Source organism: Pelecanus crispus, chromosome 6 (genome assembly GCF_030463565.1).
Source record: "Pelecanus crispus isolate bPelCri1 chromosome 6, bPelCri1.pri, whole genome shotgun sequence".
Taxonomy (NCBI): domain Eukaryota; kingdom Metazoa; phylum Chordata; class Aves; order Pelecaniformes; family Pelecanidae; genus Pelecanus; species Pelecanus crispus.
Genome location: NC_134648.1, coordinates 27,162,805 through 27,305,933, shown reverse-complemented (window position 1 = coordinate 27,305,933; position 143,129 = coordinate 27,162,805). Strand labels below are relative to the sequence as shown.

Below are 143,129 nucleotides of genomic sequence, written 5' to 3'. Positions count from 1 at the left end.
TCAATGAAGGCACATTTTGTGAATTAGAAGAGCACCTGCCCCCTTGTGGCTCGCCTTCGCTCCCTGCTCCGCGCCGCCAGCCCCCTCCGCACCCCGGCGGGGGCACGCCGGCAAGGAGAGGCTTCGCTGAAACCTGCACATGGGTTAAAAATAGCCCACGGCACCCGAAGAGATGGCCGGAGTATTTGAATGATGAGCTGAAAGGACAGCATGCCAGAAAAAAAAAAAAAAGAAAAAAAAAGCAAAAAAAAGCAGTTGCTTGAGGAGTAAAGGGATATTTATTTCTACAGGGTTTTAAGAAGGGTTTAGCTAATTGAACCGAACTGAAAAGCAAGGCAGCTGACACATATGCAGAATGCAGTCCCCTGTTCATCCATGGAGCAGGTACAGCACAGCAAATGGCTCCTGCCTGACCTATATGGCTCAGACACTCGCTAGAGAGCACAAGTGGAACTGATTCTTCACAGCCTTTTCTCTCCTCACCCCTTCCAGCCCCTAACATGGGATTTTCTGGGGCCAGCCATGGTAGCAGCTTAATTACGAGAACCAGCTTTTACTGAGAACCAAAATGAACCCCATGGCCTAATCCACAGAAGGACTTCTGAGGGGACCCGGATACAACACTCTGATTTGGGGAATACGAGACCAAAGTGCACCCACCAGAGAAGAGGCAAGACTGTCGGCGCAGAGCCCACCCATGGACCTCATTTACAATTAGGATCACATCCTGCGGCCATCATTCACAGCAAAACCCAAGGAGACAGAAGGTAGAATAAACCTCCCAAATCCAGTGAGAGCCCTGGCATCACAGGTTGTGGGATTGCTGTCTCCGGGATTGTGGCTGGGGTTAGGAACTGGGAATGCCAGGGCTCCGATCCCAGCTATCACATCACTCCTTTCTTAGGCAAGTCTCTGTAAAATGCGTAGTTAGTTCTCCACCTCCTGGGGGCTATGTGGCTGAATTATTGATGGTAGAAGGTGAAAAGCAATAAACAAGAAATCAGCCAAATTGCTAGCATGAGGGAAGAACAGGTATTAATATAATTACGAAAAATAAAATCTTTGCTCCTGCAAATGTTGGAAAGAGTGCAGTCTCATGGTTACTGGAGACAGGGAGAGGCAGGACTCCCGGGCTGCAACGCTGGCCTGTGCGTGGCAGCTTGTTAGGCTCGGACTAACCGCTCAGATCAGTTTGCTCTTTACTTGTGGTTGCATGTTCTTTGGTCAGGGATTTCCTCATTACTTTTGGGGAAGCATCTAGCACTGTGGGGCCCACGGGCAGTGTTATGAAGAGATAGGATGCTAGACATAAAATACACACACACACTTGTGCATGTGTATATTTGCGACCCCTTCCTGCTTAACTATCTGTGTACATCATTAAAAGCACTTTGGGGTGGGCACCTTACCTTTATGTCTGTACACACAGGGACCTCGATCATGATTAGGGCTTCTGAGAACGGACATAATAAGAGTTTAAAAATACACACGGTAGTGGGTGTTATGAGTGACCTTTGCTTCTTCTGCCTTAGACAGAAAGCCTTGTTTTTCAGTAAGCCTTACACAGTCTTATATAGCTTGTGGGATTTTTTACTTCATGTGGCTGTCAGTTTAAAATACTCGGGTGGAATATTTAACTTGAATGCTTTCTACCTTCTCCTCTCACTCTTTGCATGAACCAGCACAGGTTTCTTCTCCTGAGTGAGCGGAGTGCCTCTAATAAAAACTATGGCAGCTAAATCTGGGATTGCTGTATATTCTCCTTCACAGGTCTTGGTTCAAAATATTCAGTCTTGCAGAGAAACCCCCTTCACACACAGGGAGATCTAGAGCAGCCAGTAAACTAGATCATCTCTCTTTCCTCCTCAGGAATGCAGAAGAAGAAAGCAGCTTGCTAAGATGCCTTTCTTGGGACCAGGGGCCAGCTCCCTTGGCTCCCAAAAAGAGAAGGGGAGTCAGCACTTGGAGACAAAATTGTAACCGCCACCTGTTCACAGGAGAAAATTACCAGGACTGCAACCCAAATTTCTCCTTGGTGCTTTCTAAAGGTGCAACACACAAGATGCTATCCAGGAGAAGGCAAAGATACTTTTGCCCTGCTGGATTTGGAGCTCCTCTTAGAGACATCTGGAGGGTTACTCTAGTCAGCAAAAGCATCCTAAGGATCCGATATAGCCCAAAATATCTTTGGTGCTCCATGCTACAGAGAGATCAACTCCATTAAGTCCCTTGTCTCGTGCCCACTAAATTAATGAGGAAATTAATACAACAATGCTTCTGCTGAGATACAATTCTTCCCTGATGTTGCTGGTACCTCTCCCTGCCTCGTTTTCCAACAGACGTAGGGGTGTAGGAGAGACGTTCAGGGATTTTTCCCTCTTGCCCAGAGTGCAATAACCTGACCCTTTGAAGGAAAGAGTATTTTTCACCTGGATTTCCTCCTTTCCAGGCCTGAACTGCCATCAGACTGACCTGCTGCAACGGGAGCTCTGGGGGGCTCAAGCCTAACGCCGAAGGGTGCTGGAAGACCCCACCAGCACTGGTTGTTTACTGGGGAGAGGTCTAGCCCTGCTGCTGCTGGCCACCGCCACTCCCAAGCGTAGTTCAAAGGGTCTCTCATTCTTGCTCACCATGTTTGCTCTGGCGTGGACACGGTGTAACCAGGCACACGGTCCCCTCTTTGTGCCATTCACCTAGGATGGCCAAAGTAAGAGTCCTTGCCCGCCCACGCTGGGGCAAAGGTGCTCTTCAAGACGAAATCTGCTGTCCCCTGCCTGTGTCCCTGGCACACCTGGTAGCACCCAAGGGGTGATGATCTCCAGGTCTTTGCATCAATGCAGCCTTAAACAGGGGATGGGAAGAAGCTGGCAGGCGATGGGCTGCCAAGTTCCTTGTAGTGACATTATTTCTGCATGATAGAAATGATGAATCCAGGAGGTTCATTCATTTTGGACCCAGCATTAGAAGAGTGGATGGTAAGAAAGCACTGCGTAAAGTGGCCAACGGTGCAAGCATGGATGATAAAACTGTGCTATCCATTACCCTGGTGTAAACACCAGTGGGGTCAGAGCAGTCATACTGCCACAGCTACACCTGCCCCCTGACAGCCGGAGCTGCATTTTGGATTTTTCTTCCCCTCCTTTTCAGCTCCTTGTCACGGTAGGGATGTGACTGTCAGCCAGGTAGGGCAGGTGGCCTGTCGTGGCTTGCGAATGGAGGCAGGCAGAGGCACCAAGCACCGGGGTCAGTGGTGGGGAGGTGGGCTGCAGTGAGGTGGGGCTGCAGCAGGGAGCATTGCCTACCCTGCTGCCAGGTAACATTTACCTTGGGGATCTCTGGGGTTTGTAACGTGGTTGTTTGGAGCTTATTTGCCCCCCAGCACGTAGGGCTTATGTGCCTGCATTTAAATATAGACTCAGGTTTGCCAAAGTCCCCAGTTTTAGGGAGGAGGGCAGAGGCTGTGGCTCGGCAGAGCACAGCTCGCTCTGCCCCAGCCCGCGTTGGTGCCGCAGGGATGTGGAGGGAAGCGTGCCACTGATGTAACCCCGTGTCCTGGGGAACGGTGGGATGTGTGCTGGCACCGTGCTGGTTTTGGGCGGGGGGGGGGGTGTCACGTGGAACCGCTCCCACAAGGTGGTGGTGTGTGGGTGTGTGGGGGTGTCAGGAGGCAGGGGGGCTGTCGGCAAGGCCTCCCCCTGGCCACCCGGGCTCCGTCTGCCTGGAGGGAGCATGGAGCGGGGGCATGGCTAAGCTGTGCTGAATCCCCTTTAAAAATCTGCAGTTTGGTGTCTTACTGGGTTTTATTTCTCTCTCCTGTTCCTCTCTCGCCCTGGAGTTCTGTAGTAGCCCTGAATTAGCATGTCACGTGTATGGCATGTGGAAATGAATCAGGGGCATGTGAGGAGGAGGAGGACGCCTGTGTCTGTGTTTGCATCCAAGGATCTCCTCTCACTCTGTGTTTGCGTAGGTGTCTAGCTCCCTTCTCCCCCCTCCCATCCCTGCCTGCCTCTCTCTCCCTGCCTCCCTCTCATCCCTCCATCTGGCCAGCCCAGCTCTCCCTGCCAGCTCAAGCAATACCTCAAGCAGAAACTGCAGCTTTTTCCCTGCACCCCATTAGGAAAATAGGGTGGCCCTAGACTCCAGACACGTACTCGAGGGAGAGCATGCACACACACTCCCAAATGTGGGCTCCCTTTCCTGCTCCCCGCTTCCCTGGATTTTTGATCCTTAGTCAGCACCTCAAGCCCTGCAGACTGCACCAAGGGCAAGCTTATTAACGCTAACAACAACAAAACGCAGCCGCCAAACGAGTCCCAGAACCTGCCTCTGTTATCGGGTAGGTCACCCTCACCCCCTTTTAGGGAACTGCTACTAGCACATGTCTGCACATAAAGCCAGGCATCAATCAAACCCACCCACGGGCAGGGAGGGGAAACGTCCCCAGTGAGGCGCAGGAAGCAGGCAGGACCCCGGGGGAGAAGGGCCAGGCGCGGCCGAGGGAGCAAAGGCTCAGCTCAGGGAGAGCTGAGGGGGCTGAGGTGCCGAGACCCTCCCGGGGGGGTTTCACCACATGTGCTGCGGCTCTGCCCCTCGCTCTGTGGTTTCCCCAGCCAAGGCCAGAGCCTGGCACCCCAAAACAGGAATGATGCCAGGGAAGGGATGGGGAGCACCCCCTGCACCCAGTCCCTTGTGGCAACCGGCCATGCAAGCCCAGAGTCCCCCAGTCCCAGTTATGACTCTCACTGGACCAGTTTCCCCCTCCCCATAGGACAAATCCTAGTACTGCTCTTTTTTAAACTCTCCCTCTGTATTGGGCAAGCTTGGATGTTTCTGCATCCCCCAAATCCACTTCCCAAGAGGCAGGTCTCACTCTCAGGCTCCCAGGCAAGAGTTGCCCCAAGACACTCTCATTCAAAGCCCTCTTCCTAACCTGGGAATAGTCACCTCCCTCCTCGAATCTCTCCCAAACCAATTTTTGATGCTTTCAGCTTCCATCCCCTGCCAGCGCATGAGATGGCTGGCATTGTCCACCTGCCCTCTGCTCCTCTCCACCTTACATGCCGTGCCCCCCGCTTCGCCTACCTCCTCTGCTCCACTCCCTGCCCCTCCTTGCCTTCCAGGCTTTCCGCTGCCCTCTTCTCCTTGCCTGGGGGCCCTGTGCCCTGCCCTCCTGCCCTGCCCCACAGCCTGCCCTGTCCAGTCCCCCCCGGGGACGGCTGCTGCTGCTGCTGCTGCGCTGCTGCTGGCAAGGTGCAGCCTAGTGTGGCGAGAGGCTATAAATAGCTCTGTAAGCTCCGCTCTCATTGACACCGTTTGGACAGAGGATGGAAAAATAAACAAAGGAAACTCCGTTCAAGCTGGGCTCCAAGCGGCAGCCACATTCCTCATGCTAAATAATAACAGATTTTCCACCAAGGTGTGTGGGTAATATACAGATTGGCATGGGGGGGAAAAGAGAGAGAGAGCAGGAATCAAAACAAATTATACACACCCAGTGCATGTCAATATTTTGGTCCCTCTCATTGTGCCCTGTAGTAGTTAAGCACACGCAGATTGCCTATATTTAGAAAAGGGTATATTTTTAAACACTCCGAGATGGAGATTGTTTCCATTAATAATGGTGGAGCACATTGGAGGAGGCAGACCTGGCGAGGAGCTGTCGAATGTTGCTTTAGTGACATATAGAGGCCTGAGAGATAAAGGACAGGGCAGGAGCAGAACAAATATTTTGAAATCAAGCAGTGATTACCCTGAAGTTTGCAGTTGTGTTGCTATTTTTACACAGGGGGCTGTTTGCACTGGGAGATTATTCACAGTTCCCTGGTGCAGAGACTCAGGCAGTGGGAGAAGAATTATATTACCGGGGGTTTATTTTATTTTGTGTTTTTCCTTTTTTTAATTGAGGACAATATATTCTGCAGCAGAAAGGTTCAGCTCAGAGTGGCTGAAAGCAGGGATGGACACACAAAAAAGTAGCATTTATTACCCAATTCTGGGATGCTAACTCAGCCTGGCTTAGGGAGGGCAGTGTCTGCATTTTAACAAAATCCTTTTTTTCCCCCTCTATCCTGTCCTTCCCAAAATAACCTCTCCCAACCTCAGTATTCCTACAGGGATTTTAATAGTGAATTTTCATTTATATTATGGGAGGAGGTAAACAACCAAATAAGATCTGTACCATAACACACTAGGAGCTATACATGCCTGGTATTAAGAGAATGCCTAAGAAGCTTGATATGTGAAAAGAAGACAAAGAGAAGAAAAAGAGAAGAATAAAGACAAAAGAAAAAAAAAGACCTTACACTTACTTTATAGTTGGGTAAATGAAAGTTGGGTGACTCACCCAAGGCTATAGAGGGGGTCTATGGCATTGCTGGGATGCAAAGCCAGCTTTTCCATCTTAGCACAGCAACCTTCATGTGATCGAGAAGATGCTTCAATTTTTTTTCTCCTAGATGTTTCTGCTTAGCTATTTCACAGGCAGACTGGTTTCCAGAAGCAGAAATTCCAGTAATTTTCCTACTACTCTCTCGTGGAGGGGCACGTACCAGTTGGAGCAGCCCTTCCCAGCTGAGGCCCAGCATGGTTTGGGGGACACCCCAAGCAGATTTCAGGGCCCTCTCCAAGTTACAGTCACTCCCACACTCAGTATGGCCATGGGGCTCTGGCAGGCAGCCCCTGCCTTGACCCTGGGGAGGAGGCAGGGGCACCCACGGCTCAGGGCGGCAGATGCCTGTGGTCACATCTGTACCACCTGGTCCTGGTGCTGGTGGGGCTGCCTTGTGGGGTGTCCCCCCTCCTGGCCCCTGCTGAGCTGAGTGACCTAGCCCAAAGGTCTCTTGCCCCTGGGGAGACAAAGGCAGAGGAGGGTCCATCCAGCCTCGCTGCCCAGAGACCTGGTGTGGGGGGCTTTAGCTCTTCCCCCAGAGAAATGTCCCAGTGACACTGGGAAGATCGACTCCTGAGGGCAAGATCTGTCCCCCATCCTCACCTCCTAGTCAGATCTCAGCCCTGCTCCCTGGCCACACCAGGCGGGGATGGTCATCTTCCTCTGTAGCCTCCTAAGAGGGAGCCAGCCTTCACCAGCTGTGGCAGTCACTTGATTATCAGACCTGCACATGCAAATACACCCCTACCTCCTGGCAAAACACATTCAGGCACCCAGTTTTCCTCACACTTGCATGCACAGAGGACAGACATGGCCTGACAGGTAGGAAAGTCCTGGGAGCAGATGCTCCTCAGGCTTTCTCGTGCTTCTGCCACAGTCTGACCTGGATAAGTCGTGCTAGCTTACCCAGATAGAGCAGGAGTAGCTGGGGAAGCCATGCAATGAGATTAATCAATGTCTTGTAAATGCTTCTGAACTTTGGGTACACGAAAGTTAGGTGATGGAAGATGCTGAAGAGTTTGGGAACATGGGGGAGCTCCCAACTAGAGGCTTTCTTAATCTGCCCTGCACCACACACACGCCACACCACCGGGAGAAGACAAAGCCCTTTCCCTTCCTCAACTGGCCTTCACCAACACTGGGGTGAACCTCAAGCTGTCAGTTCACTTGTGAGGATCTTGGTGGTTTTTTGGTTTTGTTATTTTTTTACCTTGGAGTGCTCAGCCCACATATCTGAGCTTTTCCCTCACAACTTTCTTACAAACAGATAAGTGAGAGGCAGCAGAACCAGGATGCCTCCTTTCCCTGGAGGAGTGGGGTGGGTAAAGCTGGGCATTTCAGGCTAAGCCTACTACACTTGCTGAAAAAACTCCCCTTTAAAGATACGTGTGGAGTTCAAATCTATCTTCAGCTTAAACCTTTGAACAAAAAATAAGTCGACAGCCTCATTCCGCCCGTCTGAAGCACGGGTGGCACACCCCACACGCATGAGCTAGGGATTTGGGGGAGAAGCAGCGGAGGGATTTCCATTAAGGAAACCCCACTCACTGTCTGCTTGGGTAAGACGCGGGGGAGGGCTCCTTTCCTTCCCAGCACTACGAACATGAGATCAGTTGCCTCATGGTTGCATAATTCCCTCACTCATTTGGGAATTCATGTGTTACTTTCATTTAGAGCCACTAAGAAGAGTTCCCATGTTTTGGGGATTAGGGGCTGAGGAGTGCGGTTCGAGCGATGTCAATGGGCTTGTGCTCCCACTGTCCATCTGGCACCTTGTGCAAACTCTTCCCTCTTCCAGGTGTTCCTCCCCAAGTCAATCGGCTGCTTCACCTGGGGCTGGAGGTGGGGGTGAGTTAGCACATGCGCTGTGCAAGCCCCCCAGGGACTGGAACCACATTATGGGAACTGAATGGATTTGACCTTTTAGCGCAACACGCTGCGATGTCAGTGCACGGGTAAAGAACGGCGTAGAGGAGAAGACCTATTTCCAGCTATTTCTGGAAAACTAGTCTTGCCCTTGCAACCTCCCTCTAGCCTGCTCCTTGCCAACACAGGGTGGGATGAGATGGACCCTGGTCTCAATTATGGCAGGGTACCAACTTTTGCATTTGTGATATATCTGTGTCTACACAACCAGAGGTTTGGAAGTACATAAATGTACTACAAGTTTTCTTCCCAAACCAAAAAAGGCTCTCGCCTCCTTTTACGTTTTGGTTGTGACGGCTCATCAAGATAACGGTGGTGGAAATGGCTCTAAGGGGGTTGTCACAGAGCAGCAGAGCTGGAGAGCACCTGTATTGCTTATCTAATCTATCCTGCTAGCTGGAACAGAGTCAACCATAACCAATGTCATTCCTGACAGATGTCAGTTCAACCTTTTTAAAGGCTTTGCCAATATCCATTACGCCACAATCTCCGTTTCACAGAGGACCTATCCACGCTGCAGAGACCCAAGCGCAGTAGTTCAGCACCGGCCACACGCATGTCCCCAAATGGAAAACTTGGGTGGGCCTGGCCAAGGTGTGTGGTCACACCATGTTAAAGGGATTTCATGGCCATGCATTGGATTGTTAATCCTGGCAGGCAGCAACCAGCTTCCCTATTAGCCCAGAAACATCAAGGCAAGCGTAGGTTGAACCCGCACTGCAGAGCTGTTAGAGTTGTGGCCAGTATAACTACGAGAGGAAGATAGGTACCTGCTATGACTTTTTTGAAAACTCTCTTTGGATCATGAAAATCAAATGGGGGTGTAAACACAATGAAGAGAAATACAGCTATGGAAGACGGCTCCGAGGAAGACTTGCAATAGGAGGCTGCGGTGTAGGATGACTCTTACCCGAGCACCAGGACTAAGATTTCTATTGGCCTTGATGACAATAAGCCTCTAGCTGACAACACAGGCTGCTGTTATGCTCTGATATATCTACAGGGACAGTGGCACCATGCCAGCTGGGTGTTTTATTCATACTTTGCTACTCTTATAAAGATAGGCTCAAGTGACTCATATGTCACTGGCCACACACCATACATTTAAACTCATTGTCATGGATTTGATTTCTGGGGGTTAGGTTGTCATTGTTTTCTTTCTTCGTGGTTTTTTGGTTTTTTTTTTTTTAATATTAATTCCTTTCCCTCCGCTCTCCTGAATTTAATTATGGCTGTGTAATCTGGAGATCTGTAAGGCTCAAGCATGAGGTCTCTGGCTATCAGGTTTCCATGTTCACAATTAGCAAATGGAGACAACAAGAAGAGCAGCACTGGATGAAAGGGGTTTTAACTTAAGATCCTTAAGAGGATCTGTGATGCTCTGGTCTCATCCCTAACAGGAGGGCCATAGATGAGGAAGGTTCTAGGCTTCAAGCACAAGTTTTGAGGCACTTAAACCAATATGAAAACCAGTCTTTGTTGGACTTCCTAGAGCTACATAAATGTTAAGCAATTAGGAGCACTAAAGGGATTTTAAGCCTTCCTCTGTAGTGTTCAAGAAACATTGAACCACAATGATGTCTGCTTGATCTTAGCTGAGAAGTTAGCATTTCTGGTCAAATGCCACTGAACAGTGGCTTTGGAGCAACATAACCCTGAAATTATCAGTTTTTTTCACATTCTGATTGTCAGCTGCTGCTTTCTCCCTCATCTCATGCCACAATACCCTCAGAGACTTCTTTCTCAAACTTTGCACTTGCTCCTAGACAGATGCTCACAGAGGGCGAGGGCCTTAGGCACAGTCAAGAGGAAGACAAGAGGCTCAGAAGAGCCCAGGATGCCACCTTTGGCACTTCTGCCAACACTTCTACACTATACTGATGTGTGCAGAGCACAAATGCATTAGACACAAGGCAAACTGATTAGCAAGATCAGCCAGAAACTTGCTGGCATGGTTTTGAATTCAATATTGGTCCACCATACTTTTCATACCATGTAGCACCTCAATGTCTCATACCACATGCTTGCAATGCTAACTAGGTATCTTCAGGCTAGTGTTACCATTTTAGGCTGAACTCAAAGTGTAGATTCAGAACGGTACCATCCCAGAATTAAGAAAAGTAGAGGTGGTGTTTTGGGAAAAGATTTCAGCTAAGTGATTGGATACAGCTTGTGAATGTTTTCCATTTCTAGAACAGATGTGCAGACATGAGGAATTCCCTGCCATAAATCCCTTCTCCCCAAGGAGCCATTTCCCCCCTTTCTTTTGAGGGAGAAATTTAAATTTCTTTTTTTGTAATTTTCTTTAAGTGCAGTAGAGTGAAAAACTAGTAAATATTTTTACACTTGGCTTTCTCAAGGAAAATGTCATACCTGTTATGACCTTCCTGTCTCCAAGGATCTACCCTCTGGCACAGGAGTTTCACTGCCATCTCAGACGCTATGGAGCCTCTTGCTCAGGTCCTGTGCTGTACCACGGTAACTGGTTATCAGGGAAAGAGAGGGGCGATGTCTACACATCTCTCATGCAGATACCAGTCAGGCACCCCAAGATGCTAGTTGTGTCCAGTCAGACCTGAAAGTAAAAAAAGAAAAGACAACTCAAAATTTGCTGATTATGGTAAGAAGGACAAGCTCATTTTGGCAATGCCATGCCTTAATTGTCATGGCAATGGAAGAATTATTCTACATTGTTCCTAATTTTTCTTGCTGCAGCCACAGTTGAGACGTGCTACAGGCTGTATCCCTGCGCAGGTGGTCCCGTGGTGAGACTTTGAATTGCCCACAGATGCAGGGGGGAAAAAAGGGAATAGGAGTATGTGGTACATCAGGAAAAACATCAGTCCTTCTAACTGTGCTTAAACATGGGACAGATGCAGTGACACAGTACCTGAAGCAAGTAATTTCTGTGTAATTCCCTCCTCAGCAATGATGCTCCATTATAGAAATAAAGGATAATACAGATAGCCAAAAGCGTGAATCTTCTAGTCCAGCTTTCTCAATGGCAGTCTCCTAGAAAGGCAAGCGAGGGTCTGGAGGCTTGCAGGCTACATGTCCCTCCACCCTGATGTGGTACCAAAGATGGCAAGAAGATGGAGGATGCTGTTGCACATTTGATACTGCAGTGGTCTGGCACTGCAGATTTGGGAAAAAGAGGAAGCCTGACTTGAAGGTTAAAGTCAAAACTGAGAATCCCACCTCCTAATTTGTGTTCCAGGTACCGCCTGTAAGGTGGTTTTACACAAGTCTCCCCTGTGGCTCACTGCCCCTCTTTGTATAAGGGGGGTTAATAACACCGGCTATCTCCTAGATGGGGGTACCTGAGACTGAATGAAGCAGTGGCTGCAAAGGGCTTTAGGAACCTCAGTTAAGGGGTGGGGGTAGCAAAATATTAACTGGTTGGTAGTAGACACGCAACAGCCTCCCTTCTGCGTCTTTACTACAGGAAAGCAAAGGGGAAAATGACTCCAAGAGCTTCTCCTTTTCATTTTGCTTTAGACTTCTGCTGCCTATTTCTTGTGTCTGCTTCACAAGGGAAATTTCTTTGGATCTGTCATACAGGCAGAAAAATCCTGGACCAGGGTTGTGGGGTTTTTTTTGGATGGAGGCAACTGCAGATAGGTACTAAGCCTGTACCTTTTAATCTTCCTATCTGGCTAGATTAAATACATTTATAGCACACAAAATGTGCTGCAAAGTAGAAACTAGAAGGCTGGCTTTGTTGGGCAGGAGAGAGTTAATCCCTATGGGGTGCTCATGTACGTCAGAGCAGGTTCCTGTCTGTGCAGTGCTCAGCTAGGATTGAGAGCTTTTGTTCCTTGTTGTTTTTCATAATTTCTTTGCATTTAATAGTGTTTGGATTTTTTTTTTTTAAAATACATTTTAAAGAGCATTTCAAGCTGGCAAATGGGGGGCAGACTGAGAACGCTGTAGACTGCAGTCCCCTACGTATCCTAAGATATTAAAGAACATCATAGACACGGGCAGGACAAGTCCCCACCATGGCCATAGCTTGTGTGTTTCAGCCTTTAGTGCCTGTGCCACGCCCTACAGGGGCAAAATCCCAGTTCATCTCCCACCACCTTCCAGGGGTCTGAGCAGGGACCAATAAATGGCAGTGGGACTTGAGATGGGGAAGCTTGCACCACCTCTCCATCTCTGCCCCTCTAGGTCTCCAAACAGGCAGCTGTTACCTGTCTCAGCGGGACTGGTGACCAACAAATGAGAAGCCCCAGTGTTTCACTCCCAGGTCCTGAGCCAAGCCCGGCCCTGAGCATGACTCTTCCGTTCGATTTTTGACCTAATTTAAATCAGTTTGGAAGAAAGTGGTGTCATTGTTCTCCGAGTAGGAACCCAGCCCGAAAGGTTTGAAGCTGACAGAGCCTGAGGTGGCTTCTGGACTGAATTACAGACATTTCAGGACAGATGCAGTGCTGGATAATGCCTCTGCCTCCTCCAGAGGCAGGAAAGGTGAGCAGGGAACTCCCTGCAAACAGGCTGTCCCCCGAGCGCTGGGGAGGTAGGCTGGTGTGAGAAGCTGGAGGGCACGCAGAGGTGAGGGACTGATCTGGTAAAGGAGCTGAGGAGGGTCAACTTGAAAGAAAAGATCGTGAAATTCATGAAATATATATAGATTAACCCAGCTGTGACTAAGGTTTGGGCCAAAATAACAACCCACAGTGAAAGGCGAGGGAATTGCACAACGCAGCCCGAAGGGCGGATCGGCGTGAGACTGCACGAAGCAGCTTTTCGGTGGGCTGGGAGGATGGCCGGGAGAAATCTCCTGGCGAGCAGACCTTTCCCTTGCAGAATCCAGAGCCGAACCGGGTCAACCCCTCAGAAATACAGTGCTGGACACCACCACCTGCCCGGGAGGGGATCGGCGGGAACACCGCACCGCCTCCGTGTTTCCACCCCCGGTACCCCGGGTCCCGCATCCCCCGCCTTAAAGAGCACCGCTTTTCAGACGGTGTGGGCGGGGGGGGGGGGGGGGAGGGTCCCCCTCAGCCCCCCGGGGCCCTGCAGTGCCCGCGGGGGAGCCACGGCCGCCCCCGGGGCCGGGCGGGGAGGCGGAGGCGAGGCGGGAGGTCTCCCCGCAGCCAGAGCTGGCACCGGAGCCGGGGTTTCCAGCCCGGCTGCGGGGCCACCGCCCGCCCCGTCCCGTCCCGTCCCGTCCCGCCGGCGGGGAGCGCCCGGCAGCCCCGCCGCGCCCCGGCCAGGGGGGCCGCGGGGTTTTGCACCCCGAGTAGCTCCCTCGGGGACCCCCGGCTCTGCCGGAGCTGCTCAACCTGGCACACGGCTGCTCCTGGGGGGGGGGGGGGGGGGAGGAAATGGGGGCGGCCTGCAGCCCCACGCGGGGTGGGTCTCAGAAACACCACGGCAAAACCTGGTTTCCCCACAGCGGTGCCACGGGGTCTTGCGTGGCCGAAAGAGCCGACAACGCACCGGACACCCCCCCCCCCTTCCCTCCCGACCCCGAAATGCAAGGGGGCCAACCTGGGCCGAAGTGGGCACCCCGCGGGAACCTCGGTCGCGGAGGGGAGCGGCCCTCCCCAGCCGCCCGGCGCCGCTCTCCGAGGGCAGCCCTCCCCCGGCTCCATTTTGGGCCGAGGGGGCAGCGGGCTGGCCGCGGCGGTGAGCCCCACCGGGCCGCTGGGGCCCGCACTTCCGTGCCCCACGCGTGGCGCGGATGGCAGCTGCGGCGACCTAGCCTGTCACCGACCGCGGAGATGTCGGACCCTGTAAGGGCCCACCAGCCACATTTCGGGGAAGCACTCGGCGCGGGGGGGCTGGGCACGGCAGAGGGGCAAACCGACGGGAGCCGGGCTCCGGCGGCGGCGCGGAGGCGGGCACCTCTCCGCCGCCAGCCCGGGGGGACGGGGGTCCCGCCGCCCGGGGGGGGGGAGCGGGGTGCGGCCCGGCCCGGCCCGGCCCGGCGGCGGGGGCGGACAGACGGGCCGGGCCGGGCCGTGCCCGGCTGCGAGGCGCTGCCCCGCCCGGCCCCGCCGCCGCCGCCACAAGCCGGGCTCCGGCTGCCACCTGCAGGCCGCGGGGGGAAGGCGCCTCCCCGCCGCCCCCGACCCTGCCCCGGCTTCCCCCCGCCGCCGGGGCCGCCGAGCTGCCGCAGGAGCAGCTTTTGTCTGCCGGCGAGAGGTGCCCGCTGCTCCCCCCCCCCCCACACCTCCCCGGACGAGGGGCAGAGCGACATGACACCCTCCACCCCCCCTTCCTGCCCAGGGTGTGAGTTCATCCCAAAGCTGGGGGGACTGGGGAGTCATCGTGACCGTCGCCACGTTGCGCCAGTGGCAAAGGTCCCGCTGGCAAAGGCCGGCCAGGACAGAAATACAGGGGAAAGACAGACAGCTGCCCTGAATCAGCAGCGAGGGGCTCGACCCGGGGACCCCCCGGATGGGCAAAGAGGGGTTGTGGGGGTATCTAGGAGGCTCCGGTGCTGCAGGTGCGCAGGCACAAAACTGGGGAGTCACAGGGCCAAGCCTGGCACGGGAAGACAGGCAGCGCAAAAACTGGGACCTGAGAAAAGGAAGTCAGTGGAGACCAAGACTGCGGTGGCAGAGGAGAAGGAGAGGTAGCAAGACTGCAGGCTGGAAAGGCAGCTCAGGAAACCTGATGCTCGCAGACTGGCACAGAGCTGTGAGGCCCTCGCACCACAGGGATTCCCCAGGGAAGAGAACTGGGACAGTCTGTGGGATAGGACAGGTGTACTGGGATGGGGCAATTCTTACCTGCTCCTAGTAGGACAGACCATCAATCCAAGTCCAAATATGTCCAGAGAGGAGGCAATAATAATTTTGTCCTTGGGCACTTCACATCTTTGCTTCAGCTGCCCATTCATTAACTTAGAGGTACAGGGAATAAGGCAATGACAGTGCTGGAGTGGTTCAGTATCAGTAATGGCTCTTTTCCGGGCACGGAGAAAGGCAGAAAGGTGGTGAGGGTGAGGGACGTGGGAGGGATTGCCCCACAATCCACTACTCACACCCCTACCTGCTCCTCAGCCCCTTTGGCTACCAGGTGGGTGACAAGAGCGCGGCTGGAGGGGGCTGCGAAAGGGAGCAGACAGCGAGGCTGCCTCTCAGCCCCCAGGTGCTCTTCCCTCTTCTTTCTCCCACTCCTCCCACCTTCCTCCAGCTGCTGGTGCTGCTCTTTCCTCCCACACAGCAGCTCTAAGAGGCTGGAGGAGACGGTAAGCAACAGGGGAAGCACTTAGAGGCTGACAGCTGCCACTGCCTGGTTTCTTTCCAGAGCCCCATCTTCCTTCGACCTTCACTGTCTCCTCCATTTGCTCGAAGCTGGCAGCAGTGCTCGCAGAGGTGGCTGAGCTGCGCGACATGGATGAAGTGGGGCGCAGAGAAATGTGGGTGCCTGGGAGCTAAAGCTGGTCACCACAGCCCTGAGAAGAAGCCACTTTGCTGCAAGTAAAGGAGGATCCTAGGAGGATTAAAGAAAAAAAAAAAAGGTAAAACTTGTTGGTAGTCCCCCCAAAACCAAGCTGTGCCAGCCAGGATCCATTTTGCTGGAGACCTCAGGAGTAGTGTGCAAGCAAGGGTATGAGATGGTAATCAAGGGCTACTGGTGGCACTTCAAAGTGAAAGAGTCATAGGGATGGATTAATTTCTATCTTATCCACTGTGCCCTTGTTGTTCATTCTACTAAACATCAACTTTTTAACTAATGCTATGAATTCATCCACATTCTCATTCCCCTCTCAAACTTCCTAGGTGCCACGCTGACAGTATTAGAAAGCCTTGTTCTTATTTTTCACTAATTTGAAGGGTTGTATGTTGAACAGACAAATCACAGTAACCTGATATGCTGAGACACGCTATCCAGACTGAAAGAGCTACAACTGCCACTTGGTCACTCAAAAAAAAAAAAAAAAAAAAAAAGGGACATACACACACACAAAAAAAAGCTCAGGGCTAAGCCAATAAATAAAAAGATGGAAAGAAAATAAAAGCCCTGTCCCTGGACTCATGTAGCTAATGGTCAGGCTCTACTCCTTTGCCTAGCACTGAGGAAGGTTGAAACTACAGTCAGCACAGAAGGGGTTTTTGTCTTGGCTTCTCTTCTGAAGAGTTTCTAAGGAAACTCCCACTTTTTTTTTTTTTTTTCCCCCTCCTCTTGCAGGTCCTCCAGTTGAAGAAAAAAAGCCTTGCCTACACTAAAATATGCCAAATTGTTTGTTGCTCTGGTCAAAATGTCTTTGAAACATTTTAGGGGAAAGTGGTTCCTAAGAAACACTCTGCGTTTCTAAAAGCACAAAATAGCCTGTTTCTGAAAGGGGACACAGGGCTCTTTGTCAGGATACCAGCATCAGTGCTGCACTGATCTAATCTGCTCCTGAGGAAATGCTGTCCTTCCTGCCTCAGCTGGAGAAGACTTCAGTCAGGTTGTAGCCACCCAATTGTTTAAGGGCTTTTAGTGATGCTTCTGCTAAGGATGGCTGTTGTATACAGGTGCAAGGGGCGTGTCGCTATAGAAATTTAAAGGAAGGTCCATGTAAACCTACAGTGAAGTGGATAAGAACCCTTGCAGAGCTCTTGCAACCTGATATGCTGGCCAAGCTGCTCCAAATAATTAAAATTGCCCTATGATGACAGTCAGGAATTAATTAATTAGGGTTTGGAAGATCATTCAATTCACTTCTCTCAGTTCACTGAAAAAGACCATAAGGCACTACTGTAATCAACATATAATGCACACATTACAAAGGTTTTAGTCCCAGTTTTCCATATGGCAGTCTAATAGTTAATAGAACTGGCTCAGTGGATGAATCGGTGATTTATTTTATACCCCATGGTGACAATTAACTGCAGGGTTGTTTCTCATAGTGGTACACCCATGCATTTGTATGCTGGTATGCAAAGACATTAGTGTGGTAGGGCAGACAATGCCATCTAGTACAAAGTCTTTGAAAAAGCATTTGTTGTGACCCTACTGAGCTTGTATGGCCAGATGCATGATCATCAAATGACCAGCAAAACAGGTGTCCTATTTCTGCAACTTGATAAGCTAGGGCACCATGTCCTGTACTTTTTGTTATGTGAATATATGCATCCATCCATTCTTAGGGACATACACACATGCCATCATGCCATCCGCTTGTGTAGAAAACTCTTCATCAGATGACTCCACAGGCAGGCAGGTCTCTGTGCCACACGACAAGACCCAGACCTTACTGCACCTGCAGGGCCCCAAGAAAGAGGGCAAGACTGAGTGGGCCAGAAGATGCATCTGGTGTGTGTGCTGTAGATTGGCCACCCCGGTGTTAACACCTCAGTTATATGAATCACCTTTCTTTCCCAGCAGTATTTGCAATCCAGGTGGAGAAGTTGGAAAAAAAGGAGATTGCAGATGCTGTAGTCTCCTTATAAAAAAAAAGAAAAAAAAAAAAAAAAGATTTGCTTTTCAGCAAGTGTTCTACCTTCCCAAACAAGTCACTAGGCTAAAAGCCAAACCAAGTCTAGTCAGGCCTTGGTTTAGTCAAAAGGCATGTCTTAGATAAGCATGCAATGGAAAATGTGAGGGAGGACAACTGTTCACAGATCTCTTCTAATACAAGAAGTAGGAAGCATCACATGAAACTAGCAGGTTCAAAACAAACAGACACTTCTTCACCAGAAGGCAACTGAGCTCTGGAACTCCCAGGCATGGGTGACTATGGACACTAACACATCTACAATTTAGAAAATGGACTGACAGAGTCATGGGAGAAAACTCAGTAGTGTTACACGACTGCTTTCAAAGGGAGGGGTGGCAGCGCACCAAGGTGTCGGCACGGTAGGGCTGAGCAGAGTGCTCTCAGACACACTGCCCCAGGCTCCAGGACCTTCCTTGCCACTGGGAGCTGGAGGGTCCTCTGGGAGCTTTTGTCCCATCGTCCAGGGGACGTTTCTGCGCCTATGCTCATCCTGTGGCATCTGCGCTGGCTGGGGAGGCTGAGCAGCTCTCGTCCTCCAAAGACTACGAGGACAGATGGCACGTCTGAACGTGCAGAGGGCTATGTGTCAATGGCAGGTGACCCACCATTCTGCAGCAGTTTTGCAGCATTGACTCACGGCTTCTCAGATGTCCTTCGCCTTCTCTGACTTCTCCAGACAACCAGAAGAAACCATCCACTCGGGCCACCTCTTTGTCCTTGCTACCTTGTCTAGTCCTGCAGCCAGAAACAGTCATGCTAGAAAAGCAGGACCCTCGGCTTCCTTGCCCTTGCCTGGAGCTTTCTCTCCCTCCTCTGAGACTCTCACCACTAAAGCCTGGTTTCTTTTCCCTGTTCCCAGAGAACATGGTTTCCTACCTTAGCTCCTAGCATGGCAGTTGGATAAAACTGGCTTCCTCCATCCATTTATTTTGTTTGGATTGCATCTGCCCACAAGTTAGGGTCTCTTAATGACTTTTAAATATTACTACTTTGCTCCTCAGCACATGGATCAGAAGACAGGGTACAGCAAAAGGCCCTCATAAGACATACTGTAACTCATGCTATCACACTGTAATCTGTAACACCTGCACCTCTGGGAAATAATTTCTTTTTTTAAAAAAACAATAGTGGAATTAGAAAATTATAGAAAGAAGACAGGATTGGATTTTGATCAAAAAGCAGAACAGTCAAAAATTCAGGTTGAAAGTTTTCCATTAAATTGTACTGGAACAATGACCACTTGATTTGGCAGGGTGCTGTCTTCTCCTCAGAGAAATGTGGATTGCTCGGATTTTAAAACCAGCAGTGGTATGACCGTGGAAGGACTGCAGCTGGGAGGTTTGACTGAACAGCTGTCTGATCCCTGGCCATGGAATGAGCTCCACAGACAAAGTCTGTAACCACTCAAAGTCTACTGTGGGCCAATGTCTGGGGCTGTACACCCTGCAGAGCAGAGACTGGCTCTTCTGTGAAACACCTGTTTGTGCCGGGGGCACAAATAAATATAAATAACAAAACTCTGTTAGACTAGTAATAACCCGATTCTGAAGGACTGAACATGGAAGGAGCAGCCTGAAACTAGATTAAAGAAAAAAACCCTCAACAAATCAAAACACCTGCTTTAAGACAATCCCCCTAGATTATAAATACCAGAAAGCTAACTCACACTCACCTGTATTTGACACTTATTCCCTGTTCCTAATCAGTCCTGAGCTTTTCAATGCTTAAAAGTGAGAAAAGCTTGAAGTATGAGAACCATCTCACTTAATTCAGACTTTCACTTTCTTAAAATCATATGTATGGAATATAGGTTGTATCACTCTTGTGCAGATTCCCTAAAAATAATAATAAAAATAAATTGCCTTTAAGCTCACTGCCTGTCCTTTCCTGGTAGTCATTTGCAGGACAATCTTCTGTTGGCTCTCACGGATGACCAGCCATCAGACTTCAGCAAGAAGACCACAAGTTGACAGGAAAGCTTCATAAGCCTCAGTGTTCACAGACCCATTTGCTTTGTTTGAATCAATACTCGCACACTTAAGTACATTCAGCAAATTAAGAGGGGAAAAAAAAAAACCAAACCAACAAAAGCAATCCCACAAGGGACAAACCTTACTCTTTGGGGACGTTTCTTTCAAGAGAGTCTCATTGACACAAACTTGGCCAGCTGGTCCTCTAAGAAGCCAAGGCAACCTGCAGCACTCCAGAAGGACACCTCTAAGTGATGCGTGAGACAAGAGGACCACCCTGAATCTGCCACATAACATCCAGTAGCTCTGGAGAAGAGAAGGAGCTTGCATTTTTCTGAACACCAAGGGAAGTCCTTCTAAAGCATTTTCACTCTTTCAGTGCTGATAGAGACTATTAAACTCTTCTTATTCCCTGCTTCATAGGTCTCCACACAGTTGTTTTTAATTTGCGTTGCTACTATTTGTATTCTCTGGCACTACAACTGTTTCTCATACAAAGACATAAACAGCAATGATTCCAGCTCCAAAAACCCCCATATGTTCTAAAAAGACATCAGACAACGTGTGGGAGGAAGAGAGGTACAGCGAGGAGGGGAAATGCCTTGCCTAAAGTCATACAGGAGGACAGCGACAAGGATAGGAACGTTACTATTCATGAAGCAGGTCTAAACCCAGGAGGTCCCAACTGGCTAGCCAGACAAGTTCATGGCAGCTACTGGAAATCCCAGGAAGCAAAAGCATCACAATACTGCAACAGAGCTCATACAGCATCTTTGACTACATAATACAATTGTCAGGGCAAGGTTATGGGGTTTTTGTTTGTTTTTAATCTTTTTCCTGTAAGAGGGCAGGAAGGAGGGTAAGAGGGTGGGGAAAGAAGGTTGTAAGCTCCATCAGAAAACTTTTCTGATTAATATTTTCAGTCTGTTATGAAAATTGGCCATCACAGGTGATGCAAGGTGTCCACAGGTGATGGAAATTAAGATCCCAGCCTCCACTGCATTGTAAAATCTGTTGTTTGAATGCGATGCTATGCTCACATTGGGTGGCAACATGGTATTTTGGGGTTTTCTTTTTTGTATGGCATCAGTGCAGCGCTGACCAGTACAACTATGCCATCAACGGTGAATCAAAACCACCACTCCGTAGACAGAAGTACCTGATTCTCGTCCTGTAGCTTTTGCCCTTAAAAACCCCTGGATGTCCAGCCAGGTTAGCTCAGTTAGCTCAGAGCATGGTGCTAATAACGCCAAGGTCACAGGTTCAATCCCTGCTTACTGCAGGGGGGTTGGGCTCGATGATCTCTCAAGGTCCCTTCCAACCCAAAGCATTCTATGATTCTATGTCAGGAGCACGATGCTATCTGCAAATAAATGGAGCCTTTTCCACCCCATCTATACTTCATTTCTGGGTATGCTCTGAAAACAACTGAGGAAAAAAAACTTTTTTTGAGAAGATTTTGCCATTTACCTACAGTTATGTCATCCCTAAATTAGACTACTTTGGTGATACATTTAGCAGAGCCAGTCAATATGAAATGAGTTACTAAGTCTCATTATTAGAAATCATATTGAAGTTCAGTTGGTCAAAGGTACCTCAACAGTCAATGGAAAGGAACAGGCAGTTCGAACAGGCAATTTGTCACGCTCTACAACAGGGAGGGTGGATCATCCTCTCAAGATAATAATCTTTTCCATTTACTGAAGATAGAGCCTAGACAACTACCTTAGCTTATTTTAAAATAGCTTAAATGGAAGGAGATGAATATCATCCTTAAATAGCTAGCTCATCCTGCAGAGTCTCGCACCTTTGCTCTGTAAAATTCACTGGCTTCCCTTTCAACATGCTGCCCAACTTGTCTTCTGTTCCTAAGATCAGCATAGTAAGTTTTTCTCTGACTAACATTTGAACACAGCCAAACCACTCAAAACCACCATTCTTTGCATTTACACAGGAGGGTTGAAGACACGGAGATGAGAAAGGAGTCTTCCATTCGCCTTCTGCAGGGTGGGAGCCAGCGTTCCCCAGTAAATTCATCAATGGGTGAAATCTTTAAGACACACACTGTTGCTGGCGTTAGGTCAATTTATGCTCTCGAGTAGATCTCTCTGCTTCCCTGCTTCAGTTTCATGTACTGCTTATGCAGTACACTTAGAGGAATTACCTAAAATTTCTGAAAAAACAGTTCAGAGGGAACCATAGGCTATTTTAAAATTAGTTGTATGGCAGATACAGCATACAGTAGTCGAGTAGCAAATGAACAGCTGTACATACAAATTTTATGAGAGTAAGGCAGTACACATTCCCTTAAAATACTCAACCAACATTCAGAAAAAAATTTACATGAAGTCAGACTACTGCAGTTTTCAAGAACCATTTAGAAGGTGCAAGTTCTCTGGAAATGGAAACAGAGCAAGAAGACCAAAAGCCTGCTATCTCCTTGGTAGTAATACCGATTTACAGTACGGTCATGCACACAAAACTAGTGTTCCTGCCTTTTGTATGGTATCAGTGTACAGTGCAGCTTGCCGCATTTCTTAATAAAAAATAAATACTGCAGTAAGCAAGATGTAAACTGACATGAGTATTAATGGCTAGTTTTAAGTGTCCATCAGTGCTGTCCATGAACGTAATCCTTGGTGATCCAAGAAAAGGTCTATTTTAATTCCATCTTTTGTCAAAGCCAAGGATGACCATCTGTGCTCCACATATTGCTACTTTAAGTTCTTACAGACCAGCCTTACGCTCCACTTAAATCCCGGCATCTCTCATCATCAGTGAGACAGATGCAGTAGAAAAGAGTTCAGCATGTGGCAATCACTTGATTTGACCATATGACACATTAGGAAAGCAAGTAGTAAGGTGGATCCTCTGTACCAAGGGAAGTTTTTGCATATTACATTTTACAACTAGCACATGAAATGGAAGATTTACCAAATATATTTAAGTGGCTCCCAAGTATTTATTAACCACTATAAAAGTAAAGCAGATCAGTTAATGAAACTGAACAAAAGCAGCCTCTCTGCGCATTGCTTTTGTTCAAGGAAAAGCCTTTGCTCCAACTTTTTTCTAGCTCAAATGGAACTTCTTTCCATTTACTTGTACCTGCCTTACTGGTTTCCCCTCCCACACCTCTATGTGAGAAATCTCTGTAATTCATGATGCCAGTCTATGATCCTAGTGGTGGTGTATTACACCTTACAGAAGTGACTCCTCTTGGAGTTTATATAGACACAGCTATGCCCACCTCCAGTCAACAACATCCAGCCTTCAAGTAGCCTTGGGAAGGGAAGGCTTTGACATACTGTTGGCTCTGTTGACAAAAATTTAACACATTCACCCATTTTTAATAAAAATCTACCCAACAGTAGCCCTTGCTCATACCTGTCAGACTTTCTAGATGAACAAAAATTACTTGCAGTAAACCAGGTAAAATTTGCATTAGAGTTGCTCATCTTCAAACTGCAGGGAATTCTCCACGGATACGCAGAAAATCATTGTCTAATCAGTGTTACAGGCTTTCCTGCCTCCCAGCTCTGTCTGCCCCTGAGGAAAGGCTGTAGCTCCCCAAGCCTAGACTCTTGCAAGCGGCGCATCACACAAAGATTAGAGGAGAAGCTGTGTTTTGTTCATAAACAATTTCTTTTATTTCAAATATGTGCCCTTGTTGATTCAACAATGATGTCTGGAGAATCGTGTCCTCCACCAACCAAAGAGAGAACTGATTTGGAAATCTTCCACCTGACTTATTTGCTGATGACACCTTGACACCGCCTCCCTCCTCCTCGGCAGCTGAAAGTATGGCTCAGAGTGAGCATAAACTTGCACCTTGTTCTGAAATGGCTAAAAATACAGTGAACAAAGAATTAGTAAATCAACCATTCAGGGAGGCAGAGGGCTATGAATATACAGACAAATATAAAACATTTTATTGAGATTTTTAGCAATTTTTTTTTTTCTGCAAGTAAGATTAAAAACCACGTTAACTTTAGTGTCCTGCTGTTCCCTCCTCCTCCTTTCCTCCTGATCCCCCAACAGAAGTAAACAATTCCGAAAATGCTTGATGTTCTTAATGTTTTTTATAAATATTTAAAATCCTGTCCCTCTCCTTCCAAAAATGCAGGTAATGTGGTATGGAGTGAACAAGACTGGACAAAGCATGAGTTTCATGTGGATGAATTGCTGATTATCTCTTCTTACTATTTGGTATGGGTATGTGCATTTCCATTGACTTAGATCATAAGACATGAAGCAAGTTCTTTTGAATGCTGATGCCAATCTGAGCATTAAGGGAAAACTAACAGTGCCTGGGTCCTGGTACAGGTGGTCATGGACTTATGGAAGTTTCTTGCTTTAATATTTACACGGATGTTTTAAAATTATGGTCTGTGAAATATATTTTCCAAAGATGCTCCTATATTTGAGAAAAAAAAAAAAAGAACCCTTGATCCAAATCCCATCTCTTTTTAAAAGTCTTGTTAAAAATTTTGATTCATCAATTTATCTTAGCACACTTAAAAGCAGAATAGAGAATAATGACATTTTTTAAAAAAAAGAGAAAGATGCTGATCTCTAAGGAGACCGTCGCTCTTTTTTCATAAGTAAATGACACTGAATGGTGCGGATTCGATTCTTTGCTGGGGCAAACTCCGGCTGAAGTTTTAGTGTTGACTCATACCATTTCATCGCCTTTTCAAACTCTTCCTGTAAAGAAAGAAAGAAGATTGCAAAAAGTCAGATTCTAAAAAACAGTAAACACATTTTCTATGCCTTTCTTGTCCTAAGTATTTGAGTAGTATGATATGCACAAAAGTAACTGAACCAGTCCTTGTGGTTTAGGATTTTTTTCCTCCTCCCCCAAATAACTCTGGTATTTTCTTGGGGTAATGACCCAGTTCTGCATACTCCATGGAAGGGAGTCAAATCACTGCTGAGCACTACTGACCAATGTTCTCGCCTTTTCCTTTTAATAGTACATCTTAGCATTCTTGTTGTAAAAGTAACTTTTAAAAACAGATTTCAGTCGGAATTTATATAGATCAAAGCTTTAAAATCTCAGACAGTGCAAAAACATCAACTTTGCTGAAAAGCCAACATTTTTAGAAACAACTTGAAATTATTTTTAAAGGATTACTCAAAATAAAAAAAAAAAAAAACAAACCAATAAACAAAACCAACAACCAAACAAAACTTTAAGAGCATACAGTAGCTAGACAATTTCAATTGATAAGCTGGACTCCAGAATGGTAGTAAGAAACATTCATGCTGAAATAACATTTATTTTTATACAGCTGAAATATAATTACCTATGCCACTCTGCTTTTTTTTATTAACTAGAAAAGCACGCCAACATCCAATAGTGTATTAGAAGAAAAACGAGATGGGAGAAGACACAAAACATGCTGGGTTTTTCAGTCACTTTCAACACTGTTTTTGTTCTCTTTAAGTTCCTTTTCTCAGTAACTTTATTTGTCCAGCAGAGATAATATTAATTTCTAGCCACATTATAAACACTAACTAGATCAATGTGAGTTGTCAAGTCTTGATTTTTAAAAAAAGTGTATTTTAATACAGTTTCAACAGGAATTACCTAGAAAATCCTGTATTAGTCTGACAAACAGCAATGAAAAAAAGAATCAGTTTTCCATTTTTAGATGTAATAATTTACATTTGCTGTGATCTGGTATTATTTTCATGTTCCTTCAGATTCCCACATCAATAGTTTCTACAGCATCCATCCAAAGTTCTCAGTCCTTTACATGGCCAACTGTTTCCCCTTTGTAAGGCAAATAAAGGAACCTTGGCCTCTGTGATGCTATACTATTAATTAGCATGACATCTTCTACAACCTGTTGGTCAGAGTCAGCTCTCAAATACAGCAGGTTAAATATGATGTAAATAAACTGACTTGTCTTTATGTTAGTATAATCTGATCCAGAAGATAAATTTTGTCCTGTTGCTACAGTCATTTCATATAATGAATATGGGTCTTCATTGAGAGATATCCCAGATCCAGGGAGAATGAAGTTATCCTTAGGTACTGTGCTAACTTTAAAAAGACATTGGCAACTCAAGCATCAATCTTCTACTTCATTACTTTCAAACAACTGTCAGAAGTAATACCTTAATAGAACAAAGTCATGCCTTTCTTCAGTTTGTTTCCATTATGTGTTTGACAGTATTGTGCATTTCAACTCTTCTCAACCCTGATAGCCATAATACATGATTACCTGCTCAACTTGCCCTGTTATCTCTGTGATCCCCTCAACCACAGGAGCAAAACATTAAGGACAAAACCGCGGCAAGTGCTGAAAACTGGCAGGGATACATAATAACATGTGTAATTGAAAATACTTTTGACACACACCTATATATCAACTATGCCTCAGTTTAATAGTGCCTCTTTTACCCTTCAAATATACTGGCCCTGTTAAGGATGAAACATGCAAGAACCAATGCAGCATTAGTAAGATAAAAGGAATGAACATTTTGTAAGCACTGAAAGCTAAACTGCAGATTAGAATATACAGACCATATGAAGAAATTTGAGTTCAACCTGTGAATTATTTTGGGTGTTGATAATCCAGATATTGAAATTAAAACTTCCCTTGTGTTTGTTCATCGCAGCTGTGAACTGGGTTTTACTTATTATGCTAAGCTCAGCTCTTAGGGATAGAGACCTGATTTATCATTAATTTTCCAGTATTACAAATATATCCTGTGTTTAGATAGGCAGCCAAACAAAATTATCAATTGTTTGCTACTGTCTTAACAAAGCTTTGCAGACAGCATTCTGAAGCCAGCTTATAAAAATGTTGGCCTTCAAGTACTAAACGAATAATAAGAGTAAAATGAGTAATAAGAGTTTTGGCATTCAAAAAATATTCTTTCTTGTTGATCCTACCCCAATTTCTTGAATGCTGCTCCTCCAAAATTATTTGTGAGGATAAGGGGTTTTTTTTAATATGTATATATATGTGTGTGTGTATACACACACACACACAGAGTACCAGACACAAAACATAACTGGGTGACAGCACACTCACCATTGCTACGTAGACATTTGCCAGTGTGAAATGATTAACCACAAAGTGTGGCGCTATTTCCACTGCCATGGTAGCCACAATGATGGCATCATTCCAGAGTTTTGCATTGTGGAAGATGTTTGCTAGGCTTATTAGTGGTACATCCTGGAAGAGAAGAGCAAGCGATAAACAGTAAGGTTCTTTCCATTGAAACTGTCTCAGGATCAGCAAGACAAACAGAAGACTCCACCACCTGGCCACTCTCACTTGGTTACTGCCCACTCCACTATCCGGTGACTTTGAAAGTGAGGAGTCAGACCTATTTTACTATAAAGGGCATTTGGACCCGAGTTATAAACAAAAAAACCTCACATACACACATCTGCTCACAATAGTAACAGACGCTACTGTTGCATAGACAAACTACTAAAAAAAACTCACTTAAGTGTCCTAGTATGTACCTTTCTCTTTTAGATGCTCTTACACTAGTTTTCTCCCCAAAGATGAGATGCATCCTCAGAGATGAGAAAAGCTGTTGGTTTGATGACCCTCCTTTGGCTCTTGCATAAAAGGGGAAGGAATATGAATAAAAGGGGACAGCAGGGAAGTGAAAAAAGGGTCTAACCATTAGTGCAACTGATGCACTGTTTTTTATCCTGCCTCTGCCACAGAATTCCTATATGATGCTGGATAACAGCTATAAATAAAATTTTCTCAGCTAGTCACTGATGGTATGTTTTTTATTTCCTGGATTTCCAGACTCTGACCTTGTCTGACTGGCAAAACTGTTGAGCCCTGACAGCCATAACAGACTCTCTGGGAGCTGGGCTTCACACCTTCAAAGGATAAAATACTGCTTAGTGGAAAGTCTTAGGTGCCCTCAACAGGACAATAAAAAATTTTGGATGTATTTGATCCCTGCCTCCTTGACCTCTACAAGGCAAGAAGTACCTTTGGTGGATAAGTCATTCGTGTTTGCAAAGCAGGTATCATGGAAGTCAGAATCACAAAAGAAGCCTACAAGAAAATTAATTACCTTTTATTTACATGAGAAAAGGCAAGAGAAAGTAGCCTGAGTGCATAAAACCAAAAAGGAGGATAAACCAAAATATTAAATAGCTATTCATTCAGCGCTAACTCACACTGAGTTCAAGTTGCAGCTGTATCTTTATGTATTGGGTTTGCATGGCAAGGTTTTGGTAGCAGGGGGGCTACAGGGGTGGCTTCTGTGAGAAGCTGCTAGAAGCTTCCCTTAGGTCCAATAGAGCCAATGCCAGCTGGCTCCAAGATGGACCTGCTGCTGGCCAAGGCTGAGCCCATCAGCAACAGTGGTAGTGCCCCTGCGATAACATATTTAAGAAGCGGAAAAAAACCAAGAGTCACAAAAACTGCAGCTGGAGTGAGGAGTGAGAATATGTGAGAGGAACGACTCTGCAGACACCAAGGTCAGTGAAGGAGGGGGAGGAGATGCTCCAGGTGCCGGAGCAGAGATTCCCCTGCAGCCGTGGTGAAGACCATGGTGAGGCAGGCTGTCCCCCTCCAGCCCATGGGGGTTAACAGTGAAGCAGATATCCACCTGCAGCCCATGGAGGACCCCACACTGGAACAGGTGGGTGTGCCCAAAGGAGGCTGTGACCCCGTGGGAAGCCCACACTGGAGCAGGCTCCTGGCAGGACCTGTGGAGGGAGAGGAGCCCACGCTGGGGCAAGTTTGCTGGCAGGACTTGTGACCCCGTGGGGGACCCACACTGGAGCAGTCTGCTCCTGAAGGATGACACCCCATGGAAGGGACCCATGCTGGAGCAGTTCATGAAGAACTGCAGCCTGTGGGAAGGACCCACGTTGGAGAAGTTCGTGGAGGACTGTCTCCCGTGGGAGGGACCCCACGCTGGAGCAGGGGAAGAGCGTGAGGAGTCCTCCCCTGAGGAGGAAGGAGCAGCAGAGACAGTGTGTGATGAACTGACAGCAACCCCCACTCCCTGTCCCTCTGCACTGCTCAGGGGGAGGAGGTAAAGAAAATCAGGAGTGAAGTTGAGGCTGGGAAGAAGGGAGGGGTGGGGGAAGGGGTTTTAAGATTTAGTTTTTATTTCTCACTTTCCTACTCTGATTTGACTGGTAATAAATTAAACTGATTTTCCCCAAGTCGAGTCCATTTTGCCCATGACAATAATTGCTGAGTGACCTCTCCCTGTCCTTATCTCGACCCACGTGCTTTTTGTTATATTTTCTCTCCCCTGTCCACTTGAGAAGGGGAGTGATAGAGCTGCTTTAGTGGGCACTTGGCTTCCAGCTGGGGTCAACCCACCACACTTTACAAACAAGACCCACAGTTTTCTCTGCAGGCAGCTTCAGTATGGAGGATAAAAACAAGGCACAGATTTAGAGTCAGCCAGTCCCAAGCAACATTATATCACATTTCTAGAAAACAGCACTACTACAGAATAATCTTGCCAAACTGTAGTTTCCAATCCATACTCTGACCCTTACAAGTCACAGTTAAGGGCACCCTTTCTGAGGAACCACTCCCAGTTACATAGAAAGACAGGAAAATAAGCAAAAGCTTTGATGCATTAGATCTTGGTTCCAACCTTATTTTAAAAGGAAAAGTGCAAAAGAGACAGAATTATAGGGGACATCCCATCCTATGGGATGTGCATTTCTGAGTTGAGGCACTTCTACGGTTAATGGCTAAATCCTCCTAATAATGCCCTGAGAGTATAAACTGCTTTGTCTCTTGATTTTCAGAGAAGGATTGCTTATGGGTAAGGATGAGGGGGAAGGCTGGAAAGGCGGATGTCCTGTTGGGAGTCTGCTATAGACCACCCAACCAGGAGGTAGAGGTAGATGAGGCATTCTATAAGCGGCTGGCAGAAGTGTCGCAGTCGCTAGCCCTTGTTCTCATGGGGGACTTCAACTTGCCAGACATCTGCTGGAAATACCACACAGCAGAGAGGCAGCAGTCTTGGAAGTTCCTAGAGCATGTGGGGGATAACTTTCTAATGCAGCTGGTAAGCGAGCCTACCAGGGGAGGTGCCCCGCTTGACCTGCTGTTTACCAACAGAGAAGGGCTTGTGGGAAATGTCGAGGTCGGAGGCCGTCTCGGGCTTAGCGACCACGACATGATAAAGTTCTCAATTTTGGGTGATGCTAAGCGGAGGGGCACCAAAACTATTACCATGGACTTCCGGAGGGCAGACTTTGCCCTCTTCAGGACCCTGGTTGGGAAAGTCCCTTGGGAGGCGGTCCTGAAGGGCAAAGGGGTCCAGGAAGGCTGGGCCCTCTTCAAGAAGGAAGTCTTAAGGGCGCAGGAGCGGGCTGTCCCCGTGTGTCGTAAGACCAACCGGAGGGGAAATCGACCGGCCTGGCTGAATAGGGAGCTTTTGCGGGGACTCAGGGAAAAAAGGAGAGTCTACCGCCTTTGGCAGAAGGGGCGGGCAGCTCAGGAGGAGTACAGGGATCTTGTTAGGTCCTGCAGGGAGGAAATTAGAAAGGCAAAAGCCCAGCTAGAACTCAATCTGGCCAGTGCGGTAAAAGACAATAAAAAATGCTTTTATAAGTACATCAGCAATAAAAGGAGAGCCAAGGAGGATCTCCATTCTTTGCTGGATGTGGGGGGGAACATTGTCACCGAGGACAAGGAAAAGGCTGAAGTACTTAACGCCTTCTTTGCCTCTGTGTTCAACAGCCAGACCGGTCATCCCCAGGGTACTCAGGCCCTTGAGCAAGAGGATAGGGATAGGGACCAGAATGGAGCCCTCATAGTCCAGGAGGAAGCAGTTAATGACCTGCTATGCCACCTGGACGCTCACAAGTCTATGGGGCCGGATGGGATCCACCTGAGAGTACTGAGGGAGCTGGCAGAGGAGCTTGCCAAGCCACTTTCCATCATCTATCAACAGTCCTGGTTAACAGGGGAGGTCCCTGATGACTGGAGGCTTGCCAATGTGACGCCCATCTACAAGAAGGGCCGGAAGGAGGACCCGGGGAACTACAGGCCTGTCAGCCTGACCTCGGTGCCGGGGAAGATTATGGAGAGGTTCATCTTGAGCGAACTCCACAGGCAAGTACAGGTCAACCAGGGGATCAGGCCCAGCCAGCATGGGTTCACAAAAGGCAGGTCCTGCTTGACCAACCTGATCTCCTTCTATGACCTGGTGACCCGCCTGGTAGATGATGGAAGGGCTGTGGATGTCATCTACCTCGACTTTAGCAAAGCTTTTGACACCGTCTCGCATAATATCCTCCTCGAGAAGCTGGCAGCTCACGGCTTAGACAGGCATACTCTTCGCTGGGTAAAGAACTGGTTGGGTGGCCGAGCCCAGAGAGTAGTGATAAATGGTGTTAAGTCCAGTTGGCGGCCGGTCACGAGCGGTGTTCCCCAGGGCTCTGTTTTAGGGCCAGTCTTGTTCAATATCTTTATCAATGATCTGGATGAGGGGATCGAGTGCACCCTCAGTAAGTTTGCAGACAACACCAAATTGGGTGGGAGTGTCGATCTGCTCGAGGGTAGGATGGCCCTGCAGAGGGACCTGGACAGACTGGATCGATGGGCCGTGGCCAACTGTATGAGGTTCAACAAGGCCAAGTGCTGGGTCCTGCACTTCGGTCACAACAACCCCATGCAACGCTACAGGCTTGGGGAGGAGTGGCTGGAAAGCTGCCTGGCCGAAAAGGACCTGGGGGTGTTAGTAGATAGCCGGCTGAACATGAGCCAGCAGTGTGCCCAGGTGGCCAAGAAGGCCAACAGCATCCTGGCTTGTATCAGGAATGCTGTGGCCAGCAGGAGCAGGGAGGTGATTGTGCCCCTGTACTCGGCGCTGGTGAGGCCGCACCTGGAATACTGTGTCCAGTTTTGGGCCCCTCACTACAAGAAAGACATTGAGGTGCTGGAGCGTGTCCAGAGGCGGGCAACGAAGCTGGTGAAGGGTCTGGAGCACAGGCCTTATGAGGAGCGGCTGAGGGAACTGGGGTTGTTTAGCCTGGAAAAGAGGAGGCTGAGGGGAGACCTTATCGCTCTCTACAACTACCTGAAAGGAGGTTGTAGTGAGGTGGGTGTTGGTCTCTTCTCCCAAGTAGCTAGCGATAGGACAAGAGGAAATGGGCTTAAGCTGCGCCAGGGGAGGTTTAGACTGGAAATTAGGAAAAATTTCTTTACGGAAAGGGTGGTCAGGCATTGGAACAGGCTGCCCAGAGAGGTGGTGGAGTCCCCATCCCTGGAGGCGTTTAAAAAACGGGTAGATGTGGCACTTCGGGATATGGTTTAGTCTGGTCTACCCTTGATTAGTCTAGAGTGGGCTTGGTAGTGTAGGTTAATGGTTGGACTGGATGATCTTAAAGGTCTTTTCCAACCTAGATGATTCTATGATTCTATGATTTAAGACCAAGATTCAGAAAGGACTATACATTTTGCAGTGCTGCACAATTTGTTGCTCAGGTCCCAAGTGAAATCTGCAATGTTGAGTGAGGAGCCTATATTGCATTTATCAGTTTGCAAGGGGGATCTTGGTGTACAAGAATAGACATTATAATGCTCACCATACCATGTGGCAAGGTGAAGGGTACAAAGCACTTTAGTCAATTGAAACACTCCAAAGTACTGCCTTTTTTGGAGTAAAGCACAGAACTGCTGCACAAAGTCAGGCACTAGTGTCCAGCTGAGATTCACAGCCCAAACACTTAAGATTTAAACATTTAAGTTCTTCATTTAGATACCACCTCCTCCCCTGTTTAAAAGCACAACCAGAAAATATACTCCCCACATCTTAGGTTAGAAGACTTGTCCAGACAATGGCTGATGAAGATTCTAAGTCCTACCTAACAGGGGGAAGTTCAAGAGAGTTGTCAAACCCACTGAATTGCAGGAAATTCCTCTGAACCTCTTTCACAGTTATCTTTTCTTTATTATTGTTTTTTAAAAAGAGATAGTCCACACTAAACAGGTGGTGAAAGTCTTGAGGTTTCACCACAACTAGCTAATATCCAATACATTATAGACACTTGATATACACATTGTTGGCCTTAACAATTGTCTGTGAAAACTCTATTGTGACAAGCAAAACATTATTTCATCTGAGTAGTGGGCACGTGTACACACCTTCATGTGATGGGGTGCATAGTGCAATGCTTGCCGTAAGCAATCAATTGCCTTCTTTCCTTGGCCTTTCACTCTCCAGTAAAGAGCTGCCATGCTAGAGAGGACCCATGAAGTCTGATTCTGGCAAAAGAAGAACACAAAAATCAGTCATGTAAACACTTGTAGGGGACAGTCTTCCTGTCTTTCACTCTTCCAACTTATTTTATATATTGTGTTAGAGGGTGTTACACTTAAAAGTAGCATTAAACAATTTCAAAGCAGCAACAAGTTTCTTACCTAACAACATATATGCAATAGCCAGGTAAATGAGATTGCCAAATGAAACACAAATTCCAAATGCAACATCATTTTCTTAAGAAAGGAATAGCAGCTAAATAGCTTTAAACAGCAACAACAGTTTCAGCAGCCACAACAGCTTCTAACCAGCTGTCTGATGCTGAGCATCTAGATGTGTATACACATTCCCCAACATAAAGCAAAAAATTTAGCTAAGTTAGCTGATTGGACTCGTAGGCTCTCTGTAGTCACTGGAAAGAGAAAGGATGCTCTGGGATGCAGCTTAGAGTAGAAGCCTGACAAGCCTAGCTGATTAAGTTTGGTGCCTCTAGCTGGCTGACTCCCATGTCATGTGTTAGAAAAGAATACTATGTGCTTGAATTCTGTGGACTCAGATACAGTAAATGAATGTTTATGCTCACATATGCAATTAGATAAGTAGCCATCTTGATTTGTTTGATTAGCTCTTGTGAATACTGAATGAGACTGGTAGACAGAAGAACTGCATTTTGTTTCCAACACAGCTAGCCTTGCTATTCTATTTCTGGTCTCAGCACTACATTTTCAGCTTATTTGGATAAAGCTTGCTGTCTGCAGGGAGAACTGTAGCATGTAAGAGAAAAAGTTATTATAATCTAAAGTGAAAAGCATGAGCATAAGAGTAACATCTTTACTTTCTGCGAATGACAAAGCTACATTGGCTTTAGTTTCAAAGCACAGTAAGTTCCTCAGATGGCTTTTGGTAGAACAGGCTAGGGGCACCAAACTGTTTTGGCTGAGCCCTCTTTTTGGTAGTAGTTTGGGATATGCTCCCCACTAGCTGTAAACATATAACAACAATTCCTGCATCCTTATCTACCTCATAGATCCTGGGAAAATTATGTCCCTAATCATCTCCTCGTAAGGACCTCAGCTGAGGTCCTTAGCAGCCTTAATCTAGTGAGGAAGCTTGGCTTTCTCTGGGGAGAACAGGAACCACAGCCTTGCACATGGTGCCATACCTCTGCCTGAATGCACCTGACACTTCAGCCCAACACTGCACAAGGTAAAAGGAAGCGGGCAGAGAAGAGCGGAAGCCCTGCCTATCAGCTGTCTGACTACTGCATGCCAGGAGCGCGACTGGAGAGTTGAGCCATGGCTTAACTTCCCATAAGCTCCAAGTCAACACAGCACAAAAAGAAAGAGGAGGGCTGAGAACTGTTGAAATAGTTTAATATGTATCAACAACCAGCAACACTGCTCAATACAGGTCTGGCAACACTGGGAAATTTGGCAAGGTTAGGCTTTAGTAGAGAGATATGCAAGACACTTGGCAGTGTAAGCACAGGATACAGCTCAACAAAATACCTGTGAGGGCATTATAGATGCTGAAGAGACACAAATCCCTACCCCAAGTACTAACATGTTCCTTGACTGGGATTTCAGACAAATGGTTTGAGACTGGATTGACCACTACGTCAGTCTTGAGAAGCAAGCCCAGGCTTCTGATTTTTCTCATTTACACATACCTTTTCCAAAGCTTTGGCTATTCGAGTACCAACTTGTTCTAATGACTGTGGTGAGTACTGGTCTTTGCCCAGATTCTGTAGCACCTGTGGAAGAGGAAGAACAAGTGCTTAGATGTTGGAACCTGGTAAGAGATGTCCCTCACTTGTTGGTTACTTTTTTCCCCAGTCTTTTACAAATACTGTAACCTGTTCCGACCTAAACATGTCTATTATGCATTAATACTATCTGTATCATCACACAGTGTTATAACTCCATGGCACTGAATACTAAGAACGGTATATGCTCAGTTGGACTTTTCTTTCACCAATTCATCCATCAAGAGCTGTAAATACAAAGACACTAAGCGGTGTTTTAGGATTTCCCTCAGGCGAGATCATAGATGGCTGGGAAAACATGCTGGTAAAATACCACTTTCAGCTTGCATTGCTCTTACAGTTTTATCCAGGCATTCACTCACTGAGGGTCACTTCTGGAGACAGGGCACAAAGCCAAATGCACCTTGAATCTGCCATGGTACGGCCATTTTTGTGTGACAGCCTTCAACTCTGGCATACCTCTTTCAGTTGACTTTCTCCAGTGTAATGCAAGCTGGCCCGACTAGAGACACCTTGCAGGTGGTCCAAAGTATGCATACTGGCTGGTAGATTTGGGTTACAAAGGGGCTCCATGGCTGGTTCTTGCAGCTGTGTGGCAAAATCAATGTGTTCTGTAATGCTACAAAGGTCATAAAACAAGTTGAATCAGTCAGGAGAAGAAAACAGAAAAGTCATTACAAAGTTCTCTAGTAAGTGTAAACTGCCCAGAACCTGGCAGAATCTCATTTGAGTAGCTCCAGAAGCAAGAGAAACTGGATCTTCCATCTGCAGTTGCACTTTTCTTTGCAAGTCTATTGATGAAATACCACATAATATTTTCAAACTTCTTTGAAATCCTGGCAGTTCTTTCTTACTTTAAAGAACACTAAAATCTTTAGTTTATGCACACTGAAGGCCATGTAACTGTCTTGCTTTGTGTGAATAACTTATTTAAGGTTCATATACAAGATACTTACTCAATGTTTTTAGCAGAAACAGCAAGCCATGTGCTGGCTACAGTTGTAAGCTCTACCCTACGGAGTTTCAGGCATTCATCAGGACTTGGCCAGCCAAGGCTACGATAGTCACGCCTTTTTCCTTGAGAAAGGAGGGGAAAAGAAAAAAAAATAAGAAGAAACTGTCTGGAAGCATTCTACTTCAGTACAATGATATACAAAATATTTTATACCAGTGGATATATTCCGTATGTTATAGAAGTCACAGTCCTGCAGCCGTATTTCTTTAAGAACATTCCTGAACCTAAATGGACTGAATGGAACTTGTGGGATCCCCAGACAGAACTGGATCCTATGCAAGACATGTTAGGAGATGGAGTTTTAAAACCTGCTTCATTACATTTTTTCAATAGCTACACATTAAGAACAATCGCCACTCTTGTTTACAGGTAGTGTCTCTACTTAAATGTCCTTAAAGAAAGTTCATAAGTGAGTCATCATTTATGTTCTACAGCTACAGTAAAAACTAATAAAAGTTGATTGCTCCATCTTCTGACGATCCCAGGGGAAAAATAATATTCATTGAAAAGAAATGGCAGTAAGACAGACAGTGGCTTTTACTGCATTCTTACACTCAAGATAGCAACATTTCTGAAACTATTAAGCAATTACACTTCAGCCCTCCCATTTTGCAGAGAAGTTAACCGAGGCAGGGAGAGGTTAAATAACTTGCTTTATGTTAACAAATAGATCACTGGGAGAAACAAGAACCTGATCTTCACATTTGAACCAAAACCTACTGAAATCTTTCCCATACATTTGGTGGATACTGTACCAAGTCCTAGGAATCCAGCTTGTGTTAACTGTTAGGAAACATTTTCCTCTCATATCAGAAACATCGGAACTGTTTGGAACCTAAGAAAAATTCATTGTAGCCATAAACTTGCACAGTGGGCAGCAAAGTTTAACAATGTGCCAGTCTACTGCACCAGCTACGTAGGCAGTATTTTTAAGTATTTATTTCTAGTTACCTGAAATTTTGCCCATTTGGATGCAAATCCTATTTCCCATTCAAGGTAGAGTAAAATGCTTCACCATAATTTTGCAAAATAATGATGAAGTCAGTAACACTGTGTCTTTTGTAAAGTATTCTGATTAAAGGAAAATCAACTTCGAGAAACACTGGGGAACTTCAGAGGGGAACGATCAGTTCTCATCACTACCACTGTGAACTATCTGATTGTGAGTTCTTATTTGCATGAACAGCAAAAGCTAGTGAGAGGTATGGAAAGACTACAGAGAGACAGTTCAGTAGTCTGAGAGGTAGTCAAACACAGGACAGCTACTGTCATTTCCCTGTTCTATCAGAAACTCCCCAGGTGACCTCCAATACGTTACTTACACTTTTGATGATTTAGTTCTTGTAAAGAGGATGTCAGTGGACCCTGCCTCACAGGAGCATTAGGAAGACAACTACTTTACAACCGAGGGATGCTGTGTAATAAAGCCACAAAAGTAGCTTGGGGGAGAGAAGATACATCAAGGAAAGGACAGGTGTGTGCTCTTAAATGACAGTCTGTTTTCATGTAATTCCTCCCCCCTATTTAAATATTTAATTCAGTAACTTACATTTCTCAGTTGTTAAAAAAGGAGGTTGTTAAAGATTTAATGTAAAAGCCTTGAAAACATGAAATCACTTTCTAGGTCATCAAATTGTCAAGGACTAAAATGTATTGGAGAACCTATCTTTGCTTACACATCGGCCCTATGACATAAAGATTTTACCTTCACTGAAATCAAGGTAAGACAAAAAGTATGGGGGCAAATCACTTTGGTTCTCTTCTTTGGCATTGTTAGGCTCCAGCAGCTCTAAACTTCATCCCAAGCAATCTTGTGCTGATGATTTCTGTCCACCTGAACACACCAGTGGAACTAGCTTGCACCATAATAATAGACCACTCTCCAATCCCTGTTTCTCAACTAGCAAAAACCCCACCTCTCTCTCCAAACTGCCTCATCTGTGTTGGTGCAAAACTCTACTCTTGTAACTCCAGTCTTCTGGAAGACGGTCTGTAAGTTTTCTCTTATAATACCAAACCAATTACAGCAGACCACTTAACTTTTTTTTTAATTTTTATTAGACCAAGTTTTCTGCCTTTTGTTTTCGAGTTGTGTGTCTTATGTTTAGTCAGGAATCAAATTGAAGCTTTCATCCTGCATTTGTCCCTGAAGGGGTGTGTCTCATCTGATTAAAACTGAATGGGCAGAGAAGTTATTTTAAGAAAAAGGTCATTAAAACCCCCTCTCTCTTTTACTACTTCTACTCAGAATACCCACCTCCTTCGTTCTCCACTCTTACCACCTCATTCCCAGAAGTTCTGTGAATTAACTAGAAAGTTTTCATTCAGCAAAGTTACGCTGCACTTCATGAAGAAGATGGAAATGATTTCTAATTTTTCCATGTACTCATCTAGAAGGCATATTTCATTACATAGTCTTTGTGACGCATATTTATGGTAATAAACCAGTGTAATATAAAAACTGCAAAGGAAATAAACCAGAGTAATACAAAAGCTGCAAATGACTTGCTTTCTCTAGAAACAGGAGGTTACCTATTGGTCCAGGAGAAGGTATCTTTGGTCCACTGATCTCCAGGGCAGTTTGGTAAAAGTTTTCATTTTCTCCATTAGTCCCTTCTTCCCCATTTCTCCCAACTGGCTCCTGGAGATCCAAGCTTTCAGCTTTTGGTTTCTTTAAACGTTTGACCTGAAAAGTGATCTACCAAAAGAACAGTATTGGCAAGGTTAACAGTAAGAAACACCATGAATGTTATTAGCCCCAGTACACTACTTGTTTTAGCCCAAAGATTCAATTTCAGAGATGTCACAGATGAGATCTTTCTCTCTCTCTCCCTCCCTTCCCATCTTAACCCATTCCCTAAGCCTGCTCACTTTCACTGCATCACACCATGGAAGCGAAGTACCAACTTCAGTCTCCAACATAAGAGAAACCCAATTTAACTGCTAGAGAACTGAAAGGCATTTTTCATTATATATTTTGTTTGTAACACGATGACAACAGATATTTCATTGTTTTCATGCTAACTGGAACTTTTGGTTAGATACTTTTCTCCTTTGTAACTGTGAGCAAGAAGTTTGAAGGCACCCAGCATCATTCAACACCTAAGCTCTTGCTGCTGATAATCAAGACTTATGATCATAAAATCATTTAGACTGGAAAAGACCTTTAAGATCATTGAGTCCCACTGTAAACCTAACACTGCCAAGTCCACCACTAAACCATGTCCCTAAGTGCCACATCTACCTCCAGGGACGGGGACTCAACCACTTCCCTGGACAGCCTGTTCAATGCTTGACAACCCTTTCAGTGAAGAATTTTTTCCTAATACCCAATCTAAACCTCCCCTGGCACAACATGAGGCCATTTCCTCTTGTCCTATTGCTTGTTACTTGGGAGAAGAGACTGACACACACCTTGCTACAACCTCCTTTCAGGTAGTTGTAGAGAGCAACAGTCTTCCCTCAGCCTCCTCTTCTCCAGACTAAATGATGTCAGTTTTAGCGATGCAGAGGCCCTTCCTTTAGAAGATGGATTGAAACTACTTGTTCATTTCACACAAGCCATGAACCAGCTCTTTCAGGCCTATAAGGGAAGTTCCTATACATACTCCAGTGTTAAACCCCCTGAACTATCCTTCTCTTTCCCTCCACAACAGTAAGTTGGTAGAAGACTTAAGTAAACTCGTCCAAACTTACCCATTCAGCTTCATCATCGTCACCACAGTCCCCAAAACAGGAACTAGCCAGTCCATCCTGAGATCCTTTCTTTAGGACTCGGATTCCCTGCAAGTCCATCCGACGACCTTTTACCTCCAGTGCCCCTTCAAAAGCTTCCTGAGGCCAAGAGTTTTCAAACTCATCCACCAAAGCTAGCATCTCTTCAGACATCTGATCATCTTCTAACCCCTCCACTCCTTCTGAACCGTTGCTTTCTGCAGTGACTGCGTCTAAGAGGGAATACCATAAAAACTTCAAAAATTCTCTTCCTGCTGCTCCCACAAATCATATAAAAAGGATCTTTTTTCTGTGATCTGACTTTTCCACTTGCACAAACCAAGTATCGTTGACTACTCACTGCATGCTGCAAGTGGAGAGGGGGACTGGAGAATGCAGACTTCCCCACTGCAAAGACGCATCAACTGTTGCTTCAAAAATCAACACCTCTAGCCCACTTTCATCGCTTTCCTTTCCAAACCAGAATTCTGCCCGTTTGAGGGAATAAACAGGTAGCATCTTTTCTCTACATATGTGCATTAAACACTGAATAAAGTGCTCTGTACCTTAACCATAGACACTTTTTCTTCCTTCTGTCTGGCACAGCTGATACAGAATTCACTGAGGTACAACCAACATGTGTTTGTAGAGTCTTGCAAGAAACTACATCCTTTAGCTTGGAAAACACCTAAACCTTGATCTCATTTTTTGATGTAATGAATTTTGATGTTAGACTCGGAGAAGAACAGTTAACAGAATGAAACCAGTTTTAAGGGTTACTTGTCACTTTACAGACAGAGCGGGGGGGAAACACGGCTTCTTGGAGGAAGAGAGCTCTTCTGAAAATCTAGAAACCAATACATTTGCCAGCACTGATTTCGTAAGGCCGACTTACTTTCCAGTCTCAAGAAGGAGGGATCCCTTGCTGAACTCTGAGTAAGGACTTCTGGATCTTCTGTACCTCCCTCAGAGTGTCCTTCTGCCACTGCTGTAAGTGACTCATGGTGGTCATCAAAGTATTTCTCCTTGTCATGACTGCCATCTGGATTTTTCTCATGACAGTGGCCTGAAAGAGAGAAGTTTACTGATACACCATGTAAGACCACTGCTCCTGGATACAAGCACAGAAGCTGTTACTGTGGAAGCTACAGTCTTCTAGTTTTCTACATATAATTTAACAGAATAATTCTACAAGGTATCAAAGACTTCATCAGTGATTAAAAAAGCTGATCTGCCTCTTGACAAGGCACATCACCTAAAACAGTTACAGGAAACAATGTTATTAGGTATACACTGTGAACTACTAATGAAAGAAAAATCAGGTATCTTTTGAGGGAAGGTTGCACAGTACGTAGAAAATTACTGTGTGCTGGTAGCCACTCCAATGAGCATTCCTAAGACGTATTTTTAGTGACACTGCACCATACGTGGGACTTGCCTGCCATACGAACTTCACTTGGACACCATAATGCTCACCATAGTTACGTGCAAGAGAAAAAGGGCCAAGGCAGACTGATATGGGATTGCCAGGCTCTAACCTTCTGTGCCAGTGACAGACAGTATGTAGGTAAGACTAGCTCATTAAACAGACAGACAAAAGCTACGGGTATTAATCTGTGCCAAAACCCAGAAGTTTATTCAGCTGAAAATTTAACATTTATAATTCTGTGGTCAGGCTACAGGCTAAGATTCCACCAAACACCTAGATCTAGGAATAACATCAGAAAAATCCAAATGCAGAGCCAGTAATGAGCAGATTAAAAAAAAAAAAAGCAAACTTGCAACACTAGCCTTTGAGCATCCTTTGTGAGACACTGTTAAGCTTTCAGAGAGTTTAAAGGGTAGCCATCTGCAACTTCGTCACAATATTTTTGATCTCAAATACTAAAAGTAAAGAGTCAGATTTTTCTAATAATAATTACTTGCCAGTCTTCCAGGGCAAGAAGTGTTTAGAGAGCTGCTCCCCCAGCCGACCCCCTGAGCCACACAGGTAGAGACAGGATTCTTCACGTGTGTGAGAGGCTGGGAGCTGCCCCGAAGCCCACTGCACAACTCTGGGACTGAGACATGGACCAGGGCACCTGCCTATTGTCACACGGGAAGCCTGTCACCATGGAGAAAAACATATTCCCTGTACAAAGCTGCTGCTCTCAAATCCCTCCTTCATTTCAATCACTTGTGAGTGAAAATAGCATAGATATACAAATGAATTAAGAAGCACACAGCAAATCAAAGAAAGCTTAAATTAAATGCAAGATTCTCAAGTACGTTCCCCATTCTACCCTCATGAATGCGAATTGTATTGCTCCATGCATATGGAAAGCATTATTTTTTTCAACTGGCAGCATAAAATATGAAGAATGTGAATAAAGTAGATCACTGACTCCTTTCTTCTCCACGCAGTGATCCCATGTTACAAAAGAATATTTTTAGGTCTCACTCTTTTACCAGGCCAGCAGGACGAGAGGATGATCGTAACTCTCATGTAAGGGTAACCTGTTTCACCACTTCTCAGCAAAGTGAAACTATAGCTTTTTGCTGTATGTTCTCTACTTTTGCACCTACGAACACTCAGGTGGCATCTTTGGAGGAGAAACAGAGCAGTATTTTCAGGGTGAGGGAGTAGGGGTGTGTGGTGTCACCAAAATCAAACAAATAAAACTATATTCATAAACCCCCTGTTAAAACTATTTTTGCCCTACCTTTTCTGCTGTATATAAAAGAAGTCAAGCAATGTTATGAGCAAATATATAAACTGGAAGCAGTTAACTTCATAAACTCTTCTATCTGCCATACAGTTACACTCTGCCTTTCCTACTCTATCAGTCACTGACTCCTTTAATCCCCTCCCCATTTCCCCCATGCTGTCAATAAAAGATTAATTTGTTTCATTAAAAAAAAAAAAAAAACAAACCACCACTTCAATATATGGAGATCCTAATGTTTAATTTATGAGAAATGGTATGCATAGAACCCTAAAGCTGGAATTAGTCCCCCCGCCTGACATCAAACCAGCCTGATTTTGATGCAAGTCAGGCACTTCTCAGTAATGTTATGACCACAATTCCCTTTGCTGAAGGTCAACTCATCATTAATATAAAGAAAAAAGCAAAGGGGCTGAAAACCAGACAACTATTTTTAATTGAAATAAAAACACCAAAAAGAGAAAAAAGGCTGGAAATAGCAAGCAGAAGGAGGAAAAAAAACCCCATGATGGCACTTAAAATTCTACTTAAGACCAACTCTGTTAATATTAATTTACAAACACTGACAGCTAAAAACAGACTAGATGAAAGTACTGGCTTTCTTGGGATCTGAGAGCTGCTATATATAGAAACCCGAGTGGCCTAATTTTTTCAAATTGCTGCTTTCAGTTGTCTGATGTCACAGGAGAAAAAAAAATGTTGGTTGAAAAACGGAAGGAAGTTCAGATCTCTGATGAGCATACCATGAAGCTGGTGGTACTGAAACACTGCAAGTCAGAACTTTACAGCCTGTATCAGCTGGATGCCTGAAGACCAATGGGGAAGACCACCGGGGAAGAGTGTGAGACCAGCAAGGGAACGACGTAGCCCCAAATTCCAGGCACGTTCACTGGCTGTAGAACATTAGTTGTATCATTGCAATACTTCCAGCACCTTAGCCACGTGAAGGACAAAAGTGACTGCCACCCTACAAATGCTCAGCTATGTATTATTTATTAACATTTCACGTATATTCTGGTTGTCTAAATATGCACATGTGAATTTTAGGTGTAAAGTCCTGACACAGTGATATTGCAGCTACAAAACGTGGAAGTCTAAAACTACTTCATAGTAGTTGATCAATTCAGCTTACTCCATCCTGAAAACTTACTTATGAGAGAAGGATCACTTTTTCTTGCTCATTTATTTTCCGAGAGCAGCTGTTGCCACTTTTCCTATTGGTTCTGCAGAGCTAAGAAAGCTCAGTGGAAAGTGGATCAGTCTGTCCTACCTTGTGTATTATGAGACCTGGTTCCTACTATGTTCCAGGCAGTGAAACAAAGATGCTAGGAGAGATGACACAAAGTAAGTGTCTAGGCCTTTATTTAAGTGATGGAAATAACACAAATAAATAGTCTGATTGTGCCAGGTTAATGTAGAAATTGTGAGGGGAAAAAAAAAATATAATAGTTCCTAAATTATAAAGCAAATCCATTGGATAGAAAAAGCAAATACAAACTCTGAACTGAAGCATCGAGACCTTGGAGATGAAAAGCAGAACACAGTAGTATATATTAAAGGTCTCTATTTCTCATACTGTTCTAGTTTATAATTTTTTGGGGCCAATGTGAATGCACTTGTACAGCATAAGCACAACACACATTTTAAATATAGAAAAAATCTGCTAGATCATCCACCCCATCTAATATTAACCACCTTCTTGGTTTTCAGGACCCCTCTCAAATGTCCACTGAAGCTGTGGTACTACTGCAGTTTGTAGAGCTAAAAAACCCCAAACAAAAAGTCAGACTTAAGTTCTTGTTTAGGAATTGGAAGATTCCAGACTCTTAAGTTGAAAGCCACTTAGTGTAAGGAAAGAAACACCCAGACTGTTGACATCTGTAGCAAGGAAGGAGAAATAGTAGGAATGAGAAGTGATACAGCAATTGACGTTGAAGACTTGTTCCATCTATAAAGGGGTAACAAATATTTGTTCTGAACCATACTTCATATTGCCACTTTTCTCAGAAAAGTCACACTTGGCAACAATCACGAACTTCCCTTATTACATATAAACTTCTATATTACTACATGGGTTTTTTTTTGTTTGTTTGTTTAGGAACAAGCTTCTGTCAACTTAGGTGACTACAGACCCTCAGAATGAAAGCCACTTACCTAAAGCAAGGAAAGAAATGTGAAAAGTATGGGAAAGAGGAAAGATCACAAATACCCGCCCCAGTGTATGACATGGGAGTGCTGCACCTCAAGGAAGGTCTTGAAAGTAATCAAACTTCACCATTAAAGAGGGCATTGATTGTTTTAGGAATCTCAGTTAACTGCCACTGTAGCTGTTTGTGTCTTATGGTACACCTGGCAGACAGAACAGGGCCTCACAAAACATTTTCACTGTTCAATTCCTATATACCAGCTTAAGACAGGTGATTTGGTGTCATCAACAGCACTGGAAATAAAATTATCTCCAAGTGTCTTTGGTCAGCATGGAGTTTTCATTGACTTTTTATTCTTTCTCAGTGCAGAGCTTGCGAAATATGGCATTCCTAACTCCACCATCTATGTTCCAACATGCTAGGTTTAAGAAAATTACTGGCTCCTAACTTCTTATGATGGTCTAGACAAACTAATTTCCTTAATTTTTTTGGTACATGTTTAGAAATTATGATGGCAGAATAATGCTTCAAACCTAAAAGTCAAGTAATTTAAAATTTAGGTACTGATTTTTTTCCTACCATTTGGAATAAGCAGAGCTGGATTATTTCTTGATTGATTACAAGAGTTCAGTAACTATTGCTGTTGTCAGTGACTCACATTAGGTTATGCAAAACACAAGTTATCTGGAGTTAAGTGTCACTTAAATGAAGTGCCCCTTTATGGTTAAACAATGCAAAGAGAGAACTCTTCTTGATACAGATATAAGTCAGCCTAAGACCTATGTTGTCAGAGTACAGAACAAACTGAAACCAAGCTGCTAACAGGAGTTATTAACTCCATACTTGTTTTTTGATGCATGCTCAAAACTACTATTCCCCACAGTGAAATTCAGCAAAGGTAGTTCTCTTTTTTTATAGCAGGAATGACGTATCACTGAGCTTAATGGAAACAGGTTTTAATCCCTGCACACAGATGAACAGTCTCATCTGCAGACATTTCAGGAGCAGTGCATCAATAAGTAGTTGTCTTTTTACTTTGCTAGTCACTGCTTACACAGATGCAGAGACACCAGTCAAAGGGGGGGTGGCATATTACCACTTCACACATGAAAATGTGTAACAATTAACTCTGCTCTTAGGTCATGCGAAAACTGTAGGGGTGCTCATTGCTTGGGTGACACTGCATATTTAGAATTAGGCTAAGATATATCCATTATAGAAATTAAACTGAAAACCAGCATATTGTCATCCATCACTTCTATAGAACAAGTCTTGTTCAGTGCTTCATGTCACAGGCAATATAATTTACCAGGGTTTACAGAATAATCTGGAATGAATTAACCCACCTACCAGAACCATTCTGTGCATCTAAAACTATTGGGATCTCAGTCATCAAAATTTGGGCCAAGCTAGCACCTGAAGAACTGTCTTACTTTCTGCACCATGGTGACTTCACCGCAACATGACATTAACAAGCCAGGGTAGTGTTATGAGGAAGTGCTGTTTGAGAGACCATCCTTCAGACAAATAGAAAACATGAGCTTTGACTTTCATGGCAATGTCAACACTGGTGATTAACACATTGCATACCCACATTACCTTGATGTTTCAAGGTGAACATGATAATTTCCTAAAGATCTTGTGAGCCATTAACAGCAACCATGTTATTCCAATCACATATGAACAGATATTTGATTGCAAAGCATTTGTTAAGGGAAAAAAAATCCATGCCAGTTATTTTGAGATGAGTTTTAAAAGCAATAGGATGAGCAGTAACTAGGGAAGAGACCTACCTTTAGCAGCTATTGCTGCTCTGCTCACCTTAATTTTAAATTAATATGGTTCTATTAAGATTTTGCTCCAAAATTCATGCCTTTTCTGTTTTCCTGAAAAAATACATATTTACACTTCAAAATGAATCCCATGATTGAGCTTTGAAAGCAGAAACTGTAAACCACTTATGACTGAACATGATTGTCATCAAAACCAGAAAGGTCACAAGCCATAACTGCTAAACTGCAAGACAGCACTGTGCTCCAGAAGCTACACCAAAGAAAATTTGGTGCTTTGCACACACACAATCGTGGAGGGGGGAAAAAAAAAGTATAACCAAAGAGATCTCAGTTTATTTTTAGTGAAAAATTATCAAAGTGACAAATAAAGCAGGGAAGTAAAGGGAGAAGAAAAGCAGAAGTTCTAAATTACAATTACCTGGCTATGCGATACTGACCCGTGAATGTTTGATAGGTCTACATTTAATTGAAGAGAGTCCGACTACATATTCACTATGCACTACAGACAGGACCCAGGAGAGATACAAAGCAGATGGGCAACCTATAGCTGCAGAAGCCTTGCTGCAGACTCAAAAAGCCAAACAACTGAACAGCCCACTCAGTGGTCAGGCTTGCTCTCTCTGAACCCCACAGTATCACTGCTAGTTTCAACAAGGCATCACTAGGATCCATAACAGAAACACAAGTGTACCTCCAGGACCTTTTACAGTTGTAACATACTAGATAAATCACACACACACAAAAAAAAAAAGTATATACTACCCACATATCATCATAGCTACTATTCTGGAATAACAAAGGACAGATTGTGATAAATTCCCTCTCTGGTCAAGTATTTCAAGTTAAGTATCTGTACAGGTACTGGCAGAGAATGATGAGTGTAGTGCCCAAAATTTAGACTAAGCTTTTGGTGTATTTTCTCCCCACACAGAAACACTGTTCATTTTTAGCTTTTTCCTTTAATGTAAACCCTCCTTTGCAAAACTGGAAGTTACAGGACAAAAATAAACATTTTCAAAGGACAGGACATACTGCTAACTGAAAAAATAAAAGCTAAGTATAGAGAACAAATAATGAGAAGCTATATGAAGTATTTTAAAAGTTGATTTTCATAAATTCCTACCTCTTCTCTAAATTCCTCCCTTACATGAGTGGTCAGTGGCCCTTCTTCAAAGATGATGAGAGGCATGCTCAAAATCGAGTAGTCAGAAGAGTGTGCTACATAGCAAGCTCTAGTTTGATGCACAGCAAACAACAGGATGATGATTTATGTGGTCAAAATTTAGACTCAAGCACAGAAAATGAAGCATACAAAAGTTCTTTCTTTTTTATTATTTATTCCAACAATAGGTTTTCAATTAAGAGGATTATATAGTAAACCAACTGTTCTCACTCGTAGGGAAATAGTTTTTAAATCTGATTTGTAGCCAAAAGATGCCTCTAAATTGGCTTAGCTATAGATTTAAAGATTATCTATTTGTCTTATTACAGCAGTTCTGATTAAACCTTTCAAAACATACAAATGCCAACAATACATAACCAGATTTCTTGTTCATATTAAGTGAGAGAACTACCTCACCATTGCGTAACAGACCAGTCCCTGATGAACAGACACACAAATTCTCCTCATGAAATATAAAGAAGTGATAAATAAAATATGGAAAAAAATTTAAAGAGGAAGACAAACCTATTTAAATTAGAACACAATGCAGTTTAATAAGGGACATGCATGCAAAACATCTTGAAGAATTCAGCAGGCTACTTTATAACAGAGTAGAAAATGTCAACCCTCCCCCCCCAAAACCTCTTCCATAGTTAAAAACAGGAAGGGGAAAATCAAAGAGGTTCACTACCTAAAGCTTTCACTCTCCTCCTTCCTCACCACCCACTAAAATAGGAACTTTTTTTACGATGCGCATCTAGAAGCAATAACTTGCTCTGTGATGCCTGGAAATAGGACCCAAAACACAGAAACATCTAAACATCTAAATTTAAACTCTCCAATCCTGTCAGTGGATAAGAGACCCCAAAAGTGTCTCTTTCAGGGGACCCTGGTCCTATATATAGAGTAGGAAGGTAAGCAGCACTCCAGTCTGAATTTCAGCCTGTGCCTCAAGAATAGCTTTTTTTTGGGTTCGGTGTTTTTTTTTTTTTTTTTTTTGTTGTTGTTTTGTTTTGGGGAAGAGGGAAAGAAAGCAAGAGAAAAAAAGCACATGTAAGTTCTGAAGACAAAGCCTTGTCCTCAGTGACTTCTCCTAGGTGCCAGGATTTTTTTTTTTTTACTGTCAAATAAGAAAATAATTACTTACTAATTCCTTAACAATAAACACTCACCCATAGTAGATCACAGTATAACATAGGCTATGAATATCGAATGACTAATATTTAGCTCCCTGCTCACAACACACTTCTGAAATCTGTTCGTGATTAAGCCATGGAAATTCTTAGTTTAAGGATCACTAGCATTAGCAAAGGCAACAGTGGCCTGCATTTGTTTTTGCTCTCTTTCTAATCTTTCCTCCATCATAAGCCACATACCTCTTCTTGTGCTAAAAATTAAATATTTTGTTAGATCCTGTTAGATCCTACAGCACCTATGATTTCAAGTTTAAAAGGGACTTCAAGTACAAGACTAACCCACTCATGAGAAATGGCATCATGTAGTTAAAATTTAGTTGGAAAGAGAACCTTTTCTCTTCCACTCTAACCTGTGACAATCCTCCTCCTACTACGTGAGCACGTAGTTATGCTGAAGTAACTGACGGATCCAGATAATATATCATGAAGAATCATATGCACTATAAAGGCAGATAAAAATGGGAACTGTCATACTATATTTAGTTTAATACTGTACTGCTTTTCCTTCATATAGTAATAGTTTTGCATCAGTAAACTCTCACTGAACTCTCCTACAATTCTAAGCTCCCTTCCACTGTGCTGTCCCCATTTCCTCAGTTACTCCTGCAGCTGAGGCCATGACTTTCTTCTCCCTCCTCTGCTAGCCTGTGGCCTTCTGATCCTGGGAAAAGACAGAATGAATACAGAACACTAAAGATTGCAGGCTTACCATTCTTAACAGAGCACGATGCAAACTGAGACTGGTAACTGTTGGGAGAAGTTGTTAGGTACACTGTCATATTGTAAATAAGCAGAGTAGGTACGTAAGCTAGCAAGACAGACTTCACAAGACGTAAAGAAATCACCTCATGTTAGCATAAAAAGAAGTCGCAGACCAAATTCACCCATTAGCGTATTTAACAAATGCAAAAGAGAATAACACTTGAGCAACAGAGATACACTTAAGACAGCATGCTGTCTTTGCTGGCTACAGAAACCTTTAAGATGCATAGTGGCTTTTGAGCAAGCAGTAGCTTGGAAGCAATGTGCACGACCAGTGGGTATACAGCCTTTGGATACTGGTGTAGCTAAAAATGCCATGTTTAACACAGTACCACATTCCTTGATTTTTTAAATTTAAGAATCTCAGTCTGTACATCTCTGCATAGTTTTGAGAAGAAAAACACATGGAGCTTGGAAAGGAAAGACAGGTTTCAAAGTGAGCTTGGAATGGCACTATCAAGGCAAGGTCCTTCACTTTCACGTGCTTCAGCCACTCAAGAGTCACTAGACAAAGACTTTTCAGGGAAGGATCTGATTTATACAGCAGGCACCAAATCAAACAGTAAAAAGTATCAAAAAGCCTGTGTCTGGTCAACTATCTTCCAGATCACAGCACTAAAATTCTAGGAATACCATGATTATTGCGGTAAAGGTGGACGGTAGGAACTGCTGCTTCACTCCCTGGGTTAGTGGTGCAGAAACGGTAGCACAAAACAGAAAGAACAATTGGGTCATGTTATTCCCACAGAGCACATTCTCATACAAGATTTCTCCAGGATCTCCCAATCAGAGGCACGTCTGACATTTCCTGACACCCCCACCCCCTAGGGATGTCTGCCTCCAAGAGGACAAAAAGCAGTCCTCATTCTCCATATCTGCCTGCATTCAGTAAGGTATTTTCACTCTACGCAAGTATGATTTAATGTCCTCTTACTCCTTTAGCACTGCAGAGCCCGAACACTGTAGCCTAGACTCCACTTCTGTAGCACCAACAGATCTTTCAGGTGGACTGACACTGGATGATCTCCACTGCCAGAGATGCTCAAGGGAGAAAGAATCCAGCTTGATTTTCAGACCCCAGGTGGAACTTGCAGGGTAAACAATAGGCACACGGGTGCACACGTGTGTGTAGGGGACAGAAATAAGCAACTGAGCATTTAACTTCAAATGATAAGATTAATTTTAGAACTGCTACTGTTTAAGACACAACCCACTTTCTCTAAGCTACTATTACATGACAATGCAAACATTTGCCATGTTGGGTTTCTGAGAGCTCTGACAAGCTGTTTGCGTGCTTCATGGAATTCTGCTTGTTTAAAAACTCTATCGGGGTTGACTATTCTGTTTATACAGATGAACTTTCCCATAAGGCAATGGAGAGAGAGTAAAAACAACAGAGAAATGAATGGTCACAGATCCCATCCCTTTCATTAATATTATAATCAATATAATATAACATATAATTAATATATATTTTAATATAATTAATATAATCAGGTAAGTAAGAGAGCTAATGTTTGTGGTAGTCTAAATATGGAAAAGGGAGCACTCAAGAATTCTGCCTTTATATGATATGCAAGTCAAGGAAAGAAAAAGCTGAATTTTAAACATACAGTAGTCTTCAGTTCAGAATCCCACGCAATTGGTATAGATTCTGGCCTTTTGCTTCAACTAAAACAAGATTAAATTCTGAGCTAAGCTCAACACCCTTTGTCTCAAGAGTAAACACCCCCTCTTTCCACCTGTTAACACTGTAAGTCATGAGCATTCCTTGGAGGAACAAGATACAGTAGCTTGAGAAGGAGGAAAGTAAAATGCTATTATGATAAAAGTGTCTAAAAGGACCTCATGCTATAGGAAATGGAAACAAAATTTAGCAGCCCCTTGCTGGGACTATCAAGTCAGTCATAGCCTGTAGGGAATCACTGAGTAAGTGAAAGGTGCATTTAAAAATGCACATCTTTATGTTTTAACACAGTATTGTAAAGAAATATATGTGATGCTTTTGCTTAGTGTTTGCATATCTGAATCACCATAGGAAACTTGAAGTGATTGCAGCTGTCCAGTTAGGGTCAGAGGCTTAAACCATGATGTTGATTTAAGCAAGTTATTTCATCTGTCTATAAGCTTACTTTTTTCAAGTTTCAAGCAGAGATTCTCCTTTCAGGTCAACCTCTCCTCTTCGGGTCAATTTGCTTAAAGGTCTAAGCTTATTAACTTTGTAAGAACTTAAGTGCTGAGGGACAAAGGAAAATCCATACACTTAAAAGATCAAGTACCTTTTCCCCATTTTAAGAGGAAGTGGATGAAATAAAACTTTTGATTTCATGTGGTATAGGGTATTTGTACCACAAGAGGGCACTAAAACCATACTTAAAGCAGATCATTAAGCTATTGCTGTATATGTTACAGAACTAAGTCATTAAGTAAGGAAGTATGCATTGCTTTCACAGAAGTATGCATTGCTTTCACAAACACACACACTCACTACATAAAAGCATTCAAATATCTTGATGGCATGCACATACATTCATGATGTACTCACACTGCCTCTGCTTCCAACAGAGCAGCACAGAGCTTTTTGTAAAAGCACTACCCTGCCAAGTAATGAAAGAAACTTGAAGCTTGAAACAAGTTGTGCTTCACGTTTTGAATACTGCCAGTCTATTGATAAAGTTTAAGATTTTGAATTTTGATCTTGTGTAAAAGAATGTGAAGTGCATGAGCTCATAATGAACTGGAACTGTCAGTCAGAGGTAGATGCTTACAATCAGACAAAAATATTTTGAGTACAAACAACTTCTGCTTCTCCAAGCAGCAATTCTGTTTACACACGTAAGGAAAAGTCCTGTGCAACAGCAATTAACAAATCAGCATGCTTCACGGGCCAGCTGACCATCACACTAAAAATAACACTTCTAGTATATTGTAACCTTTTTAATAAGGCAAACATCTGAATGTTTGCATCAGCCAGTGAAGTGCCACAGGAACAATCCCTTTAGGCATTAGTTGGATATTCCTCTACAGACCTTATCGCACGATAAAAGCTACTTGCAATTTTTTAAGCCATAAAGGTGGGCAAAACAAATCCTGGCAACGCACCATTTCAGTATCAGACAAAAATGATGCTGGCTTTCTCTACTAGCTTAGTGAGCAGCACAAAGCCAAAGTATCTCATTTCTGCAGCTCTGAGAGTTGACCATGTTTTTCACATTAAGTTTTTTACGCCTGTTAGGCAAGTCTCTTGGTCCTGTTATTTGTGTGTCAGATATGGCTGCCTAGGTATCTGTGAAGCAACATAAAGTTTCTGCTACTTAACATGCTTCAGGAACTGACTTGCCAGATCATTCAGTAACAACATCCTTAACACTGCCAAGCCACCTCCAGAAGGACCACCACAGGCTAATCCCATAACAATGAAGTCTTCCAACCATTTTCTCAGTTATTTGGGAATAAGGCAGTATGTGGGCTGTTGGTCCAAGTAATGGAGGCATATGTGGCACTGCAGCACTGTTGCTGTACAGTATCCATAATAGTTGCAACTGACTGAACTCCTGCAGCTGCCTAAAATACATGTCACGCGTGATATAGCTGTACTAAATTTTGGACATTTCACACACTTCCTCCATAAGAAAAAAATCCACCCAAAACCTTTGCAGATTTAGAAATCCTTTTACAATGAAAACAAGTATTTATATAAACTTCAATATAGGAGGCAGAAGTTAAATAGAAAAGTGTTGGTCTGAGGTTTTTAATTCCTCTTCTCACATGCACGAGTGACTTGAGTTCGAAATACAATTTCTATCTAGAACAGAGTTACGTTAGGAAAAAAATAGTACCAGACAGCAGTACAGACAGGAGCATATAAGCAAGCATCCAACAAGTCAGCATTAGTGTATCACACTTCCAAAGTCCCGTGCTAACAGCAAATGTCCCAACATGCTTGAGAAATTTCCTATTTCACCTGTTTCAAATATATACTAGGCACATACTGTAATCAAAAATCAGACTATAAATTCAGATTTTTGGTCCCATATTCCATCCCATGCTAGCATATAACTCCCACTGACCATTTGTTGGATTCTGCCGATGGCTCACGGCAGCAGAGCAAGGAACTCCGTGTCTCGCTAGTTAGTTCAGTTCTCGTGAATAGAGGCTTTTGACAGGCGAAGCAAAACCACAGCTATCACATGGGCCTACAACCCAAAGCACAGGCAGCCCTACTGCTGTTACTTCCAGAAATACTGAATGAATGCTTATCAAAACAAGATATTAAACCAGAGACATTTGACATTCCAATTTCTTGGTAAATTTTTCAGCATAACATATCCATCTCAAAGAATATAAATAGTTATGATATGCCATCAAGTGCATAATAACAAGAGGACAAACTAAATTCAGTATCAGATGTCCCCAAGAAGCAACACATGATCTGAAAGGCTGTGAAAATCTCCTGAAGTAACAATCCAATGATACTGGGATTGTCAAGCATACATTTGATCCATGTATTTACAAATGTGCTGCATTAGCTCTGTAACTGAAGTCCCATTCAGAAAGGTGTGTGAAAGTAGTGTTCAGTTTGCATCTTGTCATCAAAATGTGCCTTCCAGTCTGTCATGGAGCCAAACAAGAGCAGATTATGTTGCTTTACAAACTTTGTAAGTCTACATGATATTAACATTTTAAAAAATGCTGTAAGTGCAACAGGTAATGTTAAATACTAGCATCTAAATACAGTTTGTATTTTTTAGGTTCTATGTAATGGTTGAATAATTGTATATACTATCGCATTACGTATGTAAGGTTAAAACTCAAATGTACAATCTTTTTTCAATTGTTTTCTTGGACTGAAGGATGAACAGAAGACTCTCAAAATTTCAGGATACTTCTAAGTACGAATTGTGATTTCTGGCTATGCATACTTGAAGTAATTCTGGTTTTGGAGACTTAACCTCACTTCCATACAGCCTGTCAAGGTTCCTCTCAAGCCAGTTTAAGTTTACAGTGGGGAAAAAAAATGTTTCCCCAAACCTTATGAAAATAAGTTAGGCAAATCTACCTTTCAATTTTTGAATGGCGAGTTTTGACTTAAACCACAAATCATCATCAAGGTTGAATTAACCAGTATGTTTTATTTTACACTCTGCACAAGAATGTACAAAGAACATTTACGCTATTTGTCAGGTTCACACTTTCAGGTTTCTTGCACTCAGACAAAAGATGACCTAAAGAATATTATAAATAGAAATGAAAAAGAAAGAAATATTAAGACAGGAAGAGTCCCAGAAGAAGGCAAAAATATAGAGTAAAATACTTAAATACTGGAATACTGAAATTTAATGAGCAAATTAACATGCTAAGGCACATTCATGTCTCTCTTGATTTAGCAGCTTCACAGATTCCTTAACAAACAAAAACCACCCCAATGTACCAGATGAATATATTCACGCTCACTTTGTTAGCCTGTGGCCAAGCTAGCAAAAAAGGAAAGATAACACTTTTCTCATAAGCACTTTTGATATGGGTTTCTCCTCACATTCAAGAAACACAAACTTCCTAAACAGCATATGCAGTAACAGTTGACCTCAGAATGAAATCCTGGATCAGGAATCAGTGCAAACAGCAGCCAAGAATCAGCCAAACAATGGCTCCAATCAGGAGCATATTTTTAAGTATTACGACAAGTTTAAGGAAGAAAAGCATACAAAAGAAAAGAAAGATGTAAAAGATCACTTTGGGGTTCAAATACAGCCATTGCTCGTTACCACCTCAGTTCTGTGAATATACTTTTTAATCACTTCTTGCCTAACCTCAAAATAGAGTGGCTATCATTAAGGTTTAACTGGAACAACTTTATCCTTGTGAGTTACAGACATTTTTAAAGATGATCTTAATTAAAACTAAATCGACACTGAATTTTTTTTCCAGAACAGTGGAAGTGTCCCTTGTGATGGAATGTGCAAGTTTCACTACTGCTTACAGTATCTGTTGGGGTTTTTAAAAGAAGGCCAATCTGATATTAAGAGATTCAATGAAAGGTACCAGTGTAAGAGTTGACATTTTGGAATTCAGTAGGAGACCCATCAGTTGGGCCATAATACCATTTACTACACTATATTGAGCCAAACAGCATTCATTTCTCTGCACAACTGACATGCAGAGCAGAGACAACAATCAGAGCAAAAATGCATATGGTCATAAAAGATAGTATTATTCTAATGGTATAGTCCTGGAATTTCACCTACGGCATCATACATATTGTACCAGGAGATATGATGGCCTCTGGTTTATGTTTAGACAGTGTAATTCTAGATGCTAAATCAGAGGAGGTTTCTCCATGTCCTTCCACTGGAGAGGGAATTAAAAAAAAAAAAGTCAGAGGAAGTCCTAGCAATACTAAAAATCAAAAGGATTTCTCTCATGTGAGGTTTTCATTTACAAAGAAAGGAAAGATTAGGTGGACAGATATCATAGTAACAATATGAGAGAGACGGGATTACAAAATATATTCATAAATGTGCTTCAAGATTGCTCATGAGCAGCGTATTAGCCATACGCAAGTACATACAAAATACAAAATACTTGAAATATTCAGTGGGGTTCACTGAAATGAAATAATCCATCTCCAAAAGCTATTACTGGGGTTTTTTTTTGGGTTTTTTTTTTTTAAATACAAGTAGCCACTAAGGATAATAAAGCATTCTATCTCACACGTTTTAAAATATTTTGGGGGGAGAGATCAGGTTCAAAGTTGTCATTCTTACAGATTTTTGGAGGGTTAAGAGCTGTGAACACAGACCCCATATAAACAAAATAATGTTGACACAATATAGTCTATTCTGTAAAGACTGAACACTGGAAAATGACATCTGAAGTACTGAACACACTGAAAGGATATGAATTAAAACTAAATTGCTCTTCACCAAATTCTTCAGCTTTAAGAAAACATAATCATCTGACTGTAATATTTGAAGGGATGTACAAAGGGGCAGTAGTCTAGCAGTAGTAGCTGCGCACTTCCATAAATACTGAAACTAGCATTCCTAATTTACCAGGAAGAGATATCAGTAAGGCTGTTAAGGTATTACTGACACACTCAGGAAGTAATTTGCACTCAGCGGCAGCCCTCTAGGTATTTAAGAAGTCATTCTTAAGCACTTAATGGATTGTAACTTTTCCATTAAAAGCAGTGCCTCAACCTTGGTCCTTATAGGGAGAAAGCACTATAAAGCAAAAGAGAGGATCCTTGGAAAAAAAGTAGAGTAATCATGAATTTCAGGTGCAATACCCAAGGCAAATAGACACTACTTCACTTGTGGTCCATCTTTCAGCAGTTGCTTACCACTGCACACAGAAGAGGTGATGTTGTACAGAAAAGGATAAAACTGCAAACAGCGGATCATCTTCAGGCTGCTTTCACACTCCAGGCACTTGGTCGTCAAATCCAGCGCATGTCTGAAGGCCTGCAGGGCTCCACTAATGTTGTTCAGAGCCAGATATGCATTTCCTAGGCTCAAAAAGGTCAGGGGCTGCAAAGAGAAAAGCAACATACTCCAGCACAAGTATGTTAACAGTTTAAAATTGAAGCCAACTAGGAAAAACCCATCAATCCACACTCTCCCAAATTTGTCTGGAAATAATTTAGAAAACTTCTTAAATAGGGACTGCTTATTCTTAGAATGGAGAACTAACAGCTTGATGCATTGGTACTAAACAAAAGCTGTTCTGACATAAGGGTATGTTCAGGATTCCATCTTCCTATGGTGAAAAACAGCTGTTAAATACACACAAGCTGAAATGAAGCATTAAATACTTACTTACAACCAATCATAAACATAATGGTTACTGCATGCAGTAGCAAAGAACTAAATTGAAGTGCTTGAAGACATTTTAGAATGATTAAAAGTCAGCAAAAATGTAAAAATATTACTAATGTTCTAGCAGGACAGATGCATTTCATTTGTCAAGAGTGTTCAGGATTTACTTGAGCAGAACTAGGTTACTGAAAACAACGTCACACTAGCTTAGGGGTATACATTTATGTTTACTTTCAATTCTTTATAAGACTTAATATTTTTGTCCACTGCTCTTGGCTAGTCTCCCTAAAATACGTATTTTTTAGAAGTACAAATTATAAACACCTTTTTCACTGGGTAGAATTTAATTAGCACTTGAATTCAGGCACATAGTAAAGCATTACACTCTGTTTGTTGACTGAAAAGTCTTTCACTTACACTAAGTAATTTGCTGCAATTAACAGTATAATGCTAGAATAATGACTATAATATTGTAATTTAGCAGTCATTTTTTCCACTGAAATAATTTTACATTCATTATCTGAAAATGTGGAGACTGATCAGGAGCTTAAGATTTTTCAAACTCATCTTAGCTTGTATTATTAAACCCCATTTAGAAAAAGGTGCAAGCTGAGCAGCAGGATTTTTTTTTTTTTAAAGCTTTTGCTAATATAGCACATCCTTCACTCCCTGTAGCTGTAATTAATTTTAATTTGTATTTACTTTCTGTTATATTCCAGGAAATACTATTCAAGTACGAATTCTCCTGCCAGTTTTTTGATACAATAGGTATTACAGGACTGAGAATTTGTGAAAAAAATAGGAGCAAGCATTATTGTAATGAGGCAGGACTTGCCAATATTTTTGAAGATAAGCCTTACTCACACAGCATGGTGCTAAGGATCCCTAAGCTCCTCCCCTCCAAGGCTGTGCTTTCAAGTGTTTTTCTTAAGGCATATCATTCATGCATAGTTCTTTCTACAGTTCCTTTTTGCACTCTTACCTGTCACCCAAATGGGCTAGATTCCTTTCCAACAATTGCAAAATTGTTCCCGAATCCTACATTGAAAAAGCTTATTCTGTTTTTAGCTTTTTTATGTACTAGATGACTGGTGGTCTGGGAGGTTTAAGCTCTCTGTTTATCTAACTACAGAAGCAGAAGTACAGGAAAAAGTCACTTGAACTTCTTACTGAAGCATTTCAAATCTAAGACCAAAATTACTTGCTAGAGAAAAAGTGTCCAGTGCCATGCCCTCCCCCTCGCTTCCTTTTCACAATTGTTCTGGCCAGTCCAGTAGTTTATAAACAGTTTATACAGAACTTTCCACATGACATAGCTGACAACCTACAAACTGTTTATAATGTTATCATTCAGAAATACAAAAACCTGGTTTGAATCTATGGTTGGAAGTAAAGTCACCAAACAACTAGAACACAGCTTCTCCTCTAGGTATATGGATGAAATCTAGGGACAAATAAAAAAGTACAGATAAAAGTCAAGTGGCACAGAAAGATGTCTATACAGCCAAAGATCTTGGTGACGTACGTGCTACTTTAAGGGTTTTAAAAATCAAGACACAATGCCAACAGCATTACAGACCTCTGTTTTAGATACAAGTGTTGCCAAAACACCAGGATTAGATTCCTTGGAGCCACCGCTGATAATACAGATTTTGGGAGGCAAAAAATCTGTTACCTATTCTAGAAGAACTTCTGCTCTAGGTGTCTATATTCTCAGCAACCAGCATCACCCCCAGTGTGATCAAGAATTAAAATGAAAATTAACATCTGTTGCAAATCACAAGCTGGAAGCTGAACTGCATGCGCAGGTAAGTAAGCACAAGTAACAAACATATATTTAGAAATAATGAAGGAAAGGACATTCACCACTGAACGAAGACAAAAAAAATCATCTTACCTCAGAGGCATTGATGGCCAAAGCCTTCAGCAGGAGCCTGCTGGCATCCAAATGAAGACCATAATGAATCAAGAGGTTAGCAAGATTGACCAGAGGAATGTCCTGATACTCATGTGGAGCCAAATTAAATGCTTTTTGCAAACAGGTGATAGCAAAGGTGCCATTTCCAACTGCACGCCAGTACAATCCAGCTTCATTAAGCACAAGCCACAGAGGATCTTCTGGCTATAGGAAAGTCAGGGAAAAGGATGAAAACACCCACGGCGAGGTGCCTCAGGAAGACAGAATTGCCTGCTCTTTGGTAAGAAACAAACAAACAAAACTCACCCTTGCATACTATCTCATTAACTAGATACAAATTACACTTTGCTGTGACTGCTAGCAGATTACTCAATCTGCTCTACTCAAATCGATGCAATTTACAGTCTGAACTGTAATTTAGTGGCAGCTGTTGCTCACACTCTGCTCTTCATGACCACAAAATCCCTTAAAATATACAAGTGATAATGGTTAGCTCACTTCAGGAAGCAACATTTGTGAGCGACTTCAGAGTCTTAAAACTACATTAATATAGATCTAAGTAGAAACGTTACAATTTGAGGATCAGTCAGCTTTTAAATTGTAGTTAGACGTGCTTCCAGGTCCTATATACAACATCAAGATTTCCTGTCAATTTAAGGTTTCAGAGTTGTTTTTTCTTAGATTTAGTTATCTATTTGTCTTACGAAAGTTAAAGTGACACGCATTAGATACTGTTCAAAGATTATAAAATAGCAAGCAACAAGTGAGAGCAGATGGAATAATGGAGGAAGTGTCAAATACACTTTGAACGTTCCTTACTCCTCTTTCACCTATAACAGAAAAAAACCCCACTCATCCTAGAGGAGAAATAGCAAAATTGTGTGTGGACACAGCTATGTAAAAACATCCACTTTCAGATGGAGCAGTATGAAATGGTTTAGAAACACTTACATTCTAGTTTTTAGTATTTTCAGCATTCTGTGTTACCCAATTCTACAAAGATTTTTAAAGTACAAAAGCAACAACTGAAATCAATGTCGAATCCAACCTGAAGCCCACCCAAATGCATGCATGAGTAGGAAACATGCAGCTAAGATCACAGAAGTGAAACAGATAAGGATCTTTACAGTAGTATTGTATTAATGCAATACAGCTGGCATTACAGTAATACCATGTTGAAAAAGTTAATCAGTACAAAGATTTTCTTCCAGATTTTAAAAACAACCTCACACAGGAGCATTCCACCTATGGTTCAAGATGAACTGGAAGATATCAATAGGATATATTACCTTTATTCAGAGCACCTTACATAATCTGTAATTGTAAGAGTATTTAACACCCCTATTTTGCAATCCATATACATAACATTACTTGCATATTATTCGTGCCAAACTCCTCAATGAATTACACTCCATAGACAGGTGTCAATGACCTTTCTTTAACTAAATCCTCAGCAAGTTATTAGCACTTTGTCTTTCCCAATACAAAGATGCCAACTGTGGCACTCCTGCTCTAGAAAGTTTATCATTAGCAGAACAGGCATGACACAACAGTGTTCTTAGATCAGCATCTAAATGACTCAGTTCAAACTTTTAAGCATGAAGGCAACAGAATACTACAGTTAAAACCAAAATACCTATGCACTGCAACAGTAAGACATTAGACATGTATAGGACTGTTCTGAACAGCATAGTAATTGCAATCAACTCCTACTGTTAATTTTTCTTCTGGGTAAGACAGATGCACATAGTAAATGGTACTGATTTTAGACTAAAACCAATACATACATACACTGCCTTGACACAACTTGTACAAGGGAGTTAATTTGAGAAATACCACACTTCAAAAAAGAGTCAACCTCTATCTCAATGCTTCCTGTCATTTGAATTGTGATGACTCTCAAAGGCCCCACGCAAGATGGAGGTGGCATTCCACAGGGTGTTATACAGATGTACATTCTTTGCCCCAGAGTGTTAATTACCCTGACAGAAGAGTGACAGAGGGTTGGTTTCTTTGGAGGGGGGTGGGGGGGAAGGCAGGGTAGTGGGGAGAAGGAGGAAGAGCAAAAGGCAGGCATGTAGGGAGGGGTGAAAGATGGAGAAGTAGTTCCAAGCTATTTCTCTCCGTTAAGCAAATAGCTGCCACGATTAGCTAATATATTGCTGCTCCATGTCCTGAAGTCACAACACGAACAAGTAACTACAGGTCTGTTTGGTCCACACTAAGCTAAATTAAATGGATACTTCTCTATATTTGTGCTTTACTTGTAAACATGGATTTTTAAGTTAGTTTCATCTCAGTTACAGGCAGCAAATAAGCTTATTTCTTGCACATCCGTGACCAACTTCTTTAGAGTTATAGAAACAAGCCTCAGAGAAGAATTCTGAATTTCTCTTTTGTTACAGTTTTTGACATACCTTTTTCATGGCATGATCTAGAAACGCTCCTATCTTCGCCTGTGAAATAGTTTGATTGTTGATACGAGAATGCAAAACCTGGAAAACAGAGATTTTATTTATTTTTTTTTTTTTAAACAACTGAATAAATTCTACAGGATATATCTACATGGGTCATTCAGGTCTCACTTCCCTAAGTCTTCCCTTTAGCGAAGGGGTGTGGGGGGGAGAAAACTTGTTCTAAACAGATGATGTGAACATGTAATAACTAAAGCAATCTCCAGAAAGCAGTATGAAGGACTAATCTCAGCCTAAAGTTACCAACTTGGTAGAATACAGTCGTTATTGGAAACTTCAAGATGATGAATCATGTGGACTGTTAGAAGTTTTAAGAGAAAGCAGTAATTTTAAATAGTAAATTAAATTTCCTATTCTGTGTGCTTTTGGTCAGCATTTGAAAGAAGTCAGACAAGAAGTCTTATGCTGAGTGACAAGTTCTCCCTTTCGCCAGCACCTATTAAAAAGCACTTACTCCCCTTTTTTGGAAGTACTGATTGGCTTGTGATATCAAGTAATATTTTAAATATCAGAATCTTTCATGTTCTGAGTAAGATTTTTAAGGCAATAAGGAGGCGAGCTTTAAAAACTTTAAATCAGAAGAGAACCAATGAGAAAATGCCTCTTACTTGTCTTGCTTGATCATCCGGCATCTTGAATTTCAAATCTAGATTACTGTCTAGTTCCTTGACCAGTATGTTTAGAGATTCATTGTTACGAGCATCAGTAATGGAAGAACAGTCTGGTGCTTGGGTTTCTCCATGCTGGACAGTATCTCTTGGGATACTCAAGATTGGCTGGACTCTAGCAATAAGGAGAACCAAGACAAATTAACAGCACGTGCTGCACGTCACTAATCTATAAACATAAGAATCAGATATATATCAACTGACAAGCCTCATACTGTAGACTGCCACGAGACATGAGCTGCAAACCAGGAGAGTTCAAGGACCACCCTTCCCTTGAAAAATTATTAATAAGGTCTTTACTTTCCATTTCTAAGCATAGAATACCTGTAAATAACAGACAATGCAGTAGAAAGAAGACACAGAAGGTCTGGTATTATGCTACTAAGGACTATATGAAGTCTAGGCCTAAATAGATAAGTGAAAAAGAAAACGATGAAGTTTTTTAAACTAAAGTTTGATTTAAAAAACATCAAGAGGTAGCCAAATTATTTGGGAAGAACATTCTAATTGAACACTGTTTTTCTCAAAGGAAGCTTCGGGACATTTGTGGATGGGAACCTTTGCTTTAACACATGCTCAATACCAGAATTATACTGACCAGGAGAAGAAACATTTCTTACTATCACTATTATAATGTTAAGTGAGTAGGATATTATAAAATTGCATTGATCTATGTAAGGTAGCTATCACAACATAGACACGATTATTTTATCCTATGTAATAACAAATATTACTGACTATCCCACAACTAAGCTGGTTTTCTACCTCTGTCCCAAATAAATGAGCCAGGGCTTTCCACTCCTAATCCTTTTTTAGTATTTTCTGGTCTTCACAATTTTCTGTTACCATAACTAAAGCCAAGGGGATGTATGCAATGTACAACAGTTAATTGTAGTTATTAAATAGATACTCATCTCATTCTCTCTCTCGAGGTCTTTTTTTGTTTGTTTGTTTGTTTTTAAATATAGTCTACAAGACATTCAGACTTGTGCTTAAATCCTCATTCTTTTAGTAATACTGTAGATATTTCATGTATTCACCTTGTACCAACAGTCAGGGAAGAATCACCATGAAATTGGATCTGATTGTTACAGTTGCAGCAAAGACAACAATAAAGGAAAACACCCTCCTTCTGTGGAATGGCCAGAGGGAGAGGTCCAAACACATCTGTGCTGTTGATTACTAATTACTCATTAAGACATTAGTGTGAAAATTTACAAATACAATTTTTAAAAATCATCACTTGCCTGAATCCCCTATTTTCTGGAGGCAGGAAGTAAGTTGGCAGTTCTTCTGGATCAGGAATTTTGGGGAAAGATTTCATGCACTCTGATCGCTGAGGCCAAAGAATATGCTGTTTGTCCTAAGGGGGAAAGGAATTATTTTTGGTTATTTTCTCAACATTTTTATTATTCTAATTAACAAGCCAGTAAGAACACAAGGAATAGTCTAGAGGAAAAAAAGAGCAGAGATCTTTAAAACTATTATTTTTCCATCTTTTCTGGAATATCAGCAGTTCAGTTTTCTATTTATGCTCAGCTGTACTGCTTTATTTGCAGCAGATGTTTACAAAGGTACCTAAGAACAACCCTCTCTGCACTGCAGTAGAGTTTCAAATGATGGGAAACGGGTACAGAGAAACTACGGAGATGTTTATATGTTGAAGAAATTCAGAATGCTGCATTCTCCAGTGCCGCCACATATCAAAACTGTACCCCAAATGCTAAGAAGTTTCACATAAACAAGGACAAGATTCACACTTTCAGAAGTCCTTTCTGAAAGGGCAAAGCTTATTCTCTTCACTCACTTTATTGGATTCTACACTCCATACTGAAACGATCGAACGAGCAACGGGGGAAGACTGCAAGGACTGGCTGTGGTCGCTTTGGTTTGCATGAAGGTCCAAGTTCACAGATGTCATACTAGAAGTTGAAGAGTCTTCACCGAACTAGAAACACAAAACCAGTATTTAATAAAGAGATGGTATATTACTGGCTGAATTTCCGCACATTGTTTTTTTCCCCCACCATTTATGTAGTTAAGCCTCACTGATGAGCTGAAATTTGGGTAGCATGAAAAAAAAAAAAGGAAATTTAAGCTTCTTGATCCACTCACACCATGAAAAAGCAATATTCATGTTGTAAATAAGTCAACAATGAAAACACAAATGCCAATCAACAAAAAAATGCTAAAAGGTACCAAGCAAACATTTCTAATGGACCACAAACAAAATCTACTTATCTAGACTGCACAGCTCTAGTTCAAGTCAGTTACTAAGACTCATGGCTTGCAAAATTATCTTCATAATCTGAATTCATAATTATTATAATAGGAAGAACATCCAAGAAGAAAACATAGCATAATTAAAAATAATTACTCCTGTTTCTTAAACTAGTTAAGGGGAAACTCCAGAACACATTCCACATGGCAAAATAAGTGAAACCATAATCTTTATCTGTAGTTCTAACAGAGCAGCAGTGTTGCTTGGGTGGCTGTCGTTCTGGATTTTCAGTATTAGTATACGCCTTGCTTCCAAAACTTCTCAATAGTCCTGTATCAGATTTCCTTGGTGTACTGTCTAATCCAAGATATACAATCCGCAAATACCTACAAAACCAGGCTAACACCTTATTTTTGGGCTGCAAAAGCACTTGCTAGATTCAACACCATTGAGCTCTGCTCTTCCACTTGTTAATTGCTTATGGCAGTTTTGTGCTCCTTCTGGTAAGAAAAAAGATTAAATTGGAAGGAGCATGCAAAAGTTGTGTAGCTTGAGTCATACGACAGCATAATAAACAAAAGAAACTATGATCCATTTTAAGGCTGTAGAGGTAAGTGATTGACCCAATAATATTTTAAGCACACTTCTAAGCTGTTATGTTGGAATATTCTTTCCACTAAAGAATAATTCTTGTTCCATATACCACACATACATTAGAAAAGAAAACTAACTTGTTAGAAAACCTTTGCCTCTTCATTCACATTAGCTGCCTAATGCTTTTTCCTGTCCTCTCTGAAGGAAACTAAATTGGAAAATTAAACACGTTATGCTCCTGCTAGCATGTCTGAAATGTAGTATATTTATGTAAGAGAAAGCTGTAATTCCTCAAGTGAGGATTCTTGTACTTCTTAGAAAGAAATACTTGGCTGTTCTATGCACGTTGAAAAAAGCACAGGAGTCAATATAGAAGTGGCTGGTAACTCACTGGACATTAAGACTTTGGACTAAAATAAAGTTTTTCAGTTCAAATAATTCTAACAGTTCTCTTTTCTAAGTAAAACAAAGTCTTACACAATAAACCCTCTAAATTTCTGTATTCCGCAGTCGACCTCAGCTTGTATTACTAGCAAAAGAAACTAGCATTAAACTTTACACTCTGGAAAAGAGACTAAATGATTTCTTGCTATAATCACCACACCCAAAATGTACTCCCTTTGTCAAGCCTCAAAAAAATTGGAACTATTTTGCTAATAAGGCAAATGGGATGCAACTTGGTATCAATTCACAGACAAACCTGAACATATTCCACATTTTCAAAAATGTCTCCGCGGTGATAACGAACAGGCTGGTCCCACTGGCAGTGCAAGCTATGCTGCTGGTTGCCCAGTCTACAAATCTGATGGTTCCCTGCAGAGCACAAAACACTTTTTTTTCTACTATATAAGTGAGGTTTCTGAGGAGACAAAGACAGCATACAGTAAATCCCTCCACCCCCAATTTGGTCAATCCTTTTTATTTATTTAATCAGCACAGAGGAAACTCTGTCTTCAAAAAACTTGAAAAAAAATGCTGTTCAAGAACATATTGCAATCCCTTGTTTTAATAAGCAACACATAACAGCCACGCAGGGCCATCTTAATATATAAAGAAGTTATGTCCTGACATTAACCTGAATATGTGCAATTCTTCATTGCTATAATGAGCACGGACTCTAAAAAGTTGTACCTAATTGAGCTTCTTTTGCCATCTGTGTCTCATGAATGATGTTCCTCAAGATTTGTTCCTCCTGGATGAGCTTGTACTTGTCTAAAACATCTTGTTGCCTAAGGTAATGGTCATGCTGCTTCTGATATTCCTTCAATTCATTTAATGTTCGCTGAAGTGATCTTGAAAATTCAACAGTAGAAAAGATTTACTTTGAATGCTTTTTAAAATATCAGCTTTTCCTATGGTGTTGCACATTTTCAACTTTGGGTTTCTTGAAGTATTCTTATGAAAAATTTTATTGCATAGTCAAAGAAATATGTAAAGTTGAAAATCATTATTCTATTTGAAATGTAAATATTTGCTCCAACAGAACAATAAAAGTGAGAGTGTATGAATTACCACTAGGATGCTTCTCTAGTTACCTGTGCTGGGCTTCCAATTTTTGCTCAAGTTTCTGCTGACACAGGACAGCATGCTTCCTTTTTACAGCTTGCTCAAACCCTGGTTTGGCCTGTAGAGCATGATCATAACACAGGACTGAGTGGTTGTACTCTCCAAGCATCTGAAGAATGACCGAGAGACAGAATTAGCCATCGTTCGGTAATATTTAATGAAAAAAAATTCCACTTCTAAAGAAGTCATTAACTCAAATTTTAATTTGTGGTAACAAGCAGCCTGTCATTTCTGAAACTCAAGCCACTATATCTGCTAAAGGCTGCAGGAGAATTTCCCTGGGATTTATTTCCAAGTGCAGATAAAAACCTTTGCTGAAAGACAGACTTTTGGATAAAAATATCTTGACAGAATCTTAAACATTAAGCATGAAGTGCAAGTGGAACACAAGACACATTGTAAAAGAGTAAAGCATTACAAGTCAAGCCAGAAAGACTAAATAATATCTGTTTTCCTAGAAGTCTTGGAAAATAAAGATAGTATTTACTGCGTATATATTTCCCAAAGTATAATAGCTGGTAAAGAAGTCACTGTAATCCAGAGCTGCATGGACCACAATAGCTGCATCTGCAGAGAAGTGAGCCCGGTGCAGAATATTTGCCAAATTTACAAGTGCAATATCTTTATTTTGCCTAAAAGAAGAAAAGAAAATGAAAAGAAAAAACAAAAAACAGACATTAAAAGAAGGTCAGACTGTGTAAGAATCATGCATAAGGATACACTCATTCATCAGTCATATATTAAATATGTAATTTGGTAGAAAAATGTCTAAACTATATATATGCCTAGTATAGCACATAAAGACTAAGAACAAGTAACATGGATTATTCCTTAGGATACAGTCTTAGAAACTAAAACCTTTTTACTAATTAGGATACCTAGAAAAGCAATCTGAAAAGACACCTTTATTAGCAATTCTTACCTTGAAGAAAAATGAAGGGCACGCATGGCACATTCTACTACTTGGTATGGCTCATTCTTTATTCGCCAGTAGAAAGAAGCCATATTATAGAGCACCCAGGAAGAAGAGTTCTGCAGTAAAGAGAAACACATGAACTGTACTAACTACTAAGACATGAACTAAAAGGTTAATCAGGGCTTTAATTACTATGGGATGGAAAGCTGAGCACTAAACCTGCTCTAAGTTATCCTCTTCCTCTGGAAAGCTGCCATTTGGCAATAGTTGTGAATGTTCGGGAAGAATGAACTAGCACATAAATGTATTAAATAAACAGAACTTCTGCCTTTCAGACAGGTAAAAATTCAAAATGAGATGAAATGAGAAGTCGCAGTAGTTTAAGCATCAGCAGCTTAGCTGGAGTTCAATGAAAGTTCCTATATTTTGCAGGAAGGCATTTAATAAAAACATACCCATTTCAATACTATTGTTTCTTCTTTGTCCTTTAAGTACCTGCATTTTTGTTTAAAAGCTCTTATTACCTTGACAGAGCAATGAAGGTGGTTTGCCAGACCACACAAATACATGAGTCATTAAAGACGACAGTAAGTATCTATTCACTGGCTTTGCTAATGCCTTTTCCTACTTCTGCTTGCCTAGCAGAAAATGTTTTTAGTCTGCCTTTTGTAACTGAAATGCAAACCAAAAATATGTGCAAAACTAGTACTGGATCTGACCGCACGTACCAGGCATATCTAATCTTATGAGCCCTTTCTAGCACTCTTTTTGTGCATACAGTAAGATTACAGTTTCATACCTTCATTAGCCCGTCATAAATACGATGACCTATTTCCTCTATACTTCTTCCCAGCCTCCGTGATAGGTATGTGAAGATTGGATCTTCTTTAGGTAACAAGGGTGCGGAAAGATTAACTCTTTCTTGGACACCCTAAAATAAAAATTGAATATAGGTATTTGCTGACACTTTAACTAAAAGTAGAGAAATACACCCAAGAGCATGACTCCCAGGAAAATTTACAGCTTGGTTATTTTAGATTCCTATCACCCTTCCGTATCAAGATCTTAGAGACTTGACAGGATAATGTCACCTTTGACAGATGAATAATATATATTATTATAGATAGGCAAACACTAGAAGCAGCTAAAAGCAGCCTCTGCTTGTGAATGCTACAGGAGAAATACTCATTTCTGGTAGCACTGTGTATCTGGCAGCTATTGATTTCACTGATGACCAGTGAAGCACTTAACTCATGTTTGTCAGGTTACACTATTAAAGTATTCTTACATCTCTTCTCTTTCTTCCTTCCCCAACAACAAACATACTTTCAAAAGTATATCCAGATCCAGGAACAGAGCTAAAAAACTTCAGTTCCTGTTTTGTCCATAACAAAATCCTTATTTGTAGATGAAAAGTTATTTTAAAGACTTGTAATAAAATAAATATCAAGATATAAGCACTAAAGCTGCGTCTGCATTACAAAATTTGCTCATATAATACTGCTGACAAAAACACTTCCACTGTAACCTTTCTAAAGCAGATGAACTTTGTACTAGTAAAGAACAATTACCTCATCCTCTGGGTTAGGGCTTGGCATTCAGATACCAAAGAGACAGTCAAGTATGTTAGGAGCTACCGACAAGCCTGCAAACAATTTTCTGACCCTGAATCTTCATACAGTTTAACGACCCTGTTCAGCACTCTCCAATTTTCAACTGAAACAATTCACAAGTCAGAAGCATTTCCAATGAAAGCCACCATTCTACTAATGAAATGTGTGTTATGAAAACAAAATACACCATTTTCCTAAAAATGCCCTCTAAAATAAGGCAAACAATAACAGAAGAGAAACAAGATCTGTGTATCTGATGGAACTGTCCTCCTATAAAAGCAGTTACTTTAATAGGGGCACAACTGTCATTTAGAAAAAAAGTCTGAAACAGTCTTGACAGATTACAATACCTTTCAACCTTGACTGAGAACTGCCAGTAAGAGTTTTCTATTCCTCTTCCTGATGGAGAAAAAAAAACATACTTGCATTTGCTCGCTTACCCGTAAGTGCTGAAAAGCATGAATACTGTATGGAAGATCTAGAACTTTTGTACAGTCTGGCTGCTGCAGGTCTGGAGGCACTGGCGACTTTGTGTCTATATAGTCTTCAGGGCTGAGGACATAACAACATAACACAGCAGACTCCAGATTAAAATACTGCTAAAGTTCATAAGAGACAGTATTGTAGTTGATGGACACAGTATCCTGATTTGACCATTAACAAAAATCCTGTGTTTGAGCGTATTAGACCATTTCTGATGTCTTCCCAGATTTCAGTTGTCTCAGGATGCCATCACTATAGGATAAAGTAAACAAATTTCTGTCTGCTTTAGAGAAAACATCAACATTTGGATAGCCTCCAAAATGTATCAGCATCAACTCAGTGTATCACTACTATGGTTAATGATCTATCTGCCAGGCAAATGGCAATGCATGCAAATTAGAAGACTCTGAAACAAACAAACCAACCCCAAGTATTAGTGAGAAGTCCAGATGAAGGTATGTGAGGATAAAATGAATATTTTCCCACTTCAAGTACTCATCTGATTATGTTAAAAAAATAAAACTACAAAACCAAAACAGTCAGCCCTGAAGATGAATTACCAATGAAGCTGAATGACAAGCAGACTGCCCACACGTCCTTTACTTGATAAACACAAGGGAGGAAGTATGACCAGAAGGTTCAACAGCTTCGTAATCAACAGAATTTCATTCAAATTTAAGTCAAGACAGTTCCCACTACAAGAAGTGCATCTAGCTCAAAACACCCAAAGCACACTCAGGTAAATTCAACCCCCTTCTACATGGTGCACTTCAGTTTAAGTCACGTCTGGTCCTATCAGTACAGAGTTACAGTGGGAGAACTGACTGCGAGCCTGCGAACAGAATGAAGAAGTTTCAGGGCAGGGCTAACACGGACAGTTTGGGGGAGACAGAATTTCTGTGTCATACCCTTTCATAATTAGTGGCAGAGGTTGTTTCAATTTTATTCCACACTAATACAAAATAAAACAACTGGCATCTCAAGAACAATCAGTGATAGTATTTTTCTTTTTACTTGCATTTAGAGGTTTTGTTGATTTTTTCGTTTTTTTTTTCGTAAAAATCTTAAAATATAAAGCATCTTATTACCGGATATCTTTGCTCTCTAAGGTGATGTACGTGCCATCGTATAGATCTAGGTCCCCCAAGGGCACCTTTGCTTTAATGCAGTCCGGATCCTCTTTATTATGCCTTTGTTCCAGCCCTGTGTCTCTGTCCTCATTTTCCTCTATATGAATCTTTTGAGCAACTAACTGTTTCTGTAGGAATAAAAAAAAGGAAACAGAAGAATGTATACTGACGAAAACAAACTATAGTTGCTAGGAGCTGAACAATCCAACTTTTTCCTTAAAACAAAGTCCATTTGAGGAAAATCTAAAGCATTCTCTTCAAATTTTGGGTGTATTTCCCTATATTTTATAACATCTGTAGGACATTTTTTGATTTAGATGGAATATAAATACTTTCATTGGGGATAATACGACTTGGACAGGCCCTTATTTCTCCTGTTGTACCTAAAAAGAGGGCCAATAGCATTCCAAATTCAGGGTAGGCCATTCAGAAAAAGAAGAAATAGTTGTTATAACAGTACATCAACCTTTCCATATTTGGACCCTTTTCTTCCACCATAAGACCTCATGGAAATAATATTAGAGATTGCAAAAAAAATTAACTTCTTAACCATTCAGTGTGCTAAGTACAACTAAGGTGGCAGGCTAATGCAAGAATTGAGACTAATTTCTACAGATCAGCTTATGATGTGCCTTAGGAGCTAACTTTTGCCCCATAAAGCTCATAGGTATTGATTACCATGAGGAGTGAATGGACTAACAATCTGTCCCAGCACAGTAAGCTGTATTTAATTCTCACCTCCATCTGCAAACTGAAAACCCGTTAAATATCATAAGGATTTGTATATGTGAAATGAGGAGAAAATTTGCATTTTTAATTAAAGCCATACACATTTGATTACACACTACTATGCAATACTAGAGATACAGTAGTAGTGATTTGTACAAGATCTTACAATAGATAACTTCCGTTGAAAGTTATTTGTATGCCACAAAGTGTATATTAGTAATTTCCAAACCCACAACCCATGTCCTGAAAAGCGTACAGCTATTGTTTCATCCACAGGTAAAAAATGTCCATTACCACAAAAAATCAGTATACCTCGGTGAGAAAGAATGGCTGAACACAGTCACACAAGGGGCAGCCCTACTTTTCTTCCTCCCTTCCACTTCTCCTAGTCACCTAAAGCTACCTCTGGTGCTCATCTAACTTCCCAGTTAGCTAGCTATGCTCATCTGACAAAACCAAAGCTAGCACAAGAGAAAGGAGTGCATGGCCAGAAGAAAGGCTGTGAGCTGTTAGCTCACCCAGCCCATATTATATTTAGTTTAAGTTACCAGTTTGAAGTTCATTAAAGCCCTTTTCAAAAGGGTGTTCTCAGACCCTTTTTCAATAATAAATGGGCTTGAAGAAAAACAGAGGTGACCTGCTCTGTGTTCTTCTGGAACATAGTAGTAAGCAACAGAATCCAGTACCTAAATGACTTGACTTTAAAAATGTTAGGATTTATGGATAACAACAGGGAATGATGCAACTGGGGACAATCATAACCAGCTGAGAAACGTGAGGCACAAAATTCTTGAAAGATGAAGAATTCTTCATCCTTTCACTGAAGCAGAATTACACCAATACTGACTTCTGTTCCCCATCTATATCTATCACTAAAAACCCGGGGGGGGGGGGGTGGGGGGGGGGGAATCTGTATTTTCAGAAATTAGTTAGTACTTAACATTATGCTTTACCTCCAGTTCTTTGAGGTAGTTAACTGTTGTTTCTTGTCTCATTAGTATTACCAGATCATGTGGGTTCCTCAAGTTCATTGGTGAATCCACCTGTAAGACATTTCAACAGTCCATCATGCAAGATATTCTCCTAATTAACATGATTTTAAAAGGTAAGAAGTTATGTTCATTCAACTACAGTTTGTCTGTTCAGAGGTTTTCTGTCCATTCAGCATTCATATGTCCATAATTTAAATCTGTACTTCAAATAACATTGTTATTTGAGAATCCAATTCAAACCATGCTTTAATTTTAAACCTATTTTAGTTTATTCAGGCACACAAATTCTAAGCGTAAGAGGCAAGTAAATTTCTCATAACAAATATTATTAAGATTACCTACTGCTGAAATACCAGATACCTTAAATTGCAATCACAATAACCTATTTTCTTTTATAGCTTTAAAATTCCTCCACCATGTCCCTCAATAGGCATAAAGTACTTAAGCTTCAAGTCATCCCCTCCATGCAACTATTTAACACACCGGCCTAGCATTAAGATCTATTGCCTTTGGGATTAAGACGTAAATGAACAAAATCAAGAGGCAAGCAGACGAAGACTGACAACTCTGTTACAGAAGACCATGCTACAGCTTCCATAGCTATGTACAAGAGTTGGCAGCTCAATGAAGAGCGACATTATGGGTAAGTCACAGACAAGAGTGGTTACCTTTACCGGTCCCTCACTGGGCTCAGTAAGCTATGGCACTTCACAGCTGAAATACCCCAGCCTTGTCCTCGTACCAAATCAATTCTGCTGCCTGAACGGGTGGGGGACAGTCACTACAATCGAGAAGGTGGTATATGAGCAGCTGAGCTGATCCAACGGCTCACCACAGCTGAAAGGCTCACCTCCAGGCTTCCAGCCCTGTTTCCTTCAATCTGTCAGTGCAATACCAGTTAGTCCCGCATGTCAGCTCTGGTGCCCACCAGGCTCTCCTGTGAGCTGACTCAAACTCAGTAGTTGAACAGGATGTAATCCCCTATCGGTTGCTTCATCTGAACCAGTAAATTAAATTAGCTCATGGAGGATTCAATGAGTATGAGAACAGAAGCAAGGAAATGGACAGGAATATGTGATGACAGAATGAAAGGATGAAGGGTGACAACAACAGCAAGATCTCGCATTTTTACATAATGACTGTTATGGTAAATGGTCTACAAGTACCTGAAAGAAGGTTGTAGTGAGGTGGGTGTTGGTCTCTTCTCCCAAGTAGTTAGCGATAGGATGAGAGGAAATGGGCTTAAGCTGCGCCAGGGGAGGTTTAGGTTGGAAATTAGGAAAAAATTTCTTTACGGAAAGGGTGGTCAAGAATTGGAACAGGCTGCCCAGAGAGGTGGTGGAGTCACCATCCCTGGAAGTGTTCAAAAAACGGGTAGATGTGGCACTTTGGGACATGGTTTAGTCTAGTCTACCCTTGATTGGTTTAGAGTAGACTTGGTAGTGTAGGTTAATGGTTGGACTGAATGATCTTAAAGGTCTTTTCCAACCTAAACGATTCTATGATCTCGCATTTTTACATAATGACTGTTATGGTAAATGTTCTACACCAAGATGTTCCCGGATCTGTTCAGTTTCCATTCAAGCCTTCAGGATATGGAACTAGCTACTGCATAAAGATGTAAGCACTACCTGTGTGTTAGTGCTGATACCTCTACATGGGCTGTCCACCCCCATGATATCTGTCCAAACTTGGTGACATTAAAATTTAATGGAAAAGTTTGCCATATGTACATGTGCAGGAGAACCTCCCGAGCTTCAGCTCTTCATTTTTTGTCAACTTTCAAAAAAAATTGCACACGTTTCTGGGACTCTCTCTTACAGCAGAGAACCAGATCTCCAGCAGGACAACAGCAGATTTCCTGGCCATTTTAATGTGTCCGGTCAACAGATTAAGCCTTGGGCCACATTTTCTTGGCTCAAAGCTCAAATATACTTTCTTTGGACTACTGACTGTGAAGCCTACGTTCCTTGCAAGCCTCTCTACTGAGTAAGGATCCTACCCTCCAAGATGAAAATATTTGTTCCTTTTATCTCCCCCCCCAAGAAAACCCTAAGGGTGGTTTTGGCTAAATTTGGCTAAGTATTCCTTTCCAAATCAAAAGCTGAACTGCTTCTTTTAGTATGGAGCCATTTTGGGAGGTGGCTACCTACACAGTCCAGATATTTACACGTAACTCATTTTCTGCCTTAGCAAATTAATTCTCTTATATCACTGGATGAACAGAAAATAATAGGTGCTACTGACACTAGTTAATTTTTACACTATGAATTTGGAGATTATGGATTTAACTGTTGCCAATAAAGGGTGACCAAGTATTCGCAAGGATCCAGAGAAGCACAGAAAATACCACATCAAAAAACTAACAATGTTGTTAGTTGAAGTATTAGTCTACAGCATTTTACTTACAGTCATATTTCATATTTCCTCTTATGGGCCACACCTCACTTTGAATTGGTTGCACACAAACCCAGAGTTATGCACTGAATGTAGCACTTGTTCATGTCTCATTTGCTAGAGAAACTACTGTGGTACATGCAAGCAAATGAGAGATGAATTTGCAAAGAAAATAAGGGAAATTTTTACTCTGTTTAAAGCATTTAATCACCCATTCCAAAATAGCACTGTTCCTCTGACATCTAAAGGCTGCTTGCATGATGCTACACAGTCACTGAGAGCAAAGTCAACTATCAGCTCCACTTTCAGTGACAAACTGCATTTGGGGAGCGATTTTTCGCAGAAAGTTATGCAGGCATCACCATTTAGAAAGACTTACTCTGAAAGATGAAGGATCTTGGCTTATCATTCATTCAGGAACAGAATGATATTTGGGGACAACTTCTGTTTTTAACTTTCGCTAAAACAGACTTATGAGAATTAGGTCTGAATTTAGTGTTTGGGGATTTGTAGTGGTATGCTACCAACCCAGTGCGCACAGGTTGACAGAAAAGCAACACAAGTACCAAATTCCTACCAGCTATTACCTGCCAGCAGAAATCAAAGTGACAACAACAATCAAACAGCAATGTCGCTGAACTCATTCATAAAGTTATGTCAATCCACCAGGAAATCATCTCAAGTTAAGCTCCATGCATGATATTTTTCTTTAGTCTTCAGATTTTCACTTCCAGATCTTGCCTCAGTTTGTCAGCAGCAAATGAGCACTTTCTAATAATAGCAAAACCCTTCAACCAGTAGAAAGCTAATATTATTAAATAACCTTAGCAGTCATTATTTCTTGAAGTCCAATGCAGTGCATAAACAAAAAGCTCTAAAACAAAAATTTTAGTAGTAAATCCAACCTTACATTTATTTACATTTGATCATTTCTGACTCTGAAGTTCAAGACTTCCACTGCAAGAAATTAGCAGAGTAAAGACTATTATTAGCTCCTAAAAATAAAAATCCATTTTAGGTGCACTAATTTTGGAAAAAGAATTTGAATGGAAAAATTAAGCAGCTACACTGGACAATCACGCAAGGTTTGCAGAGGAAACTTGAGCCAGCACATCCAATGCATTCTTAGTGCTTTTGGCAGCTGGTAAAAGTGAGCCAAATATGCTGTATCAATTCTTATACTCTTCAGTTTATACATTTATAATATGAAGGCATTACAAAATGATAACTGAGGAAATAAAAAGCATTCAGATCTAAAAAAAAATGCTATATGACACAAAAGAAAACAGATTCTTAATTGAAAACCACAGGAGATCTTATGGTATCGTGCCTGCAAATGAGGAAAATAATGTCAACTCAGCTTTCAACAGGCATCAGTTTGGAGGATGATGGTGCTCAAACTTAAGAATTTCATAGAATTTAAAGTGCAATTTCCTGATCTGCTTACACTGATCCAAAAAATCACCCTTCTGCCAAGTAGGGGAATTCTCCCTTTTCTTACTACCTGTAATCTTATCGCTCCACTGAGAAACAGGCCAGCCAATTCAGCTGAAAAATAACTTGAAAGATTAAACAATTAGTTTTCAGCCAGATCAGCAGGTGAGTCTGAATTGGCCTCAGGTGAGCACTTCATCATCCCCCTCTCCATAGCAACAGCCACATGGCTCTCAAACTGCAACCTGTTCCTCTAAGATGCAGCCAGCAATACCGTCAAGACTTCTGGTTCACTACCCACCTTTTTAAAACATCCCTCCCCAGATCAAACACTTTTTCTTTTACAGTGCCAGCTGTTTCTACAGGTGGAAAAAGACAAAGCTGATCTACTCAGCTGTGAAGAGCACTAATACTGCATTTGTCATCAAGGGTAGTAATGCCATCTCATGAAGAATTTAGCACAGCAAGCAGGTAGCAAACAAAAATATAATATCTGCATAACCTACACAGCAGAGGTTAACAGTAGCAGCAGTGGTAAAGAAAGTGGGCAGCAGCACATGCTGAAATGGAGAATGCACACTCAGAGCCCTGCAGGGCTTGCCACCTGGGTGCTCACACTTTGCCCCGTCCTTGCTGCTGATGCTGCTCATACTCGAGTGCCACCTAGCACCTTCCTGCTTTCCAGTGCAGCCATATCCCAAAACCCAGAAAACTGTACCCTGAATAAAAACATAAGACATGTCAGAACTTTCCCATGGGCTACTGCTTAGAAAAATTCAAAGAGATGACAACACACCCCAAAGATTTGGAAAAGCCCTCAAGAGCTTCACTCACCTGTCAAATAATTCTGTAGTCGGAAATACAATAGTCCAAATAAAACATATTTGATGAATACCTGGAGACTGCTCTGGATTTTACCCCTTCCTTCCCACAAGAAAAATACTCTGAAGACTCTAGGTAGATTTTAGAAGATACTGGTTTCATTCAGTCTCACGTCATGCTTGTGCTCTTACAGACACTCGCCGCCTCTAATAGTCACCCAGAGACTGATCTGCTTGTGGAAATGCCTCCAGTTTCAAGAAAGTATCTAAAACAAAGCAAGAAGAGGCTGGTTCCACCAGAGAAGTTCTGGGTAAAATATCAACTTATTTTTCTTTTCTTTATGTCTGTTGCCTTTGCACAGTTGAACTACATCCTCATGGCATCCATTAGAGAAAATATTTCTTTAGACAGAAAACAGTAAGCAGCTTGAACAGTACTGGATCATTTGGAGGACAGAGCACATTATATCCACAATTGCATATGATCTTACAGTACAAACGGTATGTATTTACTAGCTCACGGCCATAGTTCCCCTCTTTTATGACAGCTCGGGTATTTGTGAAGAATCGTGTACTGAAAGCCTCCGGCTGTGATATAAAGGGTGTAACGTGGCTTACTAAGCTTCACCAGACTTGCTGACGATACAGTCCTGGGACTGCTGGAATGAATAAAAGTTTGTATTTGTTCTGAGCACTGCTGAATATGTGTGTGGTTACAGTGTTTGCATTTAATGTCAGTTTTTAAACAACTAACTAGTAAGGAAAACAGAACAAAACTTTGCTTTGGAAACTAGCATAGGTCTGACTTTAACAGTTAAAACCTTATTAGAGGGCAGGTGTTATTTAAAAGCTGTCATGTTTTATTTCAACACTATAACAGCTGCAATCCAGGTGTTCTCAGATGCTTATTTTTACCTTAGGATTGAATCTACTGCCAGGCAGGACTTGGTCTCACTTTAGTGTGTTACAGTCTCTTCCCTGCCACGCAGAAAGTTGCAGAAACACCACCCTCCCCACCCCCAATGTTAAAAACCACTTCACATTTGATGCTTCCTGTCATGTTTAAGACAGGAGCTGAGGATGTTAGCATAAATTCAAATTGCATTAGAAATGGTAGCTTCGCTTTTATGCGATATAGGACAGCTGCCTGCTAATACTATAGATCCTTCATCCCTTCATGCACCATCTGTTGTGCCTCAGTATCTGATTAGGAGAGTCAGATGAGTGAAAAACAGACGGCTATTGTGATTTACCTCATCTTTTGCAAAATGTAAGCAACTTCCCACAAGACTCTGGCAGGATGAAATGGAACAGACATCAACCTGCAGAGCACCTACAGCTTCGTGGCGAGGAGAGTGGAGACTCCTGCACCAGAACAGATGCTTGTTCCAACTTACTCATTTTTAACTCAAAGCGTCAGGCTGATGGCAAAGCACCACATTCAGTTACTCTTCCTCCAAAGTGCTGAAACTGTGACATTCAAGATGAAGTGCTTGAAATGCAAGAATCTGACTTCAATTCAAACACAGTAAACAGGAAAAAAAATAGTGCTGAAAAGCTTTCCTTGAACCTCTGATGGCTGCTATAGCTACACTGCAGAAAGCCTGCCAGTAAACCACTTTTAGAATAAGTGCTCTCTGTTCAACTTTGCCCAAAGGTGAAAGTTTCTTTATAAAGCACAGTTCAAATTTATTCACTGTCACAAAGTACATCAAGAACCTGATTCAGCAAGAAACACACAGAATTTGTGTAACAAAAAAAGACATCAGAGTCGAATCAAACCCTTCAGAGAGCCTCCTGTGTTACCTGCATATATCAAAGTCTCTGAATAATTAGACTTGTAAGTTTTGCCAAACCTCCTGGTATACTTTTCCCCACAATCCAGTTATATCGCACCAGGAAGTAAAGTTTTAAAAAGAGGGTCAATGAATGCCTCAGTCAACTATTTTTAGGTAAGGTTTTTTTTAAAGTACTGTGGAAATTCCACTGTTAACTGAGGCACAGGAACACCAAAACTGGAACATCTGTTAGTGCCTCTGCATGTCCTAAAAGCATTCTACTATAGGCAGAAGGCAGATTACGACAGAAAGAAGCTGGAAAAGATACTACATCAAATGATGGTGTACAGCAAAATGGGCTCCTCATACTTGTTTTATAGGCTTGTTTTATAGGTAGTGGATCTTCTGTCACTACTTGTGAAATGAAGGCAATTTCCACTCAAATAGCCTGGAACTCCTTGCAGTCTCAAGTGGGAGTGAAGGATCTAAAAACTGATGCTTGCCTTTTGCTATGTTCTTGCTGTCTTGAGATACTCTACACTCCAACATGATGCTACAACGGCATTTCTGAAAGAGCTACAAAAAATTCTGTGTAGGTTTCAGTACAAGACAAGCTACAAAACTGGAAAATATATGCTTTGGCTTATCCAAATGGTGAGCAAGGAGTGTCAGAAGATACTTGTTCCAAGGGACATCACTGAAAAATTCTCACAGAAAGATGATGTTGAATTGAGTTTTTATAGTAAGTATTGAGCCATTTAAAAAGCTTTCAGCTGCAGAATCTGTTCACAAACAGCATTAGGTGTTTGGATATTATTAAGAGTAGCTGTGCGACAGGGAAAACAGGAATTTTAAACACTTATAGCACTTCAAACGTAAAACCTAACAAAGTTGTACTATTACTGAACAGGTCTGCTCAACTGAGATCACTTCCAGAGAGCGCGCCAAATTATCAGTATCACAGATAACAGATGTAAAAACATCAAAGGAAAACAAGACTTTATTTGTAACAACACTTGTCTGCAATGTGTTGTTGGTCATACTTAGAGGTACAAACCAAATTTCCAACGTGTATATTCTAGCTAAGGTTTATATTCTACAGCAGCAAAACATGCCAGCCATACACTCAGCTGAATCAAAACAAGAGATGGAGAGATCACTCACATACATCTGTATGAACAAGTACTTGTTTTCATAAAGGCAGACTGGTTCCTGCTGCCTGCTCACTGCCAAATCCTAAAAATATTAAGTGTTCTAATGTTGAAAGTACAGAAACGGAAAAATACTAATTCGACTTACAGGATACCTAAAAAAGGTTAACCCTGAGCAGTAATTTCTTCAGCAAATGAACAGCAGACAACCCATTAGTTTTTCCGGTTAAACTTTAAGGGAAATTACTTTATCCAGTGATGCATTTTTAGGGTGGGCACTTTATACCATGGTTCTCATTTCCTAACTGGTTAGTAACAGGTAGGGATTCAGCTTTAAATGTCTAAAAAAAAAAACCCAACAACAAAAAAGAGAGTTCAGCTACATGAAGTAACAGTGGATTTCACAGTCTCCCTGACTTTGCTCTTTTGGGCTTTGATGGGACCTTCATGCAAACATGGGCTTGGGCCACTTCCAGGCTATCTTTTTGCTGTGAAGCTCGCAATACGGGGAAGGCATGCCAGGTACCAAGCACAGCTTTCACCACAGAATAATCAGTTTTGAACAGTTGATTCATATTATCCTGTCAGTTTGTCCTACCCTTATTTTAAAAGTGACGGAAAACAGGATGAGAGGCCAGGAAACCAAAGTGTGAGGATGCTAAGAGAAATGGGACCTGGGAGCCACCCTGTGCCTGGAGGACAAAGGCTGTACGGAATTATCAGGAGCAGAGGAACAAGCAGGACACAGTGCCTACACGGGGTCAGAGCCACTAATGGGACCTTCTGGACTTACAAACTGAACCACCTTGGCGTTTATTACTATGCTGGGCTAAATCCAGACATTTTTGTTTTAAAGCTTTGCTGTCAGCAGTCAAAACCTGGCATAAGGTTACGTGCTAAACTGTGGCAGGCATGAGGGGCACCGACAGCTGTATTTCAGGAGCCCTTCGGATCTGCATCTTAGCTCCTCCACCTCAGATGCAAATCTTTCACTGGTGAGTTGAGAACAGTGAAAGCTACTTCTCCTCCACCACCGCCCCAAAAGAACAAAAAATTTGCATTTCTGACTGCACTCCACATAAGGGCGACCACAAGGCCTATTTTTATCAAATTTGGATCTAGCTGTGACCTTCACAGCGATACAGAAAGACGGAGCCTGCGCTCCCCTGTGAGCAGGCAGCGCTGGTGAAGTGCAGTTCTAGGTCAGCAGCACCCCATTGGGGACAAGGACGTTAAGCGTCTCAGCCATTCACTACACAAAATGTTCAGGTTCAAACTTTTCAAATATACTCATGAAAAGGCAGAAAATTCAAAGTGAATTTTTTAAAAAAAATATCATTTGTCACACTAGAGGAAAGCCTAAATCCCACAGTCTTTCGGTGATCAAGAGAGAAGTTTTAAAACAGAACAAGTTTCCCTTTTCCTGAGGATAAGCTGACCTATGCTTCAAAACCATCATGCTTCAGCTCATCACCTTGGGCTTGGATGACATCTAATGAACTGCAGTAGACTCACACCAACAGCCAGCCTAGGTTTTTTTTCACACGCTCATGAAGAGACACTGACAACTGTTTTGGGGAAGGCATGCTACATTACACACTTCAATAAGAAACAACATTATTTTTTTGTTTGTTTAGCACACAACAGACTTAGAAGGATAAGAAATTCAGTCAAGAAAGAGGTCATATCGCCAAGTAAACTGACCTTTAGAGAAAGAGCAAAGCAAACATCCATCTGTCATTTTCAAGATAGGACTGACTGCTTAATATATTGCGGAAGGTGCTTTCGTAAGCAGCAAATAGCTTTTTATTTGGCTGCACTAGATTTTCAGCTTTCCTCGGGTTTGGATGGCTGCTTTTCCTCTAGTCTTGAGTGTATGGACCACTGTTCTCATCTCAACCTATTAGCACACACGTGCAGTCAAATGATAGACATCAGTAATACATTAACCAATTCTAAAGGCATCCATGAATCATCTTGCTTTGCTGCAACTCGAGGCACAGTCGTATTCAAAGCTGCAACCAATCGAGCAACTGTTAGGTCATGTCTCCCCTCTTCACTTGTACTAAGCCAGAATTAAGCACTCTACTGCACTGCATGAAATTCAGATGTCACATTTATTGAGCAGTTAGTCTTCTTAGCCCCGAACAGGCTAGCCAGCATTGCTTGTTCACTGTCTTCTCCAGATCATCTCTAACAAACTTCAAAACACATGACAGCGCATGAAAAACAAACCAACTTTTTGCCAACTCAGATTCCTTGCCAGAGGCTCTCTGCTCCTGGCAACACTTCCCCAGTCCTGCTTTGGACCATCCGCTTGGGAAGTTTCTTTGCTTCTTTTAGTTTAGTCACTCAGAACTGACATTTTCAGCGTTTATAGTAGTCCTCATAAAGTTAGTCCTCTGAGTCCCTGCCAGCTTGCTTGGCTTTCATCGCCTCCATCAAGGGATCTTTAGAAAGATCCTACCTCAGCTCTGATACGCCAGGTCTCTGAGAGGTGATAGCAGCTGGTCCCCACCAGTGAAGCCATGAATGACTACTGAAACTGCTTCCTGCATTGCATTTAATCTGTCACTTGTTTGTCCCCTCTTTACGTCAAGTTTCTCTCTTCTCTTGAGGTACACTAGTATTTCTGTAGAGTGGCTAGTTTCCCTACTGGCAGACAAACACTAAGATCAGTTATATATTAGCCTGAACTTTATACTGCAAGTTGTGAAATGAGAAGGCTTATGAACATGTGCACTGAGCAGATATAATCTCATTAAAGGGAGACGATTACTCAGCCCCTGGCTTTGCAGGAACACACATCTGAAGGTGGACTGAGACCAAAAGAACATGAACTGATCCAGAGAATGATGTATTTGACCTGAAAACAGGCTACTAAAGCAACAGATACAGCTTGACGGCTTTTCGCTTGATGGCTTACTGAGACGATGAAATGTCACATGCACTGCTGGGAATTAATTTGTTTCATCATTCAGAAATGCTCACTGGAAACTGGAACAGCAGGGCCTACTTAGCAAGCACTCCCATTTACTGTGTGAGACCTTGCTGATACACAGAAAATTGTTCGGTTTGCCTTAATTTTGCCACCCCTGCCAGGTTGTTATACCACTAAGAACTCCAGCTCAAGTCTCAGTCAGGGTACTGCTAGCTGTCTTATGCCACAGGAAGACAAATCTCACTGGAATGTAGTCTCATATTAAAGGCTTACACCCTTGCTGCACGATAAGAAGAAACAGCTAGCTGAGATTTTAGGGCAATAACATAAAATACTCTCACCCTTCTTCCCTCAAACAGATTCCGGATATATTTTGTATATTGGCCAGGATCTGTAACTTCTGCTTTCAGCTCCTTATGCATAGCACACTTTGGTAACAGGGAAGACAAGGTTCACAGTAGCAAACTAAAAGCTGCAGGGAAGTCACTTGTCACTGGTGCTTATCTGGACATCCACAGCTAGTGGCCCATTTAGCAGGGTAAACGTCTGAGTCTTACTACTACTTAAGTTTTGCCCACATCTTAATCAATTATATGGGCTTCATTCAGACACACTGAAGTAATGTACTGGGTTTGCATGGCAAGGTTTTGGTAGCAGGGGGGCTACAGGGGTGGCTTCTGTGAGAAGTTGCCAGAAGCTTCCCTTAGGTCTGATAGAGCCAATGCCAGCTGGCTCCAAGATGGACCTGCTGCTGGCCAAGGCTGAGCCCATCAGCAACAGTGGTAGTGCCCCTGCGATAACATATTTAAGAAGGGGGGGGAAGGGGAACTGCACAACAGCAGCTGGAGTGAGAATATGTGAGAGGAACGACTCTGCAGACACCAAGGTCGGTGAAGAAGGAGGGGGAGGAGGTGCTCCAGGCGCTGGAGCAGAGATTCCCCTGCAGCCATGGTGAAGACCATGGTGAGGCAGGCTGTCCCCCTCCAGCCCATGGGGGTTAACAGTGAAGCAGAGATCCACCTGCAGCCCATGGAGGACCCCACACTGGAGCAGGTGGGTGTGCCCAAATGAAGCTGTGACCCTGTGGGAAGCCCACACTGGAGCAGGCTCCTGGCAGGACCTGTGGAGAGAGAGGAGCCCACGCTGGGGCAGGTTTGCTGGCAGGACTTGTGACCCCGTGGGGGACCCACGCTGGAGCAGTCTGCTCCTGAAGGACTGCACCCCAGGGAAGGGACCCACGCTGGAGCAGTTTGCGAAGAACTGAAGCCCGTGGGAAGGACCCACGTTGGAGAAGTTCATGGAGGACTGTCTCCCGTGGGAGGGAGCCTTGTGCTGGAGCAGGGGAAGAGTGTGAGGAGTCCTCCCCTGAGGAGGAAGGAGCGGCAGAGACAATGCGTGATGAACTGACCGCAACCCCCACTCCCTGTCCCTCTGCACTGCTCAGGGGGAGGAGGTAGAGAAAATCAGGAGTGAAGTTGAACCTGGGAAAAAGGGAGGGGTAAGGGGAAGGTGTTTTAAGATTTAGTTTTTATTTCTCATTATCCTGCTCTGACTGGTAATAAATTAAACTGATTTCCCCAAGTTGAGTCTGTTTTGCCTGTGACGGCAATTGGCAAGTGATCTCTCCTTGTCCTTATCTCGACCCACATGCTTTTTATTTTCTCTCCCCTGTCCAGCTGGAGAAGGGGAGTGATAGAGCTGCTTTGGTGGGCAATTGGCATCCAGCCAGGGTCAACCCACCACAGGCAGTCCAAGGAAAGATTAAGCCTGTCCCTCTGTAAAAAGGTGACAATCTTTAAATATGTGTTTCACACTGAAAACACTAATATTTCTAAAATTAAATAATATAAATGCTAATTAATACCACCACTTTTAACCACTAGACAGTATTAGCCACTTCCAGTTAGTGACTGCTGTGCTGGAAGGGTCGTGATCAACAGTGCAAAGTCCAACAGTGGCTGGTCACCAGCAGCATCCCTGAGGGACCAATACCAGGGCCAACACTGTTTAGTGTCTTTGCTAACAACAGGGGACAAAAGAACCTCAGCAAGCTTAGCTCCGGGGTGGCCACAGTGGAGGGCAGGGCTGTGGTTAGAGAGCTGGAGAAATGGGCTGACAGGGACCTCACAACAGCAAGCACAAACCCAGTGCCTGGGGGTGCAATAGCCCCATGCAGCAGGAAAGGCTGGGGCTGAACAGAAAACAGCTTTGCAGAAAAGGACGTTTGGGCTCTGGTGGGGAAAAAGTTGGTGATGAGCCAGCAGTGTGCCCTTGCAGCTGAGGCAGCCAACTGCATCTTGGGCTGCAGCAGCACGGCTGGAGGCAGCAGGGCAAGGGGAGCGATTATCCCCCTCCACCAGGCCCCCGGGAGAATGCACCTGCTTCAGCTTTCTGCCCCCAATTTCAAGGCCAGCAAAGCCCATTCGAGGTGGCGAGGGGCCTGGAGCACACAACCCACAGAGCAGCCAAGAGAAGCAGGCTGGCTCAGCTGCAGGGGGATATTGCTGCTGTTTTCAGCTTCCTAAATGCAGGGTACAGACAAGATGGAGCCAGACTCTTCTTGAGGTGTGACAGTGAGAGGTATCGTACATCTGTTGCTACATGGGAAATTCTGATTAGAAAAGATGAAAAAAATTTCACACTGAAGGCAGCCAACCACTGGACCAGGTGCCCAGCAAGGTCATCAGATCCTCACCCCTGGATGCAAAATTTAGCCAGGCAGGGCCCTCAACGACTGGATCTATAGCTGGCCCTGCTTTGAGCTGCAGGGCAGGCAGCATTACTCTGTGACCCTCTTTAGGTTATTGCATCCGAACCAGCAGTAGCTGAAGCTTATTCCAAACGTGAGTCTTGACTTACGCAGCCATCTTCTAGTAGGTAAGGTGCTTCAAAATTCAAACTTGTGCTGCTGTGCAAGCAGCAAGAACTAGCACAATGGATCGATACTTGGATGTTCAAAGGAGGAGTCTAGAGTACTATGGAAAAACCCGATGCAAAAATATTTTTCTACAAAACGAGAGTAGATAAATTAGAACTAGTAGAGAAGCCAATAAGATTGCAGGCAATGCTTTACGTACGTTGAGAAGCTGAAATGCCAGACACTGCAGAGAAACACAAGAAGCTGCACAGCCAGAGTCCGAGATGAATGTGGACAAAAGCCCCAGTGAAAATGTGCAAAGTAAAAATAGCTGGACAGAAGGACTGAATGGCTAAGTGTACTGGTAAAAACCGAAGTTCTCATGATACAGATCAATGAAGAATATTCTGAAAAATTAAAGCAAAGGGATGCTCTGCAGGGAAATTTTAGGCTTATATCCTGTTAGTAACTACTTAGGTCTTGGTATTAGGAGAAGGATAGCTCAAATATTTTGGAATATTGTGGTTCTACCAATGAACTGATAAATCAGTTATGAAGCATCCCATTACCAATGAATCATAGAATATCTCAGGTTGGAAGGGACCCATAAGGATCATAGAGTCTAACTCCCTGCTCCTCGCAGGACTACCTAACACTAAATCATATGACTAAGAGCATTGTCCAGATGCTCCTTGAGCTCTGACAGGCTTGGTACTGTGACCGCTTCCCAAGGGAGCCTGTTCCAGTGACCGACCACCCCCTCAGTGAAGAACCTTTTCCTAATATCCAATCTGAACTTCCCCTAACGCAGACTCATTCCATTTCCTCGTGTCCTGTCGCTGGTCACCAGAGAGAGGAGATCAGCACCTTCCCCTCCGCTGCCCCCCTTGAGGAAGTTGTAGACTGCGATGAGGTCACCCCTCAGCCTTCTCTTCTCCAAGCTGAACAAGCCAAGTGACCTCAGCCACTCATCGTAAGTCTTGCCCTCAACACCTTTCACCATCTTGATCGGCCTCCTCTGGACACACTCTAATAGTTTGATGTCGTTCTTGTATTGAGGCACCCAAAACTGTGCACAGTACTTGAGGTGGGGCCACACCAGTGCAGTGTAGAGTGGGACAATAATAATTCCTTCCTGTTGCTGGACAACGAAGAACATCTGTTGGTTTTGCTGCTAACTACTGAACCACAATGACATTTTGGTATTTAAAACAACATTCAAGTTCACTCTAGAAAATGCCCACTCTTCTCATTCCCCAAAATAAAAATAGGTGGAAAAAATTAAATTCAGAGGTACTCTACAGGGTTGGCAATAATCACAAATTTAAGTATCATTTTCACAAGAGCCAGGGAGATGACAGTAACAGATGCTGAAATACATCTTATTACAAAAACCTCACTGGACAATTAGCAGCACTACATCCTAGCTACTGACATAATACCATATTTATAATTTGAGTTTCCTTGCTGGAAATGGATGGATTAATTTTGACCATGCAGATAAGAGAAGTTATTCCACAGATATTATTTTATCACCTCCGTTACAGACTAAGTACTTTATACATGGAACGTGGGAATGCCCCTGCTTAGAAAGCATTGGTAACTGTAACAGAATAGCTTACTGCCTAGCAGTGGTACAGTGAAAGCTTCTACCTGTACCATCAGTTCACTGACATCGTAAAAAGCCGGTCCTTAAAATCAGTGTTGAGTTTAGCTAATCAGATTTCCAAGTCATTTTAGCTAATTAGATTTTTTCAAGTCACATCTGCTTTTCATGCAATAATCAAAATCAACACTTCACACAAATTTGATAGTAAATTAATATACACACACACAGAGACACTTTCAGACCATTATCATATACTCTCACCACTTCCCCACTACATAAAGTGGAAAAAGGAGGTGAGATAGCACTAGAAGCATTGCTATTCATTAATTTATGATTAAGTAGGGTGAGAGAGTGCCTGGATCCACAGAGACAGCTGAAGTGGCTGAGAACCACACAGACAGCAGCGGCTTCCTGCAGAGAAAGTCAGTTCTACCTGTCCGAGGAACCTGATGCTTTCTGACAGGAGGGCCCAACAAAAATTCTCACAAAAGGAAGGTGATGTTAACAGACACTCATCTCTCCACACTCTTTTTTTGGGGGGGGGAAGGCCACACTACTTGCTACAGCGATTAACTCTTCCACTCCAGAGGGAAACCGATCTGGCAGTTCTGCTTACGAGCAAAGCAGTTCTGACGTAAAAGTGGATTTCTGGCGCTGCTCCCTTTGCAACAAAGAGGGAGCAAAGCAAGTCAGAAAAAGCCGCTTAGTGAACGTAAGGCACAGCCCGGTATCAAAACAAAACGCTTTGACTAAACCCACAAAATCGCTGCAGAACAGGACACGCGTGCGCTTCTGCACCAAGCAGACACCGCACCGTTTCTCCTTCTCACTTCCAGAAGGAACGAAAAGCAGCCGGGGCGGGGGCGGCGGGGACGTGGAAAATGGCAAACTCATTGATAACTCGGGCTGCGCCAGCCGGGGCGAAGGAGCCGGCGGGGCGCCCCGGGGACGGACGGCCCCGCCGGCGCTGGGAGGGCTCCCAGCTCACGGGAAGCTCACAGCGCACGGTGCGGGCGAGGGCCGAGCTCCCGCTGCCTTCGCGACCAGAGCAGGACCCCGGCGTCGCGCTTACTCAGCAGCACGGCCTAAAAGAGCCGAAGGCTTTCAGGGAGGCTGCCGGCAAGCACGAACCGCCGCTGCTCCAAACACGGTTCCAGTGAGAAGCGCTCCTCGGCTCGCTCAGACCCACCGACCGCTCCCCCCCGCCGCCTCACCCCGGGGCTCCGGCGACCTCAAGCCACGCTTCGCGAGCGACGCCAGCTCGCCGCGGGAGACCCCCGTGCCGCGGCCGCCCGCCGCCCGGCCGGCCGCAGCGGCTTTCGGACCGGCAGGGCTTCGCACCGGGCCAACAGGCCCCGTCCCCCCGCCGCGCACAGCTCGGGGCAGGCCGCGGCTGCGGGTGAACGGCGACGCGGGCAGGGGCTCTCCCTGCCGCCGCAGCGGGCCGCGACCGCCGGGGCCGGCGGCGGTGGGCAGCTCCCCGCGCCCCTCACCTGCTGCTGGATCTTCCCATCCTCGGTGACCACCCAGTGGGTGGTGGCGGCGGCGGGCCGCGTCCCCGAGGCCAGCAGCGAGCACAGGCCCAGGGCCCAGCCGGAGAAGACCCACGCTCGACCCAGCCCGCCCCGCCCGGACGCTCCTGCCGCCGCCATCTTCCCCAATCCCGGCCTGCCCGCACCACCCGGAAGCGGAACCGCCCTCGCTGCCATTTTGGGAAGGGGAGGGCCGAGCGGGCGGCACCTCCCGCTGCGGGGCGGTGCCGTCTCTCCGGAGGGACCGGGGGCAGCGACGGGCCCTGGGGCGGCCCCGGCGGCAGAGCGGGTGGCCCGGCCCTCCCTGCGGCAGCAGCCGGAGCAGCCACAACGCGCAGGGGGCCGGATCGCGGCGGCACCGCTTATCGGCCGCTCCGCCCACACCTAACCCAGCGGGGAAGCCGAGCCGGGTGGACGGGGCCTTTTTGCACTTCAAGCAGCCACCGGTGACGGCAGAGCCGCTGCCCGGAGCTCAAGGCTGACTTTAAAATGCCAACAAGCTGCACGTGGCTTTCATTTAAAAAAAACCCCAACTTCTGGCTAGCGCGCGCTGCCGCGGCAGCTCGAGGAAACGGCCCTTCTGCCCAAATCGAAGCGAACCGTACCTGCAGCTGTCCACAGGTAATGCCCGTTCACTGAAGAGCCGCTTGAAGGGAGCTCTGAAAAACGCCACACTCCTTTCTCCTTCTACTGCTTTTCAGTCACACAGAAAAGTCTAAACTTTTCCTTTCCTATTGCCGTTAATGGTAAATACCAACCCAGCAGCGGCAGCCTGTTTTCCCGGTCCGGTGTGAGATCTAAAAGCCACCAAATTCAAGCTTTGGTCTGTTCGAGCTTTCGAAGTTCCCAAGCAAGCTGCAAACAGTTCTGCTGCTTGGGAACACCAGACTTCCCAGAGCCTGTTAAACAGTAAAACAGGCCTGTAATTCAAACCCATTAAGTAGAAACAAGAAAAAATTTACTAACGGTGTCATAGTGGTTAAATTAATGAAAGGGATTCAGTTTCTCTCAGGATAGAGAACATATTCCCGCAAGTATGATAGTTCCTTACTGCTGCCAGAGTTTTCACATCAGGCATATTATGGATTTAAAAAAAAATCCAGGCCACTACTCCAAGCCACTCTTGCTCTACCATAAGACACTAACAAATTTTACTGCACTGTCAATATCTAGGAGGCTGAATAACAATGACTGACTCCTTTTTACAATTCCCAAATAAGATGTATGACATGCAGCTTTCGCTGAATCATCTACAGCAATCTAAGGAATAAGTCACTAAAACAGAAAGGTACCACAGTACCCTTCTACTAAGCCAACACAAAATGTTGCAGAGTAACTGTGAAACAATGAGCCAAACAAAATTACAAAATGAATTTATTCCAAAAGCGTAAGGGAACATTTACAATTCAACAAGATGGTAAACAGGTGCCTCCACAAGAACTCACTGCATTAAAATTAAATATGAAACTGGGGCGGGGGGGAAGGGGTGGGAATCTAACTACTTCTGAGGCCACAAGAACTTTGCACATCACCTCTGAAAAACAGGAGTCCCATAAAGAAAACTCACTCAAAATTCAGTGAGAAAATAAGCTGCTAGTACCTAGTTATTAGTCTAAATACAAGCTATGTTTAGGCTTTGAGATTACATTTTTAAATCCCCTCAAAAGACAAATTATAGCCACAAGTGCAAAATGTCTATTCCCGCCCCCCAATGGGAGCTTACTACCCATCTAGTGTGTATTTTCAGAGTGACATTTTGATCTCACAAATTTGTCCTGGAAAGCTCTTTGCCAAGTTTGTTGGTTTTAGTGACAAATCTGAGTTTAGCAGCTGGCATGTAATCAGAAATACAAAGTCAGCTCACACATCCTGGAATGTCCAAAGTTTGCTGCCTACTGCTCCAGAGTTATGCAAAAATAGACTTCCAATTTAGCATCAGTAATGTCTCTAACTTTGACATAGTTTCAGTATTCTGGTCTTCTGATTGCAGTGAAAAATACCAAAGAGTGTTAATGAAGACACCTGAGTCAGATTCACAAGCAAATACAAATGGAACTAGGTGGCAAAACATCACTTTCAGGCATTTGTCTGTGAATATCAAATGGCTGGACAAAAAAAGGAGGATAAGAAATAATCTTCATTCTTCTAAAGCCTAAGCTATTTTACATCAACACGCCCTGGAACACTTATTAAAACTCTTTTCCTCTGTCCCAACTTCTTTTTACTATCTGCTAATTCCTTTACAATGTTGAATGTCCTGAGAAGTAAAAATTTTGAGTGGTGAGAATAAAAAAAAAAAAAAAAAAAAAGAAAAAGCAGCATTGTGCTCTTACATTGTATTTTCTGGGTGTACACCAGTAAACAAGAATCCCAAGTTGCTATGGAAAAAATAGCATGGAATTGTTAACGTCTCCACCTGAATTTAACTACATAGCTGGAATTTTTTAATTTTACCCAAAATACAATTTTATTTATATATTTTTAAATGCAACTGTATTGGTTAAAAAAAAAATCAAACAAAAAACCACAAAACAAAACAAAAAAAACCCCACCCCTCAAGTGCCAACTAATCCAGAAATCCGCAAAACACAGAAAAGAGCATGGTCCAGCTCCAGCCTATGAAGCTTAATCACTGCATCAGCCTTTACCCATTCCTAGAATAATTCTAGTCATTCATTGTTTTGTTTTTCCTGTTCATTTACTGAAATTTCATGGCATAACTATATGCACATATTCATATTAAACATTAAAAATTCATTTGCAAAACATCATTTTTGCATTACAATGCACGGAGAAGAGTAAGATGTGCAAACCAAAACACACCACATTCTCCACATCTCTAAGTAAAAGGACTGCTTCATGCTATAAGCAAAATAAACTTCCATCCATGTTGCAAACTTTAAAAAGCCACCATGTAACTCATTCAATTCCATTTTAAAAAGTAAATCAAAGCAAATTTAACAATGGTACTCTTCTCCACATATTGCAATATATGGTTACAGATGAGGAAAGGATTACTTCAGCTAAGCTTATCTGACATGTATCTCTGTTGTCATGCCTTTCCTGTCCATTACTTAATACATAAACTCAATTATATAGTTTCAGTTATGCAGTAGCTGATTTTTAGGTTAATATACAAACTGTCAAGATGTAGCTTTTCATAAAACATCTACGCTCTTTTCCAATTTTGAATAAATCCTGAAGACACTTCAAAAATAAGAACCCAAAACTGCTGACTGTAAGCATCCAAAAATACAGTTGTAGTTTCACTATGGACAAGTTGTAGTCCGTTAGAAAAGTAGATCATACATACAAAGGTATAAAGAACATTTAAGTCAGTCTTAGTGGAAGGCAGTCCTTGAAGGAAACGATACTCCAAGCAAACTTGCTGAGTAGCACTTTCACTTTAGCCCTTCAGGGGCACGGAAGATTTAGCGGTCTACTCAGTAGATTCTTCCTCGGCTACGATTGCCACGTCCTCCCCAGCCTCTTCCTCGTCCACCCCGGAAACCACCTCTTTGCTCTGAAATAAAAGTCAAAACTTTTCATACAGGTTTCATGCTGTATACAGATTAAAATTACATAGCAATAATTGGAGGTATTGCAGGCTGACTTAAGTCTCTGAGGCTAATCTTGTTTATATACCATGAGATCCCCATGTTATGCTTTGATGGACAACAGACCCCACTAATTGTAAAAGGGGGCCAGGAGAACTAGCCTCTCTAAGTGTAGTCTTTCTGCATACCAATACTATGATACATAACTGTCCCATTATTTTAGAACTCTATTTGGGCCAATCTGCTATCACAGAATTGAAAACTGGTCTGTAAAGAACCTCACTAGGCTACCTAGCTCATCCTTCTGTCCAGTAACACCATGTCCATCTTGAGGTGTTTGTCTGACTTGCTCGTAGTGATTTTTTATAAAATGATGGAAAACCACAACTTTGTCAGTCTATCTGTCCTTTTCTATCCTTAACATTATCAGCAGCATACTTAAGTTTTTTTGCTGGACTGGTATCTTAACTATATCCAATTAAAAATCTTAAGACATAGATGGATACCACACAAACTATTTGTATACTGTAGAAAATTTTTCCTTTCCCTTTGTTAAGAACAAACCTGATCACAGCAAAAAACGCCACGAAGTATTTTGTTAAAGTTTCTTTGGATTTGTTTGAAAAAAATATATGAAACTCTCATTCCCCCTTCCATGTTTTCTCTTCATGTACAGTCTTAAAATAGAGGTCATGTTAATCTACAAAGAGAACTGTGTGCTTATTTTGAAGAGTACAGAAATCAAAAGCTCATCAGAGGCCTAAGCATCTCACTAACAAGAAACAGTAGCAAGCAATAAAGCATTCTTGGTTGAAAACTTCCTAATTTTTCAAACCATAGGACTACAAGCTTATCTGAAAAGACACAGGTGCATCACCTGAAGTCTGCAGTAAGACATTTGCAAAAGATTTTATCTTTTCTCTTTGTTTTATATATGAGACAGTGCTTTCTATCAGTTTTTCAACCTATGGGCATGGGTGATAATTCGTCATAGCAGGCTGTTTACTTGACAGAGGTAGGACCAATGGGCCTACAGGGAAGACAAGAAGAATGGGTTGCTGCCACTGTTGGGCCTATTCATCCAGTCTGCAACTGCTCTCACGTTTTGCCCAGAAATATGACTTGCAGAGAGGCAGAATCACTCTGATTGGGAGCATGAAGACATAACTGTGTGTATGTGCAGTGAACCTGGCAATTCCCAGAAGTTCTGGATCAGGTCTACAACATCAGCAGTGGCTGTAATAGGAATTCAGTTGTATGACAGGAGGTGGCCCAGCTTTGCCACTTGCAGAAACTGGTCTGTCCAATGGGAAATTGGGGTGCGAGTGCTGTGTGTCGTAATAGAGAACACAACAGTTCAATTACTAACTCTGTGTATTAAAACACTACAAAAACTAACTTGCAAATGACATATAGTTTATAGGCAGGTAACACTCAAACACTGTAATGGATCAACAGCTAGAAAGAGACCATTACACACAAAAATTTGTGAGAGTACAGTTTGATTTTCCGAGAATGTAATAGTAAGTTGGCTTAATTTCTTTGTTTCCCCCTGCCCCAAGACACAACTGTCACTAGACAAAGTTTCTCCAAGCTGCCTAACTTACCGTAGGAAAAACTACCCAGGTTACTGCTGTATTTTCCACTGGGAGGATTATATATTTGTCTGGCATCCCTTTTTGGTCCTGCCGAAGCTTTCTTTGGGGGTGAACTTGAGGTTGTATCTTCACTTGCTCTTTTTTGACTGACAGAAGAAAACAAAACCAGAACATTACACCCCTATGGTGACAAGTACAGGAATAGCAGTTCAGCCTCAAAGATTAACCACTGGAAGCTAGCAGCAGCTAACGAAGATGCCCTGAATAATACTTCAAAAGAGGAAGTAAGCTAGTCTCCAGTTGATTTGGTCTATTGTATCCCTAAAGCAAAACTAAGATTATCACTCCACAGCCTTAATTCCTTCCAGGATCAGTCTTATTTTTGATTGTGAGACTTTTAGCTCATGTGCTGTGTATCTTATATATACACAGCTTGGAATCTTTATTTTGTAAAGAGCAAAAATTAACACTACCGTTTTCTTTTTTTATAAAAACCTCTTACCTTGCATCTGCCTTCTGTACTGGTTTCCAGGACAGTGTAACTGTACTTTTATAAGAAGGAGGAATGTGGAAGAGATCCTATGGAGGCAAAAATCAGGCAGTTTACTCTGCAGTTAAATTCATGTTGATTGCACTTCAAAATTTTAGCTACTTACTGAGACTCCAGAGTAACAGTTACTTTCCAACAATTTTAAATCCTTTCTGAAGTCCCATGGCAGAGGGAGAAGGCAGCAGTAGCCAACTGCCTTATCTGGCTGCCTTAGCCCATAGGGTTTACCAGGAAATCAAAATGAGATTTCTATTAACAGAATAGTGTCTTATACTAGCATAATATCCTCTCTCTCCCCCCCTATGCACATCAACCATCTTGTAATGAACTACAATGCTCCTGCAGGGAGACATCTGATATCCCCATGATGGCAGAAGATAGGCTTCTCAATACTGTGGGCAAAGTTTCTGGTTTATCATGGTGGTTGAGGGTGAGAGATGGGAAGTGAAGGAAGAAAGGATAACGTGGTTAGAAGAATGGTTTCAAGGGCTCCAGATGGAAGTCTCTTTCTGCAGCCCATTTCTCCTAGACTCTTTGGAGAAAAAGGTTCTGCATAGCAGCTTGCTTTGCCTCCTCCCTCTTTTACATCTCCTTGCAACTCTTCAAACTATTCCTTACCCCTCCCTGCCACTGCAGAAAAGGGAAATGACAAAGACAAACACTCAGCCAGAATCCAGAGTCCCCTAAAGCAAGGTCGTCTGCTCCTGTGGGCAACTAGTGCTGCAAAAAGGGGCCTCAACACCCTATCCCAGCAGTAGCAGCAGCAAAGGCAAAGCAGCTTGCATAAACAGCAGATCCATGTTTCTTCAGAAACAGTAAAGCAGGCGGCAACCCCAAACTGGCTAATACTGACTAACTTAGTAACACGATACAACTTAGTTCAAATCTATTCCTTTTTTCTACATAGGCTACTCTACTGTGTGAATTTACTCCTTCATAATGTGAGGACTTACCTTGATTAAAACATTAATGTTATTGGTTATTTTCAAGGCAACCACTTTAATCTTGTTCTGTGAAAAAAAGAAACACCAGTGAACACCTATTCTAGTAGCTTTAAATTATGCCAACTGCATTTGATGATGTCGTAACATTACACTGACTGCTCTTCCTAGTGACTTGCTATAGCAATAGTAATAATGAAAGGTGTGTACACTTCTGAGTTTTCATTACAACCATTTTTAGGTTTCTTGCAGTTTTACACTAACTAGTTGTTTTTAATGTTCCAGTGTATTTCCCACTAGAATTTTTTCCCCCAATATATGAAAATTTCCCCTTCAAAACAAAACGCAGAACACAGTTAAGCCAAATATATGTGGATGCAGAGAACAGCTAATAGTAGAAACTAAAAGATCACCTCAGCTCGCAAAATGCAGCATCAGGTAAGATGCAATTGCAATAGATGTTAGCAGTATTACTTCCTTAATCTATCTGCATGCTTACAACAGACTGCAGCCCATTAATGTGTGCCAATGGTTATTTCAGTAGGCTAAATTAGAAAAATCAGAATTCTTGAACAACACTTACCTCCTCTGTTTTCAAGGCTTCTCCTGTTTTTCCTTGAAGGGCTAGACGAAGCTGTCGAATATATACCTGCAACCCTCGAGCAAAATACTGTAGCCTAAAAAATTTAAAAGCCATCTGTTAATAAATTTTACATATCCCCATAAAATAAAAGCATAAGCAAAGGGAAGCTGTAATCTTTTTTCCCTTTAGGAAAAATGCACAAAATAAGTCTTCTATCAATCTGATTTGTGCTTCTTTTAATAATTCACACTTTCTAACAAAATTCTAACGCTTGCCTCTAAATGATTACCTGATTTTAAAGTCTTTCAATTTCTCTGCATTCAGCTTGGCTGTGAGGAAGTCCGGAAGTTTACGACCCAGCTGGTGGAAGCTATACAATAAACACTCCACATAACTGAACTGCAACTTGGGCTCTTCATTGCCAGCATTTTCCCCATTCTCTGCTTCCTCTGGAGGAAGGGGCATATACTCCTAATGAACAGAAAGGAAAAACAAATGCATGAGATACATTTATGCAGACTCACTGTTCTTTTGCAGCATTTGAACTGGAGGGCTTATTTATACTGACAATTTAAGAAGTATCCCCCATGCCTATACTAATGTGATGAACCGCTGCATGAAGTCCTGGTGCAGGTGGTTTGCCCACCCTTACATGACTTGACACTTCTGACTCAGAGGAAATATTACAGTAGCATTCCTACTACAGGAAGCAAAAGTGTACTGCACCAATGCTTCTGAAACAGTGCTGAATTTACTTAAAATTGTCAGTGAAAACAGAGCCTTTCATGAGATCAACATGAGTCTCTCATGACTAAGAGATTTTAAAAGAATAAAACCACATGAGTTTACTGGATTAAAAACATTATGCAGGTAACAGCTCTCTGTATCTAGAAAGGCTTTGATTTGAAAAATGATGTTTGACCTTGCAGCATGGACAGAGCTATCTTTGAAACAGCCACTTTAGAAAAAAGGATAAATAGATTAATAGATAAAAATAGTTTGTTTTGATGAAAACTTTTTTTACACAAGTAAAAATTGAATTAGTCTTACCAGTAATTTATCAAACAGCTTCTTCAAATTTGATTCAAGCTTTTCCATATCGCCACAAAATGAACTCATTTCAGCGAGAAGCTTCAAAACCTACACATAAGGATAGCCATGTTTTTGTGTGTTAACTGCAAAGTACAAAGGCTTAACTTTCAACCTAAAAGTGATTAGCACATCATTATGGCTGGCACAGTAGAGGTCAGCTATTAAACCCCTCCCAAACATCAGGAAAGAATACGATGAGGAAAATGCCTAGTCTGTTTTTCATGTCCTCAAACAGAAAATCAGGTTTGTGTGTCTAATCCCAACAAGCATCATTAGTCAACAAATAATCAAAACTTTATCTCCCAGGTCTGCACTACAGCTCACCTTTAAAGCGAGATTCACAGAGATCTAACTGAAGCTACAGCACTGATTAATGTAAGCAAAATTACAGACATTAAGCCACTCCCTTAGGAGGCTAAATTAGCACAAGCCATACAACAATCATTTCAGTAAATGCTATGTGCTTAAAAAAATTGACAGTAATATAAAAATGATTACACCGATCTACTTATTCTAGCCTTGCCTCAAAAGCTCAGGACAAATGACACAGGCTTTAAAAGGCAATGCCCAGTCATGCCTCAATACAGCAAACTTTTTTTTTTTCCCTAGTGTAGCCAGTTTTCCTCCAAGCCAAGGGCTGAAAACCACTTAAGAAAGGACTTGGCCATTTTTAAGATAACTGTCTTCGCCTAAGATGCTTATTTTTTTTCGACTTGAAAGACTTTTTAGCTTTGGCTTACCTCTAACTGGATATCAAGACCCTCCACTGGAGTAGTCAAAGAACTGAGGTTTGGCAGAACATGCTCACAGAAGTAAGTCACAAATTTTGTGGAATGAACATTTTTCTGCAAAAAAACCACCGCACATTATTCAGGCTATTCTTTGAGTTTGAAGGAGTTAAATGTTTTTCCCCCATCGCTCTGCCATCCTTCTAAATGCCTACCAAACAGCTATACCTTAAAGCTTTATTAAACTCCCCTCTAACTCCTAAAACACAGAGACCCTTCCAGGTAGCTTAAACTCAGAGGCTGGCTGCAACAGGGTCTGAAAAGATCGCCTATAACCCAAGAACAGGGGGTTGTGCAACTGCCTGGCACTAGACTTGAAATAATCAAACTCATACATGTATGAACCTAATGTGAGAATCTTCTCATAATTCACTGTAACATCTTAAATTCAAAAGAAAATGTGGAAGAGCAGAGAATAACACAACAGCTCTTTGTATTTGGAGGCTTTAAGAATGTCTTCCAACATTCTAATACATTAGAAGCTGAAGGCAGAGTAGTACTGATATGCTGTCATTCTAACATAATCACTGAGAACACCAAAGAGAAGCTACAGCCATTAATTTTCCACAATACTCCTCATGCAAAGCAAATAAATACATACTGAGAAGAGCGGTACTGCCTGCCGAGTACACTGTAGAAGTCTGTCCACACAATCTGGATCAGATGGATTGAACGTTTGTTCCAGGTCAGCTTGTTCGGCTACCAGCTCCACTAGTTGTTGCCTCCCACTTACTGTCTGTAAGCTTTTTAATCCAGACAATATTTTCATGAACAGAACAAATTCCTCACCCGTCACATCTTCCAGCACCTTAACAGAACACCAGAAAACATATTTCTATGGTGGTAATTTGCAAACCTCCAAGTCAAACCTACTTGATTTGAAAAGGTAAAGTATGCAAATATTTAGCATTTAAATTTAGCTTCTAGTTATTTAAAAACACAAATTTAAAGAACACATGAAAACATGCAGTATAATTGTATGCACCTTCAAATTAAAGTAACTGCCATTAAGTTGTGCATAGGAACATTATTCTTGTTGAACACTAACCTCAAGAACAAATTCCTTATCTAACAAAATAATATGCTTCAGGCAGAATAAACGTTAAATGAGTATCTACTGATTATTGATTGTTTTAATACTTTTTGTATCTATCTCAGCTTGGGCAATGCACAGGAATCTCATGAAATTCAACAAAGACAAATGTAAAGTCCCACACCTGGGATGAAATAACTTCTCTGCACTAGCGCATGTTCGGGACTGACTGGCTGGGGAACTGCTCTGCTAAAAAGACCCTGAGGGTTCTGGGGGACAGCAGGCTAAACATGTCAGCAGCATTCCTTGGTTGATGAACACTGTCCTGGGCTGTGACAAGAGCATAGCCAGCAGACTGAGGGAAGCAAAGGGATCAAGGATTCTCCTTTGCTATGCCCTCATTAGACCAAATCTGGAATACTGCACCTGGTGTTGGGCCCTCCCATATGAGGAAGCTATTGATAAGCTTTAGAAAGCCCAGCCAACAAGGCGATCAGTGTCCAGAGCATGACCTGTGAGGAGAACCTAAGAAAACTGGGCTTTTTCAGCCTAAAGTGAAAACGTCATAAAGGGGTGAGGCGACCTAACACTAATCTTCCAATGTTTAAGAGCATGTTATCAAGAGTAGCCACGTTCTTTACTGAGGTGGACAGGGTGAGAATGAGACAGTGATACAAAACTGAAATGTGAGGTTCCAACTGGGTAAAGAATAAAACCAATCATGTTGAGGACAATTAAACATTGGAGCTGGTTGCCCAGACAGTATAGGAAATCTCCATCCTTAGAGGTTTTCAAAACCCAACTGGACAAAGCCCTGAGAAATCTGATCTGAATTCAGCTGAGCATGATTCACTGAGAATACCAATCTCCCAAAGTCCCTTTCCAACGTGAATGATTCTATAAATCTAATAAAGGTTGTTCTTACAAAATGAGAGGAGCCTAGCATTATTTTAACATTCCCACAAAAAATGCTGCAAAGTTTGGATTGTAGCAGAATAGATGACTAGAAGACTGCATCTGTACAATGCTTAAGTCTACATGTGGTTTAAACAAACAGACCTTCAAAGCAACACCACTGATAAGGGATGGTTTAATAATACTTAAGTTTGTACTGAAATAAGACACTCACCTTCTTTGATTCAGTCAGTATGAACTCTTCTACCTCCTTTGTCATCACCTCCTCAGGCAGGGTTTTCAGTTTTGTAGAGAGGAACTTGATGGCTCGCTCTCTCACAATATCCTCTCCCTGAAGAATTTGACTGAATAAGCCTCCCAAAGTCCCTGAATGGAGAATAAATCAGGTAATGTGAATTATTTTAGAAGTTAAGAACTAAAGCTTCTATGCAGAAGGAAAGTTTCCTCCCGTGTCCTGGTTTCAGCTGGGATAGAGTTAATTTTCTTCCTAGTAGCTGGCATAGTGCTGTGTTTTGGATTTAGTATGAGAAGAATGTTGATAGCAACAACATCAGTGTGTTAAATAGTGTTTAAGCTAGTCAAGAACTTTCAGCTTCCCATGGTCTGCCAGGTACACAAGAAGCTGGGAGGGAGCACAGCCAGGACAGCTGACCCAAACTGGCCAAAGGGCTATTCCATACCATATGACATCACGCTCAGTATATAAACTTGGGGGAGTTGGCCAGGGCGCAGCGATCGCTGCTCAGGGACTGGCTGGGCATTGGTCAGTGGGTGGTGAGCAATAGCACTGTGGATCACTTGTTTTGTATATTCTTTTGTAATTAATAATTACATTAATATTATTATTACTTTCTCTTCCCCTGTTGTCCTATTAAACTGCCTTTATCTCAACCTACGGGTTTTACTTTTTTTTTTTTCTGATTCTCTCCCCCATCCCACCGGGGGGCAGGGGAGGATGCGCAAGTGGCTGTGTGGTGACTTAGTTACCAACTGGGGTTAAACCACGACATCCTGTAAGACTCCATGACACATTTTAAAATAACTGCCATACTAACTTTTAAGAAAAACCACAATTTTCATGTAGCTTGACATAAGAATCCACATTCTTTTATTGGTCTGTATAATTCAGATCCACCGTTATCGAAAAGTTCAGTATCATTTGTAAAACCAAACAATGACAGTGTCTCTCTAACTTTTGCATTGTACTAAGAAGATACAAAATTGAGTCCTGTTCCCATCCTAATAGAGACTGGGAAGTATTCATAGAAGACATTTATAGAAAAACGTGTCCTTTACCTTTAGCATCCATCTTAAATATACTCAGCAAAGCATTGTTCACCAAATTGAATTCTGCAGAATCATCTGAAAAGAGAAAAAAAACTGATATGCATATCCTTGAAAGGCAAACATAAGAGCAGAAAAACAAAGAAAGATTTCTGATATCACACAAGATGTATTCTATCCTCAGCATTTAATTATAAACAACATAACTTGTATTTTTAATGACTACTAGACTGAGGAAGTAGAAAGTCACGATTATGAAAGCTGGAAGCAAACCAAAAAGCTATTTGTCACTTCAGCCTCCCTGTCAAAACTTTAACACTACAAACTTGATAGGACTGAAAACCTGAAGGGAAATTATCAATGTATTTAGTCAGTTTAAGGAACAGCTAAATAAACAAGCTGACCTTTACTAAATTAAGGTAAAACAAATAGTTATTTCTTTTTAAACTTTTAAGTAGTCTATAGTATTTCTAGGTGGGAGAAACAATTTTCCTCTTGAACTAAGTGGAGAAATGCGTAAGTCTCAAAAAAACACCCCTCTTCTGAGAAGCCTAAAGACATAATCATGCCTTATTAACACAAATTTGAACGTCTAATATTTAGCACTCTATAACTTATTGAGATAAAAAAAATACATATTGTGTATTATATTCTAGATTAAATACTTTGTACCAAAAATGCACTGTATGGAAGAAAATGCCTTCAGGATTTTTGAAGTTCCTGAGTACCTGGTTTACAAATCCAACAACGCTTTTTCAGAAGGCAATTTGCTGCAGTCCGTAACTGGAGGGGTTTTTGTTTTGGCTCCCACCCCCCCCCCCCCGGCCTTTTCCTGCAGATGCTTTCAGAGAACTTGAATGAAAGAAAATTTTTATATTTAAAAGAAAGATTTTCAGTTTAGATTAGGATAATTAGCAACTTTTCAGCAGAATTCGCAGCAAAACTGTACAGCAAATATAAAGGGGGGAGGAAAGAGCAGAAGCAGGACATGAATGGCACTGTGACAGACTGCTTTGTAACAAATTATGAATCTACAGAAAATGTTTTACAATACAAACTGTGTATGTTTTCAGGTGTGCCACAAGGAGATGCAGCAGGAAACTACCAATGTCTCCTACCTGACTGTAGAAGCTGGGTCAGTATGTCTGCTACCCGAGGCAGATTATCTCCAGTGGCAAACTGAGGCAATTCCTTGATTGCTTGTCGCCGGATCTGTCAAAATTGTCAGTATCGTGGAAATAAAAAAATTAAAAAATTAAAGTAATTAAAAAAAAAAATTAATCAGGCAATTCAACTACCAAAGTTTGGCAGAAAAATCAGCTAAATTTGAGAAAGTGACCACATATTCTTTTAACATGCGTATCATATGCAGATATGCAGAAAGCGATGTTCAAGTTTCAGACTTCAACGGCAGTCCAAACTTCGTATTTGCTCACTACTATGAAGTGTTCATGAAGAAAATAATGTATTTTTCTTAGATCTAAGCAGCACTGGAGAAAAACCAAATTCAAACAGCACCTCTGTTCACAAAATCATTCCTTTGATCAAAAAAATAAAGGGCTGTAATCTGCGTTATTATGGAGTCTTATTTGCTAACCGTAGTTTTACAGTTGTGCATATGGCAGAGATAAACCCTAGGTTTTGTTCCCAGCACTGACAAAAATCCTTGCATGATCTGCCCAAATCATTTAAGATTTGATAAGCAAAGATGCTTCAAAGGTACAGCTTCTATTATCAGCAACACAGAAGCAGCATGAAGCATCTCAAGACTTCTGCAAGAATAATACATTCAGAATCGCATCCCCATGGTTCTCAGGTGCACACAAAATTTTCTCCCAGCAGGGTTTATTAGAATCAATTGCCACAAAGTGCTTTTTGAAAGGAAAAGATGTAGTAGATATTAAAAAAAACTGTAACAAAGTTTCTTTCTACAGAGCTATTCCTTTGATCAGTGATGGGAGTGAAAAAGACAAACAAAACCTGATGTATCTTCCCATACCATCACACATTAGATTCTTCTATTGCAGGAATAAAACTGAGTATTTTTAAGTTTTCCAAAGACCAATCCTTCCCTCCCAAAAGACACAGCCTATTAAAAAAAAAAGGGAAAGAATAACAGAATATAAATTCAATGTATCGACTTGCTACAAGGTTCTTATTCTTACAGAAACATCTTCATCCTCACAGAGGTCCAACTGCGCATTGATAGCCGAGTCGGCTAGCTCAGGAAAATGCTTGAAGAACTTAGGAATAAACTGGGCTGCAAGTCTCTTCTCCTTGGCACCTCCTTTCACACCATCCAAGATAGCCTGGTATGCATCCTTATGCTGAAAAAGGAAAAACAGAACACATAAATAGAAAAATCTTGGGGTATTCAAGGCAAGGAAAGGATTTTTTTCTCTCCCATTCACTGCAGCTATTTAAGTGAACTATATTATACAAGCTTCATACAAAGAAATACATTTATCTCTTAGATCAATATAACTGTGCCAATTTAGTAAGATTTGCCTCTATTGACTGTTTTTTACTGTTATTCTGGTTCCTCTGTCTGTTCAAGTGCTTACCGTTCAAACTGCCAGCCCTAGGGCTAATAGTTCTTGCACCCCACTTGTGATTAGATTAGTGCTGACTCAGGGAATTCCACGATGACCTTCACTGAACTTGGGCACTTTTTCAAGGAGTTTCTGCCTTCTGTCTGCTCATTTATTGCCTCTCAAGTGGAGGTTACCTCTCCCAACAACTGTGCCACTAGAATGGATCACGAATGATTTTTAACATGTATTGTGCTAAAGCATCTTTGGCATCTATTCAAGCAGCTAATTTAATCTGAGATAAAACATAGTTCTGAAAAGATCTGTTAACAGACTAGATCCAAAAAAAAAAAAAAAAAAAAGAAATCTCCAGTTGAAATACAGAAATAAACACTGCAGCAACAGAGTAGAATATTGTCTAGCTGCTCCAACTAGAATCACACAGGCATTTCTGATTTTGTGCCTGCAGGACTGAAACTTTAGAATAAATGGAAGTCTTTATTGTGGTTAGCTATGTGTTTGAGAAATAAAAGTCAGCATTATTAGGATGCTAGCAGAAATCAGAACCTTCTATCATTAATTTTCATCATGTTTGTGAAAAGAATGCTTTAGACAACTTATCCTACTTTGAACAGCAACACCAACAGCACAGGACACTGCTTTATTTATATTAAATTTCCAGAGCCACATATATCATCACCCTTACTCCACATCAAAGTTCACCCATAGCAAACAGAGATGCTAATTTACAAAGCAGTACACTACATTAATTCCCTCTAAGTAAGCTGTATTTTAATGTTCAGTACCAATGCTCCTTAAACACTCCCTACACATCGTTGATAGCTCTCTGTGTTGCCAAATTCTGAAATGGATTGGGACACTGATCTGGAAGAAAAATAACCAAGGAAAAAAATGGTTGCTTTTCAGCTGATCCACATCGCCATCCGGTTTGCTCTGTAGCTGTGCCAACACAGTGCACTCAACAGCAAAGGCAGGAATGAGCCAGCACAAACTAACAATGAAATACATGTTATTATAGTCACAGGTTCTCAGACTGCACATTAAGAACAACTTTTTGGTGGAACAAATCACTTAAACTTAATACATATTAAAAAAGCAATCATACAGCAATGAAATAGAGTAGCTTGTGTGCCATGAATTTGTATTACTACTGCATGCTAACTACTCCTATAATTTAGGCAAAACACAGTTCAGGCAGGAGTTTGTTTTACCCTGTACCTGGCAGCACTAAATGCTCAAGAAGAAGGTAGGCAACTACAGAAGCAACATGATCCTTCAGTTCTGCACATTTCCTCCCAATCTGTAACACAGGAATGTCCTAAGCCAGAGACAGTGTCCAGACCTTTATTTTTAACAACTGTCAATTGACCAATCGTCCCTTAATTTTTCTAGATTAGTTCTTGAACCAATTCATACTCTATAACATCCTGTAACAAGTTTCACATTGTGTTATGGAAAAAAGTTCATCTTTTTATTTTAAGTCTGCTTCCTAATATTTTTTTTTCCAAGTTCTCACCTTCATTCCACTCATGAGGTAGATTCATCATACCTAAGCCCCTTTCTCAACTGAAACACTCTTTTACAAGCTCAATACTTCCGGTCTTTTAATTACTCATCTTAACGTCATACTTCAGTTGTCCCCTCACTCTTCTCCTCATGTTCAAAGTTTCTTGAGGCAGGGTGACTATGACTTTTTGTAGTGAGAGATCATGTTCATAAGGTTGTTAAGAGATAATAAAGGAATAAGTGGGATAAAACTGATGAATAAGGAACAATTACTCATGGCTTCTCAGAATTCAAAAACTGGAGACATCAAGTAAGATTAAGAAATGACAAGTTCAAAAGGGATGACTCCTTCACAAAGTTTAATAAAGTCATAAAACATTTTGCCACTGAACATTTGTATGCCAGAAATATAATCAGTTAAAAAAAAGCATCAGGAAAGTTCACTGAAGAACAATCTAGCAAGATCCACTAATTACAAAGACACTATCTCTGGCTCTGGAAGCCTACAAGCTGTAGAGAGGCAAAGCTGGGAGAGCACATCAGGAATCATCACTCTGCACTTAACCCTCGGAGGTTCTTACGCATCTGCTATTGATCCCTGTCACACGCTGCATTTCTTAACTATGCTGGAGTTTGTTCTACCTATGATAGCCATTTCTATCTTCCAAAAGCTACCCACAATAGCCAAAATGATGATGGACTATCTACTTATAAAACAGCACAGTAACAGCACCTGTTTTGTTCTGCATCTCTCCCCATAGTTCCCAATATTTTAGTTGCATTTTTTGGTTGGCTCTGAGATGATGTTTTTGTTGGACTGTCTGCAAGGATGCTTTGTTTCACTAGGACATAATTATACTAGCAATGTGAATGGACTTGAATTAAAAAGAAAGAACCTTTTTTTTTTTAAAAAAAAACCCAAAACCAAACAACCACAATATTATGTGTTCTCTTAAAGAACTTTCCAAATGACCTTGCATAGTAGTATCCAATTTAGAATCCACTGCTAGGTACGTGCAAAGCTACTTTCCTACTTGTGTGTATTATCACCAAAAAAAAAAAAAAAAAAGTATCTGCTGCTTTTTCAGGTAGCCATTCAGTAAAATGGGAGCTTAACACAATTCAAAAACTAGTTTTAACAAACCATAACATTTTGTATTGGTAATATACTAAGTCATCCTCATTTTTTGAATAATTCAGTAACAACATAAACAAACGGCAGATCTTGCTAGGATTTTACAAATCTCCTTTAGCCGTGAAGATCGACCTTCCATTCTTGCCTTAAGGGGGGAAAAAAAAAAAAAGGGTATAGACAGTTATAAAACCATAATAGACTTCGCCTTCCTCCAACAAGCCTTTTACTTTTAGCAAGAGAGCCTGCAAGAAGCTCTCCGGAACTGTTAAGTACACTGGATCAAATGTGGATGACTACCGGTGTCTTCTTGAAGGCCTGAATTCGCCAGGCGAAACTCCCCGCCCTCATACAAAAAGCGGTCTGACTCTAGTTAGACTAATAACTTAGACTAGTCTAACTAATAACTAGTTAACATCCGTGAACGCCACATTTAAAAGGAGAGCTGCCGACAGGCCGGGAGAAGGATACTGCAAAAGCGACAAGAGCTGCTACCGTCCTTGCAAAACCGCAGGCGCGAAGCTCAACTCTACCCCGCCCCCCCCCCCCCGCACCGGGTAGTGAGGAAACCTACACTGAGAACAGCCGCGGGGACTAGCCGGTTGTCCGGTGGGGCCAGCAGCCCCTCCGGCGGCGTCCCGTCCCGCTCGCCCACCGCCCGCCTCATTTCAGCCCGCCCAGCCCAGAACTCCCCCCGGCGGCGCCGCCGCCGCGCTACTCAAGCCCGAGGCCTAGCGAGGCCTTGCAGGCCGCACCCACGCCACACCTGGCCCGCCGTCTCGGTGGCGTCCGCCAGGATCCCGTAGTTGCGGTAGAGCTCCTCCACGGTGGGCATGGTGCGGCGGGGAAGGGGCAGAAGCCGCCGCTACAACCGAGGCCGCCACCGACGCCGAAACCGCCGCCGCCGCCGCCGCCGCCGCTCAGGCCGCCGCCGTCAGCACCAACGAGGCGGAAGCCCCAGAGCGGCCGCGTGGCGGCGCCTGCGCAGCGCCCCCAGCCGGCTGGCGGTGCAGCTGCCGGGCCGGGTTAAAGGCGGGGCGTGGGGGCTGGGGGGTGTGTTGTGTACCGATGGCGATGAGGCGCTATTAAACGCCCATTCAATGTAAACAGGAGTGCCCCTTTAACTTCTGCAGCCTTGCTTTTTTTTTTTTTTTTTTTTCCCCTGGGCTTTTCTTCACACTCCTCCTCCTTTCCCTGATTGCTGTCTTCCCCCAGCTATTCGTTTCTGTATCCCTTTTTGTGTCTCATATACAAATACTATGAAAGATCTATTGGAAGTGCCTGTCATACACTGAACTCCTGGTGCAAGAAAGAGACCGGTTTCCAGTGATTTGGTGACATTCATCTTTTCCTGCAGAGGAAAATACCCACCAATTCCAGCGTATAGAAACCAAAGTATCTGCAACTAATGTCAATAGAGGCAGCATGCATGCAGTAGGCTTCAAATGACTTACATATAAATTGTGGCAAGAGTTAAAAGGTGCAGGCACTGTCTTCCCCTCACCTCAAGATGCTTTAGCATCCTGCTGCTTTCACAGGCACTTCAAATGCAAGAGGATTCCCCTCACGTCAGCCTGATGCTAAGGAAAATGCTGGACCTTTCTTTCATGAACGTGAAATTGCCACTCTACCCTTAATTGGTTTAGTGGTGGACTTGGTAATGTTAGGTTAATGGTTGGACTGGATGATCTTAAAGGTCTTTTCCAACCTAAACGATTCTATGATTCTATGATTCTATGATTCATATCCTTTCTAGCAGGATGAAGGGTGCTTTCGGAGGCATTCAAAGGCCCGGTCTCTCTCCAGAGCCCGTGCAGGCAGACTGCACGCAGCAGGGATGTACAGCGGCATCAATAATTTACCTTCCTTTTCGTTGTTCCTCTGCTCTTGCAGTGTTTCCGCAAGTGGCAGCAGTGACCACATCAGTCACCTTTCTCCCTCTCTTTGAACTGAGGCTCAGTGCCTTTACCTGTCTGCAGGTGGATTCACGTGGTTCTTGCACGCTCTGATGGGGTCTGAGGGTGCAGAAGCTTGTGGCTGCTGTCAGATCTGGGACGGCCACTAACCACGGCCTGACCCTTGGTGTGCGTGTGACCATCACATTTACCCAAAGTAATCATCTTAAAAGACAATGCTGGTTAATCTTAGTAGTGGGAACAAAATATAACATGAGAGAAAAAATATTTTTAATGCCTCAAAAAAACTATATGCATGACTCACTTACCTGCAACTTTCATTTTCTAGGAAAGGACAGCTTCCTCAGGCAGCCCAGAGGATATTAAGAGATGTCAATCTCTTGCCCTCCAGCGTCTTCCAGGCAGCATCGCATCTGAATGCAGACTGTAAACTCTTTATAATCATCTTCATCAGCACTGCCATGGCAAGTTTTTACAACTTGGCCAGAAAGGAGGAAAGCTGAACCTCCCATTTAATTGCTTTTTAACCCTCCTGAAATGTTTACATAGACAGAGGTCCCTTATTATCTCCTTTTTTTGCTTGTTTCCTCAACAGCACACTATTAAACTGTGATTACATTCTATAGCAAACATTGATAATCAGATAAATATGTAGCATTTATACATTACTGCATGTATGAGCGCTGTGGAGAAAAAAAAAAGAAGTAGGCATGAATGAAAATGGGTGTGAGAGGAGTTGTGTGCCTTCCAGCAAAGACTGGAACTCCATGGCAGAGCAGAATGGGCACTTGAGATACCGGAGAGTGATGGGAAAGGAAGGTGAACTCAACTGTTGGACTTTGACTGCACTACAGGGAGATTTATGGGTAGGGTGGGATGGTAAGCAATTTCAAATACTATAACAACCTTATATATTTTGTTATATCTAAGTATATATGTATTATTTGAATCACATTTGTGTATGTTGCATCATAACATATATTATATGCCTCGGAATTATGCTTTTTTACCTTCTCTGGCAATGATACATTCAGCTGGGCTCATCATCTTTCCAACAGAGAACACGCAAAATGAAAAGGGGTATTCAGAGCCACATTAAGAAAATGTTTTCTCTGAAGTTTGTTCTATTTCCGTCCTTCGATCTTCCATGTGTCGTCTTTTGGTTTTTTCCATCACCTACTTCCTTGTTGCTTTACATCATTCTTCTTTTTGTTTTTCCTCTCCTTACAACAATTTCTATTTTCCAGTCTCTAGTTTTCACTTATATATGAAATATTTATGAAAATATATTAAATGTTTTTTATAATGAACCTATTCAAAATTAATCACCATTAGTCTTTAGCATTAATATGGAAGGAACATGAATGAAGAGCTGGTAGTGTGTCCTGGTTTTGGCTGGGATAGAGTTAATTTTCCTCCTAGCAGCAGGCATAGTGCTGTGTTTTGGATTTAGTAGGAGAAGAGTGTTGATAACATGCTGATGTTTTTAGTTGTTGCTGAGTACTGCTTATGCTAGTCAAGGACTTTTCCAGCTTCCCATGCTCTGCCAGGCGCACAAGAAACTGGGAGGGGGCACAGCCAGAATAGTTGATCCAAACTGCCCAAAGGGCTATTCCATACCATATGACATCATGCTCAGTATATAAACTGGGGGGGGGGTGGCCAGGGAGCAGCGATCGCTGCTCGGGAACTGTCTGGGTATCGGTCGGCGGGTGGTGAGCAATTGCATTGTGCATCACTTGCTTCGTGTATCATTATTATTATTATCATTATTATATTGTTATTATTAGCATTACTATTTTACTTTATTTCAATTATTAAACTGTTCTTATCTCAACCCAGGAGTGTTTCTCACTCTTACTCCTCCGATTCTCTCCCCCATCCCATCGGGGTAGGAGGAGTGAGCGAGCGGCTGCGTGGTGCTTAGTTGCTGGCTGGGGCTAAACCACGACATAGTGTTACAAGTTTAGGAGACATTGTTTGCAATTATTTTTCAAAGTTAGTCAGGGACCTCTTCATTTGTTAAAGTTGGGATATTTTGGAAATGTATCTTTAGACACTCAAAAGCTTGAAATGCACATCTGAGAATGACACATAGCTTTTTTGAGACTCTGCAGTGCAAGCCTCCTGGTTTTAGGAAGTATGACTAATCTGGCCATCAGTCAGGATTTTCCTCTCTTCTTTCTTCTCAGTCTCCTCACACCAATGCATGTGGAGATAACCCTATGGTAAGTTACAGACTCATTTGATAATGAAGTGTTGTCATTATACATTTGACTTCTATTCCTGCACACTGCCCATTAATCTATGTACACTGGAATCATTGCAGTTCTCTGCACAATTTGCAGCAGGTTCTCCAGAGGAAAAATAATTTACTTGTGAATCAATTAAATTTGCTTTTTTCCTCAGAGGAAAAAAAAAAAAAATTACTATTCTTGTCCCACAACTGTCCTGGTCCTTGGTGGAGGACAGACTTCAGACAAAGCCATAGACGGGGACAATAATAGACTTCTATCATGACCATGACGGAAGGAGAAGACACGCTTAATGAAGATTTCACACTGGAACTGTGGTTTAATCACGAGTCCTCAGGTACCAAACCTGGAAGGTTTCTGTGGGCCAGATACCCAGTGGATAATAAAGTGTCTGAAATCGACTGCATTTGTTGGTTTATGCTGGATGAGCAATTGAGCCTGAATTCTTCTAATTTTCTGTTTCTCACTCTGTAGAATTGGGCTTGAATCCCTAATAGAGCTTAGTTTTACAAGTGAAGGGATATAGCAATTATCCTCCATCCATTTAAAAAAATTTCAGTGTTTTCCAGAGAAAGGTGTCCAGTTATCACAGGGGAATACAGTGAATGCATAAAAATGTTCAGAGATGTAAAGCCTTTTATTGGCACACATTCCAGGTGTCTTACATGGTTATAAGCATCTGACTACTGTCTTCAGCCATGCACAGATCTCCCCCAGATTCCTTCTCGTGCAATCTGATTTTTCTTGCAAAATTTCTCCCTGGCAAGGCTGTCCACTCCTTTTCCCCAGAGGAATGGCTGCCCCTGCACTTGGTATGTGGATGAGCAGCCCAGGCTCCTCAGCGCAGGCCCCATAGCGCAAGCCCCGCAGCCCCGGCCCCCCAGCCCAGGCCCCACAGCCCAGGCCCCGCAGCCCCGACCCTGCAGCCCCGGCCCCGCAGCGCAGGTCCCGCAGCCCCAGCCCCCCAGCCCAGGCCCCCCAGCCCCAGCCCTGCCGCCCAGGCCCCCCAGCCCCGGCCCCCCAGCCCAGGCCCCGCAGCCCCGGCCACCCCAGCCCAGGCCCCCCAGCCCCGGCCCCCCAGCCCAGGCCCCGCAGTTCAGGCCCCGCAGCGCAGGCCCCTCAGCCCAGGCCACCCCAGCCCAGGCCACCCCAGCCCAGGCCCCCCAGCCCAGGTCCCGCAGGCCCGGCCCCGCTGCCCAGGCCCCGCAGAGCAGGACCCCCAGCCCAGGCCCTGCAGCCTCGACCCCCAGCCCAGGCCCCCCAGCCCCGGCCCCGCAGCCCAGGTCCCGCAGGCCCGGCCCCGCAGCCCAGGCCCCCCAGCCCAGGTCACCCAGCCCCGGCCCCGCAGCCCCGGCCCCCCCCGCCCCAGCCCCCCAGCCCCGGCCCTGCAGCCCAGGCCTCGCAGCCCAGGACCCTCAGCGAAAGCCCCGCCGCCCAGGGCCCGCACCCCAGGTCCCGCAGCCCAGGCCCCCCAGGCCCGGCCCCCCAGCCCAGGCCCCGCAGCGCAGGCCCCGCAGCGCAGGCCTCCCCATCCCCGGCTCCCCAGCCCAGCCCCGGCCCCCCAGCCCAGGCCCCGCAGGCCCGGCCCCGCAGCGCAGGCCCCCCAGCCCAGGTCACCCAGCCCCGGCCCCGCAGCCCCGGCCCCCCCGCCCCAGCCCCGCAGCCCCGGCCCTGCCGCCCAGGCCCCCCAGCCCCGGCCCTGCAGCCCAGGCCTCGCAGCCCAGGCCCCTCAGCGCAGGCCCCGCCGCCCAGGGCCCGCAGCCCAGGTCCCGCAGCCCAGGCCCCCCAGGCCCGGCCCCGCAGCGCAGGCCCCGCAGCGCAGGCCCCGCAGCGCAGGCCTCCCCATCCCCGGCTCCCCAGCCCAGCCCCGGCCCCCCAGCCCAGGCCCCGCAGGCCCGGCCCCGCAGCGCAGGCCCCCCAGCCCAGGTCACCCAGCCCCGGCCCCGCAGCCCCGGCCCCCCCGCCCCAGCCCCGCAGCCCCGGCCCTGCCGCCCAGGCCCCCCAGCCCCGGCCCTGCAGCCCAGGCCTCGCAGCCCAGGCCCCTCAGCGCAGGCCCCGCCGCCCAGGGCCCGCAGCCCAGGTCCCGCAGCCCAGGCCCCCCAGACCCGGCCCCCCAGCCCAGGCCCCCCAGCCCAGGCCCCGCAGCGCAGGCTCCGCAGCCCAGGCCCCGCAGCGCAGGCTCCGCAGCCCAGGCCCCGCAGGCCCCGGCCCTGCCGCCCAGGCCCCCCAGCCCCGGCCCTGCAGCCCAGGCCTCGCAGCCCAGGCCCCTCAGCGCAGGGCCCGCAGCCCAGGTCCCGCAGCCCAGGCCCCCCAGGCCCGGCCCCCCAGCCCAGGCCCCGCAGCTCAGGCCCCGCAGCGCAGGCCTCCCCATCCCCGGCTCCCCAGCCCAGCCCCGGCCCCGCAGCCCCGGCCCCGCAGCCCCGGCCCCGCCCCCCCCGCGCCAGCAGGCGGCGCTCTGCCCCCGCAGATGCAGCCGGGCGCCCCCACGGCGGCTGCCGCCGGCGCTGGCAGCTTCCCGCGCTGGAGAGGGGAGCCGGCGTCTCATCAAGTGGTATCTGCGCCCGTGAACAGAACAATACCGAGCCTTTATTAAATGATTTCCATGCTGCAGTGAGAACTGTGTTGCATTGCTGCCTGAAAAAAAACATTATGCCTCGGCTGTTCCAAGTGACATCTCCAAATCAGCCAGAAAATGAGATTAGAGAAATAAAGTTGGGGTTTTTTTTTCCTATTTTTTTCAGGTTGCTGCCTTTGTACATTTAACAGCAGTCTGTTTGTACCCATCTTACTGTTTAGCCTGCTACGGTGTGTAGGAATTTTAAAGTATCCTTTTAAATGATTTGTCAACCTGTTAGTAATGCTCACTCTGTTCTACAGTTCAAAAGCTACCATAGCCCTGACAAAGCATTTGTGCCTTGCATGTTAACTATAGTTAATTGGCACTATTATTTGGAGCCCAGAATGTTGTGTGCCTTTCCACACAGGCAAGGTTGTGTAAAGATTGAAAACTCAGCCCTTGCCAGAGTCAGTTTGATTCTCTTTGTGTGGAACATTCAGGCAGCAATAATAGAGAGGAAACATCTCAAAGGGTAGAAAAATGTGACTGTGAAATACAATATTTGGCAAGAAGACTTAAAAATGGACGAAGATCTACAAATAGTTCAGCTCAAAGAGCATCTATGGAAGGGGGTCGGATGACTGGTTTATACTGAGTTTATTCTAGTTTTGTTGAAAAGTTCCACATGTATACAATGCTGGTTGGGGCAAATTAATGGGACAGATAATGATCTATCTATCTATACCTATAATGATTATATCTTTTTGAAAAGATATAAACCGATTGGGATGTTAATTTTCTACAGGCTGAAGTTCGGATGCATTGTGCCTCTCTGCTGGCATGGTCATCATCGACTTGCCATGCCTCTACCTTCCCTTCTACCTCCTCGGACATTTAAGCATGAGCCTGCTGCTTCTCTGGGCTCACACGAGGTGGGTTTCATCTCTGAATTCTGACTCCAAGCATTGGCATTTCCATGCTGCCACTGTAGGGTCAGCATACTGGAGCAGGACAGCAGTAGCCCAGCTGCACCCACTGTTTACTTTCGCCCAGTTTCTAGACTCCTGGCAAGGAGGAGGTTCAGAGGCTTTTGGGAAGGCAGTCTGGGAAGCGGATGTTTAGAAAGTTGTAATGAAATAGGCAAAGGGAGGTTGAAGAGTAAGGATATGGAAATTGCAACAGCTTATAGAAACCCCCCTGGACGGGCAATGAAATACCAGCAGCTCTAGGACTGACTCATAGTGACGAGGAGAAGGTCTTGGTCATCCGGGTACAAGAGCTAGAGATGAAGTGGTAGTGTGCTTGCAATGCTGAAGTATTCCCTTACAAGCACCGGGGAGGGAACCCCTTTCCGTACTTGTCTTTCTTTTGATTGTTGCTATTTATGTGATTATACATCAGTGCCATTAAATACTGTGATTCACTAAGGGATTTTCTGTCCTGTCATTCTAGCCTGTATGTCACTAAAGGAATGATTGGGTTTGCTTTTCATACTTGTTGAAAAACCCTTTCACTTCTACACAATCATTAAAAAAGAAAGTTACTGTTTTCGAAAATGTTTTGAATTAAATGTGAACATAATTGAAAAGCGGTAGTAATGTTTTTAGGAAACTTTCAAAAGGAAAGTTCCATAAAATGTACTTTCCAAACATTGGAGTGTGGCTAGACATGAAACTTTTAATGCAATTTCATATGAATAATCATGGCATATTTCATGAAATATTCTCTGCCATTCCAATGAAGTATTTCCACAACTTGAATAAGATATAACTCTGGAATCACACGAATCAGACCATACAAAATACTCATCTAATGTTTTGTGAAATATTTCACATAACTACATAAAATATCTGTGTGACCATCCATGAAGTATTTGCTCTCAATACCTTGTTAAAGTCTTGAAATTCATAGTAATATTCATGGAATGTTATACAAGAAAGCTCACAGCCACAAGTTTAATCAAATGTAAGTACAAAATAGCCAAAAGCAGGAACATAAGGCACCCTTGAGTACGACCCAAGCAACTGTCATTTTGGAGAAGGAATTGTGCAATGCTACCTCCCAGCACTTACAGAGTATTTCCACCTTACTCTCACAAGCATTGGGCAAAACTCGGCACTTCAAACAACAGCAGGTAGTGCTCCATGGCATTTCCACTTACTACAAGGCAGCAATATTTCCCCTTTTGACACTCGCATGCTTTCTAATGTTAACCTTTAGCTGCAAATAATTAAACAACTTCTTTCTAGCATGCATGTTATCAAGTAAAAGATTTAATCACACATAAAGGATGAGAAGTCTCCCCAGAATTACAAGGAGAATGCCAACAACATTAACGTCTGTTACGGTGATAGGAAGCCGAGAACTGATAGCAGCTTTGTTGAATATGAGTTTGAGAGTCCCTGGCATTATCAGAGTCAGGACTGTTTCTAGACCATCTGCATTCATATTAATAAGTCTGCCATTGTGCTCATCCAGGTATTGCAGCCCTAGGCAATGGAGAAAGAGAGAATAGACATCTAACATTTCTTTTTTTCAGACTCCCAACCACGTGTGTACAAAGCCTTTAACAAGCTCTGAAAATTGGCCAACCTTGTAACATCTGCTGATACTACCTTTTTAGTGCCCCTGCCCACCTCCAGCACAGAAGTCCGACCTGTCTGCACCACACTGAGCCAGGGCAAACCAGGATGGCATGCTCACCTGCAGGAACTCTGGTGCTTGGGCATGTGGCAGTGACTTTGAGCTGAACCCTGCACAGACATCCAAGAATTTGGTCTGTCTTACCCAGAAACTCAGTAGATGCTGGTGATTGTCCCAGGACCATCCCCACCAATTACCTCTTGCTTGATAGATTCAGAACCAGCATTTCAGCCATGGATGCTGCCCCAGCTCCCACGCTGAGCAGCCTGACATCCTACGCCTTCCAGTGCTCCTGAGGCTGCTGCTGGTGACACAGCTGTGGCCACTGCTTCCAAAACTCTGTGAGAACTGCTCTGCAGCACAGTGGCAGATTGGCAGCGCTAAAGCCACATGGCAGCAAGCTGTGAAAACTTCTCCGCAGCTTCTGTGTATTTGCAGTGGCATTTGCAATGGCATGGAGCATTGTTTTCATCTATGCTGGCTGATAAGAGTGTGAAAATGACACTGGCTATGCAGAAGGAGCTAGACGGTGACAAAACAGAGAGAAGAATCGTGAGGATCTGCAGTTTTGTTTTTACCTGTTTTGGCAATGTTCTCCAGATGTACTTCAGAAAAATCCCAGCGGTGGGGGTGGAATACCTGGAATACTTGGAATATATGTTCTAAGTAGCACTTAATAATACAAGGTCCCTGCCACCGGGATGAAATACTGTGAGCTGTAGCAGGGTGTGCAAACATGGCTATGTAAACCACAGTCTACAGCACTTACTGTGTCCCAAATCATAGTTTGAAATAGGATCTCTGAGGAGCCGATCCCCTTCCGCTTGGAACTTGACTAGATTTGAATTAAATAGTATCCCTCTAACACCCTGAGCCACTTTAATAAGAAAAATCATCCTACGTAGATTCAGACCTTTATTACATTGGAAAAAGTTTGATGGTAATTTCTATCTCCTACTACCCTAAAAAAGATGCAAAATATTATTTTCCCTTCTTCCATTTCTTGGACTAGAGAAATTAGACTGCCAAAGAGGTTTTCTTCTGGCATAGCTCTAATACTTTTGTTGTCATGGGTATGTCAGTTAATAGGGTAGTTTGTTATGTTCTTAACCTAGCTGTGCCAGCTAAACTGCTAAACTTTTGCATGTAGACCAGGTCCTACACTATTTGAAAAATCATTGAAATAACAACTGGGATTTCTCTTTAATAAATTGTCTTCTGAAGACTATACTGTACTCCTTAATGTTTTTCTCCTCAATACCATACTGCATTAAGTAAATGAATGTACAGGCACGTATTGCATACATACAGATTGGAAGACGTAGTAAACCACACAGGTTTTGTTAATGCACACAGATATAAGCAGTGTGAACTTTCTTGGCATAGCTGGCTGCATGCAGATCCTGCAGGTGCTTGTTGCAAGGTGCAGGCTGTTCCTGTGCTTTGTATGATCTGCAAAGACACTCGTGTAACGTAAGGCACACATATATGCATATACAAAATGTCTGGCATCGTGCACGTGCCAAATATATAGGCATGTGTGTAATGCATGCCTGAGTGCATGATTAAATATTTTGTTGGGTAAATACAAAATGTTTTATACTTTCTATACTCATTTGTCATAAATGTGCAGAAGTGTGTAGAAATCCATGAAAATATTTTAGAGTATGCAATGTGATGTGTACATAGGACTTAAAGCCCAGAAAGCATCTTTGTGAGCACGTCTAACTGTACTGCATTGGCAATTCTACCTTTCCCATTAAAAATATTTTTAATGATTTAAATACTCAATAGCATTCTCCGATGCATACCAGGGAAGTTAGGATTGCTAAAGGACTGCAAAAAACCCTGGAGAGGAACACATATTACAGCATTTTCCTAGATGTTTTGCACTGGAACTCTGCAGCTGTCTCCTCTGCCCCAAGAATCTGTGCTCCTTGGAGCACATGAATATTCTGTGCTGAGTAGGAACCCTTGCTGTCTGCCAGCAAAATGTTGATAGTGCCCTTTGTTGGCTTCCCCAGGGAGTTCACACAAATCACTTTTAAATACAACAAACCATAGGATCCCTAAATGCTTCTAAACAAGACCAAATTAGAAAAAGGCTTCACATTGAAAACATAATTTTCAATTAGTGTCTATTCAGTGGGAATGGGAATGGGGCGGGGGAGAGCTGGCATGTGAGATAAGCTGGATTTGTTAACATGCTTTGAAAATGCTTGCTGGCTAGCATGCCTCTTTTCCCTTGCAAATGCTCACCTTGCTGTAATTTGGTGACATTTCCACAGTTGCAATATGCTCTGCTCTTGTAGTTCAGACACAAATGAACTCTGCCCAGCAGGAGGTAGACTTGAGACAACCTTCACCAGACTGCATTTATGTGTCATGCACACAGCTGAGCATTGCTGCACAGGCTAAAAAGCTGGGAAAGAAACAAGTCATTTGTCTCCTCAGTCCATCCTTATTAGTATCAACCAGTGCATTTATGAGAGCACTAAACAGAGAAGTTGATGACTGAATGGCCAGAGACCAAAGTGACATCTCATTCCCTCCAGAATAGCACAGTATGTCTTTGGCATGACCAATGTGGGAGGTGGATTTTCCATGGATAGGCAGTGCTAGTCTGCAGGAAAGGCACTGGGGACCATTCTGAGTTCTCTCTCAGTTCATTTGACCTACCTGAGTTCATTTTGTCAGTATTCCTCTCTCCTAACAGAGGAAGAGGAGCAAGTTAGTTGCTGCTGCAGCTATAACTACTAGAAGGAGAGGCATGAAGTACATCATAATTAGCTAGTGTTTGTTTTACCCCTTATTCTTTTATTCTCCCTATTCTCCAACATTTGGCAGCATTGAGCATTTTTTCTCGTTTTATGAATAAGGGTGAATGTATCTGGTCCTTCTCTCCCTGCTTTGGTTTGCTTGCTCATGTCACTTTGGCTTTGACCTCCTTTAGAAGACCTCCTTACCTTATCTTATTTTCTCTTTCCCCTCTCACCTTGTTTTGTTTTGTTACTTGTTGTTGCTCTTGTTAGAAATTATCCCTTCCCTGCCTTTAATCTCAGGAAATATCAGCCTTGCCACCTCTTGGCACGGCTGTGCCATGATACTTGCCCAGTGTATGGAGTGGCCCATCCCTGTGTCCATTTGTACATGCTCTGTAGGTTATCTACCCTCTCTCTTGCATTTCAAGGCACTATGCTTAAGATGCTCTTTCACATCTGTCTGTGTATCCCTGGGACCAGAGGAACTCATCAGACCAGTGCCTCTCAGCTCATCACCTGGCCAGCTGCTCAGTCCCTGCTCACCTCACCACAACCTGCCCCTGAGATGAGCTGTGCTGCCTCAGGTCCATAGCACTTATTTCCTCACCTTCATTTTTTGTTCTGGCATCAGGGAGTGAGGCATTGACGGTATTGGGGGAATCAGCACAGCACTTATTGGAATAACCAATCGAAAAATTCCTTTATCAAAACGAAGGCCAGCTAGCATCTGGTATTTCCAGTTTTTTTTCTGTCAAGACATGGAAATTATAGGACACTCACTTGCTAGTTACACCCACTGTGGTGAAAGTGTGAAGATTTTGTGACAGTTACGAGCACTATACATGGTTGAGTTTCCCTGCTTTTTCAAAGGGAAAGGTCTAATTAAAATACGGACCTGAGCAAGTGACAGGGAAATGTAGGGAATATACATGTGATGTTTATCAGGGAGTGAAAGGACTTTTGTGGGGTATGTGATGAATACACTTCAGTGAAGACAAAAGGATGCCTTAATTTTTAATAGTGGAAGTGAGAACAAAAGAACCTTACAATGAAAAGGTTTTGAGAATGTAACTTTTTAAAACATTTGAAGAAAGACATAAAGACACATTTTAAGGATTTCTTAAAGAAATGTGAGTATTTAATAGGCTTGCCTGCTGACAAAGCCTTTCCTAAGTTTGCCATGTGCACTTGCATTCAGGTATTCTTTCTGCAGTCAGTTTGACAAAAACCAGGCTATTTTGCTTTAGAAATCCTCATCTGTGTGCTTTTCACCTCTAAATTTCTTGACATCCCTTAAAAACATACGCTTTCTGTGCATGACTGGTTTGGGTCAATTTTGTGTGGGCCATGGAAACATGCAAGGGAACTGTTACCTATCCGTCCAGTTCATTCCAATGAGAAAATACACTAAAATTTAACTTTCAGAAGTAGACAGGAATGTTGCAGAAAGGTTAGTATCAACACCAAGAAATTATTGTCATACACATACACAGAAATACCAACACTGTATTTTGAGCAAAGTAAGTATAAGGGGAATTTCCTGGTAAGTCAGGCCATTATTGTAACACTCCAGATAAATTTAGCACTAGACTTCACTTTTCTTACTTCTTTTATTCCCCTAGATTTTCAGTTCTATCATTTTCCTTGGCATATCTGCCCTGTAAGAGCTGCTGAAACTAGGCTAGAAGTTGTTTACTTATAATTTTCTGCCAATGCTTTAACTCTTAATTTACTTCTCATATTCCTTCTTTGTTTCTCTCATCTCTTTTCCAAAGCTCAGAGGCCGGAGGAGCTCATTATGTACACCCTCTTGTTATCTTTAACATCTCTGACAGAATGGTACCTCAACTCTATAAACTGGCCATTTTCCTTTCTCCCACAACATCTCATCTGTAACATATTCCAAACGAGCACCAGCTCCTTAATGTAGTGACTCTTTCATCTCTGCATCCTTTAGAAAATCCCAAGCAACTGGTTCTCTAGTATAATATCCCTTCATAATGGAAATCTGCAATTACAATACAATCTTACACATACTATGGAAAACTGAGTATAATACACAGTAAAAGTGCAATATTCACTTTAGAATAATGTTACAGGCATTATGTTATCTCATGACAGTTTGGGAGACGCACAGTGGCTTGGCCTTAATTCCCACTTTGCCTTTTTCAAAAGGTGTGAGCCAGTGACTAGTGAAGATGTCTGAGGGTGAGCACAGTTTGTGGCAAAGTTTGTGCACTGGCTAAACTTTTTCCCTTAGTGACTCACTCCTCTTTCCATTCTGAGTTTGTGACAACAGGGAGCCATGGAAACACCTTCTCAGCTTTTACCTAGTGCTGACCAAAACAGTCATTTCTTAGTCCAGACTGAACAAGCTTGATGAGAAGATCCTCTGCAGCTGTGAATCTCTTCCTCATTTGTTCGATGCGGCACTGGGAATTGCCTCCTGTCGGGGACAAGCAAGGAGCAGCCCTTTTTATCTTAGGAAACAGTCCAGGCTTCTGGCATGGATTCAAATGTCTTGATTATTTACTGCGTATAGTTTGGCTAATAATACAGTCTGGAGCATGAAGAGCTCTGAAAGAGAGACCTATGCTTCCCCTATTAAGATACAGACAGAAATATCAGCCACTGGCAAGGAAACAGCAAAAGGTTAAACTGCTTGACATGCTCTCTATAGAAGTTTACAATACAGAGTGTTTCCTTATCACTGTTATTGGTCTCAGCGAGCCATTCCAGCTAATCCCTTTCTCTTGCCATTGAATTTGGCCCTTTCTGTAGCCAACTCAACTGGCAATGGGTTATTTATATGTAACTTGCAAAGGAGCAAGACAAAATTAAATGTCTGAGTCACAAATTGAACAGAGACTTTCAAGTTTCTGGGAAACACCTGTGGTTTTCTCAGAACTCTCCATGTCATAGATGAATGCCTCTGATATCCCATGCAAAACAGGAATTAAACTGGTCTGTTCTCTCCTCTGGATTTGTTTAGCCTTTCCTGGACCCAACAGGCAACCTAGTCAAATGTCATCTTGAATATACCTCAAGTGATACATAAAGGGGAATTTTCAACCAGTCTTGATTATTCAAGATCCATGGGCACTTTTTGACCATGCTGGTGCTAAAATCAAATCTCAGTTCTCATAGTCCCTCTTTTTATGTGAAAGAGGAATGTGAATCTCTTGAATCAGACATTCATATGTAACCCTTTCTCACCCAGATGCCAGAAAAGTTTGGAGTCAGAGATGAAGTAAACCAAAGTTTTTAGTTCATCCCTATTAAAAGCATGTATTACTTCAACTGCATTTGTAATTGTAAACAGGCTGTGGGTTTTTCTGTGCTATTCTGAACAGCTGCAGTATTCTCCCCTGTGTTCACTGCATTTCATTGGCAAGTCAAAGGATTTATGAAAGGGATTATATGACATTGTTGTCTGCGATAACAGAGGACTGGACTCAATGACCTAGGCAGTCCCTGCCAATCCTATGTCCCTGTTTTCCTGTGATTCCTGTAGAGTATGTAAATTATATTAGGATTGCTGGCATGAAAGCCACAATGCTAATCTTTTTTATTATTGCTTTATCCATTTTGAGCTGGCGTATCCATATCACAGCACTTGATTTTCTGTTGTCTTGTCACTTACGCTGTCATTTAAACTAACCCATAAAGGGTGCCAGAACTCAACTGAATCAGAATGGAAAAGCTTGAAGTTCATCTGCACAGATGTCAAATGATTACGTAGGCAGGAGGAGATCAGTCCCCCATGTATATTTTGATACACCAAACCTCCAAAGCCATTTTTGGGCTGTTGGTCTGTGAAGTGTCCTCTTTCAATGATTTAACACTTCAAAGTATAGACACCCCCACGCAAACAGAGGATTAGGATGTTCCAGGCAGGGGATTATGAACGCAGGAGAACTTTCACGCAGTGAAGAGCTTCTTTGCAAGAGAATTACCATTGTAAATAAACACATAGTTCTGAGAGCAAATGAACTAATGAAGTCTGGTTTCCTATGGTTTTGTGTATTATGGTTGGATTTTCTAGTATCTGGTAACGTACAAACTGCAGGTGAGGCATTTCAGACCACTTTCTTCATGTGGCCTATCTAATGTTGAGTGAGGATGACGATATCTCAAAAATCCTTATTTTCTCAGATAGGAAAAATACCAGGTAAGAGCAAAATATACTTCCCAGCATTGCCACTGGGGCATAATAACCATGAGAAAGAAGCTGTAGCCTTTCCTCCCATCTGTCCATTTATATGTCCTGGTGCAATGCACTACAATTTGATTCAGGAAGAAATGTGCTGCTATGTGGCCCATCTGTATCACGGGCCACAACCAGTTCTGCAGCTGTTCAGCTGGGAGAAGCTAATAATTTAGAGACAGGACTGCACATAGTTTCTATGAGATGTTGGCTGCTCTTACAAGTTTTTGTATAGCATGCTCTGCCTGCTTTCTGTCACCCTGGAACTCGTTACAGAATAAACATTTTTTTGTAATGATGAAGGTGTAATAAAGTACCCGTGACCCACTCAAACACGTGAATCTTCAGTGTGGCTCTAAATAACTCTTCAGGTCTTTCATTATATTAAAGCCCCAAAGTGGGCATTTTGTTGGCCTCTGTGGTGTAGGGAAAATTAGATTGCTTTACACTGCATAGCTATTTTATTATAATAAATGCATTGAAGATTGAGCTTTTTAATTAATATCTCAAAAAGAAAGGGAAGGATCTACTACTGAAGCCCTTGGGCCATTTCAAGGAGAGGGTGAGAGTTAGAATGAACTGGAGAAAAAGAAATAAAGCAGCTTCCTGAAAGACTTCCTCCTTAATACTCATTTTATGTCCAAACACTTGGGAAGCAGGATGTTTTTTCAGTGGAGGACACATCCCAGGACCGTCGCAGGCACAAAATGACGGTGTCATTGGGGTCAGCATCACCTTTTTTCTTTCCTGAGTCACTTTCTCTGAAGTTTCCTAAAGCAACTGAACAATAACAGTTTGGCCTTCTGCCCTCTGGAAATCTATGTGTAAATGTTGTGGTCTCCTTTTTCTACCTGGCAAAGTGAAGCACTGCAAGGTGACAGAGCAAGGTGGCAGCAAGGAGGTCAACAGCCTCTGAAAACAATGTTCCTGCACACTCTGCTTCCATCTGTGGTGTGAATGCAGCTTGCCAGTTATTTGTGTTTGCAAATTTAGAAAAAATCTACTCTGTTTTTGCTGGAGAACCAGAAAGGTGGACTGGCAACTTTCACAGTTTCAAACAGAGAGGCTGGGAGGTGTTACACTTCTGACACATATAACCTTTCTCCTAGGCTGGGTGGCCAGGACCAGTATAGGCCTCTTACAGATGTAACACACACGGCTCAAACACACAGAAAATTGGGAAGATTAAATACATCCCAATGGAATCTTCAACAGGCAATACTTCCCTCATAAACATCGAGTTTGTATATAAAATAAAAGCGTAAAGGAAGAAAGGACACAGATAGTCTTTGGTAAAATACCACAAATCAAGTCAGGAACACATGAATGATAAGTACAACACAAACTCTTCAGTCTCTTTGGCAGCTGTTGTTTATTCAGCCTCCCAACTTGCCAGCATAAATGCTCAACATTCAAGAGGCCCTTGTATCCCACTTTCCCCCTTTTTGCTGCTGTGTCCACTTACGGTTTGATGTCAGATATTGTAATGTAAGGTCCAGGTATGCACCTGGGCTAGTTCACCTTGAACTCAGATGAAGAATGCTGCCTGACTTTTATAAGGAGATATTTTGGTGTCACCAATGTGTAGTGTCTTGTTGGTCTCACTACCTGTGCCCTAAAGCCACCCACCATTTCATTACTACCTCTAGTCTTGGAGCTGTTACCATGTAGACCATCTCTACCCACTGTTTGTCTTGCTGTGCTATGTGTCAGTAGCACTAGCATCTAGCCAGCTTTTGCACATCACAGTCCTAAGATGATGGTGGGTTATATCCTCCTGTTGCTGCTACTGCTGCCTCAGTATTAATGAATTCAGCTATTATTGATTCACGGGACTGGAAGAATCCTCCTCCTCATCACTGACTCTAGAAGTGTCTCCACACCAGTTCAAGGATATTTCACTTACTCTCATTCATAGTGGTTTCAGCTCCAGTGACTGTTGGATGGTACTGTGGAAAGTGGTGGTGGGGACGAGGTTCTTACCGGCTTTTCATTTCTGTATACGCTTAATTTTTAACTTATGGCAGGTAGACAGAACAGCTATAGTGCTTCTGGTTTTGGTGCCAGCTGGGCAGGCATTAGTGGGGGTCGATACACAAAACAGCATTGGGCAGTGCAGACAGAATTCAGTCATTCTCATTCCTAACATCCATGGGCTCTGAAGGAGCTGTTTCAGCTTGGCTACATTTAAGGTAGAATCAAAATGTTCATGCTATCAGGCTGTGTGAAGTTTAAAAGAGGTATGGTCCAGACCCACAAACTTAATTCAGATGACCTATTCCAAGGAACCACTCACCTTTGGGAAAGTAGGCTTGCAGCTCCATCATGGACAATGCAGTAAAATGGCACAACAGCTCCTACTTGTCTTTTTTCCAAACGTGTTCTAGAGAGGCACGAGGAGAGGCAGGATACTCAGGGCTGACTTGAAGTAGCATCCTAGGGTAATTAAGGTCTGACTGGATGAATGACTCTGACGAATTTCTGAAGCACTGAACTGAAGGACCAAGAGCAGATTCTCTTTTGGCATGCTAATACAAGCCTGGGCTGTGAGCAACTCCAAAGAACCATGTAAATGCAAATGAAGCCAGAAGATGAGTTTATGGAACAAATACCAAGTTTGTCTCTCATTCTCTTTGCTTTGATCTCTGCTACCAATTAAAAGATAAAAAACTTTTACAGCACATATAAGTCCAATTAGATCTTGTAATGAAATCCTCAAGTGCTACTGAGGTGGAACTTGCAATAATTAGTTTTGATACATAAATAAAATTTCCAGATGCAATTTGTTCTTTTAAGCTCGTGTTCCTCTTTCAGTTCATAGTGTTTTATTATTTCACTGATGTGTGAGATGTAGCTTCCAATGCTTCTGTTCCCTTGGTTCTTACAGCATCTATGCTAATGCATTAAAAAGAACTAGAATTAATGGCAAATCTAATAAGTAAGTAGTCTAGTGGCAATGCTATGAACTAGAATTCTAAATTTAAGAACAGCTGAAAAACATTCATAGCCCCTTACTTTCACACCTTCATCCATCCAGGGAAGGGCAAAGAATCTACTGATCATCAAGGCACTGAAGGCATGACATAGATTTTGCAAGTGACCAGTCAGAAGCCATGGCTGGCTAAGATGCTGTGCTTGGAGTTATGATGAATGTTGTGAGCAGCTAATAATTTCACAGGATGCAGTAAGGACCCTCCACTTGGTGAGGCTACTTGTATAAACACCCAAATATCTGTCCCACATCCCCTTTTTTGGAAAAGATTTAATGATATTATGCAGGTAAAGCTCAAACCATACATATTAAGTAGAACTTTTTCACTTGCTACTTCACTACACTCCTTCAAGACTTATTTCTGTTTGAACAAAGTAAGATACAGTCTCGTAGTTTATGCTGGAACAACAATACCCAGAAAGGATGGTCTTCTGGCTAAGAAATGGACAAGAGGTTAAGATCGTGCAAGCCCCCTTATTCATAATGCACATGGTTCTGAGTTGATGTAGATCATCATTTAGGATGAGATTCTGGGGCATTAGCCTGTTCCTTCAAAGGACTAATACTTTGTGCTGGCAGTTTAGGTAATTCAGGTGCTTAAATCCCTGTTTTGAAGGAGAAATAAGGGTGTTGTGAAACTAAACACGTGCATATTTATAAGAAACATATGGAAATCCAGATAAAAGTTGATTTAGTCATTCTTAAACAGTAAAGTTTTAGGATATATGTACCATGGTACTGGGAACTGAGTGACTGCATACAAAAGATAGGGAGATGCTAATTACCATAGCTCACGTCCTGCTTATCTTCAACAGCCATAGACATTCAAAGGGCAGGGGCTCTCAGAGTCTTGCAGGATTCAAGGCATAGTATTGCAGATGCTACCTGGTCTGCCTCTTCTAAAAAGCTCTATGCCCAGGCTGCTGCATTTCCACCTCAAAAGATGGCTCTCTGGACTCCAGCCTTGGCTGCCTTATCAGTGTACTTCTCAGGCTGTCTTCTTGCTTTCTCCTGACTGACACTCTGGGTGAGTAATCTTAGCTCTGTCAAAATAATTTAATGCTACATCCTCGCTGCATGTCTCACATTTTATCTTTGCTGCCATAAAGGGAAGCTCAGGTAAGGTTTGGGCATGTACATTTCAGACCTAAGTCAGTGCAGACAACAGAAGAGGGAAAGGCCAGGCTTATCACCCTGCAACACAGCCTATGGCCACAAGAAACCTTTCTGAGAAGCAATCCATCAACATGCAAGGGACTGGGACTGGTGGAGACGATACAACAATGTGGCTTATACTCGATGATAGTCTCTGTTGATTAAAACACCTTCCTGCCCCAAATACCACAGGAGTCCATACAAAGGACTGCTCAACTGATTTGTTCTCTAAATACGCTTAAAGTTAACACAGGAAGGCCAAGCCACCTCTGACCCAGCAACAATGTTTGTTCCAACGGGAATATTTTCGGCATCCCAAATTGTGGATCCAGCCCAATGTATGCTGCCTGCTTTAGCAATCTTGCTAAAAATTGCACAGTCTTAATATCTCTGACCACATCAGGATTGCATCAATTTCCACAGCTCTCAGTGGGGATGCACACAACTGGCTTCATTCCATCTAGTCTGAGATGTTTAAGTCGAGTACTTCCACTGGGGATCAAGCTATACCAAGATATCTATAATCAAGGGAAAGAAAGAGAGGCACCTCCAGAGGATAACTCAGATTTTGTTAGTGAGAGGCAGTTTTGTAGGAACATCCCTTAGATTAACAGAACATGACAGCTAACTGAAGTTACACCTGTAGCCCGGAAGCCATATAGATGCATTAACATGCCTCTGTATCCCAAATTTACAACAAAAGCACATCTCTGGAATGTGGCGGGTTTGAATGTTATACACTGTTTATGCACTCCTTCCAAAGTACAGCTGGAGCCAAGCCAATTTACAATGTTGTTTCAGTACCTTGCAAATAACTGTCAGTGAACTCCCAGTTCAGAATACAGCTAATAGCAACATGGTTACAAAAGTCTGCTTTTCTCCCAGCCAGCAGACAACAGGCATTTTTCATCCCAGGACTGTTTAGGCAGTGAAGGTGTCGGCCATTGAATGGGATGCTCCTTAGCGTAATTTGCAATAAATTAGTGAAAGCAAAAGAAAAATCTTGCTTATGATCACTCTCAGCATTCATGATCATAACAAAAGGCCATTTATAAAATGAATCAATCAAAATCTCATTTCTTAGAGGGCAAAAGAAATATCCAAGTACCAAAGATACTGGATCCCATAAAAAACACGTGCTAAGGACATGTTACAGGCTACCATTTATAGCATAAGCAAGTTTAGTTACCTTGAGAATTGCAGGGATTCTGCATATTCACTGCATGTCATCCTCAATGAATCATTTTCGTTCAGCAAAATAAAATGAAATGTCCTTTTCAAAACCACTATCAGGAGCCAGGCTCTCTTTAGCAGCAGAGCAATCCAAGGTGTCTGGTCTCAGTGCTTATTAGAAAGTCTGTAAAAACAAAACAGCATGTTTGTGAAGCCCCAGCACTCAGAAGCAGCCCAGCAGCATCCGCGTAGCAGGGACATGGGGGGTGGATTGTGACCCCAGATCTGCCAAACCAAAGCAGGACATTCCTCAGCTTGGAAGAGGAGGTACACCAGCAGTGGGCATTTCCAGTGTTCTCAAGGAGAAAAAGGGAACTGGATGATAATGTCCCGGCGCAGAAATAATCTTTTTCTTTTTTCACTTTTTTAAAGTGCTCAGGCCTGTAGTGACACAGAGCTTCCCTGAGTTTATCCCTCCCTAGCCAGGCCTGTAGAGAATGATGAGTGACAGAAGGCATCAAGAACAACAGCGCGTTCAGTCCTTGTGTGATGACGGCACCCAGTCTCAATCAGCAATGGTAAAGCTCACGCTCGATTTCCCCATGTCCTTGGCAGGGTGGTGCGGGACACTGTGATGGAGAGGAGCTGGGTATCAGACTTCCAGCCAACAGTAGAGTGTTGTGGTGCCTTATCCCCTTGGTCAATTAATGACAGAATTAAAAGAGGGACAGAGGTGCTAATAGACACACAAAATAAGACTTCCTTCTTTATACACACACAGAGCTCTCCATTCTCCCTCATCACAGAGGTTTCCTCAAACCTGCAAACATGCCTTTAATTGAAGAGTCTAAACCATCAATCATATAAAAGAGCTTGCCACATTCTGCACTGCCTACCACCTGCTTATGAGGAAAAAATAGAAAGTACCAAAGGAGCATATGAATTAAATTGTATTGAAAATTTACTCAGTCAATCTTTCGGGACCAGTTCTTGTCTCTCAGAACTGATTTCACTGCACTATTTGTCTTGGTAATATAACCAGAAGTGCTTTCTTCCTTCTGGGAATCGAAAGGCCTCTTGCTGTAACCTCTTCTGCACAGCAGCTGAAAACATAGGGGCTGTATTACCTACTGGGCAAATTCTCAGCCATTAAAACCTTTCTAAGGCACCCTCTGTTCTTAAGAACAGACAGCTGTTGGGCCCATTAAACCATTCCTTCAGAGATGCTCAGTCCGGTGTATACCAGGACTACTGTGTCCTACTGTCCAGCAGTGGAAAGAGATAAGATTGTGATGGGCCATGAAATAGCAGCCTTTGCACAGAGTTTGATCACCACAGTCAGTTAAATGTTGCTGATGTTTGACTTTGTTCCTGAAGAAAAACTGATTCACTTGTAGCTAAAGCCTCTAGTAAGAAACATAGTTCTGAAACTGCAGTTTTTTGGTGGATGTTAAGAAAGAACCAGGAGCAGGATGAGAACTTCTGCCTTGCTGTCAAATTTCGGTGTAATGCCTCAGCCAGACTGAACTCAGCTCTGTGGACTCAGACAGCAGTAATCTGAAGATTACATTCCTATATCTAAGCACTATGGGCCTCTTGCATCTTGGGGCCACTCTCATGGGCTGTTGTAAATTATACTCATAGCAACTGCTTTGTTAGTTCAAGAGTGCGGAAGGGAGGCTGGATTGGCTTATAGCACTCAGGAATTGTCCTGTGTGAGAAGAATAACTTTTTGCTGATGATTAGAGCCCCAGTGTGGCAACAAGAGATTCGAGGAGGAGAGGAGAAAGGGGCAAGAGTGAGGCAGTTAGATCAAAGAAGCAATGTAGAGAAATACGGCCTGTGTGGCCTGGAGGATGCAGGTGTTTGAGATGCTAGTGAGAATGAGGCATTAAGGCAAGGAGGGCCTGGTGTGCAGGCAGGTGACACTTTTCACTTAGCTCTTAGCTACCAGTATTTTTGCAAAGACATATCTTCTAACATATTTGTATTGATCTTTGAAGTACAAGAAAACCCTTATGACAAGAACCAGACTTTCTTCCTGCCTAAAATATTCCCCCCAAAGGGTCTGTTCCCAAACATCCTTGGTATCATCTTTCCCCTTTTCCTGATACTTCTTCCAAGCCTTATTCTAGAAGATTGATTTGTCTGTAGTGTGCATGGGAAATCCTCACATGTCCGCTCTACACAAGCCTCTAGTCCAAGCAATTTCTCACCTGCCGCTACCGTGATCTATGGGAACAATATATATTGATTAGTGGCTGGACATGAAACTGTGCAAGGCTGAAGGACGCTTCTTTTATTGAGAACCAATTCCCTGCTTGCTCCATTTTTCTGTTATGAGCTCCAGAAGCAAAGATTAATGACAGCCGTTCCACTTGTTTAAACAGATGATGTCTCAGGCCTAGATCCCACCTGGGGCTCCCTTCTGGACAATAACAACAGGTCATTACTGAGCTAAGCAAAAAACCACCATAAAAAATAGCAAAGTTTTAGCTTCCAAGTTGGCAAAGAAAATAATTTCTTCAGGAGCAGAAAACCCTTTGAAGGACAGAAAATGAGAACCACTACAGGTAGCAACAGAATTTTTACTATAGTCCATTACTATTGTATTTTCATAGATGCAGACTGCAAAATGCAGACCTTGCTGGGGTGAGATGCAGCTGTTGGATATGAAGAGACAATTGCCATAACTGTATGATGGATGTGTTCACAGTGAATGAAATGTAGAAAATGACAGGGTCAATGGTAATAGGTATGTAGATACAGAGGAAGAAGCTGGAAGAATGTAACAACCAAGAAGAATAGGGGAAAAAATGCATATGGATCTATTTCGGGCACCTAGAGCAAGTGTTTTTGATACAGAGAATAAGGAGGATATAGACAACAGGCCAGCAGAGCTGGACCATGGATTAAACCCAGTGCATTAAAGAGAGGTAACCTAGGAGCAAGCCTGGCATTTCTTGCTTCACACCCAAAGACCTGGCTGAAGATACACATGGCCCAAAGAAAGGACACAGGTTGCTTTGCTCCTTCTTTGGCACCAAGAGGGCGGCAATACTAATGAAAGGTGGACAGGTTGTGTTGCTGCTGCATGTGCTACAGTTATTCTTTGGTTAAAGGACTTTATGTTCCAAGATTCTTGCTCTGTTATTTTTTACCAGTACAAAATTAATTTATTGGAAAAAGGGGAATAACAGCTAATTAAAAGGACTACCTGAAATACTCCTACAAGTGAGTACTAAGAGTTCATTGCTTTCTGCTTCTTTAAAAGCTCCACAGTCAGGTTTATTGGGTTGTTACTATAGCATAACATCTTTTTAATGCAAAATTTCACACTTAACTCTCAGGTACAATCAGAGAAATAAGAAATAGGCATCATGCAGCCACCAAGCCTTCCAATAGTATTTTCTTGCCTCATTCCACATGAAAAATACCAGCTGAGCCTTGAGTTACATTGCAAACCATTGAACTAATGAATGTTACATCTTGTAGCTGCCATTAACTTGCAGAGATGGGGGAGTTTGGAGGGTGTTATTTGACTGCCATTTGTTTGACTAGGGAACAAGAAAGGAAAGGAAATACTGCACCCTCCACCCCTGCCATCACCACTTTGTCTATCTCCATCTGTCATCCATGTAGGTTCTGAGTGATGACATTTATAAGCACTTTCAGGCACATTGAGTGAGTACTGCTGAATCAGGAGAATCACAGTCTGGTCTCAGCAATGAGTTAATCTTTTAAGCCTTATGTTAGTTAAAAGGACTTTTACAGGTCCTTGGTAAAAACACAGCTGTTACTTTCAGAGAGCTTGTAAGCACAAAAGCAGAGGACCTAGGTCTTAGATCCCAGTTTCTGCACTCTGAGACTTTGGGGATGAGGCATGAAGAAAATGTTATTTACCAGCGGTGACCTTGTTTGTCTCCTTTTCCTTGTTTTGGGCTAAGGAAAACTGTGGAACCTCACCAGTGAGGTGAGGAGGCTGGGCAGCTTTGGCATAGCCTCTCTGATGTGTTCAAAAGGACAAACAGAAGAGTCTGGAGCGGGCTTATTCTGCGAGGCACTTGGGCATCAGCAAGCTGCAGAGCAGCCTGGCAGAGCTGCTGCTGCCATGACTGAACTGGGTGCTCTTGTCTGCTGACCTGATCGCACTACTCTCCAGTGACAGTCCAAACTGGCAGTGTTATCCCCAGTATTGGTGACTTGATAAAGGCTGCCATTGCCTGGACTGTTTGGGAGACAAATAAAGATGGGAACTTCTCCCTGGAAATTTTGTAGTTTTTATTTATATATCAGAGAAACCCCTGGCTTTTGTGCTTACTTAATACTGTTGCTTTGGGCCTTTTTGCAACTATCAGGCTTCTTTGTGTATCCTGATGCATCGGAGGTCATCTTGTAAAAGTCAAATTATGCATCCTCAAAGGCTGAAATTTTGAGACATCAGCTTAAAGGGATTTAAGGAGGTGGTAAGTTGCATAAAATCCACATGCATCCTGCTCAGAAACAGCTTGAGAGCAATTTCAGGTAAAGTAATCCTGCTCCTCAAGTCAGGACTATATGAAATAAACCTCTGTTGATCCCTCCTGAACCACCTCGCTAAATCTAGTCTGACCCTTCAGATAGCACTCTTCAAATAGCTCCTGAGAACACAGAGACTCAGCCTCCAATGTAAGTCTTTTACCCACCCCCTTCCTTCTGCAAACAACAAATAAATGTCAGAGTGGTTTTACTGACCTCAGTAAGTGCTTGCAGGCAGGCAAGGATGATCCCAGACACTGTCAATAGGAGGCCATTAAGATTCATGTTATGTTTCCACAGCCCCTGTCAGCTGGGAGGACCTCTAAGGTTTTATAGTCTATAGGCAAGTTTCAGTCTGGTGCTGTTCAGGCAAGTGACTGGGGCTGGGGGAAGCATGGAGGGGGAAGGACAGGAGATTGGCTTCCTGTTTTCCCTCTCTGGGAAGAGTGAAGCAGCACTCAGCAGGCAACTATCATACAGTCAGGTGGGATAGTGATTGGAAAAAAGCAAGGTGAGAGGGAGAAGACGCAGAGATATTGTTCTGCTTCCTACTCGGTACCAGCTAGCAGGGCTTGCTAGTTGTGTGGGTGAGAAGAAGAATATGCTCTGCCCCAGGAAGGATTCTAGGAGCAGGTGTGATTCCTTGCATGCCAGAATGCTTTGGCTGCTTACTTTTGAGTCCTGAGGGGCAAATTTATCTCTAACATGAGTCAATGGATTTTCATGAGAGCTGAATAAGCTCTACTCTTTTGTAAGAGGAATAAGAATGTTTTCAGCAGCTAGGAAAAAAAAAAAAAATCTTATGCTAGCTCTAAAATCAAGCAAGCACCTGGTAAATTGTTTCCAAGTGGCAGATAGAAGTGTTTGTCCCCTGCTCTCTCCAACAGCTTCCTACCCAGAGGATGCTCCAGGCATGCAGCTCCCATGTGTTACAGAAATCCTCTTGTGGTAGACAACCGGGTAGCAGAGCAGCACGTACACAGTGACAGGGCGAGGGATATCTGGCTGGGGAGCAACATGGTCACTGTACCACTCCAAATTCTCTCAGGCTTTTTAGAGTGAATCAGGCTCTGGAGTGAGGTATCCAGTGCATCCTGGCCAAATTCCTTCCCTTACTGGAGACAGAACCTTGGAGCATTTATTACTTGCCTAGTTTCCTGGTGCTTACTTTAAAAACCTCCACAGGAGGACTTCACTTTGTTAGTCTGTTTCTAGAATTGCCCTCTCATTTTGGATTTCCTGCTGTACTTTACACAGATTAGCAGAAGGAAGGTTGAGCAGAAGGTGAGAAAACAGGTTGCTGGCTCACATTTATTTGTGAAAGAGGAAGTCTGACCTCAGCTGGAGAGCAATGACTCCTGTAGAGGCATAGCATATGAACATTGATGCTTCAGAAACCTCAGATTATTTTTAGTTTTCTGTCCCAAGAACAGGAATCCCATGGTGCAGGTAGAGACTCTCTCTGAAGATGCTGGACCACCTAGAATTGGCACACATATTTATGATGAAGAAATTTTGGCTGGCGCTAAATAAAGCTGGATTCTGCTCTCAGTTACAGCAGCAAAAACTGGAATAGGCATTCTGATGCCAATGGCATAATTTTGGATTTGTTCCTGAACACTGAGCCAGTCTCTGGCCTTCAGTCCTCCCTCCTTTATGTTCACAGGAACCTTCTACTGAGCATATGCATTAGTCTGTATCTCTCTTTTCATCTTTCTTTCAGTATGTAAAATACCAGCTTCGAAGTAGAACTTAGATGTAACAGTCAAGAAGCAGATGGATCCAAAGGAGATACAATACTCAAAGACTGATTTTACCTATTCCGATCTCAGCATACAAATGCTACCAAACTTGGTGAATGTCCTTTCCAAGTTTATTTGAAAGCTTCTAGCACTCTGCGGAAAGCTGACTTTGGCCAACTCTTCCTTCTTACATTGTCTTCCTTTGCTATCCTTTGAAAGCCTTCACTGTTTCACAGGAGCTTTTCTCAGTCTAAGGCATTGTCTTTGCATTTTTGAACAGATCATGGACAAGGTAGAAGCAATTGCCACTTCTTCTTTCAGAATCAGAGTGAAACTTACTTTCCAAGCAACTGCACTTTGCTAGCCAGTCTGTGGGTTTGACAGTCCTGAGGAGTGGAGTTTCCTGGGGAGCAGAGTTCTGTGTTAAAAAGCAGTGACTCTTCAGAAACCTGGAAAGAAAGCTTTCCCAGAGAGGCTTTCTCATGCTGCATCTCATCTTTCAGGGAACTCCAGCTATTTTATGTTTTATCCTTTCTCTTTTTTTTTTTTTTTTTTTTTTTTTTTTTCCCCCAGAGAGCAACTGCTTTGGAGGAAGCATCTACTTCTTCATGTTTTAGCCTAGTTTAAGCCAACTCCCTGATCACAACACACTGATGATATCATGTTTGGTGTATGCTCATTTCGGATTGTTTTCAAAGACTTGCAATAATTTGAGAAACTTCTGTTTTAGCCATATCTTCTTTCCTATTCTTTTCCTTTATACTTTATTTCCTTTGTTTCTCTACCATCCCAAAATGCGATGTTTGAATCTCCTTTGCATTGTCCCTTTCTGTAATAGTGCCCTGAAGACTGCTTGTCTTCAAAATCCCATATTCATCTTGGTTTTATTTTTAACCTCTCTGGAGATTTTGAACCTCAGCATCTCTGGCCCTGTTTAAATGACTTTAATAAAGCCATTAGTATATGGAAATGTGCTAAATGATTTATCTCAGTAGCATTATGCAGCTGCAGCAGTTCCTCCCTTCCCCCGGACACAGTACCCAGCCAACAATCCCAAGGAGGCTACAGACAGCCAAAAAAATAAACCCAGATCATGGGGAATGTGAATGGATGGAATTTTATGAGCATGTTCCTCATGGGGAATGTTGTTGAGACTTTGGGATCTATCTGTATTTTAATTAATATTGTTGTCCTACATTCTCTTCTGGGAGAAGGGCAAAAGAAAGCAATTTTAATGAGATCCCATAGGTTTTTGCCAGGTAAGTGATAATACCCAAAGACAAAATTCAATGAATTAAGTCAAGGGGATCATAAGAAAATGCCTAGTTAATGGATATGGTTTTGTGTAACAGGGAGCACAGTTATAGCTGATATATTTGGAGCAACTGTGGTAGAGCCTTAAAGCTAGAACACTGCTTTTTGTATGGATTGAAAGGCACTCTGGCAGAAGCGGGAAACAGGAAAGAGGTATCAATATGAGATTAGGAGATGCATGTGAATGGAAAGATAGAGAGTTTTCAATGATGAGGCCAAGAAGATAGGAAGTCATGGAAGGATAATGGTGATGTGTCTTGAATGAACTTGCATTAAGCTCTGAAGATGAGGAAAACAGGAGTGAAGTTGATGTAAAGAAGGAGAATTAAGGTCAATGAAAAGCACTATCTGTTTTTTCATGTATTGGTTTATTTTAAACACATATTTTCACACATTTTTTAGGTTATGTTTTCCTCTGATTTTCTAAGGTAAAATATTTTTCAACAGAAATTGGAATAGAATGATATTCTTTAAAAAATATACTCCTTTTTATCTGAAAAGAAGAACTTTTCTTGTAAAGTCACTGAAAACTATATGGACATAATTTCCCAGTGGAGAAAAAGGGGTTTAAATCCAGAAATAATTAAACCTTTTCAAGGGGTGAAGAAGAGTGCCTTAGCTATACAAGGGAAGAGAGGAATTGGAGCACTAGGAATGGGACTTTGGACTGGATATTTGGCATATGTATATGGTTCCCTTGCTGACTGGAATCAGGCATTCAAAAGTCCTTGTTCTTCAGTGGCAAGAGGACAGAGGTGACTTTGTTGCAGTGCTAATAAATGGAGACTTACTCTGTAGCTTTTGATTTTGAACCAAATGTCTGTCTGTGCATGCGTTAGTTACCAAAGGGGTTAACCTGCCTGACCAACAGGATTGGTACACCTAAAGACAGACCACAGCACTTGCAGTTTGCAATGTCAAGTTCAAAACTGGCATGCCTGAAGTATTATTAGCAAGCAGCTGCTGCTGATGTGGCTAATTGCTTGACTTGTTGAGTTCTTGTAGACTAACAGCAAGGCAAAGAAATCAGAAGTAGAAGATGGGAGGATCCCTGTAGCAAAGTAATAAACAATCCAAATCAGTCAGCTGGATCTATGTGAAGAATCAAGATCATAATTCAGGTATTAATTTGTTGTGCCTGTTTCAAAAACGGTCCTATTTTAATATATGTTTCTGTATAAAATTTGTGATAGATTTTGAAGTCAGCTTTGCTTTTTATTGCTATTTTTTATTTTATTTGCTTTTTTATTGCTGTTTATTACATCTGAACAAAGCCAAAGTGTCCATGAATTATTCTAGTTCAGTGAAAATCTCAGGTGTGTTAGTCTAAACAAAGAAAATCAGCTTAAATACAGGAGTGAGACTTGACAAAGTTGTGGCTGGAAGAGAAGGTGTTAACATTTTCCACCTGCTGACAAGCTCTTGCAATACGTGCAGAATAGGTTTTCCCTTAGTACTGTCAGTTTTGGATAACCTTACTGCATCTGGAATGTCTCTATTCACTTTAAAAATGGACAGGCAATGGCTGCAAAATTCAAGGTGTTCAGAGCCTTGGGAATGGAGATGAGGGTCTGTTGTTCCAGAGACGAACCAAGGAACATGGAGGTCCCCATCAACATCTTCTTCCCTTCCCTTTTACCTCCCTTTCTAATGTTTAACCAGAGTTTCAGGATTTTACAAAAATTAAATGGTCGGGCACGATGTTTCCGAAGCAAACTGTGGTTGACTGGAAGATTGTGTTGGGTTGATGGTTGGACTGATGATCTTAGAGGTCCTTTCCAACCTTAGTGATTCCTGGTTTTACTTTCATTAAAAAATAATCCAGCCACCAAGCCAGGAAACATGAAATTAATTATTACTCTACCCTTAATTGGTTTAGTGGTGGACTTGGTAGTGTTAAGTTAATGGTTGGACTGGATGATCTTAAAGGTCTTTTCCAACCTAAACGATTCTATGGTTGTATGATTCACAGGGCCACCAGTTCAAGCCCATAACATATGATTTGGATTCTTATGAAGCTTTTTCCACAAATGACATAAAACATTTGAAAGGTCAAAATCTTCAGAACTTAAATGTCGTTGCTCATTCCTTGCTTTGCTTCTGAATAGACTGATTTTTTAATTTCCCGTTTCTGACCTTCATTCCTCCATCTGCTTCTGTAATTTCTACAGCTGTTGTGATTTGTTTTATAAACTGCCTCTGTCTGGGCTGCTTCTGTCCTGAGTGCATTTTGTTTGGGGCTGATGTGTTGCCTAAACTATTCCCTGTTCTTTGATGATATTAGCAAATCGAGTTGCCTCACTGGATTGACTTTTCCCCTCATTTATTTCAGAGAGCCTTTTGGATTGAAATCTCCAAACCCATCACAACTGTCACTGTAAATCAAGCTGACAGTCAATTACAAGATAGACTATGTATTTGAACAAGCCCAGCTTTGAAAGCCCAGCCATTTCTAATATACTTACAGACCTGCAAATGCTCTTTGTTTGCAGGACACAGGGGTGCCCACTGCATGTGAACTGCTGGTGCTGGGGTGTGGTGTGAAAAATCGGCAGAACTGTAACAGAACTCAGAGTTTAGTCAAAATGATAAGAAAAGCGCTTTCTGCCTCCCAAGGAATAAGCCTTAGTTGGCGGGGGTGCTATTTTTTGTGAAGCTTTAGTCTATCTGACGCATTAACACTTTCACTGCTGACAGATAGCAGCTAGGTTCTGATGTACCGACATGCATTTCAAAAAGAGCAGGGCATGTATTACCAATACAAAGGTGTTGGAGTGCATAAGAAGCTTGTAATCCATAAAGAAATGCACAATAATGCATCTTGCATAATTTTTAGTTTTAGTGGAAAAATATTGCAGCGAGACAGTTTGTGATATGGGCGTATGTGTCTGTGAGTAAACTCCAGACAGCACTTGGCACAGTTTAATTCCTCTCCATTTGGCAAATCATCTGGTGTTCTCCCTTCTGTTGCATATCCCAGAATAAAATAGGAGAAGCTGTCTGCAAGTGTGCAAAAAGAGTGAGCTTAGGCTGCACAATGATCATGTTTCTAATGCGTCAGAAATGAAGGTAGTTCTGTTTGATTTACCATTCTGTTAGTGTCATCAAAAAACTGCAGAGATGTGGAAACAGCACCAGCTGGGTAATTGCTGCAGAAAGCATGCCATGGTATTCAGTATGGGCTTTCCTCCTGAGAGCTTGTCCAACAGGGTGGTGTGTATAACTTTGTATAACCTTGCACTGAAAAAGGTCTGACAAAAGCAAGAAAACCAGCTCTTACTTCTGGGAGGGTGCAGTCAGTCAAGCCCAGGCATGGTGGAACACATGAAATGCATGCTCCGTGTGAGTCTGCCTGTCAGTCTTTCAGTTTATGGTGCCAGTAACTATGCTGCCTTGATTTGAACAATACCAAGAATACAGAAATCTAAAGAAAGGCTGAAGTTGTAAGCTGCTGAAAGAAACAGAAGATTTACTTTTTAAAAATGTGACTGTTGATGCAGTTGAACAATATCTTCTTCCTTTGAGAATTAACACATATTCTATGACTCAGGGACCTGGACTAGAAATAAAGACAAAAGTCACAGCTCACATGCGGTGCTTGTGTTACAAGCCATCCTCTCTCCCGTGCCTGCAGGAATTTTAAAAGCACAAGGCAAAGCACAGGAAACGTTGTGAAGAGCGTACCAGGACTAGCGATGAACAGGCCTGTCCCCATCTGCTGCTTTGGCCCCTGCTGCTTTGCAGGAAAATCCTGTCTCTGCATTAGTTTAGTCTAGGATGGAACAAAAAGGAAAGAAAACCACAATGTCGAAACTTGATTAACTGCAGTAGCCGCAGAGAGTGAAATGGCCAAGTTACTTCTCTCGTTTCTTCATTAGCATCACAACATTGTGTTCAACAGATCAGTTTGAGCATGTTATGTTATGTGGCAGTGGACTTAAGACAGCTCAGTTGTACTTTCTCATTCTATTTAATCTCTCCTGCTTTTCCCTTCGTGCTCTGTTTTGCTCCCAACCCATCGCTTTCCTCCCATTCTTTCAAGTTGGTAAGTGGCCTCCTTCACGGGCCAGAATAATGTGACATTTTGTGGGGTAAGTAGTCCCTTTCCGACATAAATCTTGTTTCATGTGGCAGCCAAACCCACTCTGTCTTCAATTACATCTTTAAGAAAAGCTTAGAGAATGTCTTCTGTTACTTGATTGTTTTAAGGGGACCTAATTCTTTAACTGTGGCAGTGCTAGACAGAGACAGCAAAGGAATGGTCTGAGAATTGCCCACGTGCAACATATACACATTTGTTCTTGCGTACTTCCAACTGTTTCTTCTCCCAGCGAGCATGAGGCTGGGAAACAGAGTGCTTCTCCTGCCTCCACCTTTTTGGCAGCTGGCTGCTAGTCTGTTGATGAGATCAGACTGAAGTGAGAATGACCTGTTTGCTGCTACTGGAGTCTCAAGAGACACGATAACAAACTGTCCCTGCCAGCGAGGCAGCATAACCCACCTACCGTGTGTAGTTCTTCCTCTTTCACTCAGCTGTAACGTGGATTTAGGAGATATGTACTGCTGTGTGAATGAAAGGAAGACTCAGTCTTCTTGGACCAACAGTGGTTATTCCGAGGTAGAAGTTGTACATCATACATTTCATTCTGACAACGTTGAGCTGCGTGTTACTGCAGGCAGTGCAGTCTGGCTGTCAGAGTCTATCCTTAGGATAGGTGTCTGCTCTGTGCTTTGATTGAGTCAGCAGCTCACCTAAAACCTCAGAGTGAGTTGTGGCAGGGCGAGGGAGAGCACCTGTAAATTCTCCCATAGCAGGAGCCAAAGTCTCCTGCTACTGCTGTTGGAGCAAATGCTGCAAAGAGCAGTAGCGGTCCTAGGTCTAGCTCTGCTGTTGAAATATTTTTAGTGAAGAAATGTCCATCATTCCAGAGACTATGCAACATGCTATAAGCAGCTGCAAAGACCTATTGACTCTTCTTTTAACACCTTTTTAAAAAAGAAACAGCAGCCCTGCAAAAGAAGCCCTCTGCCTTATGTGCTGCAGACTACTTACGTGCTTGCTATGAGACTCACACAACAAACAGCAACCATCCAAGTAGATCAGAAGGCACAATTTTTGAAGAGGGTGTGCACAGTAGGAACTCCGGAAATATTTCTTTCACTGTTTGAAATCCCAGAAAGAGAGGATCGTGATAAACTAGAATGAGACCAGGCAATAAAGGGATGGAGAAAATGACTTATTTGTGAAGAAGGAAGTAAATATATACAGGCTCATTCTGAAATTTTTCTGCAGTGGTATGTTATTGCAGTTAAAAATGAGGAATGTAAGAAATACATGTGCCTTTCTGTGCAGTTCATGATGTTTGGACCTGTTGCCTCATATTTTTTCTTGCCCCATATAGGTTTTATGCAAAACTCATGAATTTCACTTTTGCTTTATCTCAGTATTTTATGGGTTGAGCACTGTTCTCTACCTTCACCTTATGCTTAAGTGAATTTTTTCTTCCTTTTTTTTTGGTCATTTGCATAAAATCACAGATATGGTGTTCTGTAATGCACACCAGTCCTTTGACCCTTGTTCTGACATTTTTTCCTGGTGCTTTCATATACCCACATTTCCATTCATATCTCATTCATCCCAATATTTATATTTCCAGTATTAATATTTCTGTTAAAGATTTCTCAGATGAATGGTAAAATCAGCCACTGTAAACTATACAGCACCAAAGAGTGAAATTTATTCTTTTGCAGAGAGCCACTGCAAGCTTTATGTACCACTCAAGTCCCAATTGACACAGCTGAAGAATTAGCTGAGACTTAAGCAGAGGGAAAAGCAAAATTCATCCAATAGCCCTTTTTTTGGCTGTCAGATCTCAACCTGCAGGAGTGAGAGCTACACAGTAACTGTAAGCATGACTAAGAATTGAGAAAGAAAAGAACTTTCACATTTAGCTGACACCACTCCTGGTGCAGCAGCGTGGCTGTGACAAGACTGTCGCAAACTGCATTGTCAGGTGGAATACAAAGATGGTCCATTCGGCTTTACGCCAGCTTCTGAGCTATTTGAGTCCTCCTTTTGAACTACCTCTGTATTATTCCCTTTACTCCAGCTGCACCACCGATCTTAATGAATATCACTTAACATCATGCTGGAGAGGAGTAGTCCGTGAAAACAGTGATATGTTTGCAAATTTAATCTAAGGTTTCAGTCAGTTTATAACATGGACCATCTAACATGCACGCTAGGAGATTACCTTATGTGCTTTTGATTTATAGACCTCCTAGGTTTCTAAATATTGTATTAGTTAAGTTCCCTTAAATGCAAGGGAACAATTACAGGCACCTAGATCTTAAAGTGTGCCAGTGTATAACAGCACCCTATACTGGCATATAATTTCTTAGAAGTCCAAATTGTCTGCATACCTAGAGTTTTTAAAGTCCTTTTTTAAAGGAATAGTGAAGTTACATGCCCAGACTTTCCCTGTTCTGGGTCATTTTCTGTACTTTCGACTATCTTTTCCACATTAGTAATAATAATCAGGACAAAACCAGCATCCTTTCATAAATCATGACATTTTTGAGCAATCTTCCTGGAACAGTGACCCAAAATTCATACTAAATTCTATTTCCTCCCTTCTATTTATGTGCAGCACCTTGTTTCATGGCAGAAGCATGTCTGGTGGGTAAAGCACTGGTGCTGCCCATGATGCTAGGGTGGAGGAGCAGGTGGTAAATCCTGTGGTGAGGAGAAGGTGGACTCAGAAGTCTGTCCCCTTCACTGTAGGGGAATATATCTTTTGGAGAGAAGATGAGATGTAGGCCTTCTCCCATAATCTTTTCACTTTTACCTGTCCTTGAAGAGATATTCCAATACCGTTGCCACTATTTTGCAGTAGGCATTTTTCTTTCCACACTCAGCAAGTAGAAATGGAGTGTGACTCCTGATAGCGTACCTGCTATTCCCCCACTGTCTTTCAAGAATATCAGACTCAGGACCTGGTAAGAATTACTTTCAAATCTACATTTAAATGTTACATTGATTTTTAATCCCTTAGTTTTACCAATCTCATCTGAATTTGCCATAAGTCTAATGGATCATTTGGTTTTAGACAAGGCTCAGTACTTAGAATGAACAATTGTACACTTGGCCAGCTCAAGGCCTCTACACCATTTTAATACTCTTCATAGGACTTAAGCAATACAAAGACATTGAGCTCAATTTCTGAACAAGAAGAATCCCACTCTAAATAATTACACACAAGTTGTGAACTATGTATCCTGCAATCTGTTCCACTCATTTTCACCTAGTGAACCCCATAGCCACTTATTCCTGGGGCTTTTCTGGCTAGTAGGCACGCTTTCATCACTGTTAACTTTATCTGAAACACCAGAATGAATGTATAGAGGAGGAAGGGTAAAAAAGGAGAAACAAAAATGATATTCCAACTGAAAACTGATGGACAATTCCTTGGTGAAGGTGTTCTCTTTCTGCGTAATTATTCCAT

General features: G+C 42.7%; 2 protein-coding genes across 5 annotated transcripts; both read right to left on the bottom strand.

The window, feature by feature from the left end:
• Nucleotides 1-23,531: 23,531 nt before the first annotated feature.
• Nucleotides 23,532-89,057, bottom strand: TTC17 (tetratricopeptide repeat domain 17). The gene is made up of 25 exons (XM_075712785.1): nt 88,821-89,057; nt 72,301-72,390; nt 70,577-70,746; nt 69,446-69,557; nt 68,192-68,323; nt 67,399-67,508; nt 66,964-67,108; nt 66,446-66,585; nt 66,042-66,202; nt 65,611-65,723; nt 63,903-64,043; nt 63,343-63,458; nt 62,036-62,210; nt 61,371-61,448; nt 58,933-59,157; nt 56,561-56,747; nt 40,349-40,519; nt 39,436-39,686; nt 38,272-38,437; nt 35,681-35,801; nt 35,184-35,343; nt 34,629-34,712; nt 32,845-32,964; nt 26,773-26,916; nt 23,532-24,430 (listed from the first exon to the last, which is right to left on the bottom strand). Exons 1-25 carry the CDS (start codon nt 89,034-89,036, stop codon nt 24,299-24,301), a joined length of 3,660 nt encoding a protein of 1,219 aa, XP_075568900.1. The 5' UTR covers nt 89,037-89,057; the 3' UTR covers nt 23,532-24,298.
• A 1,159-nt stretch (nt 89,058-90,216) lies between these two features.
• Nucleotides 90,217-107,288, bottom strand: API5 (apoptosis inhibitor 5). Of its 4 annotated transcripts, none has more exons than XM_075712786.1 (15): nt 107,157-107,288; nt 103,366-103,527; nt 102,319-102,412; nt 101,213-101,278; nt 100,131-100,282; nt 98,570-98,776; nt 97,921-98,025; nt 97,139-97,228; nt 96,378-96,559; nt 96,089-96,182; nt 95,518-95,574; nt 94,517-94,593; nt 94,024-94,160; nt 93,605-93,744; nt 92,346-92,382 (listed from the first exon to the last, which is right to left on the bottom strand). In XM_075712786.1, exons 1-14 carry the CDS (start codon nt 107,223-107,225, stop codon nt 93,635-93,637), a joined length of 1,602 nt encoding a protein of 533 aa, XP_075568901.1. In that variant the 5' UTR covers nt 107,226-107,288; the 3' UTR covers nt 92,346-92,382; nt 93,605-93,634. The 4 variants fall into 4 exon arrangements, 3 of the variants coding, with proteins under 3 accessions (XP_075568903.1, XP_075568901.1, XP_075568904.1); XR_012831139.1 differs by having other exon boundaries at nt 92,356-92,382; nt 93,585-93,744; XM_075712788.1 differs by lacking the exon at nt 93,605-93,744 and having other exon boundaries at nt 90,217-92,382.
• Between the last annotated feature and the right edge of the window lie 35,841 nt (nt 107,289-143,129).

Excerpts from the sequence above, each read along its gene's own strand:
- API5 (XM_075712786.1), bottom strand. The coding sequence starts at position 107,225 with ATGCCCACCGTGGAGGAGCTCTACCGCAACTACGGGATCCTGGCGGAC. Across the intron at positions 96,183-96,377 it reads TTGAAAGACTTTAAAATCAG|GCTACAGTATTTTGCTCGAG; the intron begins GTAATCATTTAG and ends TAAATTTTTTAG. Across the intron at positions 94,594-95,517 it reads ACATTAATGTTTTAATCAAG|GATCTCTTCCACATTCCTCC; the intron begins GTAAGTCCTCAC and ends TTGCCTCCATAG.
- TTC17 (XM_075712785.1), bottom strand. The coding sequence starts at position 89,036 with ATGGCAGCGAGGGCGGTTCCGCTTCCGGGTGGTGCGGGCAGGCCGGGA. Across the intron at positions 61,449-62,035 it reads CGGATGATCAAGCAAGACAA|GTTTTGCATTCTCGTATCAA; the intron begins GTAAGAGGCATT and ends TCTGTTTTCCAG. Across the intron at positions 35,802-38,271 it reads ACCTTCTCCTGGACCAATAG|GAAAAAGGCGTGACTATCGT; the intron begins GTAACCTCCTGT and ends TCCTTTCTCAAG.